Genomic DNA, 144,179 nt, shown 5'->3' on the forward strand with positions numbered 1-144,179 from the left:
CTCGCGAGAGACCAACTCATTTGGCAGAGAGTGTAGTCATTACCTAGAGCGGCGCACTGTCACGCGACCAGTGTTCTGCCCCTTCGAAGCTGCAACAGGAAATTGTTCCTACAAGGCGTGCAATAAGCCCTTGTGGCAGTGCTGTCTAACTGTGTGCAAAAGATTTCGGAAAACCTATTGTTACTGACGTCGGCAAGTACCTTCATGGAGCATGCTTGAAACACTAACAAATGTTCCCTCACTGAAAAGCAAAAGTAGGTAAAAAAAAAAGATAATTTTTTGTGTATGTGTGAGGGGAACGGGAGGGGGGAGGGGTCACGGTACGGGGGGGGGTCACGGTGAAGAGGCTAATGAAAACCGATTTTTGACTTCCTGGGGACCCATGAATTCAAAAGTGGTGGTGTACCACCTTGCACCAGGCGCTGCCGCTTGTGTCACCCCGAGCCGGAGCACAGCTGGTGGCTGTCATAGCCAAATGCTTTTGACGTCAAAGCAAAGGAACAGCATGTTATGAAATTGCGGCAGCTGGCGGAACGTCAGAGCCGAGGAGCAGCTAAAAAAAAGTTGGAGGGGATACTTAAGCTCCGCCTTGAGTGTATAACTCAATAGCGTAATTGGTTATCTCCAATATATGCAGAAACTCATTCCCTACTTTACCTTCATAGATTTCTTGGAGTGCTCATACCACTCCTTATTTATTTTATATTTATTTATAAATATAAAATAAATAAGGAGTGGTATGAGGACTGAGTATGGTATGGTATGAGTATGGTATGAGTATCTATTTATAAATACTGCGGTCTTGAACAACAAGACCATCGCAGGTGGTTACATAATTTGTGTAACACCAAAGGACAAAAAAGAAAAAAACAGGAGACAAGGCGTCACCAGCAGCGAAATTACTACATCACACTGTACTGTATCGTTTCACAACATCAGAATACATTCACTGCAGTCATAGAGCCAAGCATATAACAAGTTATAATAAAGTAAATCAGAACAATTTACTCAGCAACCGAACACTCAAAATTTCGTCACTTGTTGCAGCAGCGCCTCAAAATGGGACAAATTATTCTCTTCGACTATATGACCAGCAAGGTTGTTCCATTCGGTAATAGTTCCAGGAAAATAGGAATATTAGTAGCAGTTCGTTCTTGTGGATAAACGTTTTACGGAAAGAGAATGTCTCAGGCGCATTGCATAACCACTAGAGTAACTAACAATTTTCGAGATGTCAATGTTGTATTGCCCATGAATTAACTGGAAAAAGAATTTCAAACGACAAATACGGTTTCTATCAGTAACGGATGGTAAGCAACTCTTTTTACGAAGATTAGTAATAGAGGTGCGGCCATAGGAAATATAAATAAATCTTACTGCTTTCTTTTGAATCCTTGCACATCGCGGTTAAGCGATGCGCCGCTGCCCTGCGATGGCAGGTGCTCCCAGCTTCGGGCTGTGTGCGGCCCAAGTTGCTCTTCCCGAGCGACCATTCATTCATTTAACTGCCACCTGCCACGGTGGGCAGTCTGCTCACCATCCGGTGGCCAGGCTGTGATGACGCTTCACGGTCACGTGACCTATGTGGTTCACGTACCTCCTGGGTTGCTTCTTCTTTGAGGACCACCTGACAGAACTATGCCCGCGATGACAACGCGGACACCAGATCTTCCGGTTAGAGGAGCCTTTAACGCTACGACGTTAGAAATGAAATACCCGAGTCGCCATCAGCGGCAGAATTCGCAGGTCACCTGCAGTGCGTCAACACAGTTTGAAATTTTTTCCGATACCAGATTCTGGACTGCACCTACATTCATATCAATACGGAGATCACGGAGTCCTTTTTTACATAGTTCTCACGAGTTCGAATGGAGCCAGGAATTATTTTAAACCGCATTTTCTCACCAATAAACGCATATTTCGCTCCCAGACAAAAAATAACATACCTATTAGAACCCTATAATTGCTTTTTACTAAGAACCAAAATTGATTGGAGTTGCCGTCAGTGCCTCTCGTATATTAGAAGATATTCTTACAACCGTCCTTTGGTCACTCATCAGGTTCGACTCGGATGAAATCGTATAACAGCTGCTGCCAAAGGCTCGCTTGGGCGATATTACATTCCAATGACGTCGACGTGTTTCAGATTACTAGAAGCTTTTGTATGGCGGTAGCCTCCCCGCTTCTTCGAGAGTCGCTTTATTAATTCATTCCAGCATTCTTCAGTGCTTCATTCATTATGTCGCCAGTACACACTAACGCGCCGCGCATTCATCTACATCACATTTTGTATCTCATTTCATTGACCCGGTTCGTGTTTCGCGTATTGTAGAACTTGTCTGAGGCATATACTTATTCGAGCCGAACACGATAGAGAGTGGTTAGGCAACACCTAAAAGGTCATTTAAATAATGCGGTCCATGAGTCTCTAAAACTCAGCTAATGAGCTCTGCGCTTGCACGAGAGGACTTCAAAGTGACGTCAACCGCACTAAGGTCCCCTGAGCCAAATAGAGCGATGTCATTAAAACAGTCTGCCTTTTCTGACTTCTTTGAATGCACTGGGAAATTCACGAAAGCAAGGTGAACTACAGGTCTAAATCAAGTCTTGAGATATAAACAGGCAGGAAAACCACCCGTAGCGATTTCTGGGCTGGCAGTCCGGCAGGTGAGAAAGCCTGTTATTTCATAGAGTTCACTAAATTTATCAACACTGCTGTAAGCCAACTAAAACTATTACTAATCGCGTGTTAAGGCAACCAGTGAAGAAACTCGGTATTCCCTGCAGACTTCCATTTCTTTTAGACTAAGTGGGAGAGTCCGCATGTAAATTAGTTCTGAACTGGACAGGTAGATAAAACTTAATTGAAAATTAGGGCAAAGCAGACTTTCACGTGAAGGCAGCGAGAACTGGGCTTTCAAGTGTCGTGTGCGGCGCAGCGCACTTTTGCTGAGGTTGCCTTCTATTTCTATTTTGCCTACAGGAAAAAAAAAAGTAGTAGGCGTTTAGCGCAGTTAAACCGAGTAGACGTGGAAAGCAGGTGTTAATTCTTCAGTTGCAGGACACACTCAAGCTCCGCCTGAAAGTATGACACGATAGCTTTAGTGGGTTAATGCTCTTACGGCCTCGAAGAAGAAACCCCAGGTTCGTCTCGTGGCTTCCCCGGCTCCTCGCCACGACAATGTCGGCGACGTAGCGTCCACTTTCGCAGTTACCGGCGACTGGGCCGAAGCGGCTTCTAAAGTTGCATCAGGTGAAGAGGCAGGGAAGTCATCCACGTGAGATAACTCTGATAGCTCCCACTCGTCAGAGGCCCATTACGATGTGACGAGCCCGGAGACGTCCTTGCTCTTGTCTCAGCCAGCCAACGGCAGCCCAGCGTCATGAGAGCGGCTCGGAAACGGAGTCGTCCGAACCTCAGGGGGCTCCCCAGAAAGACCCCCACCTAGGCGACCCAGTCAGCCAGGTGCAGGGCCTGCTAAGAGCAGGGACAGTATTACCTAACGCCATCCCAGAGTCCCTTTCTTCTGCGCGCCCGAGCGCTCCAACGTCGCGCCACTCGGATCCCCGACGCTCCAGTGCACGTCCGTCTGAGAAAGGGCACGCGGCTGACGATTACGAGCGTCAGCACTCCTCGTCGGACAGCGGTGCTCCTTCGACACTCACCACGGTTCTAAATAAAAAACGCGACACAACTGCAGCGGAGTTGGTCTGGATGGACATCTCGGACTCCGACGCACAACAACCATGGCTCCGCCAAGGCGCTTCACCGGTCACTTCGGCCGTTCGAGTTCCTTCGCCACCGCCTCCACCGCGGTAGAAGCGACAGCGGTGTGCGTTCAGCTTGCTCCGGTTGCAGCCGCCTCTCGCCGGCGCCATCAGCAGCTCGGTGCTCCTACATCGACGGTGAAAGCGATAACGCCTATGATAACGCACCGATGCTGCGTGCTGGTGCAGAAACCACGGTGCCGATGTGCGCCGTCATCACATATCTACGCCACACGTGCTTCGTCTGAAGCTGCGTTGTTGGCAATAGAACGCTTAGGCGTAAGTGGTGTATACAGTGCGAGTTTGCTGTTGACTCGCGAATCACGTGCTCCGCGCGGACCGCCTCTTGCAGGGTCGTCGATGAAAACCGTCAATTCAGAAGACACAGCCACCCCTTTCAAGCATTCGCCGTGGGATGGATCTTTGATTCTGCACCCATGGCAGTTCCTTCGCGGAGTACAGCACCCCCGAATCAACTGTTGCTGCCGCTTGCGCCGCGTTTCCTGCCACGCTGATTACTTCTGTGAGTCATTCGGTACATCACATTTTTGGTTTGTTTTGGTTAGCCCGCGCGTTTGCGGTATTCTGTTCCGTACCACATGATGGCGGGAATTCATTTTATTACCTTTAACTGCAGAGACTTTCGGGATCCCGCCAAACAGCGGGGTCACCTCGCAAGCTCAGTTGGTGCGGATGTGCTTTTTTTACATGAGTGCAACTTTAGTACTCCCGCGGATGTTTTATCCTTTAGTAAGCGCTCTCAAGTTGACAATTTTTTCTCATTCACTTTCTCTCGCTGGTGTGGTGTCGGTGTCTGTTTTACGTCGAATGAGTGCAGAAAGAGCGCACACTGCACTTATGTCCTCAGTGGACGCAGCAATAATTACGGACATTTTGTTAGAAAATCGAACAATTCGATTCATTAATGTGTATGCGACTGCCAAGTGCAGTCAGATTAACAGTTTTTTTAAAGAAATCGGTGTCTATCTTGACCAAAATGTGCACTGTGTGCTCAGTGGCGACTTCAACTGTGTGGCGCAGGCCAGGGCGCGTCGACAAATCACGCCAGGTGTTTAGGTCGGGCTCTTCGTCGGGCACTTCAGACTCACGGATGCATGGGTCGCGTTGAACGATGAGGACTTCGTGGCTGCTTGGAAACAAGTCTCCTCCGCCAGCCGTCTCAATTGCGTCTGTCTGCCCCCCGCCCTGCTATCGCGTCTCGGTTCCTGCAGGATCCTCAACTTTCCACCAAACGCTGATCCTGGATGGTCGCTCAACCAGATTAGGCGGAGAATGGACCCCGCGCTTTTGCAAGGTGGAATTTTCGAATTGCTGTGTGCTATGTCTAGTTTTGTGACTAACGAATTCATCATTGTTTTGTTATTGATTATTGGCTTGCTGTATCAGCTCAGTTATGTGGGCTGCCGCTGCTTACGTGATCTGCATTATTTTATTTTTTCATCTCCCTTGTATGCCCTCCTGATGCAAAGGGTAATAGAATAAATAAATAAATAAATAAATAAATAAATAAATAAATAAATAAATAAATAAATAAATAAATAAATAAATAAATAAATAAATAAATAAATAAATAAATAAATGTTGCAATCAAAGGCACCTTTTCGTCCTAAACAGTGCCCAGAAATCAAGGTCAGCGCTAATTCTTTTATATACGTGCAGATCACGTAGTCTTAGGTCAGTTTCGCCTCACTTTTTGCATTAGATACCCGTTTAAGGTTATCTAATATGCCTTGAGCGAGTTCAAAATTTTCCAATTTATGCTAGCCTCTAACAACTTTTGCGTTCATGGTGTAACCTCTGTAGTCATTTCAGTGCAGTTCCGCATTCTCGCAAGTACCGCTCTTTAAAGCTGCTCACAGCGAATATTGCACCTTCCTCCCCAATGAAGTGGCTCAGTGACAGTCGTATTTTGCTACTGATCCGAAGATTACGGGAATAAATCCCGACCGCGGCTGCAGCGTTTCGATGGAGGTTAAAACTTCTGTGTACTGTTCGTTGTCGGCGAATGCTAAAAATGACTAGTTGGTCTAAGTTAATCCAGAGCGCTCCGCTGGCGTTTCTCACGAGCTATGTGTCACTTTATGACGTTAAACTCCACATATCACCTAAGAACACCACCTATTACGCCCTGCCGCCCCCTTGAATAGTTAAACTTCAGGTTGCGCCAACGCGGATGAAGCGACGACGAAATGCAATCTTCTGTAGATCAACTTCCCTTGCAATTTGGTCTCGTCCATCTTGTGTGAAAATACATCCAAGCACGATCGTACAAACTCTGTTCTTATTCTTCCAACCAACGCATTTAGCGTGACGCTGCCCATGCAGGAACAGCAACAATAAGTAGACGCAAATAATGTAGATGTAATAATGCAAGGTGAAACTTTTATGTACAGCTTTTTACATACAGGTATTTACAGCGACGATGATGAAAGTAACAACCTCCACAAATCTCTACAGCACAGAAAAATTGGCGCAAGGTCACATTATTCCATTTGCGGGGTTGTTTTAATGTAGGAAACAAAAATATAGAACCCTTAGAATTTCTTCTGTCCAATTTGAGCAGTAGTCTCCGTGATCAATATATCAGCCTGCAAATTCACACGGGAGAGCAGCAAGTGCAGGAAAGTAACTCGTAAAGTAGCTAGCCATTTTCAATTAAGCACGTCAAAGAGCACTGATTAGTTTCTTGACCATTTGAATAGCGATGCGTAAATACTGTGTACGTAGATTAACAAGCTTATTTATTCTGAGGTAATCAAATGCGCCTGGCTTCAAGTGCAAGACTTTATGCGATTATTTTCTGTTCGGAGTTGAAACTTACCAGGTCAGCTACCATTTCACTCTCGCTAAAAGTCCATCCATCCATCCACACACCCGTGCTATGATTCAAAGACTGATTCAATATTTCCTGATAAGATCACATGCACAGTCAGTTCTGTTCAACAAGAATCTCGAATTGTTACAGATGAGGTAATGCAACTAATCCTTTACTTTTCTGGGAAACTACCTATGAAACCTTTGTATACTGCTAATGAGGTAATCCTCAGTAAATCCACTGTGTGACATTTCTGTTCAGAAGCTAGCGCTGCTTGACCGAGAAACGTAAACATTTAGACGGCCAACGTCTATCCAGAGATCAAACGTTCGCTCAAAAGTGAAGACTCACCAGATATGCCGATGTTTTTTAGCACATCTGTTTCTAGAAAATGACTTACTTCGACAAATACAAAGCCAGTATCAACGCATCGGTTAACAATATGAAGCTTCACTGAAGTGCAAGTAAAAAGTCATTTACGCCTCTATACAACGAACTTAACTCTCACAAACAGCTTTGTGGAGCAGCTTTAGATTTTTTTTCGGGTACTATAAAAGGCTACAAATAAATCAGCACCAACATTAATGAGTGAAAACCTCTTCATGTGCAAGGGTACATCTATTCAGGGTCTCGTAATATGGCTTGCAACGGGGAAAAGATGAGCAGCACTCTTCGCCGCCTAATGTCCATAGGTTTCCAGCAGCCATTTGCTAACATTCAGTTCTTTCCTTAATAAGCAGAACGGCTTTCCTCTCTCTCAGCCTTGTCACAATAGTGCTACATCGGTCAGAGCCACTTTCTTTAACTTTTTTGACATGCAATATGGCCACTTTCATTTCTAGGACATGAATAGACGATATCACTACAGCCACAAAATGAAAAATCTTCGTGCGAAAAGTAGTTTCATCGTATCTTAACACTAGGAAGAATCGCACTGCCCAGTTTCCTTTCCAAGGTGTCCACTTTTCTCCAGCACTCATTATGACGTTTGTCAATATCAACAGTGAGATTGGTAGCGCGAATTAAAGGCACTGAATTATGTACATCATTGTTTATGCCAGGACAACCGTATAAATTATGTCTGCACATCGCAAATAGAACAAGTGTAAACACGGTGTTTGTAAAAACATGCAAACCCAGATGATGGTAGGGTGTCCGACGAACTAGTGAAAGCATTTGATTCTTAACCAATGTAGTTTCACGAGGCTGATCGCAAACATATCAGGATGAGCACCACAGCAGAGCTTTGGGTGAGGCAGGTGGGTAACGTCAGTGGTGGCGACCCGCTGGAGTCAGCAACTGTGAAAAAAAGGCAGAAAATTACAAATGTGACACCATGCGGTTTTTAGAAAACTTCTGTTTCAATGTAAGACTAACATGGGAACAATATAGATTAGAATAAAAAATTGCTTGTAAAAGTATGTGTGCCCAGCTTGTAGTAGACGGCAAGGCGAAAAGTTTTGGTGCCTCAAATTTACTGAATACATGGACGGTCATAAAACAAACTTATTTATGCATTACAGCGTTAGAAGCATCGTCATGAGACATCTTAAATGGGGCGGTTGAGGACCGCTGCGGCGGTCTGTAAGCAGTTATGCATTATTGTCCACATAGTGTTTCGTGGCTTACGTGCCAAAATTCCTTAAACAAAATGCTACCCCCCACCTCCGATCCACCCGCAAATTAAAGGACGGCGTCCAAACGTAGAGACGTCGTCATACATTACATGAAAATGCTAGATTGTTCCCCAGTACTTCAATTCTAATAAACTGTAAAGCGCTAGATAAACTAGGCTTAATGCACGTACGGCGATCCTGAGTAATTTCATTTTATATTTATTCATTTTCCATCTAACAATACATAAGGAAAGGCTGTAGAAAACACTGCCCGTGAGCAGCTTGAGTACTGTACAAACCTAATGTTCAGCAGGGAGGCAGTACTGAGGGTTACACAATTTGAAAACAAAGACAAATACACTAAAGAATATACAAAACTGCAATACATCCGCATAATGAAACTGAATCCGTGTTATTTCAATGTACGGTGTGAAGTTATTGCGCTAACAGGAAAACAAATCGAAATTATTGACGCCTCTTGTGTCTGCACATAAAGCGCCCATGAGTGTTGATATTCAGGGATATTCAGGATGACACTCTTAAGAGGGCATTAAATTGTATCCTTATGTTTTCTTCACGAAATGATTACAAATATTTCATTGTCTTGACTTCGAAGCCCCCAGAGTTATGAACTAGGAATAGGGGAGCATACTCTGCGACATGATAGAGCACTGTACCCTGGCACGGAACACAGAAGCGGCTAGGCAATTGCACCCCTGTCAGCGTGCAGTTCACTTGTTACGTTCTCAAACCCGCGCCAACCATTACAAGGAATTCGGGAGAGCACCACTCCGGTGCCGCTAAGCCTAGCGGGTTATCAGGTTCTGTTCTGTAGCCACAATGTCGTTCTCTTTCTTCCTTAGGTCGTGGATGATGTCAATGCGCTCTTTTTCAATTTTCAAAGCAATGCGCCACGTGGCGGTAGCCAAGGGAACTAGAAGCGCTTACCCCAAATTCCTGGCAATGCTAGTCCGAATATACACACACTGTTATCAAGACAATATAATACTGTATACGCCACACTTATGGCACCATCGTCATCTTAAATTGTCTCTGCCTTCTTTCCCCTCAGTCCAACTGCTGTTCCCAAGTTCACTGATTGCTTCTGTCCTGCCTAGCATTTTAAATGGCAGAGTGCATAAGAACGCAGTGGTACTTCTCCACACCTAACACCTTTCGCTCTCCTACGGTGTCGTGCCAATGACGCCATCAGCCCCTGGCCTGCACCCACCTGCCCCGTAGTGTCCCGGCACATGCAGCCCCGACGAGCGGTGGCTGCTTCCCAGCACGAATTCCTTCTCAGAGTACGAGTCGCCGCCTCCGCCGGCCGAAGAAGACAAGGGGGGACCCCTGCCGGAGCCCTGCAGCGTGGCCGTGCACTTGATGCGCATCTCGTCTTGCACGAAGTGGCCCGGTCGCACTGTGAACCGCAGGCCCAGAGAGGTCACCTGCAGACCGGACTCGAGCCGCTGTGTCGGGTAGTGCACCAGGTACCGGTTCGACACCTGCGCAGTACACATTGTTAGGGGCTATTCGTATTTGCGTTGTAGCTTCCTTTTTCTTTTGAAGTTAACGGAGACGCTTCCGTGTAGTGAAAAATTTCTCGCTTAGCTAGAGTATCGTTTAGCGAATTCCCTGGTACAATAATTTACTCTTATGTTCTTTTTGCTCGCCACGAAACAAACGTGGCCTAAATTAATACAGAGCCCGCCACTACGGCATCCCTCATAGCCATTTCTGTTGCTTCGGGACGTTAAACCGCACATGCCACATGCTTACTGTCTGTAAAGAATTATTTCGTTAGTTCTATTTACTTGCTAATCTACACAGCACTTTTGACTGCTAGGGTTTGGTTGAGCGGTACCAGACTTCTTTCGCGCCCGCTGAGAAATATATGGCATTTTGCTTTACTAGAATTTCGACAAATTCTGCGTTTTGGATCTGCTTCCTTACTTTTTCTTTAGTTTCGTTAGCACCCGCACAGCTACTAGCGTTATGCTCAAGATCACCGTAATAGCCCTATGCAGCAACCAAATCCCAACTGGAGTGAATTTCTAGTCTTGTAACAGTGTTACCGGCGAGTGGAAGTAATACGTGTCCGAATAATTGTCAAGTGTAACTCCCTCTTCCTCATTTACAACCATTATTTGGAACTCTTAATACACGATACACTGCCCATGAGCTGAACGTAAATCAGTTTTTTTTTTTCCCGCTGCAAACTGAAGATACCACGTTACTCGAAATGAACTCTGTCCAAGTGGGCCGGTAAGTGGCTTCGCTTGCGAGCGTTTGCAGCTGAGAGTTCTTTTCAGAGCACAAAAAAGCGACCCAGTAAAGGACAAGGAAGACAGGATAAGCCGCTTCTCCTCGTCCTTTACAGCGTCGTCTCTGTGTGCGCTAAAAATAACTCTGAGAGGGAACCAACTAGCCCCAGAGTGCATATTACTGGAATACCGTTTGTAGCCTCTAATGTGATGTAACCTCAGTACCCATATGCCACTGGAAACTTTGGTAGGGGGCTCTCATTGATGACAACCACAGCTCTTTGACTGTACCAGCCTTGAAACTTCCGACAGAATCCGTGTATTAAGACCTGCAGCTCTGGCTGGCCCAAAAAATTCAGGGGGGCACTTTGTTGACCTAAAGTTCGGTGAGGCGAAAGCCTTAAGCGCGGTGTTGCTGCTTGTGTCACTGATATGTTGTTGAGATGTTAAGCAGCGCCTCTAAGAGTGAAACGCGACAGCGTCTTGCAACGCTCCAGGGAGCCCATAGAACGCCATCGCCCGTTCGGCTCTACGCCCTGCTCGTCGGTAAATTGATTTCTGAGGAAAGGAAATGTATCTGTTTCGCATACCTCGGTGGACACCTGAACCTCGCCGTAACGGGAAGGGAGGAAGATGGGAGTGAATGAACACACCGTATTCACTTGACGCGCCTTTGTTCACTCCAAACCATCTAGCTGGCATGGGGGAGTGGTTAGCATGCTCGTCTCGCACTCCGGAGACCGGGGTTCGGTTCCCGAACTCGACCAATTTCCTACTCGGTTTTGTTTATTTATCTGGCCTGACAAGAAGGGTTAATTAGGCTAATTGCGTAATTAAGCAATTAACTAAACTCGTTCCCACTTACTTGGAGCATCACTATACGATCCCTTTAATTGGTTGCATGGTGACTAGCGAAAGTACAATTAGCCCCGTTTGAAATTTGCGCACTGTGAAGTCGCGACCGTTTCGACCAATTGAAAAACATGACATTTCTGTAGACAACACCTGCTTACAACGATGAGGCATTAAAGGCTTCCGCCTTAAAATTTGGTGGTTAGAATACTGTCGTTCCACCTGCAGCGTTCGCAATTCACCTCTGCTCAAAGCCGCAGCGGTGGCTCAGTGGTTATGGCGCTCGGCTGCTGACCCCAAAGACGCGGGTTCGATCTCGGCCACGGCGGTCAAATTTTGATGGAGGCGAAATTCCAGAGACCCATGTACTCTGCGATGTCAGTGCACGTCAAAGAACCGCAGATGATCGAAATTTTCGAACCTCTTTACTACGGCGTCCCTCATAGCCTGAGTCGGTTTGGGACGTTAAAGTCCAATAAAAATAAACATAAACATCACCGCTCCTCAAAAAACGAGAGTACTGGGGAAACCAAAGGTTGCTAAACATCGCCACAGTTTCCCCTTCCTTGTCCTCAACCCCGAGGATGCAGAAGTCGGCAGGGTTTTACAAACACATCACAGGAAAAACAAAGGGCATTGTTTGATCACTAAGTTCATCATTTAGTCCTCATTTTAGTTGATTGCTGACGGGCATCGATTGGTAAGCAGCGCACACGAGTGTTCACTTATTCTAATGAAGCCGTATCGGAGGCTCTTACGAACGGACTAACACCGAGACTTTCTAATGAACCTCTACCAATTCGGCTTTGATGTGCACGTGTATGCACTTAAAAACGAAGCCACTTGATGTTTAAATGGTGATGTCTTTATTATTGCAAGTCTTCCGTGTAGCCATTACATCTGAGGAGTTATGCGAAGTATGGCCCCGTAGCCAATCATTGCAGAATTTTGTGCTAGTACCGAATGGGAGATCCCAAATTAAGTGATACATTCATTCGCAAATAACTAATCTCCATTAAGAACATTGCTTTGATACCTAGCCGACTGGTAGTTAAATACGACCCAGATACTTTTTTAAAAACAAACAAAAAGAAAACTAGAGACACTCGCCTCTCTCTCGTTGAGTTGCCACTGCAGTTCAACGGGGCGTCCGTATCGCGAGTAGCTGCAGGTCACGTTGACCAAGTCGCCAACGTGGTAGCTCGCCTGGCCGCCGGTGATCGAGGGCTTGTCATCCTCCGACCCTGGGTAGGCAATGACAACAATGATAGAGAAACAGCTACGGCCGGACGTGGTAAGAATTCTTCCGCAGATTATAGTGCCAAACGTATAGACAGGACTGCTGCGACAAAGAACTCGCCCAAGTTGATTACTTCTCATTTGAAATACCGAACACAGCGGCCCGACCCTGTTCTTATTGATTAATTGGTGGCGTTTTCTATCAGCTCTTGTGCAGGAGGGCGGCTAGTCCTTTCTAGCTTCGGTGTTCGCAGCCATGTCATCGTTAATTGTTCTATGTTAATAGTTATCTGCATTTAAACGACGACACGCTCAGTCTATGCAGTCACGAAATTTATTCTCATTTGCTCTCTTTCTCTCGCGCACACACACACACGCTGCACATGTCTTTTAGCCCTTTCACTTTCGACTTTCAGATTGAACAAAGGTAACAAATTCAGTAGAAAATTTTTAAAATATTGAGGGCGGAAGGTATTTCAGTACCATTAAGCGTCGTCGTGTGGCGCCCGCTTACGAATCGTTACCGTCCATCGCCAGAAGAGTAAACGACCCGCGTGGCCATAACAAAACAACAAGCAGCTGTAAACCTCGAAGTAAACTGGGCAAATCAGTATAAACTGGGCAAACAAAACGGAGAGCGATAACACCACTTGAGTGCCGGAAGCAGGCGAAGCTAAGTGGCAACCAAGGTAAAAATCAACTCTTGTGCACGTCCACAAGAGCAGAGGACGCGTGCAGAGAAAGAGAAGCTGGGCGAGCACCGGATTGTCAACCACGCGAACCGCTAGCAAGGCAGGAATTAGTACTGATAATCACCGCTTGGTCATGGCCGATCCCCTTTGTGGGTACGCGCCACTATGCTCAATCGCAAAAACAACAATGAAGAAACGACACATTGAAGGAACGCGTTCGAACGAGCAGCCACCTAACTGAACTAAGTAAACGTGTATCTCCTATTTAGTTTGCAACGCACCCTGGCCAATCCCCACAGCGGGTATGTGCCATTCTAAGAGAGGAAAACACCGACTCCGTTCGCTCCTTGATCTCCTTTACAATAGCGCAATCAGCTGATCCCGGAACTTAGGGCCTCATTATGCTTCGCAGCGGGCAGGAAGTTCTTCGACCAGCTTTCTCGCCTCAGGCGAACTCCGCGCCCTCCGATAACGGCGTCCAAGCCCCATCGGCGGATTCTACCCCGTGCATTGATTGCTCAGGCCATATCAGCGCTCTCCCGCCGGCTAGAGGACCTCGTCTGCTCTTTCAATGCTACTGACCGCATTGCGCTGCAGACTTCATGTCTATTTCGGTGAGCCTTCCGGAATTTCCCGGTATTCCCTCTCACCCTGCGGCTTGGATCCAAGACGCAGAATTTGCTGCTCGCCGTTAAGCTTGGCCTCCCGACTTCACGTGGGGTTTTGCGGAAGAGCATCTCCAAACTGCCGCGCGAGCTTAAAACATTTGCGAGAGCCACCGCCACACCACCTGGTCGGCATGGAGCACAGTTCTCCTCGCCGCTTTCGCCATCTTGCCACTTCGTACGACGCTTGATTATTGAAGATGCGGTCGCTGCAGCAAGCTAGGGGTGACGACGTCACCACGCGCGTTTCTGACAAACTCTACCTCTTCCGAGTGTGCAACATTACGTGGCCCTCGCCTGCATCTAGGTCGGGGATGGCCTGCATGATTCCATCCATGCGGCTATAGTGGACAACCAAGACAACGACACTACTCAACGATCTACTTGGCCGCCGTATTGCCGCTTGGCCGCCGTATTGCAAGACACCGCCAGTCGACGCGGGGCGCGCTCTCTCCTCCGAGTCGTATGTCGAGAGTCAGCGTACCAACACGGGAAGGCGCGGCACTGCGTATGCGCATCGACTCACTGGGAGCACGGCCGGAGTACGGTGTGATGGTTCAACGTGGCGAACCGCACCACACTGACATTCATGACGACACTTTCGTTCACCGCCCCGCATTTTGAGCACTGGACACCAAAGTAAACCTTTCTCACATCAGGGAAGGTACGTGACCGTATTCGACGTTAAAGATGGAGAGAAGGGCCTCAAGGTGGCCAGTAGTATTGAATTCGACGTGAAGTGCTCGCAGAAAATCCGTAGCGATGTCGAAGAGCGGCCCACCCAGCGTTACTGGCTCTCACAGCTAAGCCAGGTGGGGCGTGAGTGCATCTGTTCACCCTAGCTTGCATCAACGTGTCGCTGACGCAACGCGCAAGCGATATCAGCCGATGAAGTGCTAGGATACAACTACCATCGCCCGTAAAACTATCTTTCTCTTGCGACTCCTGAGGCGGAGAAGTCACCCCGTGGTTACTCTTCCACTCACCGACGATCACAGGCAAGCACACGAAGATCCATACGATAGCTACGGAGGATGCGGGGCTTATTATGCACAGTAAACACACAGATACGCGCGAAACAAAGGATTCCTCCTAAATAACACAGCGTGTCATCTGCTTTTCGCAGCCGTGGTCAAATGCAATAGGGCACTCCATGCAAAACAAAGACGACAGAGAAGAAAAGACAAAGGATCAAAGAAGACGAAGGGGTAGATTAAAGGAAGTCGTTAGAAGGAACAGCCGCGTTTCCTCCTTGATCTTATATTAAGTGCTTTTTTCTTTCATATAATGCTTCGTGTAAGTCTCCGAGATGGGGCTGCATCCCTGTAAGCACGTACTTTCAGTATGGCGCGATATTTCAAACACACAATCTCCGCAGTAAATGCTCGGCATGGGCCTCGTGGGACGCGCCCTCGCCGCCGTACCTGTACGGCAGCCAACGTCCCTGTACCACAGCCACCGTCAGAGGTTAATTTGCTAAAACTCGGGTATTATTTCTTTCGAAGGTGGTCACTGCAAATTAGCTTAGAAACAGAACCATTTTTTTCTTTTAGCATCACCAGACAAAAAAAAAAAAAACAAGGGTTCAATCAGTGCGCTCCAATGCATTTTACAGCCCCTATCATCGTGGGACAGCGCGTCAAAATCGAGGAGTAGCAGACTGCCTCGCTCTAGAAACAAAATCGCCCACCTCTGGAAATTTTCTATCTACATGAATTAAAAGGCAAAAGAACTGGTATTGCGTGAGTTTACTGGGGCACCTGAGTGAAATCTCCAAAAATACTAATGATATTTTAGTACTAATACTGTAAGCCGGGGGAGGGGGGGGGGGGGGTGTTAATGTCTAAGACTCAAGCAATAGAGTAAAAAAAAACACAAAGGAGCAGATTTCATACCACACAGCTTACGTACCCAAAAATTCAGGACAAGCACATTCCAAAGCGAGAAGTTATTTATGAATACCTTTTTTTCTAATATCGCATGGTTACAGCACAACAATCAAAGTATTCGTATATCCCCCTTTGAATCGCTTGTAGCTCTTGCTATCTTTTAGTACAAACGCACCGTACTGGTTTGCTAAGGCAGCCTTTATACTCGGTGCAACCTCAAGACAAACTTTTAAAGCAAGATTTTTCAGCGCATTGGAAGTTTCGGCCATTCCTATCAATCTTGCGATATTCCACAGCTGCCTCACAATTAAAAGTGATGTCCAAGAAAGTTGCACTTCATTTCTACCTTCTTCACAAAATTTTCTATTATTGTTTTTGGGAGAAAATACTACTTAAAAACGTGAACTCTTGGTGTGTTAAGAGGGAGGGGGGGGGGGAGTTCTTCATGCAGATGATTAATAGGCGGCGATCTTTGTTTCTCTTGCAACTTACACGACTTGCCTTATCTTATGCAGAACTTACCGGCCACTCTTTGGCTGTGCGCGGATATTGCAATAATGCAGCCTACAGTAGTTGGCGCAGGAAGTATAAACTAATCCGAAGCTCGCCAGTACGGCTCACGTGCCTCATTTCCCAGAGAGTTGTCCTGCCGCGTGAAAATTCCCTCACCCTTATCTGTCTATATTAACGTCGAAGAATTCTTTGTCAGTTGCCCTTGAGGGCAAAGCGCTACAAGCTCCTTTTTGCTTGCAAACTCAAGCAAGCGCGTATTTTGGTATATTTCTAGTTTTCAGGTTTCACTTTCAGTCGACAGCCAGCGCAACATATTTTACTGATCTTTCAGTGGAGCGCCCCATTAACAGAATGCACTGCGACCCTTTACTCGAAAGCATTTATCTGCTATGTGCTTCCGAATGAACGGAATTAATTGCGTTGGTACGACAAGCAAGGCACGTTTTAAATGCGTCTCGTAGTACTATAGATTTCCCTTTAGGTCGACCGCTGCAATATTCGCGGATTCACACTCTTTACCGGTCGCGCTACATTGAGCAGCGGAGCCTTTATAAAATATGTATACCTGTACCATTTTCTTTGCCAAACTGGCAAAATTGAACACCACTCGTGATGGGTGGAAGGTACTGATTTTTATCAGCTGTAGGTACAGTCTTTGTCAAAAGTTTAGAGCCCAAGGGGTTTGCTTCTAAGCCTTGTAGTGGGACTCCTGAAGCATTCGTTGAAGTCCTGCCCATTGGAGAAGACAGGACCAGAAATGTTTTTACCTTCAGGAAATTTGGAGCGCTGGAGATGCATGACGAACCACACAGTGTGGCTCAGAAGCAAACCCCCTGGGCTCCAAACTTTTGACAAAGGCTGTACATTTGTAAAACAAAAAAGGTGGGCCCTCGCTCGCGTCCAAATCCACTATGTTCGCCTTCAAATACGTACGCGTGCTTTTCGCATCCTGCGCTGCCACTGTCTCCTCGCTGGACAGCGTGTATGCCTCGGACACGGTGGACGTGCACTTGAGCTTCATGATGCCGTAGGTGAAGTGGTGCGGCTCGGCCGTGAAGGTCATCCCCAGGGACGAGTGGTAGAGCTGGTCCTCGTCCCGGAGGATGGGGTTCATCCTTTCGTATCTGGGAGGGACCTGCGACAGAGGCGTCGAAATTGAAGCTTAGCACCGCACCAACAAAGATAAGAAAAAACCATTAACATGCCGAGAGAAGCCGCAAATAGATATTGAAATATGTGACTGCACACGATGTGTTCTGAGAGTTTACACTGGCTGAATGTGTGAAACTTGGAGAGGATATGTAGTCCTTATAGCGGTAACCCCATGTACTGACAGGACAACAGAGTGTGTAGTAAGGGGATATGGGAATGTACAGGCTGGAGGGGACAGTGGAAAGTCACGTCGGAAGGTTAGATTAATATATTTTTTCAGGATAGGCCATTCGTAGTTAGCGTAGCACAGGACTTAGAGGAGTTGATTCACAAGGATAACTCCTTTCTCTTCCTGTGGGCTTAGTGCTATGTGCTACGGTAATGATAATGTTGACTATCACTTCAGAGTCATGAAAATGTCTATCTCATGTCAGTGTATATGGGCTCTCTGAAGCAAAGATCAAAATACTCATTTAGTAAAACTATTTCGTTAGTTTAAATCGCCACTGGTCTTGATAGTGCGCGCACCTTTAAACGCCATTGAAAGCTTGCGGTTTTCCTCGAATTAAACCTATTAAACGGGATATCAGCCCTCGTGCGCGGCCTCGGCTGCCTCTTCGCTTCACGTGTATCAACATCCATGCTAAGTGACGTCACAGGCATCGCCCACCATTTTTGTGAACCTAAACTTGTGCTTGAATCTGAAATCTTTACCATGGTTGTCTTTGCTGGCCTTATAGCCGATGCCGGCTTAATAAAAGAGCATGAGGCTCCTGTTTGATAAGCGCTAGTCTTGAATCTCGTTACGATCGCTAACCAGCCTATTTTTCTAATAAACAAAGGCTCTCTTCCGGCTTTCTGCGAAGACGCTTCGAATAAGTGCATCCTTATTTGGTGACTAGAATTCTGCGTCGCCAGTTAAACGACTTTTTCCACCGTTCTTCAGGCTAACTTGATTCTTTTTATTATTATCATTATTGCGACACTATGCCTGCTGGCATAACCTATTCGAAGTATCGATGCCATTCTGCTAAAGCATTCCTACATGAATCTTCAGATGCCTGATTTGGATGCCGGAATTACTGGCGTAGTCACAGAAATATTTTCGGTTTGGTTTGGTTTGGTTTGGTTTATGGGGTTTAACGTCCCAAAGCGACTGAGGCTATGAGAGACGCCGTAGTGAAGGGCTCCGGAAATTTCGACCACCTGCGGTTGGTCGAAATCGCACAGTACACGGGCCTCTAGAATTTTTCCTAGAAAGAAATTCCAGCCGCCGCGGCCGGGATCGAACCCGCGTCATTCGGGTCAGCAGCCGAGCACTATAGCCAAGGAGCCACCGCGGCGGCTAGAAATGTTTTCTGTCTACCTTATATTTCGACGCACTATTTCAGAGTTCATCCTTTTTCCGTGCTGATACATTTGAAGCCATTTATTTCAGTACCCTGCAGCACTACGCACTCATTGTGATGTATTTTCTACCCAGAGTCCCTTTATATAGATGGTCCAGGTGCACTGACCTGCTCGCCATTGATGTACCACGCTAGCACAGCTGGTGGTTTGGATGCCCCTGCCTGGCAGGTCACGTTCACCACGTCCCCTACCCGGTAGTGCGGCTTCGTGCCGCGAATCTCCGGACCCTTTTTTGGCAACACTGAAAGGAAAGCCAGGAAGCGGAGAGAGATAGAGAAGAAGAACTGAAATACACACAGAAAGAAATTGGGTCTAAATTGGAGCACATTTTTGTGCCTGTAATGGGGGACTTTCTTTTGACGATGCTGCTTTCATTATTCTATCTCGCACTGCGACGTAGAAAGCACTGAAATCATCTACATTTGACTTCAAAAAAATATAAGCATTTTCAGCTCCAAATTTCTACGCCTTGAGGCAATAATTCCTTAATTTAAAAAAAAATCAAATAGTGGCTTAGAAAATAATGAGGTTCTTGGCCCTGCAACATTGTGAGTTCCTCACCGAAATAGATGGCCAGAATTAACGCCAGACAACTTCATGATGTTCTTCTTATTGTTTATTGTATTTAGGCATAAAGGCAGACTTAGCAAGAAGGCAGTCCGCCCGCCCGGCCATTTCAGGTATGCAATAAAATGCAATTATGTGACAGATTCTGAAAATTCACTAACCAAACTCTATAATTTGGACAACTGAACTGTGAAACATTATGTGAGCGAATATTTTCGAACTCTCTCCGTCTATTTTTATTTTGAGATACCACAGCGTGCGATTGTTTTAACTTAATAAATAGAGCACTCTCCGTGGTAACGCCGCATACGCATCCGAGTCTGTTATTTTTTCCGTAATACAGTAAATATTCGCTCTCAGAATTGTGACAGTTTGTTGCACCCGCCTTGATGCCTGATATAGGCGTCAAGATATTGTGGCAGACAGGCCAATGTGAAAAGGAAATAAAATTATGTCACCAAAATTATTTTTGTGACACCTTTAAGAAAACTGAAAGTGATCTAACGCGCAAAACCGGCCAGCAATTTTTTCAAAGCGGTAGCACTTAATATATGCAGTGCTGCAACATTACACTTATGTTACTGCCGTAATATTATCCATACGCACAGTTTGTACCTTCATGCAAAACTGATCACAAACGGGCTAGTACTCTAAGCCAAAATGAATCTTTTTTTCTATTGGCGTAATGAGCGAGCTGCCAAAAATGGGGAGAGAAAACTAGGACTAATACGAAGATACACGATAATGTAACGGGGGAAGTGGACATCAAAGTTACGCGTTACAGAATAAATGAGGTTCGGCGCAAGATTGTTTCCTTCATAAAGAAACTCTAAAAAATCATTTGTATAATACTGTTAAAGCTAATAACTAGTCGCATTGTTTGAATAGTAGTACATTATCTCCGTTCGGAGGTATCACTTTCCCAGACTTTTACTGGCAAGATATTTTTTTCTGCCGAGCGATACAATCTGTGTGAATTTTCTTTCTGCTTACTAGCCTCTGCGTCAATCAAAAAATTTAAGATTAAATTCAGTCGTGCGGATGGCTCCCAGGTAAAAAGCGTTATCTATAAGCATAGTCCTGGAGAAGCGCTGCCTAAGAAAGAAAAAGTGAGTAGTGGTACAGATACCGAAGCACGTGAGAAGCCCTGGTCGGTCATTTTCGGCATTATGTTGACCCACAACTCAATATAAGCTGTAACGCAGTAAAGTTCACAGAAGATTGGCCCCATTTTTGGCGGGTTCCCACACAGCGTTTTGATGGTTTCTGGGGGTTTAACGTCCCAAAGCGACTAAGACTATGAGAGACGCCGTAGTGGAGGGCTCCGGGCAATTTCGACCACCTGGGGTTCTTTAACGTACACTGACACCGCACAGTACGCGGGCCTCTATGATTTCTCCTCCACCGAAATTCGACTGCCGCGGAAAGGATCGAACCCGCGTCTTTCGGGTCAGTAGTCGAGCACCATAACCACTGAGCCACCGCGGCGGCACACACCGTATTGAACTTGCCATGATAGGAAGCGGTGCAAGTAAAAATGATTGTGTTGTCATAGTCACTGAGTTCCGTGACGTATTAGAGAGAAGTTTGTAAATTTCAAGTTTGTACTTATAATGTCACGGCTGCTTTTTTTTCCCCATTCTCTACATGTTCCGGCGTGTCCGTATTCTGCTTTCAACATCAGTGTCGTCCGCCTGCTCTTTCTCTTTTAACAGGGTTTCCTCAAGGTGACCCCCCCCCCCCCCCCCCCCCGAGCTTCTTGTTCACAGGTAGCACAGGCTATCATGGCTAGTATTCTTTTAGTTTTTTATTGTCTTATCTAACAAAGCCACGATGATTTTTCCACCAATTACACTGAACACATTAACGCGGAATTTGGCGGAAAATACGCTTACATGGACTGTATAGGAAAAAACATTTCACGATGCATTGGCAGTTAGGAAATGGCGTTGGCCGTGGCAGGCAAATAGGTCCTTTGCATTAGTGTCAGTAAGGATGATGACAGCACAGGTACCTCAACAAACCTGAGCATCGTGAGGGCGAGTTTCACGCGTATCCTTAAGCCACTTTAATTGAGACAGAACTATCCCGTCGGTCTTGCACTTTGCTGAGAGAGAGAGATAAAGAGGAAGAGGGAACGCAGGGAAATAGATTTATTGTCTCGTTTGTTGAGACAGTAAAGACTGTGTGGAACCCGACCTGACATTTGGGAAATTGCTGCCTCTGCCTCTAAAATCTCACCCTGTCAGGCGCAACGGGTCAGATCCACCCCTGCAGCTGCCTCCACTGCGGATCTTACACCTGACTTTGCTGCGTTCCTGCCGAAATCAGAACCCAATTAACTACTGACCTGTTTCCTTCCTAACGTATTTTTCCCCCGAGTGTTGTTCTCTATGACCTGGAATCTCGTAATATAGAACTATATCACTGGGAAACAATGTGAACGACGTAACACACGGAAGCCAGGCCCATCCTTATGGAAAAATTTCCAGCGCACACCGGACAGGGACGAAGAAGAGGACACCACAAGCGCTGACTCGCAACTAAGCGTTTATTCGCAAGCGCAGAAAATATATGCACAAAAGAAAAAAAACACAAAAACATCAAAACAGATGGGTCACTAACACATGTAGGCTGGTTTTTGTAGATATGATAGGCTTCTGATACCTCTCTTGTCAATTGATTAGGATGCCTAAACAAAACAGTTGTTTTATCTAGTAAAGGCTTACATGTGTTAGTGGCCCATCTGTTGTCCCGCATGAACGGGAATTTTCATATCTGGATGCGCCTGTGTGATTGCATAAGTTTTTATGTTTTCTTGTTTTTTCTTTTGTGCATATATTTTCTGCGTTTGCGAATAAACGCTTAGTTGCGAGTCAGCGCTTGTGGTGTCCTCTTCTTCGTCCCTGTCCGGTGTGCGCTGGAAATTTTTCAACGTGCTTTACCAACTCGCTCGAATGTCAGTCTTACCCCATCCTTATCCTTTTGCACCGTTGGGTGCCATTCCTTTTTTTTTTTTTTTCACGGTAACGTGACTCCTCAGCAAAACGATCAGCTACCTGCTTCTGAAGCCTGGGGCAAGGCTAGTATCGCAACAGCTTGGAAAGAGGTGACAATTTGCTTCTAGGTCTATGCGTACGGCTTTCAATCCGAAGAACGCATATTGAGCGCGAGTATTTTTTTCTACCTTCCTCGTGGAGTTCCGTGTACGATACTACAACGTCCTTTCTGTGCTCGCTTTGCCAGCGCTTAATTAGTACATAGCGCTAACGCAGTTTTGTGGGAATTTGCTAATATTCGCAGAGCGAGGTAGACTGTTCACCCCCCGAAAGAGCTACATCGAGTTAAATGAAAGCCTCTAATGATGTATAGACGTTGCTGCCAGTCTAAAAGAAAGACAGAATCGTTCCCCAAAATACGACAAGCTTTTCTTGTTTTTTTTTTTGGTACCGATATAATTTTCCGCGATATTGTAGTATTTTTTGTACCACTCTAGTATTCTTCTCTAGAGTTTTTTTTTTTTTTTTGCAGTTGTGTCGCTACCACGAGGAGCAGCAAAATATCGCAGGAAATTATTTTTTTACTATAAAAATATCTGTGTTAGGAATTCTCGGCACAATTCTCGGTACAAATTTTCTGGGCTGTTTTTTTTTTTCGAAATGCTTTGGCGAGCATAAAGCATGCATTTCCAATGCTCTCATTGCTTTCGTGCCCAACAAATGCGCTGCTTTTGCAGACGATCTTTGAGGACAAGGTGGAAAGCAGATTAGCACTTTTAGCAATAAACTGAAAGGTAGTTACATTTTACCGGCACACCAGGCCCTGAGCTAGCGATCGCACTAGATGGGTTGTTCGTGCCTGCAATTTTCTACCGGTTTTGTTATACCTGTAGTAAGCGCAGTGCGGATCGTAACGGCGCGTGAGCTGTAGGTTAAAATTCAGCGGTACTTGAAAGGAAGCGGCAGTGGTAATTCCGTTGCAGTACACGGTCAAAGCTCGTTCGGCAATCGTTTCGCGCCGACTGTGGGTCTCTCGATTCTTTCTCGGCAGACATCTCGCCGATCGCTCACTATGAGTAGGCCGATCTCACAGAGCGTTACTATCCAGAACAAATTCCTCTTCGTGCCCTCAACCCAAAGCATGCGCTCAATATCTTCCGAAATTTTGGGCAAATGCTTTTTTTTTCCACTTTGAGCGATCAAGTCACGCAGGAACTTTCAGCGTGCGGCTACGCTGCGCACGCTGCAGGCCGGCCTGCGATCTCGCGTGAAGATTCTGTGAAGGTATTGCCCGCAGTGAAAGTCTGCAGTTTTTGTCTTTTCTTAAAACACCCGAAGTTAGCATGGGTATTCTTCATCTCATGCAAAGGTTAGTGCACAGACAGATGGACAGTAAGATGAAGCCTCAAGAGGTAGGCCTCCATCCGCACCACTGCTGCATCGCAGGTTAGGTTTGTGCACAGATGCTAGTTTCAAATTGTCTTCTATTCGCCGAGCATAGAAATTTCTATCCCTTGAGAATCAGCATGCTCCTCCTGGAAGTTCTCACTGCACTGTGGTCATCGAAGGAGTATTCTTTTTCTCAGCTAGGCTAACAAGCTTCTCGCCGACTTTCGTGTGCAGCCAGAAACTCTAACTGGGTTCAGTGTCATATGTCAGCCACTGGTGCCTCGAGTCGTCCACAATCATGCTCTACTCCTATTTCATAGACAGGTTCTTACTGCAGTCTTTCCCTACTACCTTCTCAATTACTAGTCTTACTTCGACCGTACTGACAAGCCCATAGCGTTGCAGCGAGCACTTCGTGCATCATCCATTAAAATATTCACACACGTACAGAGGGCAAAACGCATGTCTAGAACACGTTCTGAGCCTGTTTCGGGCTGATCACGCGATCACTAGCAATAAGATTTGGTTAAAAATGGTCTGGATGTAAACATGTGCAGTTAAACTCGCAGAATTTAATCGTCAATTTTTGCCTTCTTCGTCCCAGTGGCTTTGGGAGCGGCGGAACACGCAGTTTGGTTGTTCTAGGCATGTGTTTTGCCTTCTGTACATTTATGCTGGGGATGATACTTTACAGTACGGCGCTCCTAATCGGAGTACCTAGAAAGATCAGGCTGTCGAGCTGTACAAGGTATTATCGGGATCAAATTATTGCGAGACGCGTGTTCTCGGAATGCTAGCTATGCCTCCCCATCCAGTGGCGTGGTATTCTTACCAGCGGATACAGCATACACATCCCATCTTACCTCGTCACATTTCAGGCAAGCGAATATCGTGACTACGCTGAAATAATTTTTTTTTCCGCACACTAGCGTCCTGCAGACTTTTTATCACGATAGTACGTAGTTCAGCACTCTGAGAAGAATAATGCGTTTTGCTGCCTAGAGAGAGGTAACTATGGGTGAAAAAAAAAAAAATTGTAACGGATATTCTAAGTTGGTTCTTCCCCCCTCCCAGGAAAAAAAAATAAGGGCTAGTTTAAATACGTTGAGGAGATATAAAAGGGTGCTATCTAATACAGTACCACTTTTGGCCCTCTTTAGAGGGGAGCGGGGCGTAAAGATGCCGGGCATGTGTTTAGCTGCCTCTATTTCCGTCGTGTTGTTACATTGCCTGAACTGCTTTATAAAAATGCTGGAAAATTTCAAGCAAATGGCTTCAATATTTTATCCATGCAGCAGTACATCCGCCTCAAAGCGTCTGCACTTGCAACGAATCGTTGTTAAAAACCTGAATTTGCAACGGAACGCCCCGTTACGATACCTCTCACATGGAAAACGCAGTAAGTCCAACTCTTTCGACAACCGCCGCCGCGGTGGCTCAGTGGTTATGGTGCTCGGCTGCTGACCCGAAAGACGCGGGTTCGATCCCGGCCGCGGTGGCTGGAATTTCTTTGGAGGAGAAATTCTAGAGGCCCGTGTACTGTGCGATGTCAGTGCACGTTAAAGAACCCCAGGTGGTCGAAATTTCCGGAGCCCTTCACTACGGCGTCTCTCATAGCCTGAGTTGCTTTGGGACGTTAAACCCCATAAACAACCCACCCACCTCTTTCGACAACCGCGTGAGCGATGGCAGATGCCGATGGGGAGTTACGACAGGTTCTACTTTGCATTTCAAAATTCTTGACGGAGATAACAATACTCATCAAAAAGCAACCGGGCAACTCTGAAAAGCAAGAAGAACGACAGAAAACAGGCGGCTATTTGAAATTCAGATTCACAGCAACTGAGAGGCGCCCGGGTCGCGATTCTGGGCGCTTTACGCTTTGTCTTTTATTCGAAGAATGGCGATATCGTTGAAACCGCTGGGCCGTTGCACAATAACCAGTCACTGATATATACACATTTCGTGCAAGTTATTGAAAAGCGCTGTTCCCTCGAAAAATATACGCAGATTGAACCAGGAGTACTTTTACGGTCAAAAACAAAACCGCTTTACTGATTGGACGCCTAATAACACTAAGAAATAGCACTCTCATACAATGTCATCTGATGACTTGCGAAACAAACTGCATGTCCGTCCATTACTCACAGTAGGCCTGTACTCACGTCTTAAAGGCAGCTGTTTGTTTCAGTTATGAAGGTGAGCCATTTGAACAGCCGAGCATCACTCAAACGGCAGCGGGCAGCTTCTATAATAATATTCATGTGCCATGAGAGATTATATGTATCCTGGACTTCTAACAAAGAGATTCGGAAGGACACTCCTTGAGAGTACCAAAAAGTAGCACAGACAAGGCTGGTCTTATTCGTTAATTAAAAAATACCGTATCTAAAAGACTAACAGTCTGGGCTTCGACAAATAAGCCATTTCTTGTCCACACCATTGCAATAAAAACTGCCTTTAATTTACAATTGACTTCCCAGAATCTAGGTCTCAAAGTTCATTTAGTTAGCCAAACCATAAAATAATCGCCTAGAAGTTCATCCAGTCATAAACTGAGCAAGTCGAAGTAAAATGGTGGCTGTGAACCTCAAAAGTGCGGCGCAAAAGACTCGCGAGGCTTCATGTACACGCGGGGACAAAAGTTAACGGACCACGCTATTCCCTTCTAACAGTTTTTACGTGATTCCTAATTAAAACTGGCATCTGCGGCATGTGCAGGCTGGTAATCGATGCATGTGCGCTTTCTCATGAACAAATAATGTTTCTTTATATCTTGTAGGAAAGGTGTAATGACCATCACAACAGAATGGCACGCTCTGTTTAATTATTTCCGCACCTGCACACGGAAGCGCTTTCCAAACAGCATCTTGCAGCATCTTGTAGTTCTCCGTTTTATCAATAACTCCTGTCGTACTGCGATACTACTCTCCCTTCCCGCAAAGCGCGAATTCTAATATGTACATCTACTACTACGCGACAGCAGGAACAGAGATGCTGGCGATGGAATATAAGCTATGTCACGGTCCAGTTACCAATAACAAGAACGGGTGGTTTTTCTTCGCCTCGGGACCTTGTTTTGGCTTTTTTTTTTACTTAAACGTACATAAATCAATATTTACCTGACAACCGAATAAAAAAAAAAGACTGCGGTAATTAAGCGCCCATTGCATGGTACAGCGAGCAAGTCGCTTAGCTGCGATGAAGACTTTAAGCGGCCTCGGCGCTGCCTAACCTCAGGGAGAACCTCTCCTTAGGGGCTCGTTAGTGCCTTTAGAAGCAAGCACGAACGAATGCAGCCTCACTGAAAGCCATACCAAAATATTTCTCCCCGGTGTCGTATTATGGTGTGTAGACGAAGATAAGGAGAGAATTAACGAAGCTTGCCTACTCTTAGCGTTCATCCGGGGGGGGGGGGGGGGGGGGGGGGGGGGGGGGGGACCTTCGTATGGACCTTCGACCATACTCTCACAAGTAATTAGCACCCTGGGGTCAGCTTGTCACAAGTGGTTTGCCTGCTCGGAAACGATACGATACGAGAAGTAGGAAGCGCAGATCGTAAACGGGTGTACACGAGGAGCCAGATATTCAGAGTAGTCCCGGGAGAGGCATTGGTGGCGTGTTCAGTGCGGGAAGTGCAGTCGTTTCCGTGCATAAAAATACGGACCCAATCTGGACCCACGCTGGCTCTCATGAACCTGCAGCTTCCCACTTCGTTGGTTCCGGCCTGTTTCCACCCGAAGCCACTGCGCATCCTGTAGGCGCGTGATGCGCTCGTTAGCCCGCCTTACCAAGGGCTTACCTATGCAGCCAACAGCCCAAAGTAAGTGGCCCTTATCTAAGCACGATTTTAGGGTCAACGTCCCATATGTTTGGAGTGCTAGCGGCTGAACTTCGCGGTATGATATAAATGGTCCACTTATGTTGAACGGATAATAAACCTTGCTTGAAGTTTGGCTGCTGGCTGCTCAACGGGCAATTCAGGTAATGCGCATATTACTCTGGTAACCAGCAATTATTGCTTGCACATTTTTAAAAGAGCTTGTGCAGAGTCGACACACCTGTATGATTCTGTATACTTGTCGTACTAAATATGCAGCAGTCGGAATCGGTCGGTCCCTTCTGTCTTGCCATTCAGGTAACTGCTGTCGAATGCCACACACATTACAGCAATGAAGCGCCTACACGTAACAAAAATTTTGCTTTTATCAAAAAGTCTGTACGAACTAAGGAAAGCCGTAAAAATCGCTAACACACGTTCATGAGCTGCATGCCACGTTGCGTTAATGATGAAGGCTTCGAAAAAGAAGCGTCTAGCGATTAGTCCATGCCCCTTAATGCTTTTGTGAAGCATCGTTCACAACCGTGAAGCACACGTGAACACTGCTGTTTTGGCAGTCAAACAAAATTTAGCATCGATGGCTATGCCAGCAGCTGAGCATGTGAGCGTATATTGTAGTTAGCATAACAATGACTTTCCTGGTGACATGAGCACTACTAATGTGTCTAGCTGTCCAACTGCAGATAGAGCTGAAAATAGCCGTACAGCAATACTATAGCATACCAAGTCATCAGTATCTCTTTCTTTGTTTAACTAGAATATATAAGGACAGGTTGCTGTTTGACAATGGCGCAGACTACATATTGTCCAAGAACAGTGCTGTGAGCAAACGTGCAGGAACATACTTATGATTAGAGCGTATCAGAAAACGCAACAAACAGCATCACTACTATCTGCTCCCACTTCCGCTGCAGGACGAAGGCCAGCCTATCCCAACGAATTTCAGCCTTGCCTTCCAGCTTAACTCTCTGCTGGCCCGGTGGCGTTCTCCTCCCTTTTGAATCCACTATGCTAGCCTAATAAGCCGACGCATATCAAACAATAGGGAACGTGCGCTGCCCAGGTGGCACTGCAGTTATTCCACTGTTCGACTAAAAACTGCTGCCGTCAGTCGCTTGGGCCGCTACAAACGCGAGGGCACATTCTGAACGATTAGAAGCCCGCGTTTGGTTGATAGCACTATCTGCCTCGCTTCTGTAGACATAACCCCGATAACTGACACGCACCACGTGTGGCTTCGACAGCGCGCAGAAGCTCACGCCAATAAGCTCAGGAAGGTGGCGTGGAATAGCACCAAGAGCGCCCCCAGAACTGCTTGCTCCTCTCGCTATGCTGTGTGTTAAGGCGCTGCAGTCGACACGGCAAACTTGAGCTGCGGTTCCCTATATGCATGGCACCAAACTCCGCACAGCACGTCATTAAAGGCGCGTGTTCAATGAGAAACTACCCTATCTGAAGCGTGAACCGTAGCGGAAATAAATGTTGAGAAGAGATAAAATGGCGAAGGTTTCGACGCACCGTACCACCTGCGATGGAAATAACTGTGATGCTCAGGAACCATAACGATGACGATAGTCATGACAACTCTGGAATCATGACAGCAAGTTCAAAGCATTAAAGTGACGTCCCTGCAAGCGCCCTTAAGATAAAGGGTCACTAGGCGTGAAAAATTACTTCGCGGCGACCTGGATAAACACGGCCTCAATATAGCGACGTTTTCAGCTCGAAATTCCAGTGGCGTCGTCGGTATCGTTTTGAATGGCCGGTTGCGCGAAGGCGCAGCGTCCTAGCGTCCCTTCCGAAATCTAATCACATTGGATGCCCTCACGGTTACTGCGCACACGCATGCATGAAGCGCAATGCCTCGCCTCTTGCTTCTTCTTCCTTCTTTGTGCGCTGGGACGAAAAGCATTCGTTTTTTTTTTTTTTTATTCCGACAGCGTTCGCCCCGTACCGAATACGCGCATCGAGGAGGGCGCTTTGTCAAATCTCGCTATTGGGGCAGAAGAGCCTCAGGGAGAGAGACAATGGCAGCCTAAAGAAATTTGACGGGAAATTGAGTTTAAGCTTTGGTGCTTCTGCGATGGCGCAAAATTGCGCCTCTGTGCCTCCTCAGTTCCTTTGTTTTCTCTGCAGGATGAACGATGAAGATGCCTGTGTTGCTTAGTCTAAATTGTAATAGAAATACGGGAAAGACAACAAAAACAAACTGCCAGTGACAAAACACGTTCTTCAAGAAAAAGAGATGTACAAGCAGACGCATCTGCGCTAGTAGGCACCTCAGCAAAGTTTGCATATAGCTGTACGTTCTTCGGAATATTGATGAAGTTAGCGAGAGAAACAAAACTTTCGAAATGAAAGATTTTCTTCTGGTAGAAGGTTGAAATTAGTGTTTACATAGTCACTGCGCTGAAGCTAATGCAAGGTACAGGACATTAAAAAATTTTGGTACTGAAAACTAAAAGCCTTGCCATGGTGAGGCAACTTGTGGAAATGCCTCCAAATAAAGCATTAGCTTTTAGTGCTCTCAGAGTGCGTCCTACAATTACTGCTCACGCCGTCAAGGAAATAAGCGCAATTCGCGCGTCACTGTGGTGGAATGTTTTTTATCGACCAATGTTCAGAGCAGTTCTTCGAGATTCAAAGCGCCGCTGGGCACGTTTAGAGTCTGTTTTTGTTTTCTTTTGATAGTGCGTTAGGCGTGGAATATAAAACGATATTTGTTTTAAAGGCCTAGAAATGTTTAAACTCTCGCAAAGAAATATGCCTTTTTTTCTTCTGTGGACTGAACTTCGGTGCTGCTAGAAGCCATGCGCACAGTTATATTGCAGAAGTCGAGAAGACAGTCGATATGTACGACTATGGCGAGGAATTTCAGCTGGCTTGCCAATATGTCCATGAAAGAATCTGTCTTTTTATTCACAAAATTCATACCATCCCAAGTTTGACCTTCTGCACTGTGAGCATAAGTGTGCGCGCAGCACAGTTACGTGCAGATTATAGTGCACACTATGCTGACAAAAACGTTGCCGTCTTCAGCAACCTCTTGGAAAAGTTGAAATTCAAAAGAGGTTTCACACTTACCGTAGACTTTGAGCTCCTTCTCCGAGCGGACCGTCTGGAAGGACGGCGCGTCGGCCGAAACCTCGCACGCGTACAGCCCCTCCGACTTGAGGTCCGTCTCCTTCAGGTACAGGCTTCCGACTGAGCTGCGACTGACCTGCGCATGCCCACAACCACGAAGTAAGTAAATGTGATCAACGTGCTTTGCACCTGGATTATAAAGTTCTAGAATTAGAACCAGGTGCTTTGCCAACTCCTTGCTTTGCGTCTGCAGACACAAGTACAGTTGGCGTATAAAAAATGTGAGCAACGAACTTCCAGGCTATTCAGCATTGTCTACTGAAGAAATCTATAACACACATACATCCACAGTGGTGCTTAAAATTTTCTTGCACACACTTGTGATAGTAATGGGAAGAGATCAATAATGCTTAACCATGTTCCTCTGCTTCTTGTAGTCAAGCATGACGCAGTCCCGATGTAATGCATGCTTCTTAGTGTCCCTTGATGTACTCTCTATCCCAACATGGTGTCTGTGTGGCTGTACTGTCCTGATGGAGAGAACGTGGTCGCCAGTTCACGCTCGCCAGCGGAAGCCTTATTTCGTTATGGGAAGTGGGCAACCAATTCGAATCTCGCGCAGTCAAAATTTACAGTCATTACGACGGGCTTCTAACTCTTCGGCTTCGGCAAGCAGAAATGAATGAATTATTGCTTGGTCTTCGAGTGATCAGCCGACCGGTTCACATAAGCGTAAATGTAGGTTTTCGACTCGAGTCCTTCCGTAAAAATAGTGCCTCTCCGACCGAGTAAGGTACCCGCCTTGATCATTACGCGAAGCTCTGTCACGAGAGTAGATCCTCACGCTATCAGTCTAGGCTGAGTTCCAGACCGCGTCTTCGAAGCTCAGGCGCGGAACGGTTACGCGATAAGTGCGCCATCATTAATCAGAGGTGTCTGGTCATCCGGCCGCTGGGTTGTCGTGGACGCAACCCTTAACGTACCGGCGGGACCACCGCCGGGCCGCCTCGGTAGCTGCCATGAAGGCTGCCCGCAGCCCGCTAAAAGCCCTGTGTCTTCGGCATTCTTTCTGTCTCATCTCGCGTGTGACGTTGAAGCTGAGAAGTATGGACAGGCCCGAGAACTCCCGTCAGAGAACTCAGTCTAAATTGCTGCCTTGACCGACAGCGGGACGACACCGGCCATGATGAGGACTTCCACAGTAGTCACCGAGGGCCAGGGTGGTCATTAATCCATCGGTGATCCTAGTCATGGTGTACGATCATAAGCGGCTCGTGAGGCGGTAAATTTGTCAGGAAATTGGCGCTGTCTTCACGCACTTGGTAGTGTACTCTTAGGTCAATGTCTTAAAGAGAATCCCCGAGGTGCGGATTTCAGTGAAGGGAGTAATTGCTCATTACTACCCGCCTCCGCGGCAGTTATATGGGTGCAAAATAAAGTTACACAACGTTCTCGGCACCTTAGCAGCTGAGAATATTGATGTGCCGGAGGTAAGAACGAGTTTTAATGAATAAGGGGCTCTTGTAATGAATCACCCAAATACTCTCTTGATTAAGTAAATTTTCCAGTTAGCCGGCTCCTTCTGCATAGCCTGTCACCTCCGTTTCCAGGTGGCTGCAGTAGTGTGTTAGTCAAAAGCACAACACAGCGACATCGTTGACGCTTGCGGCGAGCACATTTTGAATCGTTCGGGCGCAGAAAATTTTGTTGTACTGAGATTTTGGTACTTGTTAACGAACACCCAAATGGCCATGGTTAGGCCTAACCAGTCGACTTCGCTAAGACTAGCGATGTAGCATTAATACGGAAAACTTTTTTTCTTGCAGGTAGACATCTTACGCAAAAATAGTTAAGACATGGAGCTAGAATATGATAAAACGTTTTAGTTACTCAACTTTACCAGCATGCATGAAAGACAAGACGCGTGAGTGTGAGGTATCCTTCCTTCAACAGCTGTCGCAAACAAAACTGATTTTTCTGAATTTGTTAATGAAATTCCTAATGTGATTGGGTAGGCCCCAGACGAAAGGCAACATGTATTGTGGTGCGACGCCGATGCAGCCGTGGCGAGTTTGCCACGGATGTCTGAAGTCCGAGCGGACTGGATCACTTCCTGAACCGGCCAATTCGGCTCACCCTCTAATAGCTCAAAATGATTACGTTAAGGTAAATGTTAAAGAGACAGTAGCAGCATGACGTGAATGCAAGCGAACTTAAGTGGTAATGATGGCAAGGCTTCTCGCCATGTTACAAAAATGGCGTCATTACCAGCTCGTCTTGATCACCGTTGTACATTTCGGGGCGATTGGTATTCGAGCCAAGCGGGCGTCTCCTTCCAAAAATAATCCAGAGAAACGGTTCGCCCACGACAACAAAATCCTCGTTGAACCAGCTTTACGATATTGCAGGCTCAGACGCTTGCTTTACTTTGTCACGTACTTCATCCCATCCCTCTTCTTGCCGTGGCCCTGTGCTGCGTGGCGTTAGCCAGGCTCCGACGCGGGGTTTCTAGGGAAGTATCGGTCAACTTGAAGCCCTAAAGATGTCACCACCTTGTCTTCGTGGCACGCCACAAACCGATGTGATCGGTGTTATTGTACCTCTGAATGGCTCCGTCAACTGCCGCGATAATCATATACGATGTCTTGAAGCACTGCGTCATCATTACTATTTTCCAGCTGCTCTCAGAGCACACATGCGCATTCTGTGATCCACACATGACCGGTTTCTTTTGATCTACGCTTTGAGAACCTCACCGAAGTAATTATTTAGAATCCCCAAAACCGGTGATAAAGAACATTACAATGAGTGCCCACAGCACAACAAGTGTGACCATCATTTAAGTGAGATTTAGTCGCCTAATATGTGCACGCGCGTATCCGAAGCAGACATTTACTGGGCTGTTATGCTGGACAAACGGCACAGCTCTTTTAAGGCGAAAGCCTTTATTGGCTCATTCTCCCGTCCGTACGTCCGGCGTTACATCCAGCGCCTGGGGCGACTCATCGACGAGCACAGCTGCCAAAAGGTGACGTCATCTTCGTCGACAGGTGGAGCTGTCGGCGCGGCGGTGTCGAGCGCTGCTCCGTCGTCAGTTGGTATGCGGCAGCTAGTGTAGGAGGATGGCTCCCAAGTGCTGCAGCCGTAACAAACAAACTTGTAAACATAAATACCCCCGAAAGCAGAAGATTTGACAGCCGTCGCCGTAGCTCAGAGGTAGAGCACCCGACGCGTAATTCGGAGGTCGTGGGTTCGGATCCCATCGGCGGCATGTGGTTGTTTTTTCTTCTGCTTTTCTAATCAATTAGCTTTAAGCGATAACATAATCAGTAATATTCTAAATTGATCAACACCACAAAATAAAATAAAGAAATTAAAAACCCCTGTGCCCCTTGGTTTCTGTGGCTGTTGGCTTCTGTCATATTTATAACGAGCCCCTCATTCCCCTTCCCTTCTTTGCTTAATTGCTTAGCGAGGGCCTCGGTTCTGGCAGCCTTGACGCCATAGGAAGCATAAGAGGGTTCTCACGCAGCTTCCACCCTCTCCGTTCGATGACGTTCTACGTCACACCTGCGGTAACTCAGGACGTTCTACATCCGCCGCTTATGAACGTGGGTGGCGCTGATGAACACTGTCAAGGTGAGGTTACTTGTAAACATAAATACCCCCGAAAGCAGAAGATTTGACAGCCGTCGCCGTAGCTCAGAGGTAGAGCACCGGACGCGTAATTCGGAGGTCGTGGATTCGGATCCCACCGACGGCATGCGGTTGTTTTTTCTTCTGCTTTTGTAATCAATTAACTTTAAGCGATAACATAATCAGTAATATTCTAAATTGATCAACACCACGAAATAAAATAAAGAAATTAAAAACCCCTGTGCCCCTTGGTTTCTGTGGCTTTTGGCTTCTGTCATAGGTAGTCACTGGCAGTCGAAGTAGCGCTACAGAGACTTTCGCCTAGCGCACTTTAGATTGCCAAAGTGCCCCCATAGTTTGTTAATGCGGTAGGCACAATGCGTTGCTCAGCGGCTGTTTTAATGCGATAATGTTAAAAGCCTCATCGGGAAAAAAAATATGTCGCCTGGCATAATATTCGCCCTCTGACTAGAGGGAAGCGACGTCATCAGTGGGGGTAAATCGCATTCGATGGAAGTTTACCTCACTTCCGGTAAACGCATCCACAGCTTCTAGAGCCGTCGCGTTACCAACACACAAGGTGTCCCTGTGAATTCATTGTGACTCTTCAGCAGCAATGTAACCCTGCCTGAGAGATATTTCTTTTGACTTATACATCTCAGCCTTACGCGCTACGGGGTGCAGACACGTAATTCTTCCCTCCGTTATGGGCGTCAAGCTATCATATCATGCCGTTCAGTGAGCTAAGCGTCATGGTAGGAAATTTCGAATTCAAACGTATTGTTCAGCGCTGCGGGACTGCGCTTCTTTCACACTAAATACACTATTAGAAGGGGTTATTCATGACATATAACGAGTGTACACGTACATAGCGAGAAAAGTTCAGCAAAAGCTAGTCAAGAATACCTAGCGCGCAGAGTGATCACATTTTCGGTGAGTTTCACCACGCGCTTAATAAAATATGCCACATCTGTACTAAGAGAACAAGCATTAAAAGCGGGCATAACTCGGCTGGCGGCAACACTCTGGACAAAAAAACAGTGAAAAGCAGCAGAGCTCTCGCAGTTTTCACGCCGAGTGGAAGAAGAAAATGGAAAGCGAGGCGATATGTATTCCACAGGGCAGGGTAAGAGATTGCCATCTTCGCAGGACGTCGTCCCCCGCCTCCGAACTTGCACTTTTTCGTATTCACCGCGGCCAGCCCATGGGCACGCGTGTACGTGAAGGAACGTGACGGTGATTGTCCTGCGTTCTCTTTTGTCCAAATTTGCTTACATTTCTCTCTAACGTCCGCACGCCTGGATGGTCGAGAAACATGCAGACAAACAATGCCCTCGTGATTTATGACGAGCAAGGGTCCCCGCGTTTCTCGTACGCAGAGTGCCTCGCTCCCCACTATTCATCGTCCTTCTCTCTGTCTTTTTTGTTGTTGTTGTTATTGTTTTGTCCTTAAAATATAGCAGGCATTTCCTTGCTTTCTGTGAATGGCTTCGGCTCTTCCCTAGGCTACGTGCTTGGCTCACAGCGGGACCTACTTCGCTGCTTCCTCGTCGCGGCAATGTTTACGCTCACCCTCCATCCCTGGGTACCGCGCTGGCCTCCAACGCCGCATGCCTTTCAAGGGAACAGTTCGAGAAAAGAAGAAATAAACTCAAAAATAAAAAAAATAACCTGAATGGTGAGATTTTCGAAGTGAAAACTTCAGACAACAAAGCGCACGCGCTTGGGCTTGCTGGCTGCGAAAAGTTACTCCAGAAAACACGGTCGGTGCATCGGCGCCTTTCATTCGGGTCGCACCTTGAAACAATGGGTGTGGGCGTTGGAAGCACGGCGCGGCGGCAGCGGTGAACGAGGGGGCAGGGGTAGCGACGTGGCGTTGCGAGCATGAACGTACGGAGAAGGAAGGATAAAGCGAACGTGGAAAGAAAGATCGCAAAGGCAGGAACACTCAGAACCGTGGATGGCAGAACCGAAAACACACTAAAAAAAACTGCGGAAAGTGCTAGAACCGGAAGTTATAGACTTGAAGAGGCGGATATTTGGTTTTATTCTTACCGCTTCAAAAGTCAGGTCGATGAGATTGCGTTCGCGCCCGTGGGCGATGTGTTTCGTTTTGAGTCATAAACTTGGAGGACCTCGTGGTGCATAGAGGTGCTCGAGGCTTTTATTTGTCTTTTTTTTTTCCTCATTCCTTTCTTTCCCACGAGGGAGAGGTTTTTTGAACCTTCTGTCGTGGTTTTAGCGCTACCGCCGTATAATCAACTAGCACAAAATGCCAGCACATTCTGAAGCAAGCATCAATCGTTCTTCTTCTTCAAAGTTCTTGAAGTTTTGCATTTTATCCTTTTAAAGTGTATCTTTATGCTTGCAGTGTTCAATAAGATTCTCCTAGTGGGCTCTACCTTATTGACTTGAAAGTGATGGCATGAAAAACGAGTAAATTGAAACATGCTTCATTGCCGTCGATGTCTCCAATGGGCTATTTCGTAGTGTTCCTGCGAGCGGCGATGGATCTCTCCAACCCTGTTGCATAGTCTGCGCGCGCTATCGTAAAGCTTTTCATGACTACTCATGAGCTCACGACCAGTAGCAGATATCCACATCGCTTTAATTTTGTTCGTTATAAAGAAAAGGTGATTTTAAAACACATTTATTCGTGTAATACCCTTAAAGAGGCCTTCACGGTATCGAGCCATAAAGAAGACGAATGTCTTTCGATGACAGCAGTAACATTCACGCAACAGAACCGTATCACCTGAACTTTAAACTTGAATGGCTTCTAAACCAACCTTTAACGGCAGGTTGTTTAGGTTAACCTGGTGGAATACTTAAGCATAAATGCAGCTTGCGTGCGCTAGGCAATTACACTTAGTTAGTGGGGCTGTATTGTAGAATGAGCGGCAGTTTTTTTGGCCGTCGCTCGAAGTGCGTTATCTTTGCCATTCGAAAAAAAAAACGCATCCACTATGTTGTGATGATCCTGCGTTATAGTCGCTAGCCATTCCCCGTAAGTAGACTTACCATGGCGCCAGAAATCCCTATTACATAGCCATATTACACGTACTATGCTGAAACAATCGCTTCCAGGCTATACGGGCCACGAGAAAGCATTCGTGAAATGCTATTCATGCTAAGAATGCAATGGACAAGCGTGCCGGGTTAGCATTCGAGTTAATGTTTATCACAGGCTTAGGCACTCCCTACGAGGCCCCTGTCGCGCCAACGAGCATTTATTCGTAGGTCTCGGTAACTTATTGGGAGCAGCCAATTACGTCGTTTGGATTCCTCCATTTGCTTCCAAGGTCGGAGGCGATATGAGTTCATCGATCTTTTTCGCAGTGGAGGTTGTGTCTAGGGAGCGCCATTTGCACCGGGTGACGGCAATGACGTTTGATGCTCGCCCCACTTAGGATCCTCGTCGCTTAGGGTGATGACAAAAGCGCCATTTTGTTTCAAATACTCGCTTTCGCGGTTCCGGAGTATTATTCCCAAAGGAAGCCTTTCCGGTTGTCTGTGCGAGGTGGTCGTTCAATACAACTATCAGGCATAGAACTTACTTGCCTCCCTTAATTACTAACCCTGAATTACTTTCCTCTGAAGTAATTCAGAAGGAAATTTAGAAGCATTAAGTCCATGCCAGAGACCTAAGCAGTCCACGGGAAACAAAATGGCGCCTAAAAACGAAACAGTGGTTGTCGTCGCCATTCTAAACGGAGACGTTTGCATGGAGGCACCTTCCTCCGACCGAAACTACCTACCAAGTTCTTCATATCTGGGGGACACCGCTTGCTTTTGGTGGTAGGGCATAAATGGCTTGTGAGATCGGTGAACCTTACTTTTCAAGGCCGTTCCTCCTGTGATCGGTGTCAATATATTTATTGGTATCGAACAAAGTGTAGATATATGCCTCTTTGCCTCAGTGTCAGAGAAAGTACTGATAACAATAAAAAACTGGAGGGGACACTTAATCTTCACCTTAAGGGTATGACGCGATAGCATTAACGGGTTACTGCCCATATATGCGGAATCAGTAATTCTCGACTTTACAGTCATAGATCGCTGCGAGTCCTCATTCCTCTCCTGGCGCAGTGGTGCAGCAGTTAAGCGATGCTCCACTGCCCTGTGATGGCAGGTGAACTGCCACCTACCACGGTGGTAGGTTGGCTCAGAATCCGGTGGGAAGGTCGTGATGAAGCCCCAAGGTCACGTGATCGCGGCACCTCACCTAGGTTGCTGGAGCAGCCGTTTGCTTCGGCCGCTCCCCGGCTGCGTGGCTCCAAACGGTTGACGCCGCGGACGCCAGACATTTTTTTTTTCCTTACATGGTGGTACTAACACCCTCGCGTTAAAATAATTCCGACTGCTAGATCCTGCAAATGGTGTAGCCGCTCAATCATAGTCCCATCGACGAAATACCTTCATTTTATGACGTGTTAATACTGTGTCCTAACTCGCATGTCATATCTAGCGCTGTGAAACCTGGAAAATATTTGACAAGTCACCTTTACATAAGGCGCGTGTTTCCACACCAAGGCTCCGGGACGCCTAAAGTGAGGTTCTTTTATACTGACTCTGTGCATAAGTGACCGGACCAGAGCATCGCATTTCTTCAAAACTTTCCAGCGTACATTTTTCGGAGAAAAAAGTAATGCGACGATTTAAAAGTCTTGAACCATTTTGCGGGCACTTTCAATATAAAAATGCATTGCGGTGGTTTAACGGCAGATTTTCATCAATTTTTCATCTGGCCATATCATCTATTACGTTCCTCCATGCCAGTAGTCTGTATGGTAACACCGAAAAATACCTATGTCTATGTATATTACAAGATAGTTTCCACCATATCCCACAATTTTTTATAAATGTGTACGGAACAGTTATTCTTATCGTCCAGACGGACTTAAAAGAACAAGATGAGTAAGAGGAATAAGATGGTTTCGATATCCAATGTGGGCTTCGAATGGAACTCCAGTAAAAGGAAGAGCACAGGAACAGCTTCATGCCTCTTGCACAACGCTCTCCATTTACGCTTGCTCAATGTACCAACACAGCACGGAGAGGCAAGCACGAGTTCCTGCTGTAGTTTAGTCCGACATCGGCATAGACGTTACTGCGCTAAAACACTGGGCCACCTAAGGCGAAAGCGTTCGGAGCTGTTGATGCCTTTGCCGGCAGTTACTGGCGGGGCTTGTGATCCCCAGTTTTCTCTTCGCGAGTTCTTCCCGTACGCCACCTGCCACCCACCGTGATTGGTAGAGGGAAGCTTCACGCAGAGAAACCTGGCCTGGTGACGTCACTTCCCTCTAGATGATGGGCAATCTCTGATTGGTGATGTCACTGCGGATCGGTCGACGTCGCTGTCGGTCTGGTGACATCACGTCCCGCCAGATATGGGATTTGTCCGTTCTGTTGACGTCACTGATGACGCCACTGCCCACCAGCCAATCAGGATTTTTCTGGGTGGCGCCGGACGGCGCCGGATTTTTGCTCCTGTGAGGCTTGTATGCTACCGCAAAATACACTCCGTCGTAAATCTAGCGTCAACTTCGAGGAAAGGTTGCTAGTCAAGCCACGTCTGGCCCACAGAACTCAGCACTCCGCAAGTGGGAATTGTCATCATACAAGTAGTTCTTACCCTTATGATATTCCGCTATCATAATCCCTCTTCCTTTTTAACCCGTGCCCGAAAATTCTGTACAAAACCATTTTTTTTTTAGCGGGAAACCATTTATAAACGCAATTTTTTTTTCGAATAATGTAAGATTTCACTAAAACAATAAATTTATCCGCAGACCACCCGACGGCAGTCTTGTAATATTTTTTTTCTGTTAACGTTTTTGCTATCGTCAAAAGTGTTCTTCATTGTTTTTTTTATGGCAGTCTTAACGGTTGGATGCGATTGATGGGTACACTCTAAAAGAAAGATTTTGATAAATATCAGAAGAATCGACAATTACCTTCAGTGTTTTCATAACAGCACCGTACAATTTCCCAATTTTCTAAATTTTTGTCCGAGATTCCTGGACACGCGTTTGGCAATGCCAACCAATTTGATAAAATGTGCTGTGAGAAATGTAGCACACGGCTCGAACTTGGAATGGAATTTTGCCGCCTGAAACCCTGTATCGGCGTTGTGCAGAAAGTCACCTCATGGAACTCGCAATCCGCCAGTGCTGTCGTCAATTTTTCCTACGAAAGCGCATTCGCTGGCTCACAGCGTTCGCAATTTTCGAAAGGACTCCTTGCTCCGCACCGTGAATTTTAGCAGCCTCGTTACGGCATATATGCGACGGCTGTGTCCAAAGCGAACACCCTTGCTTCAGCATGCAGCAAGGAAAATATGCGCCTCCTTAGCGAAATAAAAGCATAGTTCGAGGGGGGAAAAAAGCAAATGCCTTCAGGGATTGAAAAATATCTTACGTCCGTAAGGAGAAATTAAGGCGTTGAGGGAATGTGAAGATGCGAGTAAAATGGCTCTATTGATTGATGACTCCACTCCGGATGGAGGTGATAGGAAAACAAGGCGCTCAGTTTTAGCATAAGTAGACAACCAAGCTGTAAAACACGTCTGTATGCATGACAGCGAGAAGAAAAAGGCATTATCGGTTTTCTTTTTAGCATTTTCTCTCGAATTTAGTCTGTGTCGATCTTCCTTCACATTTATCTTTTCACGCTACTTTACTTGTCATTTTAAACCGCTATCTGCTCGCCTCGACTGACGGCGAGAAGAAATTTTCATAATAAACTTTTCTTATGCCTCAAGCGTTCGTTTTCACCCTCTCCCGCGTATTCTCAAAAGTGACGACGTGCCGGTGACGATCAGCATGCTGCCAGCGTCATTTGCGTACCATCCTTCATCTTTTTGCGCTAGTCGAGGAGTACCGGCTGCAAGATAGATCGTCGACCCTAAGCCTGCGTCGGGGGTGGTTATATATAACGCCTCAAATGAAAGCGCCCACGCGCAAATGGTCACCTCCACATCTTTGGATGGCACGTATATCTCTGCAGCGAACATTAAAGCGTGAGCACAAGTAGAAAATATAGCACTAAATGTCGCCTTTTGCTGCCTTCGGCTATATATCTTCGTAACCACTGACGCTATTACATTGAACCATTTTTCTTTCTTTCTTTCCTGCTCTCTTTCTTTCTGAGATCAAGTCCCAAGTGTGCAAGTAACACATCGCTAACGTGAAGGTAATTTATTGCACGATGAATTCTTTCACTACGGGCCTACTACATTTTTTATAAAATGAGCGCAAGCAAGGTGGGCTTACTAACACGTTTGTGGCTCCATGTCGAGAGATGCCCTTGCAGTATGTCTTTTCAGTCTCAAAAACGAGTTATGCCCCTTTAATAAGTAAGCATTACACTTGGACCTCCTGATGGCCTGTGCTTTCTGAGACCAATAAACTTAGCCCAGCGCATACGAGTTATCGCAGCAATAAAAAACAACCTAAAAATCCGGCGCCCCAAACGCACCTTGTTCGAGGCTGCTTTGATCCATCAGAAAAACTTTATCGATGTCAAGGTTTCACAGGGAGTCTTCCTATAGCAAGGCCATCGGATCACACGACCTTATGACGATAAAACGGAGCAAGACGGGATGCCACGCGCTCTCACATATCAGCTAAAAGAAGACGGTCAAGTGAAGAGGCGCTTCTGTTTCAAGACTTGCGCTTGAACGAGACCTCTCTTTGGTGCTTGTTCTATCGGCAAAAATGTACTAGCCCAAACGTTGCGCCACAGAAGAAATAAGAGGACGTCGCCATGAACTTTAGCGACAACGACGAACTACGCCAACAAAGACAAGACCCAGGAATGTTGGAGCGTGAAACCCTGGCCAATCATCAGCGCCCACAAGATGCGGGCATGCGTTCTTGCAAATTTGTGGAATCCTGGCACAGGCGGCAAGTGAAATGACACAGTTCCACCCAGTCCCTTGCGGAGCAATTCAACGGCAGCCGTTTTGAGTTCGCCTCCTCATAAATTCCCTGGAGCTCTTCCTCGGTTACCGCTACCTTCTCCCAGGCGATTGCTGGTCGGTTCTGGTCATGAACTTTTCCACATCCGATCTATCTTAATCTTCTGCTGAACGTATGTACAAGTGCTCCATTAACAACGGCAATATACCGTGCTTCTCAACATTGAACAGTTACGTATACCAGCCTGTGTCGGACGTTCATACAAATCCGCCGCTTTGTGCACGGAACAGGCCAATAGGTTTGTGAATGAGAAATTACATTAATTATGAAGAAGTTTTGTCCAGCTCAACTTGTCGCTGAAATGTAAATCTTTGGTGGCCGTCTAGATTTTGTTTTTGTTTTCTTTAGGGGGCACATTAAAAAGGCTTCACTTCAGTTCAAACTAGTCACTGTATTTCAACGTCTAGCTTCTCGTTGCATGCGATACACATTTAAAGTTGCGCCTTAATAAGTATTTTAGGTGTTTTAATATTTCTTATCAAGTCTTAATTAGTTCTTTTCTACCATATCTGAAAATTGAAAAAAAAAATAGCACCAATGGAATACTACAACTTATAAAAACCTGCAATAAACGTTTTCTTAACGAACATGTTATCTCATCAAGGTTTGTTATGAGTATATAAAAAAGGACGTAGTTCTGGACGCCGTTTCGTTTCTATCGCGCCGACGCGCTACCAAAATAAATAGTCCCTCGTTAAGAGCCCCAACTAAAGAGACTCAATTAAAAGCGCCCCTCTCCGGCTGCCAACGAATAGCTTGCTTCGGTGCGCTTTTGTAAGCCGTTTAAAACAAGCCAGTCTGGCGTAGTTTGTTTAATTTGCGCGTTGCTGCGAAGAATACGACCTTCGCGTCTGAATGCCGAGGCTTCAAAGAGCATTAACGGGCGCTCCATAATGAGGAACCCAAAATGAGCGCTAATGAGAGATAAAAAAATAAAGGAACGTAGACACTGCGAGATGAAAGGCAGGCGGTCAGCTCACAGCTCGCGCAGAATCCCCGGAGGGGAGTTAAAAGCTGTCCATGAAATGCCTTGCCACTCCTATAGGGTTTCCTACAGCCCCTGCTCAAAAGCGCGCTATATTTTCGAACTTTTCCGGTTTCTGTTCATTCGGCATGCATAGTTGAACAGCGAGCGCATGTACAAAGTTGGGTATTTATTGAACTGCTCAGACTCGTTCCTTCAGCTCTATCTTCGGGTGGGCGGCAGTAAACGGCGGCGAATGATTCGGAAAAAGACCGCTCGCGAGTTCTGGTGCGGTGGCGCGGCGGACGGGAAGTGTGGCCAAAGAGGTAGTGCCGCCGGTCAATTAATTATTGAAAGCACAACTTCCCGTTCCGAGTAGTTTTGCGCCTGTCATCGACGCTGCCTGCACTTCGCACATTATTAATCCAGTCGTTCTGTGCTTCTCGCTTTCCCGCTGGCGCCATTTATTTTATACTTCTGTGTAGTTCAAATCCACGAGCGAAGCTGTCATCGCCCAATGCCTACTTTCACGTTAAGTGAAATAAATATTCAGAAAAGCACGTCTCTTAATATCGGAATAAAAGTAGAACTACTAAACGCATAAGCCACTTCAGTTGCCCGGTTTTTTAAAAAAAGAAGGTAGGTTAAGTTTGCTAACCACTGTTAACGAATTCCGCTATGCTGCCCCTGTTCTCTTGTTGCACTTTGCATTCGCGTGGAAATTCTGAGAGTTTTATAAAGGTAAAATTGATTTAAATTAATTTTTTTGGCTAAATCTCTAGCCCTCCCTTCGCTGGTTTTATTTCTTCGAAGCACGTCGGTGGCGTCGTGGCTATGGCGTTCTGTGCCTTACCACGTGTTTCTCATTTGCGACGTCTGTATTTCTATGAGAGCCAGATTCAGAACGCATGTGTAGTATTAAACCAAGATTGATGAAATAATACTAAAGTCCTCTGCTATGGCACATCTGATAGCCCGTGTGTAGGTTTCGAGGTAATAAAAAACACTTATTTTGTATTTGTTCCTTCACTCAGGCCGCGCACTTCTCTTACCCTGTGGTTCTTTCGAGTCTGCGCTGAAGGAGTCGGTGCGTCAGCGTATAATGTAAAACCAAATGAAACATTATGAACACAACTACATGCTCTAGCTAGCTCAGCGACGCTGTTCTGTGGACAGTCTCATTCGATCTTCGTTCTTCGAAACGCTTGCGTTGCCCCCTAGCAACAGCAGAGGCGGGAGTTCGTGGTAGGGTCCTAGATGGGGAATGCGAGCGATTCAGTGCCCGGCGGCACCTGCCCGGATCCTTCGCGCGGAATACCACGTTGTTCACACCGCGTATAATAGTACCGGCGGGGAAAGCAGCAAACCAAGCACGCGGCGGCGTGATAAATGGGAGCTGAAAGCGATTTCATAAATCCTCCACATACGAAAGGGATGACAGGTTAAGGCCTTCGGCAGTGGCGCTGGAGTCCCCAGTGCTCGTAGGGTTTCCTTTGTTAGTCGGATTAGACGAGCCACCAACCTTTCCGCCGCTATTTCGACGGAATGGAGATGCATGGGGGAGCTCCTAAATCGTACATTAAGACGATGGCGACCAGCGGTCAGGCGATTATCACGGCGACGATTGTGCACCGGAGCTTAAACAAAGCTTAAAAATAAAGCTGGATGTCAGGGCTCGCAGTCTGTCGTACTAAGCTGCACGTCTCACACGTCGTAATTTTTCGAGACTTTCATAACACCCCTGTCGAACTGGAAGCCTTCATGACTCAGGCAAAGAAGCGCACCAGCGTGTAATTGTCATTTCGAAGTGCAAGAAGGCAATGTTTTATGTAATTAATGTTCAAATCAAGAAGGCAATGTTTAAAGTCATTATGTCCAAATCAAGAAGGCAATGTTTTATGTCATTAAGTTCAAATCAGGAAGGCAATGTTTTATGCTATTATGTTCGAATCAAGAAGGCAAAGTTTTGAGTCATTATGTTCAAATCAAGAAGGCAAGGTTTTATGTTTTTATGTTCAAATGGCATCCGCAGCTCGTGGGCAAAATGCAAATTGAAAACCGAGCTACGGTCGAAGTGAGATGGCGGGTTGAGCCCTGACTTGCGCTCTTGTATTTTCTTGGTTCGCGAACTTGTAATTACCTGAAGTATGAAACAACAAGTTCAGCAACAAACATTATGCAGCTTAGTGAGTTCTAGGGGAGGTATTCGCATCCCATTTAGAACCGAATGCTTTCTCTCCACTCAAGATAACCAGCCGAAACAAACAACGGATACCAATATTACGTACTCCAAGGTTTCACGGAATTCCGTCTCGTAAGGTAATATCACAACAGAATCAGTCTTCAACGTCAAATAACGTTTTAGAGCGCTAGCACTTATCAGCACTTTTATCTGTATCATGCCGTCGTCAGCATCCGCAGCGCCAGCTGCCATCTGCCTCGGTTGGCAGGTGTCAAAGTGAATACGGTTGTTCTCAGCAGTCCACATTTATCACGCTCTACGATTACTTTATTCATAATCTTATCAACTATTGCATCTCTGCTGGGGGATATCCGTATCATTCTCACCTATCGCACTTCCCACACCTAGAAAAACAAGCTATGCCCCACCCCCTCCCCACCATTATCCGCCCCTAAACGATAGGCCAATAAATTAGCTCATAATATATAGCATAGGCATAACAACATATCGTCTCATAAACATACCTTGTCTTCATTATATGATTTCAAAACATCATCTGAGACACCAGAAGCACATCCGTTTATTAATTAAAATAACTTTTTACTCCCGAAGACTAGTTCTACTAGGACGCCGATATTCTGTACAGAGGCGAAGAACGATTTTATTACCTGACATAGTCTGTGTCGTACATCTTTATTTATTTATTTATTTCTGATACCCTCATGGCCCACAGGGCATTATTGAGGGGAGTGGTACATAGATATAAAATGAAACTGTTACAAAAAGGGGGGTAACGCATATATAGACATGCCTACAAAAATGATACGCATGATGGCAAAAAGAAAACTAGCTGCAAGAAAATACAGGATTCAAAAAGCGAAACAATACAATAATTAAGAATACCAACACCGAAACAAATAAATTCACAAAAACAATCGAAAAACGTTGCAAGTAAACACAAATATATGAACTAGAACATCACCATTCGTAGAAACATTGAACGGGTACGATGGCAGAAGGCTATTAATAAAACAAAGTGCATACGAAAAAAAAGGAACAGAGCTAAATACACAATATTCACCTGTGTTCACCCTGTGTTCACCTGTGTTCAATATTCACCCTCGTCCTGTGTTTGCGCTCTGCAATATTTTAGTAACGCTAGATCAACATGCCCGCAGTAGCACCCTCACTGCCATTCCTTACATACAATTTTATTCCTCCCAAACACTCTCTATATTGCAGGTTGTCTAAGAGGTCTAAAATTCTCGATGACACAGACACAAAAGCACTGCCATCCTAATTTGCCATCCGGATCGCCAATTATAGGCCAACAACGTGTTTACAAACAGGTGGCGATCATGGATGCCGCAAGCTACAGTCACTACAGAACATCGAAGGCGGCAGTGAGTATCGGTGGCGCCGTCCTCTGCTGCGGCTCGTGGTTCGCTCCTCAGCCTGTTTGAGAACTGTCTTCTATATGAAAAGCTGTATAGTTGGAACGGTGGTATTAGATACCAAATGTAGAGATGCTGTGGCATGTCAGACTTTTGTTGTGGGATTCGGAGAAACACCCAGCTTATTAAGCGCCTAGGTGCTATATGCCGTACGTCCTGCATCACGACACACACTGATAGCGATGTTGTAAAAACATAACAACTTATAAATGACGTTTCATACGTTTTCTTGCTCTTCTTCAAGGTACTCGTCAACTTTTAACCAACGGCGGTCGTAGTAGTCTTCTGAGAAGTACTTGCGGTAGTCTCATCTTGGATTCGCGTGCATACAATTGCCGACTTACATGGCCAGAGCCTTTAAATATGTTAAGCAAAACGGGGTGCGAAATTGATGTTAAAACGTGCTATGCAGACTGCCACTAGTGCGTACATTCACAGGAAGGACGTGGAGTCCTAATATTTTATGTCTAGCCTTTGGTCGACAACCATAAAGTCTAACGAAAATAAAATAAAGGTGCAGAAAGTGTCTGATGTGCTAACCCCCGATGCTCAATCCCGTTCTAATTATCGCTTACAAGGTAAGACGTGCGAGCTAGTTGATGAACCATGATTCCTTAAAACAGCGCAAAAGACAGGGACACAAATAGATGAGCCACACATAGCGCTGTGTGCGTCTCTTCTGTCTCTGTCTCTTCTGCCTGTGTCCCTGTCTTTTGCGCTATTTTAAGGAATAATTATCGCTATTGCAAGAAGCCTTTTACTTGCCCAATAGCATCTCAATAGAGTAGCCCAATTGACCGCTTTCTTAATACTCACTGTAGCTCACAAATTCTGAACGAGTGGAAGGAAAGGACTGGTGGCGAAACAGAAATTTCTCTTCATTATTTTACTTTCTTTTTTGCTGTATATAGAATCACTGGAGCGGCGGACTGGTCTAGAAAACAATGTTAGTGAAATGGGATGGGAAACGAGAGTCGTTCTTGATGCAAGGAGCTCGTTCAATGTGAGGCTTTGCCGCTTACGCAGCTTCAATTCGCATGCACAATTTTCGCACTATGCGCCTAGCATCCGAAGTGCGATTTGGTAGGTTCGTGGGCTGGGCATGCTGTAGCTTCCCCTTTCTTCAATTGAGGACCGAGAGACTGTGATTGTATACGTTGCGAATGTATGATGAGAAACACAGCGAGATAATGCTCTCTGAAACCGGAACAAAAAAAAAGCAAATTAAAGCTGAAGAAAGCAGTCATACCTATTTCTTTTACAAAAAAGAACAAAGTACAGAATTAAAACCATAACCAGATCAATTTATAACTTTTGACGGTCATTAGGATAGGTTTGGTTTGGTTTAGGGGGTTTCACGTCCAAAAGCGACTCAGGCTATGAGGAACGCGGTAGTGAAAAGCTCCGGAAATTTCGACCACCTGGGGTTCTTTGACGTGCACTGACATCGTACAGTACACGGGCATCTAGAATTTTACCTCCATCGAAATTCGACCGCAGCGGCCGGGATCGAACATGCTTCTTTCGGGTCAGCAGCCGAGTGCCATAACCCTGAGCCACCGCGGCGGCTGGTGATTAGGATTACTTTGCGTTTCTTGTGCAATGTTGTAGTGTCAATGAAGCAACCTGCTGTCAGAATGAGACCTTCCGCCAGGACGGTGCGAGATACAAAATACGAATAAATGAATAAGCAGTTACTGACCGTAGTCGAAATAAGAAAAGACTTTTTAATTCCCATGCAGGTTTTTTCTTCACCTTTGTACGCTTATCTCTTGCTCACTATGAACAAGAAATGGGTAGCGTCTTTTCTTTTTCCGATTGTGATCAGTGACTCCTTCATTTCATCAGACCACCATGCCTGCCAGACGGATTTTCCTTCAGCTCTCCGCTATAAGATATAAAGTAAATGATACCGTATCAAGTTAGTAGTGGTTTCAAAAGAAAAACATTAACCAAATGTAGAATAATAATTTTCAGGCGTTTGCGCTTTCATAGAATTCAAAACATTTTACGCCTGCAAGTCTCTACACATGATATTGCCGCATTTTGTTCTAAACGCATATATCTGACTTTTGTCTGTGCCTAGTTTCCTCATCGGTGCTTTTAGGCTACTCCCATTCTTTACAGCATTCTCGATTATATCCATATTAAGGTTACTTATGTCGAATATCTTCAGCTTATTGATTAGCTTTGATAGCTGTGAGACTTCTGTTCTGTGTGTGGGGTTTGGGCTTTCATGCTTTGGCTACAGAGTTAAAAGTTGTGACCTGTAATAACATGTTGCACTTGCTTGCTATACCGCATCTTCTTTTTTAAAAGGTCCAAAATTTTATAAACAGGGTATGTGAGACAAACAGCAGCTTTTTCCGGCGTAGTAATACTAGTGTTGTTGGACGTCAAAAAAACAGGAGAATCATGTTAACTAGCAAAAGGGTTAACTGAATTCTAATAGTTAACTTTTTAGCTACTACCGAGAGACCCCTGATTTAAATTAGAGATTAGTAGCCGGCCGTTATTAAAAAGCCACATCAGTTTTTAGAATTTTGAAAAAGGAAGGACGGGCAGGGCTGAGATTGTCGCGTGGTACGTGCGTCTCGGAGATTCGAGATTCGATTGACGTCGTTTCGCGCTCTACCGCAAGCGCGCAGTTTTCGAATGGCGCGATAAATGGCCCAAATTATTTGAGCCACAACAGCGAGGGTAATCGCGTTTTCAGAGTTCTAAAAATTGATAATTCTGTTACCATTGCCGGCTACAAATCTACAATTGCATTCAGATGCCTGCCGGTTATAGTTAAAAAGTTAACTATTAGAATTTAGTTAATCACTTTAGTATTTAGCGTGATTCGCCTGTTTTTTTGACGTCTGGCAAACACTGGCATTAATATGACGCAAAATGCTCTTCTTTTGCCGAAAAACCCATTTTATTTTTCATTCTGCACCTTCTCAGAAGAAAAACTCCTGGTATAATGATTACTTTGTGTCATGTGACAAGCACACACGCTCACGTGTATAGCGCAGTTGTCAAGAGTGCCCTCTGTAGCAAACAGCTGTTTAGCCTAAATATACTGCTTAATGCAAACTTATTTACTTTGATGATCGTAACGAGACTACAGTGGGGCACTGCATAGGCCCAGGAAGAAGCAAGTTATAGAGAGTCCTTGTGATCTGATCCATGAAGTCCAGGTCGCGCAGCACAGTGTTTAAGACACTTGCCCGTTAGAATCTCATTGCAGGCTACCCCCGGTACATGCCAGGGTCTCATTCATTGATTTTTCATTTCCAGACACGCCCATGTATGATTTGTTTTAGCTGATTGTATCAAATAGCTGTACCAGCGAATGATGCCGACTTTTTATGAGACAGACAAATGATCTGCTGAAATTTTTCAAATTTTAGATTTGGTGGTTTTCTACACTGGTTGAAAAAGGATGCAAGCTGATGAGAAAATAAAGCAAACATAGGAAAATAAAAGTTTGAAAACAATGACTTAAAATGCCCCTGTGTCGTGCTGGAAGATCAGAGTTCAATGCTTTGCCTGTTAATAAAAGCGTTATTGCATTCGATGCTTGCTTTTTTTTCAGTAATCCTCAGAATGGCCTTCGGTACATTTCTACGAAACTTATAGCTCAAGGAGAGTTAGAAAATGAACACTGTTTTAACAGGTTTTGAAGATAAGCTTTTCAAACATTCCCGAGTGAGTAAACAATCAGGACGTGGCACTCGATGGGAATCGATGGGCCATCCTTTTCTTTTTTTTTTTCTGAGTCGTGCAGTAGTGATTCGTCCGGAGCAGCTATAAAGCTAGGAAAGCTCTTTCCGCACAAGGAGATAAAGGATAAAAGAGCGTAAGCATTCTTTAGACCAAGATTTTAGATTATGGCCTAGTAAGTGGCAGAAACTCAGAAACAGCCGCACACATGCTAGCGCGGTAGATAGATCAGCTGGTGTAAGGTGTATTGCTTAACTGCAACCAATGCAAAAACCCGTGCAGCCGCGATAAAATATTCACATCTAAAGGAACGCGTATGCATAAATTTTAAATAAGGGCACTGTACACTCTAGGGTTCAGTAGCCGATGAGGAGCTTGTGGACCTGTGCTCTAAGCAAAGAGCTTTCCGTCCTCTGGAGCTCTCCTTTTCAGGGTCATCATGTAAGCCCTACTTTAGTAGCATGCCGCCGAAGAGGCCTCTGAAATCCATAATGCACAACGATCCATGTGATTTGAAGACTACTAACCCAATAGGAGGGAGTAGTGGAGGGATGTATAGCTTGGAGTTTTCCATCACCTCAAGTGTTTTCTTCATGTTTTCTTGATTGTGCAACGTCCGTTCAATCCGCTAGATCAAAAAGAATCGTATATTTCTTTAAGTGTACAGCAGTTACCCCAGTGAAGTCTACGAACGGAATCTTTCATAGATTTTAACCGTATAGCGTTAAGGGTATCGTTCTGCAGAAATTCCGCCGTCGTCGGCGGTGTCGTCGTCATGAGCGTTGGAGGCGGTGGCTGCGTTGTGGGTGAAAAAGCAAGTGGCACACCTGCCCCCTAGACCACATGACCTTGGGACGTCATTCACTACTTGACCACTGGATTTCGGGCAGACTGCTCACCGTGGTCGATGGCAAAAAAAGATAATGATCAATCGCGAGAGGTTGTTCGGGAAGAGTAACCTGGGTCTCGCAGGCCTCACTGGTGGCTTTGTTTGAAACAACCACCTGCCGGAGTAGTGGATCGTCTCTTAACCACCGCACCACTGCGCCAGGAGTTGTATGAGGACTTCTCGCGATCCGTGCATTTTAAGTAGAGAATGGCCTATTCGGCATCTATAGGCATGAACCCACTAAAGTTATCGCGTCCTACTCTTAAGGCGGAGCTTAAATGTCCCCTGCAGTTTTTTTATGTTCCTGCCACTTCGTTCGCCCGACCATTTCGCACCTTCAGGCAAGGCTCTTTAGTACCCCATAAGGGAACAAATAAATCAAATATCCCTTACAAGTCGCCACGGTGGCTCATCGGTTATGGCACTTAGCTGCTGGCCCGAGAGACGCGGGTTCTATCCCGGCCGCGGCGGTCTAATTTCGATGGAGGCGAAATTCTAGAGGTCCGTGCCCTGTGCGATGTCAGTGCACGCTAAAGAACCCCAGGTGGCTGAAATTTCCGGAGCCCTTCACTACGACGCCCCTCAAAGTATGAGTAGCCATGGTACGTTAAACCCCATAAACTAACTAACATAACGTCACTTACGTTTCAATGCCCTATATAAGCATACAGGTCATCTATGGTCGTCAGCAGGTTACTTGCGTTCATTAAGAAAAATTCATTTTGTTGGAAATCGAATTCATTGCACTCGAATGGAAAGTTGCGTGCACTGAGGAGAACCTGCAACCAGCAACGTATACACCTTCAATAGCAGACCGATAAGCCCAAGAAGCTTATCAAGTATTCCTTTTAATAATGACAGCCTTAAGCTTGAGGGGGGGTTTTTTGCCAACAACTGGTGCAGTGCCGTATGGTATGGCATGACATGACATGACATGGTATGGTATGGTGTGGTATGGTATGGTATGGTATAGTATAGTATAGTATAGTATAGTATAGTATAGTATAGTATAGTATAGTATAGTATAGTATAGTATAGTATAGTATAGTATAGTATAGTATAGTATAGTATAGTATAGTATAGTATAGTATAGTATAGTATAGTATAGTATAGTATAGTATAGTATAGTATAGTATAGTACATGGGATAGCACACGAGCGTTTGGACGTTTAGCATTCATCGAAATAAGGCCACCGTCGCTGGGATCCCATCCCGCGTCCTCCTACCCATCTGTAGAACGGCCTTGCCACTGCGCCACTCCGACGACGCCTTCCCTAAAACTTACCATCCTAGCGACTTCAATTCGAAACCTACCGTTCTCTGGTAAAGAATACATTCATTCCACCTAGCCTCTGATCTGAAATGAGAATCAATTTTTCTTTTGCGCCGTTCTTCTTGCAGAAATAGTCAAGTCAAATAGTTTAGCTGTGCAATCTGGATAAAGGCCCACCCACCCGAGTAAAAGCTCGGATCGTTTGTTATACACAATGGCCCTAGATAAAGGGCAGTTTCCGACCCGGCCCCAAGGGCATGCGCAATTTTGACGATTCACATACTTATACATACCTGTAACTTTGGCGCCGCTTGATAACCAAGAATGCGCGTGGCGAGCGGGCAGCAACTCCGCCAGTGACAGAACCCCTTCTTCCTCACGAATGAAGCACTATCGACTCACGCGTTTTTCCAAGATTCACGTCTACAATAAAGAACCGACCAGCGCTGGTAACCATTTTCAGGCCTGGGGCTAAATTACAGCAATTGCTGTTTCCAACATCAGTTTGTGTCTGTATTCCAACGTTGCCGAGAGGGCTTCTGGTTGCGACTGTATGGATAGGGACAAGCAGAGAGCACGACTATGTGTGCAGGGTGGACTGCTATCAGACTGAAAGGCAAGGCGGCCTACTCACGTCTACGTAGACGCCGGAGAGCTTGTAGGCCTGTCCCGGTGGGCTCTCGTTGGGAAGATAGCGGAAGAACTCGCGGTGGTTCTTGTACCACTTGACCGAGTACAGGTCGTCCGACTCGAGGTCGAAGGAACAATTGAGCCAGACAGGGTCGCCCCTGATCACCACGCCGGGCATGTCGAGCCGGACCAGCCGCAGGCCCTCGCTCAACCCTGCAGACAGAGAGGGAGCACGTCGCTCGTTTTCTTTTTGTTCTTTATTTGTAGCGAGATTTTCTCTTTGCACGAAAGAAGTGTATAGCGATTCAATAATAGCGACCTTTGGCGAAGCTGATGTTGGTGGCTTTAAGAAAGTCACTCTCTTTAGAATTGTATTGCGGGAAGCAAGAATTTAGCGTATTTTTTAACAAATCGTAAGCATATCATTATAGCGCATGATGCAGCACAGTCTGTGTTACCTTGATGTCCTGTGACGTTTGAAGTTTTGTTTAGAGCAGCGGCGCCGCAGGCATGAAGGCACTTGACACGAGCGCCGTGAACGGTTGAAAGAACACCGACCCAAAGAAAGACGTTCCATCAAGGAGCCAAAAACAATCGACTTTAATAAAGCTGCGAATGCTTACTGGTGAGGAAGAAGGCTTTAGTTTGAAATTGGATTCAAGGAAGCAAGAATAGCGGATGTGTGATATGCAAGGGTGAATTACTTGATGAGTTCGGAAGCGTTCGAAAAAAAGGTGGCAAAGTGTTTGTGATGCTATGCTACAGAAGCTTCCTTTCATAGTCCCAGTCCAGAGAATATTAAATTTTGTTCAGAAATGAGTCGGCCGGCTGCAATTTTAAGTCGCAATTTAAGCAATACTTTGCAACTTCGCTGCGTAAAATTATAAACCCATATTAGCGCCTGCTAGGACACACATTGGGTCTCATAGAGTTAGTCTTAAATATTACAGAGAAAAGTGAGCTAGAAAGCAGAACCGGTGAAAGGTATGGCCAAACTAAGCCAAATACAAGAGCAACAAGAGGACGTGACACTGAGAGATAAACAGATAATATACACTCAGCAGTGCGTGCGTACGCGTCCTGTCTGTCTGTATGTCTGTCTGTCTGTGCGTAAGTGCGTGCTTTTGTGTACAAGTGTGTGTGTGTGTGTGCGTGCGTGCGTGCGCGTGTGCGTGTGCGTGCGTGCGTGTGCGTGTGTGTGTGTGTGTGTGTGTGTGTGTGTGTGTGTGTGTGTGTGTGTGTGTGTGTGTGTGTGTGTGTGTGTGTGTGTGTGTGTGTGTGTGTGTGTGTGTGTGTGTGTGTGTGTGTGTGTGTGTGTGTGTGTGTGTGTGTGTGTGTGTGTGTGTGTGTGTGAGCGCACATGTACGCGTGCGTCGTGCGTGCACGTGCGCGCGAGAGAGAGAGAACAAAAACAGCAGCATATCAAAGTTCTCGCAATGAGCACCAAATTGTTTGTCCCTTGAGAGCGAACTGCTAACAAAGGAGGGTTACCAGTCGTAAAGCAATTAGGGATAATGAGATTTTGCTTTCGCACTTCTGCTGCCAGAAATTTGTTTTTTACCTTTTACCTGTCGTAACCAGACCCTGAGACTTCCTTGTAATGACCTTTACCGCTGGTGTTGCCTTTGTATCGCTGCCAAACACTTCTGCACACAAATGAAAGCACATTTCTTTGCCGCCGCAATGAAACCTTCTTCATTGCTCCATACGCTGCACTTTCACTCCCACCTTCCTCCCTTCCCTTACGGCGCCTGAACGTGATCGTAAACACCCATTCGCTCTGAATAAATGGCCCATGGTATTGTTTTGGGCGATTTGAAATGCTGCATGTAAATCACAACAGCCAGCGTGCCCGCGGTCACATGCGTTGCATTTTCGCCTCATGAGTAAGAGAAATTTCCGCCAAGTGATTAGCGCTTGGGCAGTATTCAACAACGTTGCGAGCTATGGAAATGAAAATGGTACGGGTGACATTAAAAGACATTAAGAGAGCAAAGTGGTTCGGGAAACTGTCGCGCGTCAATGATAGTCTAGCTCAAATGAAGCGGAAGTAGGCATGGGCAGGGTGTGCAGTGACGAGAGAGGCTAACCAGGTAATTGAGTGGATTGCAAGACAAGGCAAGAGTAGCAAGCGGCGGCAAAGAATCATGTGGGCGAATGAGGTTAGGAAGTGTGAGGAAATGAGATCGCCGCAGTTGGCACAGGGCAGTGGGAATTGGAGAGGTATGACAGAAGCCGTGTACTGTGCGTTGTCAGTGCACGTTAAAGAACCCCAGGTGGTCGAAATTTCCGCAGCCCTCCACTACGGCGTCTCTCATAGCCTTAGTCGCTTTGGGACGTTAAACCCCAGAAACCAAACCAAACCAAACCAAACCTTTTTGCTGCTGTGGACGTGGTTAGGCTGATGACGATGATGACTATACTGACAAGAGTTGAGTTTTCTGTAACGATGATGACGGCAAATGATTGCTGAGAAAGACTCCAATGGAACCGTAGTATTAAACTGTCAATCATAACAAAAATTGCGATTTCATCTGACCCATCCTGTGACGTTGTGCAGCATTTGAGTCTTCTTCATCCTCTTCCTCTTCTTACTATTTCTTATCATCATCATCATCTTCCAACAGAGCCGGGGTCATTGCATCAGCAACCGTTGCATGCACAGATACCACGGTGGGAACGAAAGCCAGCGCGCCCCATTCACATATGCAACAGCTGAGCTGTCCCGAGCACAGTTTCGCTCGCAGTTGCTCTGTTCAGCTTTAGCCTCACAGAACACCTATAACAGGGATCTTGCGGCGCCCTTTGACCGTTCGATTGCGACTCCGGCCCCACAAGAGGCGGCGATAGCACTCTGCCTTCGGGCCAGGGGTACAACACACAACAACGCGGAAGAGCCCCCTCACGCGAGCATCGGCATATCGGTTCTACTTCCACCCATTGTGTCTTGGCCAGCGACTTTTGCATTCGTCAATATTACATGGCATTCCCATTCTAGAACACCGTTCCCCCTCCTCTTCCTTGAGCCAATGCCGCCTCCTTCTAGGAGCGGAATCGTTCGGTCAGCGGCTCGCCGGCGCCTCCCTCCGGAGCACGTTCCCGTACTGAAGCAGGCCCGCGGAGCCAAGCGTGTGGCGTTCGGCTGGTCTCCGCGGTTCAGCGATTATTCATCCCTGCATGATGTATTCAGTGCACGCGCGTACGTCGGCTGGCCGGCAGGAAATCCATCTCTCTCCCGGCGGCGTGCACAGAAACGCATCGAGATTCGGCATCCACTCGCGTGGCCGGGAAAAATGTATGGTGCCGACGAGAAGGGGTTGTGAAAAGCAAAGGGGAAATCAAACAGGGAAGAATAGGGAGACGTATGGCAGGGGTGCGGAACACAGCGGAGATGAGCGGGTGCTCCAGAAAGGCAGTGCACCATGAGGAAAGGCCGAGACTTGTTCCAGCACTGCTTTGGTTGAGAGACCTTTGTGGACAGGCATGTTTTGGTTTTGCTTTGTTTCTGCTACACCTGGCAAGCAGGAGTGGGGTTGGAAAGGAGGTGGGTGGGTAGTGGTGCTAACGCAAACCGGGACAACGACCGAGAGTTTTGACAGGCCGCTGCTAACCCTTGCTAAGGCACAAGTTCTATACAAAAATGATAAGGCGACGTACGTACGTGGGACAGTAGGGCTCTTGCAGGGCAAAGTACGCGGAACTCTGACGCTTAAAGCATCCGTTAGGTGACACGGAGCACGTTTTGAATAATGTGACACCGCTTAGTTGCTCGTGAAAGTTCCTGGGAGGTTATGGTGGGGTGCGCAATATACTAAACCACCGAGCACTCGTTACCACTAATAGTAATTCAATCGGCCCGTTCTTACACCTCGTGTCTAGCGCTCCAAGCTCTGCCAGAGTGAACAGTATATCCGATGTTTACACGCAATTCTTTGCGCTTGCTTTTCATTTTAATGTGTGGAACGCATTTAATGCACCAATTTTCGCTAACCGGTGTTCGCCTTCCCTACACCACACGCTTACGTCCGTCATAATAGTAACCCAGTGCCACGCTCACGTGAGCGACAACAAAGAGGGATAGATGTCCATGTATAGCGTACACTGCATGTGAGTTCGTGCCGGTAGGCAGCTGCGTTATCCATGCTGTCTATGTAAGCTTATCTAGATGGCCATTCAGTAAAGAGATAATGATGGTGGAGTATAATAAACTAATGCCTCGAGGCACACATGGGCTTCGCCACAGAAAAGCGAAAAAAGTACCCTACTGCAAATATATATATATATATATATATATATATATATATATATATATATATATATATATATATATATATATATATATATATATATATATATATATATATATATCGTACGGCATTGCAAGCGTAGCACCGATCACTAAGCAAGTTTTGCTTTAATTTCGCACTAGTTTAAATTTTGGATTTCTTTCCCTTGCCAAGCCTGGGTAAAACTGTAGCAGTCTGTAAAAGTGTAACAGTGATGGTTGTGCCTATTTTTATGCTTTGTTATTATAGTTATGGTTTTATGGTTGTTTTTTTATGCTATGTTTTTGTGGTTGTCTAAAACGTTTTTCAAGTCACGCGAGCTTCTCTACTGAGCTGTAACAGGGCTCAAAATCTTGAGCTCTTTCCAGTTCCTCGGTTTCATCTGCAGTAAGGAGAAATAGGAAATTCACACTGCAAGTGAACACTAAAAGAAAGAAAGTTACCGGAATCACGTTTGTTAAAAATATACAACGCTTTAAGGCTAAGTTATTGCGAAATTCGCGAAACTTTGTGAGGCCTAGCGCAAATGATTGTTTAATTTTTAATACTCTGCCCTTTCCCTTCTTTCTTAATCCCATTCTTCGCGCTGCAGTCCGCGTGGCCACCCTCTGGAAGCTTGCTACAGCGCCTTCCTTTATCACTACTTATAACGTTAACGCACACGCCCACACACTGCGGCTTCGGCAGAGCAAGGATCGGCGGTCGTGCCTTGATCTGCGCAGTATGACTCATACGTTGTGCACATCCGTCTATGTACCTTGGGGGGGGGGGGGGGGGGGGGGGGGGGCACAGACGCGCATTTCGGGCAACGCGGGAGCGGGAGGCTCCCCTATCGCTTGCTGCCTGTGTGCAAACTGCGCTGCATTTTCGGGCTCCCACCTCCCGCCTATGTGCTGAGTCCGAAGGGCAGCGTTTGGCAGCATCTTTTACGACCCCGAGTACCACTAGATGGAGCAATGCTTGCACGAAGCTTGAGGCTCCGGGCGCGTGCTGCATCACGGTCATGTGATCACGGGTACACGGGCACCTCACCCTCCCCCCCCCGCCCCCTCCCTCCTACAAAATATTTTGCAATTTTGTCGTAACGACAGATTTTTTCTGCACTTTTATGCAGTGCTGTAGTTTCTTTCTCGAGTACTTTTTGTAGTCTCTAGTTGTGCAGTACTTTCGCGCAGTAGCTACACAAAATTCTCTTTTTACAGTAAAAATGCCTGTCGTTACACTTCGAGTTTTCTGCCAAAAACAGCACATGAAATCTGTTGTGGCGACAGAAACGTTTCTGCTGTTTTTTTCCTGCAGGGATGTTCACGTGATCAGTGTGAGGGAGGTATGCGTCTTCATTGAGGAGCATTACTGATATAGCTCTCGCTGTAAAGAACAAAACAAGCGATCAGCTGCAAAGTATGGCCGCACTGGGGAGAAAGGTTCCATTTGATCCAACGATTTATGGAAGCAGTGAGTTTTCCCACTACACTGCTGCTTCATTTGTGCTCGCACGTGTGGTGGAGCTTTGCTCCGTTATGTGAAAATCGCAGCAGGTCACCATGACGTTCAATTTTTATAAAGAATAAAAGCAGCGAAAAAATTCCTACTGGCACCTTTTAATTTGGCTGCTGTCACCTTTAATGTGCCAATATACTTAACCAGCTCGTAAGGGAATGCATCGCTATGCAAGTTTGTGCAGGAATACACAGCCTGTTTTAGATTCGTTAAGAATTTTATTACCTCCTGATGTGATAAAAACTTACCACACTCAATACAGATGCTGACATCCAGAAGCCTAAGTCCAAACTTACAAATAAACATGTGACCGCCGGTATAGCGCAAGTTAATCACTGCATGAAATAACAGGTGGGTCGCATTTGTACGCGTAAGAGGCCGAAAAAATACAGAGAACTTAAAAAGCGCGCGCGCATAGGAAGATTGAAGGTTTTTCGTCAGCGCCTGCTGGTCCTCGACTGGGTAGAACTTGCACCTCTCAGGGCCAAGACTACCGCAGGTATACATAACATGCACGGTCGCATTCTACACAGTGCGTAAAAAACCACCAAGCTAATGGTTAGTTGGGCAATGTCAACAAGAAGAAGGAAAGAAACGAAGCACTACGCAATCTCTTGCGACACCGCCCTGCTTACTCTCCAATTTGCGGTGCCTTTCAAGGCTCCTAAGTGTCATCGGCAGGTGGCAAAGCGTGCCTCCATCTGTCCCGTTGACTCCGCCACACCCGCCGTGTCCCCGAGTGATCGATTGCCAGCGTACGCGTCGCAAGCATTCCGGCGTGGCAACGCGACAGGGTGTCGACATGAAAGGAGGAGATCGAGTGGGGAAGACTGGAGTTGGGAAGACCGGTGTTTACACGGGTCGAGGGGGAGACGTCCCTTTCTGCGAACAGATCTATCAAGATGTATTTTATGTATTTGTTTAGAAATTAGGAAAGCTCATTTAGTCAGTCACTTCAAGGTTTTTTTTGCGTCATTATTTCTGCAGATTTTCGACGTAGCTACGCTGTATTATGGTACCCTATGTAACAACTTACTGTGGAAGAGTGATGGGCAACGTTGTTTGTTGCAGATTACGCTGTCTAGCGACAACTCCGTTCCTCTTATTTTTTTCCTCCGGGCCTTCGTTTAGAGCACTCGCTTTCTTCTGTCCTATACAGAAGAAAACGGAGAGTAACGTAGTTACAAGTGGCCAAACTATTGAGCGAGTGTCGAAGGAAAGCTGTGTGGGGCACAGAAATGTTCCATTTAATGCGATTGACCGAGTGTGTGAGAGCGAGTGACTTTGTGCCATTGCGTGAGTGAGTGAGTGAGTGAGTGAGTGAGTGAGTGAGTGAGTGAGTGAGTGAGTGAGTGAGTGAGTGAGTGAGTGAGTGAGTGAGTGAGTGAGTGAGTGAGTGAGTGAGTGAGTGAGTGAGTGAGTGAGTGAGTGAGTGAGTGAGTGAGTGTGAGTGAGTGTGAGTGAGTGAGTGAGTGAGTGAGTGAGTGAGTGAGTGAGTGAGTGAGTGAGTGAGTGAGTGAGTGAGTGAGTGAGTGAGTGAGTGAGTGAGTGAGTGAGTGAGTGAGTGAGTGAGTGAGTGAGTGAGTGAGTGAGTGAGTGAGTGAGTGAGTGAGTGAGTGAGTGAGTGAGTGAGTGAGTGAGTGAGTGAGTGGAGTCAACTGCCTGAGCGAATGAGTTGAGTGAGTGACAATTAGGGGTATTTTGGGGTAACACGCAAGGGAAATGGAAAACTGCATTCAGTAAGAGCTTGCGATAAAACGGTCGATGAGTGATTGCAACAATTCACCTGAGGTCTTTTGATCTAGAGGAAGCAGTCGTTTATAATAGATCTCATAACAGCAAGCTCCGGGCTGATTTCGACGTCTCGCTATTGCCGAACACACGCGAGCGTTTTCATGAATGAGTTTTAGACTATCAGCACAGTTACATACGCTGTTACCTAGAGGCAGTGCTTCGTCTTTTTGTCACTAGCAGACCGCCAACGTTTCCGAAATGCAGCTGTTGAATCATCATTAACACATTCAAAGCTTTACGGAATGTATGCACGTCATCTTAAAATACACCCTTAGACAGGTAGCTAAGGAGTTCCAGCCTAAAAATGAAAAATGCGCTGTTTATATGAACGACGTCGCTGAATTGGACTAGTATTACTGATAATTTGTCAACCTCTCAGAGACTTTTAGCGCGTTTCGGGATTAACAGCGCATGAGGAACTTTCCAAAGAAAATGCCACAAATCAGAACTCCGGCAATTCATTGGTGGTAGCCTGCATATCGCCATCGAGCTGTGAATATAGCGCGTTGACGAAGTCGAAAAACCTGCAAGCTTGAAAATAAACGTTTACCTTGGCTGCACTGCGAGGCCACAAATTCTCTCCTGTCTCCTACTGAGCTTCCAACGTCTCTTAAATATTTCCCAATGATTAAGAGTGTCGTAGGCACGATAAAGAAGAAGATCAGAAATATTGCGATATTGCTTCGCCGAAATGGTTATAGCCAGCGAGGTGGCATAGAGTCGTGAAGTCACTGTGAAGAGCGCGGCAATATAGCTAGCTGTAAAATCTCTTGCTCGGTCCGCAGTCGGCTGCGTCGGGAGGCTGTAAATCTCCACACTTACGACGCTGAACATTTCGCGAAGTCGTTAGCAAAATCCCACAGCAGAAACAGCTACACTCCAGGGACTGCCCCTACTCCAACTGGTCAACAGTTCGTGGACCTCCGTCATGTGAAGAAATCTCACTGCCCGGTTCTTTTTGGTGGAAAGCTGCAGAAGCCGTAGTAATCTGCTTGACCAGCATCTCATTCTTTGTTTTCGTACGTCTCCGTTTGCTATTATTTCCAAGCTCTTATTTAAATTAATTATTTGGATAACGAATAATCGGCACTGGACAGCATACAAGTGGTTAGTCGTTTGAAAAGAGGAGGAAGCTTGGGAGCAACCTAGGGACTTCAAAGGTGGAAATAACTTAAACAAGGCATACTTGTTAAAATGATGTACTGCTGCGAAATCGCAGTGGCTTACGTCAAGTGCTTGTAAAATACGTTACAGAAAGTAGTATATTAAGGCTGATAGAAGGTTTCGTTTGTTTTATGGGGGTTTAACGTCCCAAAGCGACTCAGGCTATGAGAAACGCCGTAGTAAAGGGCTCCAAAAATTTTGCGCTTCTGAGACTGTTTAACGTGCACTGACGTCGCACAGTGCACGGGTCTCTAGAGTTTTGCTTCCATCGAAATTCAACCGCCGCGGCCGGGATGGAACTCGTCTCTTTCGGGTCAGCAGCCGAGCGCCATAACCACTGAGCCACCGCGGCGGCTCAGCTGATCGAAGGGAGCCTCATAAGTACTACTGGTGCTTTATGGGTAAAAGAAAAAATATAGCCGTATATGCCACATAAATGCCCGTATATGCACCGAGCATTTAGAACGACATAGGGACAAAAAGGATAGCTGGTATGGTTTTTTTTTTTATTTTCGTTAGAAGCTTATACTTTACTGCGCGTCGATTACTACAGCTCCAAACTTGCTCCGAAACAGGCGCCATACTCTGGCAGAAGGCAGGCATTTAAAGACAGATGCGCGCAGAAAGTTAGGGCCCGAAGTGTCGCGTTTCTTAAAACGCACTTCTCTAAAGCGACTCGGCGCCGCAAATTTGCCTTGGGTCGCAGCGCTCCGCTCAAGAAGACCTAATTAAAGGACGATCCACTTACGCATGCCAGCTTGGCGCCCGGAGTCACTCGACGTAAAACCGCGTCAAAGCCAACGGAACGGCTGCTAGCTCCCCTGGGGAAAGCGCCGACAGCTCGGATGAGGAGCGCGTGGCGTTTTTCTGACAGCGTCGACAGCGAGCCGACTTTCTCGCTCGCTCAGCGCATTCTTAGCGACGATATGCGGAAAGAGCTGGCATCGAAATTGCGCGCGCTAGAACTTGGCCAGGATCATATCGGAAAGAAAAAAAATTACATGCGCATCTTATTGCCGCTTCAATTCTCTCGCTCTTTCTCTTCGTTTCTCTCTTTCTTTTTTTCTTTCTTACTCTCTCTCATCATCGCCATTTCGTTTCCTCCAAAACTCTTTTTTTTTCCCTATTCGTCTTCCTAGTCAGATCACGGTCCTTCTCTGTCAAAACTCGTCATGAGCTTTCGACTGTGTGTTTGTAATTTTTATAATGTTTCTACCCTTTTCGTCGTTGCAAGCCTGCTTCTCGCTTCTCAGAAATATTGTTTTTTTTATTTTCTCACGCCGACAGGAAGCTAGCTCGGCTTAGATCACATCTCGTGCTTGTGTTTATACAAGCACATGCAGCATGGGCACTGGCGCCTCTGGTTTTGTTTACTCGAGAATTTGCATTGCGCATATCTCGTGAAATTGGATTCTGTGGCTTTAAAAATAAAACAAATATGAGTGCTTGCAATGAATTCAGCTAAAGGGAGCGCGAGGCGAATGGACTGCTCCTCCTGCTGTTCACTCCCCTGATGATATGAGCAGCTACATTTTCCTTCAGGCAAGGCTTGGGAGATGGCAACGAAGATTTTGTATACCCTGAAAGATGCAGACTGACATGAATTTTCTCACTATGCACTGCCAGTACTACGAACAAATAAAATTCAGGAAGAGTATTCTGGAATCTACTTTTGTTGTTGTTTTTGTAGTTGTTCTTGTTGTTATATTTGGCTGGTGGCGTTTGTCGTAGTATACCGGTTGTATTTTGGGGTCGAAGAATGTGATATGCTGTTCCTGACAAACATTTCACCCTGACACCTACCCTCGATGAAGAGATAGAGCATTATTTTATATATATTGCCACGCGCCTAACGCGCCGCGCCTACCTTCACGGCTCCTCTTGTCGTGACAATATTTATCTATTGACCCGGGAATGATGTGACGCTTTCAAAACACCGCAAAATTTTCGCAACAAATAAAAATTTGAATAAAATAGGCAACATTCGTTTACACGTTTTGGCGGGCTAGTTGGTTAAGCATCTTGAATAAACGGCGCGAACGAAGACGAGCACAAAAGACAAGAAGCGGACAAAGAACAAAAGAACAAAGACAGAAAACGGACGACACAGCGCTGTGTCGTCCGTTTTCTTGTCTTTTGTGCTCGTCTTCGTTCGCGCTGTTTATTCAAGAAACATTCGTTTGTTTTGTTTAGTGCCAAAGCCCTGTACCAGACGTACCAACCAAGAATCTTGTCTTGTTTTCGGCTAAGTCTTGTTTCGGGTTGTCCTGTCGGGTTGTCAGGTTGTTTTGGGCTGTTTCGGGTTGTCTTGTTTCGGGAAACTCGGGTAAGCTTGGGTTAGTTCGGAGCAGCGTCGCGCAAGCTGCAGCCAATGGAAGGAGGGCCATCTAGGTCACGTACCCTTGTGGCATGATCACAACCTGCCCACCGGATTGTGAGCAAACTCATCACCGTGGCAGCTGGCAGTTCAGTTAATGATTGGTCACGAGTGGTTGCTAGGGAACAGCAACAAGGTGCGCACAATCCCCACAGATGGCAGCACCTCACCTCCCAACGCAGGGCGGTGGCTCGTCGCTTAACTGCTGCACCACTGCGCCAGGAGTGGCATGAGGACTCTCAGCGATCTATGAATGTTAATGTAAGGGATCGGTAGTGTATACGCGGGGTCATCGGAACGCGGCCGGGGGCGCTCAAAGCGAAGCGTCTCCTTTCTTAGAACGCGGCCGCTCGCGAACGCGCCGGGAACTACGGGTGTCCCCTCGCCCCGCGGTACCGATTCGCGCACGTGCTGGCACGAATGTGTATTTGTGTTTGTTTTTATTTTTATTTTGTGGTGGAGAGAATGTTCTACTCCGCACGTGCTGGCCCGACCGTGCGTTTGTTTTTGTGGAAAGGGCGTTTTGCACTACGGAAGCTGGAGAGCTGGCCAGTCTCTCGATAAAACAATCATGTGAACATTGTAACATGATTGGAAGCCACCAAATATGGGCCGGGACTTTAGGGCTTTAAAACCGGGTGTCGAAGCCGGAATAAGGGTTCTGGGCTAAAGTGAAATGCTATGCATCTTCGGCTATGCCGAGTAGGGGCCTCCCCTAGTTTTAGCCAGATCCACCTTTTTGTTGTTTTGTATCTTTTTGCCGTTTAATTTGTCTCTAGTGCCTTAACTTTTATATGCTGTAAATATCTGTATATAAATCATTAAGTTTCCCTTTATCCCTGCGTGTCAACTCATCGCGAGAGCGTCTCTGACGGGGCACCCCTGGGCTCTAGTAAAGCGGGCGCGAGACGGGGCCTCGTCGTGCGGTGTCCCGGACTAAGGATACCGACCATGTAGCAGGGTTTTTTGACCGTCAAACTCTCTTTGCATATTAAAGTTTTTCACCACCACCACCTGGTGCTAAGGAACGCTTCAGTCTTCAAGTTAAACCAACCGTCTCTGGCGGGGCACCTCTGGTGCAAGGAAGGAAGAGAACCTGTGAAATTTACTGTTAAGTAAAAATTGAGCAATTCTTCTTACATGGGCATTGGCCCACTAAAGCTATTGCACCGTGCCCTTAAGGCGGAGCTTAAGTCTCCACTTAAATAATGAACACCGGCTTTCGCACGTCTACTCTGTTTAACTACGTTAAACCACTACAACAATCTTGTCGCGGAAGACGAGTACGAAGTAACTTATGCAGTTATGTAATTCATGCCGAAGGTAGTATAGCGGTGACCTCACACCTGTTAGACCTTCTGGATAGTTTATGAACCTGCATATTCAACCTGTGCTAGAGCTCAGCCTAACAGGCACCCATACAAAGCGAGAAACTTCGCACACCTAGGCGTGCTTAACTTCCCACCGTAGCGCCTCCAAAACCTTTAAATATTTCGCGCACGCAGTACCATGTATCCATGCTTCACGGAAAGCCTCAGAGAAAACGCGAGAGTAGTTTCATGTCAAAAAAAAAATTAAACAAGATTAAAGCTTCAGACGTCGGCGCCGAATAAAAACCGATCAGCTACTCATGTACTTTAGATGTTTTTGCCGGTCAGCGACGGGACTTTAGAGCCCACTGAGATTATGTTTGATGCATGCGCGTCTGTAAGCAGCATTTCTCCGAGAGCATTCACCCATTCACAAAGATTTACCCAGAGCAATAACAACGATCAGAGCGGCGGCTGGTTAAAATTCACTTTTCTCTCACTCTGCTGCGCTGTCTCGTCAAGTTTTCGCTTGTTCATTGGTAGCTTGCCTGTTCCGGGGCTCCTGGAGCGTTCTGTTTGTATGCGCATTTCCTGCCCGTCGCATGTAAAGTCTGGCGGTTCGAGCAATCGAAACGGCGTCGCGCCGCATCTGTCACGTTCTGCTGGCTCTCTGCCCACTTGCAGGCTCTCGAAGCCACGCATTCGCATACGCTGCCAAACCAGATACCCACCGCAGTGGCTGGGTGGTTATGGCGCTCGTTTAAAAAAAAAGCGTCCAAGTGCAGTGCGACGCCTGCGCACGTTGAAGATCTCTAGGTGAGCGAAATGATTCCGGAACCCTTCACTACGGCTTCTACTTCTTTCTTCTTTCACTCCCAACTTCCTCCCTTTCCTCGCGGTGCGGTCGAGGTTTCCACCGAGCAGTCAGACGGTTACGGCGCCATTTCCTGCCCTCTAAAGCAATTTTCAAACCGGACCACTGTCTTTGGGCCGGCTGTTAGCGTCATGGTGAGCGGCATGGCTTGTTCAGATCCGCTGAGCCTACACTGAGCGCTCGAACAGATATAGAAACTTTTTTATTGAAGAGGGGCACAAATGTATGCCGCCATGCTGCTCCCAGTGGGATAGGGATTTTTTGGGAAAGGAAGTCCCCAGAAAGAGGTACAGAGAAAAAAAATGAAACTGTGGCCCCATATGAAATAGTGATAATGACTTTTTAGCACCACACACTCTCGTATGTTGTTGTAGTCTGATTTTTTTCTTTTTTTTTTCTTTTGAAGCCATATCAACGCCCTGAAAATGCGAAGAATTTTCGAGCTTGGATCCGCTGGATAAAGCAGTACAAAGGATTCAGCATCCTTGCAAGTGGTAGTAGCCTTTCACAAAACTGTTTAACCTCGTGGTAGCTAAATTCCTAATAATGAACAACCCAGATGCGCGTCCCTAGAACTCATGGCGTATCTGAAAGAACTGATAGTTTAGGCAACTGTGGAATTGTAGGTGTCCACGAATGGTATTCCTGTAAAACATGTGTGCCGATATCAATCAAAATGAAGGAAAACTCCTCTACACACACTGTAGCAATTCTCACTTCTTAATGGGACTCATCTCACATATTATTCGCGAATGCTGTAGAGGAAGCGAAATTTTAGGGATTGCGCCTATAGACGCTTCATGCAAACGTGCGGAGCATGCGCACAACTACATAGAAAGCAAGCAGGTACCGCTGTTAAATTTTACTGCCGTTAAAAATTCAGAGGCATCATACGATAGGACGCGGCAAATGTACGTTACCTCGGCCATTCCTATAATAATGGCCGAGTATTCCTATACAACGCCATTTCTATAAGAATATCAAACGTGCTTCAAACAAATAGCCGTCCGCTCTGTGACCAAGCGGAGCGGCAGGACAGGCTGCAAACGGCAAGCGCCATGTGCGTATGCGCGTATTCGCGCCGGTTTCACCCCGCTCGCTTCGTCATACGTCGCTGTCCAGCCGTTTGTCAAATGTTTGCGTGATGCTGTTAAAGGGATACTGAACCAAATTTTTGGAGCTGCTCTTTTACACGTAAACAAGAGCTTGACTGCTAAAATTGATGAATGCGACGCGCATTTTAGCGAAAAAAGGCGGATAGCACGTTTTTTTTCGCGATTTATTGCCGTATCGTTGCACCTGGCGTCCGCCTGTGGAAGCTGCGACTAGACATCACAACACCCGCGCGCCCACTGTTCCCGCAGGACTAGATTTCGAGGTAATCACATTCCTAGAATCTATTTCCAGCGTTTTTCTTCAAGATTTTGCTTCAGTATTCCGTTCTGCTGAGTTAGCTCCCGGTGGGTGCCGATTTCTGGAGGGTTGATGTTGATGGAGGCTGGAAGTCATCTGGAGGGATGAGGGTAGAGCTTCTGGAAGGGTGCAGGCGGGTGAGTGGTGGCCTGCTGGAGGGAAGTGTCGAGTGGAGGCTCTGGAGCGGGTGAGTGGGTGGTAAGTGATGCGTGGAGGCTCGTTGGTGGAGCGGGGTGCAGGTTTCGCACGCACACATGCATATACGTACAGACCGCGGCTTTTTGCCGATAGTGGACTGTACTGCAAACGCCGTGTACGGACACCCGCAACGCCTGCCCGATAAGGAGTTGGCAGCGAGAGAGCAGCTTTATCTCAATTTCCGACTGGGAGGCAGGGACACAGATGCAGAGCCCCCGCCCAGGCGTGTTCATCCATCACTCACTTGTACAAGTGCAGTCCTCAGAAGGCGCTAAGAGAAACAAAGAATAAGTAGACAGCCTCAAACAGAAACAGCAGGGCCACGAATCTCAACACATACAACCCTCATACTGCAGATAAATAAAATAGTAAAGAATAACGTGCGATAGAAAATATGCGGAACTCAACCATAAGACCACGGTGTAAGATATACGTATAGGTGAGGACACTGCGCGGGCGGCGCACTGGCCGCGAGCGGCCAGATAAAGTACCAGCCGCGTCATTCGAAACCGGGCCGCTGATCGCAGCGCCAGTGTCGATGAAGCGGGCAAACTTAGCCCGAAGAAAGAAAACATACACGAAACATCTCGCTGCGATAGCAACCATGCAGATATCGCACGGCTCGTTTACGTCACAAAAGCCGTTCGCATGGCATGTACTGTTCCTTGCGCTGCCATCAGCAGCATCGTCGTGGCACTTTAAGCAACCTGAGCGCGGTTCATGGCGGTGCGGTTTTACGCCAGTGCTTCCCCAGCGGCACGGTGGTGGTCGGTAAACTGCAGCAATGGGCCGCAAGTGCTTTGTTGAAAACCGCAAAGTGGCTTTCAGTGCAATCACGGGGTTTTATTTTCATTGTTTTGCTTAAACTCACTGAAACCGTTACCTACCGAGCGACAATGAGCAAACGCTTTGGTAAACTGTACAATGTAACTGTTCTGATCGCATATATTGTTAGCAATAGCTCCTGATTACGAAAAAAAGTATTTCGGGGTTGTCGTTCCCAAGCATCGGCCAGTTAAGCTGTGAGCGATAATATTGCATTTGTAAGTATAAGAAAAAATTCTTACATGCAGTGCGACGAGTTAGTGGCATGGGTCGGAAAGGCAAGACCAGCAAAATTCAGTAACGAAACATTGGCGCGCAATAAAATGTGGTACGAATGGAATGTGTAGCAAAAAGTAATGAAATTCATTACAGTCATCTTGCTACTGCAAACTGTAGTGCAGTAAAAGTTTTAGAGCACCCTTGCATCAGTGGCAGAAGCGAAGACCAGTTATAAATGTTATTGGCGTGTTAATACTGCTAAGGTTAAACATTCCTTATTCCTTACAGAGCAAGGAGTAGAAGTTTAATGGTGCGCTTGATGTTGCAATGTGGTGGAGTGGGCAGCATATCACCCGACAAGTGAGTCATAGTTATTTTACAGCAGGCGCTCTGGAAACATAGTTGTTGCACTTTTAGTTAGCGCAAATTAAAGCAAGGGGACTGCTAAAAACATAGCTTAAAACATGTGCGTGCTTGAATGCGCTATAGGGAGAAAGTCGAAAAAAACACATCCAGACGAGCGGAAAAATCAAGAGCAAGCAAACGACTAAGTAAACGAATGGTATAATAAGCAAGTGCATGGAAGTACGAACGAGCGGCGCGCACGAAAGCAAATGCTACAATTATTTAAAGAACGAACTAACGAGCTAACTAGCGAAACAACGAGCAGGGCGCGCAGCAGGCGAACGAATGAATGGGCCAACCAACGCACAAACCAAAGAGCCAAATTCAAGAGAACAAAAAAAGACGAGCGATGGTTGCGTGCTCGGTTATCAGGGCGCCGGCAATTCTTGTAGTAGGTTCAAAAAACCTGCTAGAACTCATCGCCTTCTTGGCCTTCAAACTAGACCAGCGCGAAGCCACTGCTTCATAAAAATGCAGTTAGCAACGAAGTGGTACAGAAACAAAGCGGCAAAAGTGTTTTCTTCTTTTTTTGGACAACAGGTTTGTGGAAAATGACATTCACAGAACGCGCATTCCCCATAGAAAAGCATTGCCTCCCACAACGGCCCGGGCCGCTGAGCGAACAGCCATCTCTTGGCACTTCTGGAAACTAGGGGACTTTATCTGAGAGCGGCGCGGGCCGCTGCGTTCTTACCTATATATCTTCCACCGTGCATAAGACAGATTATGTCGTGTGCAGGTCGATTTTTGTTGTTGTTTTGGTTGTTACATGCCCGTGGTATGCAACCTTCATTTACTCTCGACAGTTGAAGTCCAAGAATGCAAGATTTATTAGATTTAAAAGTTAACTAGAGAGTTAAAGATGGTGTGTAGGGCACCGTCGTTATTTTCGCGGTTCTAATGCCCGTGAACTCATGTTAATTCGACCTCGATTAATTAGAACTTCCAGTTTATTGGAACTGGCGCATTGGTCCCGTCAATCAAACGTGTGAAAAACAGTCACTCATTAGTTAGAAACCAATGTAATTCGAATACATTTCTGTGCCTTGCAAACTCGAATACCGATTGTCAGCGGCATTCGTATTCGTGTTGCACGCTGTTAGCCTGCACAAAAAATGTGCGCACATTTGAATTCCCCTACCACCTCTTCTGAGACGCGATACAAGAATGAAAGAATAAACAAAGAAGATCATTGTTTCTATGCCCTTATTTGCTTGCGTGATTTCGCATCTCCAATTAAACGAAGGCGCGGCGACTGTGAAGACTGTGAAAATTTTGCAACGCCAGAGTGTTCGCACGTTGAGTTCAAGAAATGCGGTAATTAGTCACATGGGCCGCAGATACAAGAACGTGCACACGGTAGAAGCCGTGTGCGCTTTTCAGAAGCCCTTCCAACGCCTGGAAGAAAGCCTGCTGTATCAGCACCCTAACCTCACCAACCGATATTGCGTCTTCATGATGTCTTCGAGTTATGGTGGCATGATGATGACCAAGACTTTTTCTATAGGGCACAAAGAACTGATATCAACAGCACAAACTTTGTGGGGGGGGGGGACAGAGTTAAACACAGGGACATCCAAATACGCAAACAGCAAAGTTCTTTAGGGTGTAAAAAGGAAACACGAAGTGCGCCGCATAAGTTATGCATATGTATTCGGCATGATGTCGAAAGCACGGCACTCAAGACACACTGCGCCGAGATATCGCACTACACGGCACGCCGACATGAGCTGTCACTTGGGGCGAATTTTTCTCTGCTTAGATGCGAGTATTTCTTTCAGTGGTGCTCTGGTGTGCACGGTCAATGTGAGGCGTTAAGCGGAGGCAGGAGAGAGTGTGTGTTGGGGCGAAAAGATCTCTCGTACGAGCGAGCCTAGTCGCCATGAATTATTGAGCAGCGGTTGAAAGCGCCTTTCTTGTGTATTCAAGAAGAACAGCGCGAAAAGACAAGGACCACAGGAAGATAAACAAAGACAAGCGCTGACTTTCAACTAAAGATTTATTGCTCGGAACGTGGAAATAAATACATCAGGCTCTAAGCAACAAAAAGAGCACATAGGGTTGATACACACTTGTCCACGCACACAAAAAATACCAAACAGATACAGCAGCATTACTTCCTTGCAGATAGAAATTCTAATTCTTTCTTTGACAACGATAAGGAGGGACTACTGATACATGCGTCATTTAGCCGGGCGATTTCAGCAGCTTCAATGATTTCTCGAGTCAGCGTATTGGGGTGTCTACTTAACACTTTTGTTTGTTGGAAGAATGGTTGGCACGTTTTGCTTTCGCAATCTCGGCAGTGGATGCCGAGGTGCCCTTTAACAGTATTATAAACAGTGATATTATGTTCTCTCAGGCGCTCGTTCAGGCATCTGCCCGTCTGGCCAACATACTGTTTCCCGCACGAAAGTGGAATAGAGTAAATGGCACCTTCTTGGCATGCAACAAACTGATTTTCATGCTTTACGGAACACTTTTTTGGCGTGAATTCATCATTCACTTGTTTACACAGTTTCCCAAGCTTTTCGGGAGCCGAAAAAACAACTCTTACTTGAGCTCGGTTGCCTATCTTTTTTAGCTTATGGGAAAATTTATGAATGTAAGGAACAACTGTTGTCTTTTCTTTTACCTTGGCAGACTCTGTCAGATCATTCTTGTTGTTTTTGCTTAAACTTGCGAGCATCGATTCAGAAACGGACACGAGCAGTTGCTTGGGATATCCTGCCTTTACAAGGCGATCAGTTTGCTGGTTGAAACTGTCTTGTTGAGCGTGAATGCAAGATTTATTTAGAGCGTTGTAAATGCATGACTTAGCCACGGCGCGTTTAACTAACTTGGAATGCGACGATGCGAATGGAAGTAGAGGCTTGTTGCTTCGCGGTTCAAACGACCAGCAGGTATGATTCGGCGTAAAGCTGAGTCTAAGATCAAGAAATCTAATCGTATTATTTTCAGGAACTTCGGAAGTCAACGTGAGTGGATGAAGGCACTGGACAAAAATATCTTCAATCTCTTGCTTGACTGGTTCAAAATTATGGACATCGGTGTCTAACAGAACAAAGAAATCGTCAACAAACCGAAAACAGCGCAAAGCTTTTGACCCTTCTAATTGTCGTTGGAGCCTTCTGTCCTTTTGTGCGAGCAACAGATCACTAAGCACGGGCGCTATGCATGAGCCGATGCAGACTCCTTTCTTCTGCAGGTAAATAACACCATCCCAGATAGCAAATGTTGAATTTAAATACACTTCAAGCAGTTCTAGGAACCCTGAGACTGAGATGCCTGCCTCATTTTGGAAGGCAACAACGTCGTGTTTATCGATGCATTCTTCGATACATAAAAACAGCTCATCATGCGGCAGTGAATAATAAAGGTCTTTTACATCAAACGAGCAAGCCATGAGGCCTTTGTTCTTATGGGTTTCTAAAACCTGAATTACGTCCTGTGATTTTTTCACCAGAAAGGGATCGTCTAAGGTCAATGAATTTAAAATCTTCTTAAGAAACACTGCTACCGATTTTTGCCACGCGCCGTTCTCAGAGACGATTACACGGAAAGGACATTCCGGTTTGTGCGTCTTGGCATTAAAGAAAAGCTGCAAACTGAGTCCTTTACATTTGTCAATTGAATTTGCCAAGACATCAAGGTTATGTTTCTTACATGTTTTTTTGGCTTTTGCCTTGACCTTAGCCAGGGAAACCTTCTTTGCTGCATTGAAGGACGAAAGAATGGCTTCTCGACCCTTAGTTACATATAGATGCGACGGTAGCACAAGGAAGCCTCCTTCCTTATCCGCGGGAAGTAAACGCAGCGAATGTTCCTTCAAATAAGACACAGTTCTCTTAACTGGACCGGAATTCCCTGGTCCCTTACAACGTAGCAACGCATCGACTCCTTCGGACACACACCTGTCTGATTCGGCGACGGGTGCTAGCCTGGATACTTGTCTCACCATGCCCAGAAGTTCTGGTCGTGACCTCTTGGGTTCTGTGGCATACTTCGGTCCTTGGGAAAGAACGCGACGCACTTCAGTGGGCAGTGAAACGTTCCCTGCTGTATGGATGACGTTCTCCGGCATGCGTTTCTTCTCAGGCTGTGAGGCACGGAGCTGAAGAAGTGTCTGTTGCCAGAGGAAATCAACAGTGGAGTTTGCCAGATCAGAGAATTCTTTCCATTTCGTCCTTGATTGATGTGGGGCCCAGGCGTTGTGAAGTTGGAGGTAAAGGCAGTGCCGGTAGAACCGAGCTTGTCTGTTCCATTCGGCTTTCAGGATCTGGCAGATTCTCGAGCAGTGACCTTGCGATGGCTGGAAACCACCAAACAGCTGCAGAACATGTCTCGGAATGCGTTTTTCTCTAACTAGAAAAGCCAGGGTTCGAGATTGGCAGATTGCGAAGGCGACGTAGGTGACAAGAACACAAGGGTGGATTGACAAACAGTTAATAGGGCTCGATGTACTAGAAATGAAGCTCGTTAGGACTGATGCTTGGGCGAGTTGGTATGCCATGTTCAAGAAGAACAGCGCGAAAAGACAAGGACCACAGGAAGATACACAAAGACAAGCGCTGACTTTCAACTAAAGATTTATTGCTCGGAACGTGGAAATAAATACAACAGGCTCTAAGCAACAAAAAGAGCACATAGGGTTGATACACACTTGTCCACGCACACATAAAATACCAAACAGATACAGCAGCATTACTTCCTTGCAGATAGAAATTCGAATTCTTTCTTTGACAACGATAAGGAGGGACTACTGATACATGCGTCATTTAGCCGGGCGATTTCAGCAGCTTCAATGATTTCTCGAGTCAGCGTATTGGGGTGTCTACTTAACACTTTTGTTTGTTGGAAGAATGGTTGGCACGTTTTGCTTTCGCAATCTCAGCAGTGGATGCCGAGGTGCCCTTTAACAGTATTATAAACAGTGATATTATGTTCTCTCAGGCGCTCGGTCAGGCATCTGCCCACGCGTGCCTTCATCCACTCACGTTTTGTCCAGTGCCTTCATCCACTCACGTTGACTTCCGAAGTTCCTGAAAATAATACGATTAGATTTCTTGATCTTAGACTCAGCTTTACGCCGAATCATACCTGCTGGTCGTTTGAACCGCGAAGCAACAAGCCTCTACTTCCATTCGCATCGTCGCATTCCAAGTTAGTTAAACGCGCCGTGGCTAAGTCATGCTATTACAACGCTCTAAATAAATCTTGCATTCACGCTCAACAAGACAGTTTCAACCAGCAAACTGATCGCCTTGTAAAGGCAGGATATCCCAAGCAACTGCTCGTGTCCGTTTCTGAATCGATGCTCGCAAGTTTAAGCAAAAACAACAAGAATGATCTGACAGAGTCTGCCAAGGTAAAAGAAAAGACAACAGTTGTTCCTTACATTCATAAATTTTCCCATAAGCTAAAAAAGATAGGCAACCGAGCTCAAGTAAGAGTTGTTTTTTCGGCTCCCGAAAAGCTTGGGAAACTGTGTAAACAAGTGAATGATGAATTCACGCCAAAAAAGTGTTCCATAAAGCATGAAAATCAGTTTGTTGCATGCCAAGAAGGTGTCATTTACTCTATTCCACTTTCGTGCGGGAAACAGTATGTTGGCCAGACGGGCAGATGCCTGAACGAGCGCCTGAGAGAACATAATATCACTGTTTATAATACTGTTAAAGGGCACCTCGGCATCCACTGCCGAGATTGCGAAAGCAAAACGTGCCAACCATTCTTCCAACAAACAAAAGTGTTAAGTAGGCACCCCAATACGCTGACTCGAGAAATCATTGAAGCCGCTGAAATCGCCCGGCTAAATGACGCATGTATCAGTAGTCCCTCCTTATCGTTGTCAAAGAAAGAATTAGAATTTCTATCTGCAAGGAAGTAATGCTGCTGTATCTGTTTGGTATTTTTTGTGTGCGTGGACAAGTGTGTATCAACCCTATGTGCTCTTTTTGTTGCTTAGAGCCTGATGTATTTATTTCCACGTTCCGAGCAATAAATCTTTAGTTGAAAGTCAGCGCTTGTCTTTGTGTATCTTCCTGTGGTCCTTGTCTTTTCGCGCTGTTCTTCTTGAACATGGCATACCAACTCGCCCAAGCATCAGTCCTAACGAGCTTCATTTCTAGTACATCGGGCCCTATTAACTGTTTGTCAATCCACCCTTGTGTTCTTGTCACCTACGTCGCCTTCGCAATCTGCCAATCTCGAACCCTGGCTTTTCTAGTTAGAGAAAAACGCATTCCGAGACATGTTCTGCAGCTGTTTGGTGGTTTCCAGCCATCGCAAGGTCACTGCTCGAGAATCTGCCAGATCCTGAAAGCCGAATGGAACAGACAAGCTCGGTTCTACCGGCACTGCCTTTACCTCCAACTTCACAACGCCTGGGCCCCACATCAATCAAGGAAGAAATGGAAAGAATTCTCTGATCTGGCAAACTCCACTGTTGATTTCCTCTGGCAACAGACACTTCTTCAGCTCCGTGCCTCACAGCCTGAGAAGAAACGCATGCCGGAGAACGTCATCCATACAGCAGGGAACGTTTCACTGCCCACTGAAGTGCGTCGCGTTCTTTCCCAAGGACCGAAGTATGCCACAGAACCCAAGAGGTCACGACCAGAACTTCTGGGCATGGTGAGACAAGTATCCAGGCTAGCACCCGTCGCCGAATCAGACGGGTGTGTGTCCGAAGGAGTCGATGCGTTGCTAGGTTGTAAGGGACCAGGGAATTCCGGTCCAGTTAAGAGAACTGTGTCTTATTTGAAGGAACATTCGCTGCGTTTACTTCCCGCGGATAACGAAGGAGGCTTCCTTGCGCTACCGTCGCATCTATATGTAACTAAGAGTCGAGAAGCCATTCTTTCGTCCTTCAATGCAGCAAAGAAAGTTTCCCTGGCTAAGGTCAAGGCAAAAGCCAAAAAAACATGTAAAAAACATAACCTTGATGTCTTGGCAAATTCAATTGACAAATGTAAAGGACTCAGTTTGCAGCTTTTCTTTAATGCCAAGACGCACAAACCGGAATGTCCTTTCCGTGTAATCGTCTCTGAGAACGGCGCGTGGCAAAAATCGGTAGCAGTGTTTCTTAAGAAGATTTTAAATTCATTGACCTTAGACGATCCCTTTCTGGTGAAAAAATCACAGGACGTAATTCAGGTTTTAGAAACCCATAAGAACAAAGGCCTCATGGCTTGCTCGTTTGATGTAAAAGACCTTTATTATTCACTGCCGCATGATGAGCTGTTTTTATGTATCGAAGAATGCATCGATAAACACGACGTTGTTGCCTTCCAAAATGAGGCAGGCATCTCAGTCTCAGGGTTCCTAGAACTGCTTGAAGTGTATTTAAATTCAACATTTGCTATCTGGGATGGTGTTATTTACCTGCAGAAGAAAGGAGTCTGCATCGGCTCATGCATAGCGCCCGTGCTTAGTGATCTGTTGCTCGCACAAAAGGACAGAAGGCTCCAACGACAATTAGAAGGGTCAAAAGCTTTGCGCTGTTTTCGGTTTGTTGACGATTTCTTTGTTCTGTTAGACACCGATGTCCATAATTTTGAACCAGTCAAGCAAGAGATTGAAGATATTTTTGTCCAGTGCCTTCATCCACTCACGTTGACTTCCGAAGTTCCTGAAAATAATACGATTAGATTTCTTGATCTTAGACTCAGGTTTACGTCGAATCATACCTGCTGGTCGTTTGAACCGCGAAGCAACAAGCCTCTACTTCCATTCGCATCGTCGCATTCCAAGTTAGTTAAACGCGCCGTGGCTAAGTCATGCATTTACAACGCTCTAAATAAATCTTGCATTCACGCTCAACAAGACAGTTTCAACCAGCAAACTGATCGCCTTGTAAAGGCAGGATATCCCAAGCAACTGCTCGTGTCCGTTTCTGAATCGATGCTCGCAAGTTTAAGCAAAAAAAACAAGAATGATCTGACAGAGTCTGCCAAGGTAAAAGAAAAGACAACAGTTGTTCCTTACATTCATAAATTTTCCCATAAGCTAAAAAAGATAGGCAACCGAGCTCAAGTAAGAGTTGTTTTTTCGGCTCCCGAAAAGCTTGGGAAACTGTGTAAACAAGTGAATGATGAATTCACGCCAAAAAAGTGTTCCGTAAAGCATGAAAATCAGTTTGTTGCATGCCAAGAAGGTGCCATTTACTCTATTCCACTTTCGTGCGGGAAACAATATGTTGGCCAGACGGGCAGATGCCTGAACGAGCGCCTGAGAGAACATAATATCACTGTTTATAATACTGTTAAAGGGCACCTCGGCATCCACTGCCGAGATTGCGAAAGCAAAACGTGCCAACCATTCTTCCAACAAACAAAAGTGTTAAGTAGGCACCCCAATACGCTGACTCGAGAAATCATTGAAGCTGCTGAAATCGCCCGGCTAAATGACGCATGTATCAGTAGTCCCTCCTTATCGTTGTCAAAGAAAGAATTAGAATTTCTATCTGCAAGGAAGTAATGCTGCTGTATCTGTTTGGTATTTTTTGTGTGCGTGTACAAGTGTGTATCAACCCTATGTGCTCTTTTTGTTGCTTAGAGCCTGATGTATTTATTTCCACGTTCCGAGCAATAAATCTTTAGTTGAAAGTCAGCGCTTGTCTTTGTGTATCTTCCTGTGGTCCTTGTCTTTTCGCGCTGTTCTTCTTGAACATGGCATACCAACTCGCCCAAGCATCAGTCCTAACGAGCTTCATTTCTAGTACATCGGGCCCTATTAACTGTTTGTCAATCCACCCTTGTGTTCTTGTCACCTACGTCGCCTTCGCAATCTGCCAATCTCGAACCCTGGCTTTTCTAGTTAGAGAAAAACGCATTCCGAGACATGTTCTGCAGCTGTTTGGTGGTTTCCAGCCATCGCAAGGTCACTGCTCGAGAATCTGCCAGATCCTGAAAGCCGAATGGAACAGACAAGCTCGGTTCTACCGGCACTGCCTTTACCTCCAACTTCACAACGCCTGGGCCCCACATCAATCAAGGAAGAAATGGAAAGAATTCTCTGATCTGGCAAACTCCACTGTTGATTTCCTCTGGCAACAGACACTTCTTCAGCTCCGTGCCTCACAGCCTGAGAAGAAACGCATGCCGGAGAACGTCATCCATACAGCAGGGAACGTTTCACTGCCCACTGAAGTGCGTCGCGTTCTTTCCCAAGGACCGAAGTATGCCACAGAACCCAAGAGGTCACGACCAGAACTTCTGGGCATGGTGAGACAAGTATCCAGGCTAGCACCCGTCGCCGAATCAGACGGGTGTGTGTCCGAAGGAGTCGATGCGTTGCTACGTTGTAAGGGACCAGGGAATTCCGGTCCAGTTAAGAGAACTGTGTCTTATTTGAAGGAACATTCGCTGCGTTTACTTCCCGCGGATAACGAAGGAGGCTTCCTTGCGCTACCGTCGCATCTATATGTAACTAAGAGTCGAGAAGCCATTCTTTCGTCCTTCAATGCAGCAAAGAAGGTTTCCCTGGCTAAGGTCAAGGCAAAAGCCAAAAAAACATGTAAAAAACATAACCTTGATGTCTTGGCAAATTCAATTGACAAATGTAAAGGACTCAGTTTGCAGCTTTTCTTTAATGCCAAGACGCACAAACCGGAATGTCCTTTCCGTGTAATCGTCTCTGAGAACGGCGCGTGGCAAAAATCGGTAGCAGTGTTTCTTAAGAAGATTTTAAATTCATTGACCTTAGACGATCCCTTTCTGGTGAAAAAATCACAGGACGTAATTCAGGTTTTAGAAACCCATAAGAACAAAGGCCTCATGGCTTGCTCGTTTGATGTAAAAGACCTTTATTATTCACTGCCGCATGATGAGCTGTTTTTTTGTATCGAAGAATGCATCGATAAACACGACGTTGTTGCCTTCCAAAATGAGGCAGGCATCTCAGTCTCAGGGTTCCTAGAACTGCTTGAAGTGTATTTAAATTCAACATTTGCTATCTGGGATGGTGTTATTTACCTGCAGAAGAAAGGAGTCTGCATCGGCTCATGCATAGCGCCCGTGCTTAGTGATCTGTTGCTCGCACAAAAGGACAGAAGGCTCCAACGACAATTAGAAGGGTCAAAAGCTTTGCGCTGTTTTCGGTTTGTTGACGATTTCTTTGTTCTGTTAGACACCGATGTCCATAATTTTGAACCAGTCAAGCAAGAGATTGAAGATATTTTTGTCCAGTGCCTTCATCCACTCACGTTGACTTCCCAAGTTCCTGAAAATAATACGATTAGATTTCTTGATCTTAGACTAAGCTTTACGCCGAATCATACCTGCTGGTCGTTTGAACCGCGAAGCAACAAGCCTCTACTTCCATTCGCATCGTCGCATTCCAAGTTAGTTAAACGCGCCGTGGCTAAGTCATGCATTTACAACGCTCTAAATAAATCTTGCATTCACGCTCAACAAGACAGTTTCAACCAGCAAACTGATCGCCTTGTAAAGGCAGGATATCCCAAGCAACTGCTCGTGTCCGTTTCTGAATCGATGCTCGCAAGTTTAAGCAAAAACAACAAGAATGATCTGACAGAGTCTGCCAAGGTAAAAGAAAAGACAACAGTTGTTCCTTACATTCATAAATTTTCCCATAAGCTAAAAAAGATAGGCAACCGAGCTCAAGTAAGAGTTGTTTTTTCGGCTCCCGAAAAGCTTGGGAAACTGTGTAAACAAGTGAATGATGAATTCACGCCAAAAAAGTGTTCCGTAAAGCATGAAAATCAGTTTGTTGCATGCCAAGAAGGTGCCATTTACTCTATTCCACTTTCGTGCGGGAAACAATATGTTGGCCAGACGGGCAGATGCCTGAACGAGCGCCTGAGAGAACATAATATCACTGTTTATAATACTGTTAAAGGGCACCTCGGCATCCACTGCCGAGATTGCGAAAGCAAAACGTGCCAACCATTCTTCCAACAAACAAAAGTGTTAAGTAGACACCCCAATACGCTGACTCGAGAAATCATTGAAGCTGCTGAAATCGCCCGGCTAAATGACGCATGTATCAGTAGTCCCTCCTTATCGTTGTCAAAGAAAGAATTAGAATTTCTATCTGCAAGGAAGTAATGCTGCTGTATCTGTTTGGTATTTTTTGTGTGCGTGGACAAGTGTGTATCAACCCTATGTGCTCTTTTTGTTGCTTAGAGCCTGATGTATTTATTTCCACGTTCCGAGCAATAAATCTTTAGTTGAAAGTCAGCGCTTGTCTTTGTGTATCTTCCTGTGGTCCTTGTCTTTTCGCGCTCTTCTTCTTGAACATGGCATACCAACTCTCCCAAGCATCAGTCCTAACGAGCTTCTTGTGTATGTTTGCGGAGTAGGCTGGGCTGTAGGATTGTCTTCTTGTGAACGCAAAAAAAAAATGAACAGAGGTCCTGTTTCTTTTTGTTGCGGCTTTTGGAAGGTCTGTTGCCTTACTTGCGCTAGACATTCGATTAAAAGTGGCCATTTTGTCAGCACTGTACTTTTTTGTTATTTGGCGGTTCTTTTTATTGCCATTATTTTTTCCGTCTTCATCTGAATCGAAACGGACTATTTTCTAGAATGCCGCTCTATACCAGCTCCTATCCGTACGACGTTATGTGAACTATTGCGAGCAATATAATGGCAAGAAATTTTCTTATTATAGCGAGAAGCTTCGTCTTACATTTGGTGGAAGAAACTATGAGACACGCTACGAGGAAAAGGAGCCAAATATGCGGCATCAAACGAATGAAAGGCGCTGAAACTTCACAAATTCTTTCGGTAGCTAACAAATATTGGCGTTTCCCCACGAAATCTGATCCAAAGAGTTAAAAAGTAAAAATGAGGGCTGCCACTGAATTAACAACTCAAGAGCACCTGAAGCATTTTCAATAACGATGTGGTGTGAATTCTCTGAGAAGGGGTACTTCTTCATGAACCTCATGCAACAAGTTTTCTTTTTGAATGAATGTTGTAGAAGCGGAGTTGTCGGAATCAGGAATTCACGCTTTACACTCCTGGCCCCTTTTTTTCTTCGATTTCGTTTGGTTTCGTTTCTGGGGTCTTACGTCTGGAGAGAGAGAGATAAGGAGAGGGGGAAAGGCAGGGATGTTAACCAGAAAGGTTTCCGGTTGGCTACCCTGCACTGGGGAAGGGAATGAGGGGATAAAAAGGGAAGAGAGAAGGAACGAGAGACAAAGTCACAATCTAGCAAGCAAGGCAGTCTCTCGGAAAGACAAAACAGTGCCTTGAGAGCCTTGGAAGGTAGTTTGGCTGTTGTGGCCACGGCCGAGGTTGAGCCACGAGCCCTCTGTGAAAGGGCGGGGATAATCTCTAAATGTTGCGCAGATTCGGTTCACAGATCACTAGAATGGAAAGCGGTTGTGTCTGAAATCCGGGACTGAAGCCCACGGGTATCCCACTGAAAAATAAAAGCTTGCTTGACTTTCTTCTGAAAAGATAGTTCTGGGGGAGCCATGGTGTCTTCTATTGTAGAGTTGCAAGAACTGGCTGTAGCGCGTCCAGTACTTGCAAAGCGTTGTGTGCTACTGGTGTGCGTAAGCTGGACAGCAGATCACGCATGACATTCATCAGTGACGTGAGGATTGGAATCACTTGCATAACTTGGCCATGGTCGGAATCACATTGGCTATAAAAGCCACCGTAGTGAGAAGCTTTGCATTACTGAGTAACAAAGACGTTTGGGCCGGTTAACATTCTGTAAGAAAGACGGAAAATGTAGCGCAACAGAGAAAGGATAACGGACGCAGGCAAGCCCGTCTCTCCACCCCTCGCCTGTCGTCCTTTCCACGCTAAGCTATAATTTGTCTTCATTCGTGCTTAATTTGGGCTGCCAAGGGTCTTTTATCGTGCACAGAAATCTTGCAGCAGATGGATATTTCAAGTATGATACGCTTTCAACTCTTCTTCTCGGTAAACTAAGGTAAGCATTATCTGGAACAGCAATGAATGTGAGGACCAACATGCAGCAAGATTTATACAAAACAATCATAATTTTTGTTAGTCCCAGTGGTACCCAGAAGAATAAAACTACCGTACCATAGCCCAAAGCAGGACTGCAACCAGCGACGAGACAGTAGCAACTCCTTTTCACGACGCCTTTGGCCACGCGACCAGTTCAGGAGCCTCTCACGCTACGTATTCTAATAGTCGCCTTCGTCATCTTCCGTCCATTATTTTGCACTTAAAATGCCAGCTCACACCCGCAATACCAGCTTTGGCTGATAACCGGTCAAAAGCGGCAGAAGCCAGTGAGCTCCTGGAGTGAGGGCCCATGCAACTAGCCTCGATTTATTCTGTGCGTTAAATGATTTTCTCATTCACTCAAAATGCTGGACGCCAGCGTGACCGTGCAATGGAATGCACGGTCACGCTTTTCGATGCAATCGAAAAATGCTTCGAAAAATAACTTTAAAAAAAACGTAAATCGTTAATGGTAGCTTTATGTAACAGCACACAAAGGTTAAAAGGGGACTAAGGTGGTCAAGCCTATCGCTGAGTTTGAAGAACGAGTGAGAGATATGGCCCGTAAAGCAGCGAAAGCAGCGAAAGACGCTGAGCGCACTGCCCCGCAGGAAAAAGAGAAAAGGCTTAACAGTGAGTGCATTACGTGAGCACAAAAAGATGCGAAGGAAGCCCAACCCGCTGTACATTTAAAGGGATCTTGAAGACAAATCGAAGTTGGCTTGTATCGACAAGGTACCGTGCACGATGGTACCGTGGGCTAATCACAAAAAGGTCGCTTTCATTGAAAACGGAGGTTTTGTAAGCTATAAAAGACCAGAAAGGAAAATGCAAGTCTCGCTACAGCCAGCACATTTCGCAAGTAAAATGCGTGCGTCGACACCACTTCTTTTGTGACGGATCCCTGAGGCTACGTTACACGGCCATTCACTTCGAAACGGTGGAAACCCGTCCTTTTCGGTTAGGATCATGGTAGACAGTTGGGCTAGTTGGTGTGTATTCGTTAGTGACTGCGACATTGCAACTTCGACATTGCATTTTCGGTTAGGAGGTCACAAGTTTCAATCGACTGGCGGAAAGATATGTAAATCACATTTTCTGGTTCATATTTTGCTGGCCGACAAACGTCAAGCTAGCCAGAAAGAGCCAATAAATCAATCTTTACTGAGAACAGTGCTTGGATGCAGGTCTTCTCAGTGTCCCTTTGGTTTGCAACCGACTATGGCTCCCCTGATTCAGGAAAGACATAACAATAATGTCATTCTTTCACTCCCCTCGAGCCCTAGATGTCTTAGCGCAAGGTACCGATTATGCAAGCTTGCAGATAAGACACCGCACCAACATCTTCTCCAGTGAGCTACTTTTGTTCTCTTGCTCATTAGTGCCATAGTGCTATGAACAGTTCGACGCGCACCAATCATCTCTGTTTCTTGTTTAGGTAACCGTTGCAATTCTAGCAGTCGCCCACATCGGTGCGCATCGGCAAGCTTCGCAAAACCGCTAAGGTGTACCATGAATCCCGCTGCAGGCGTAATAATTATTTCGCAAATATTTTAACAACCGGCCTCAAAACGGCGTTATAAAGTTCAAGCTAATTGACTTTTCTTCACTCTTTGTTCAGATTAGTGGGGCCGCATTTTGTTGCACGGAGATAAGAAAACTTGGCACTTTTCTAGGCTAACCAAAAATTGGGTGATACTTAACAGGGTACCTCGCAACGAAATGGGACGACAAAGAGATGAACAGGCAGCTGGACATCGCTATCGTTGCTTCCCGTTGCGTTATGAAAGACACCTCAAAGAATATCAAGAAACAAGCCCAGCTTAAAAATTTTTTTGAACGATACCTTAGAAGACCGGTTCTTTTCCGGTTTTTTACACCACAGCTGTCAGTAAATTGCAACTAATTTTTTCTTGGGGAAGATTCAGGAGACACAAATTGATCCATCTCAAGCCTAGTGCACCAAACATATTCATTTATGTGGAACTTTCAGGGTCTTAAGACAGAGACATTATAGGTTTTTAAACAGGCACCTACTTAGCACATGACCGAATGAAAAGTTGATTCTGTCTAAGTCGTTCCTTGAACCCACTGATTCATTCTAGCTCCTCGATCCTGATATCTTTGCCCCTAGAAAACATAAATTCCTAAGGGGCTTTCTCCATTCGCTGGTGTTGAGTCACGCATTCCTCAACGCTTCCAGCCGTCATACAAACAGAAACCGACATAACGTCTGTGGGAAATCTCAGAGGTAAGTGGCTCTCGCATGCAACGATAGGTGCAAAACAGCGGGTGGATAGAGAAGCTTTGGCTCATGTTTTGCTCTTCTTTTCATGCTACCTGTCCCCATGGCTATATTGCTGGGAATATGGAATCCAAGGCACACGCACAAAATTTTCATAGGGGCGGGGAAGCCTTCTGAAACTTTCACAGGTAAAGACTATTGAGATAAGGAAGATTTTATGACTCGTCCTTCGAATAGTGGTCGAAAGGCAGGACTAGCCTCAACACTAATCATGCTGATGTTTAAATAAGCAATAAAGCAATCAACTCGACTTAAAAGATATAGATCCATTTTATGTTCTCTCCTATCGTTAAGGTGTTTTTTTTTTATGAGAAGGAGGCCTATGACTAATAATTGCATACATACAAAGATTATATTTCTTTCTAGCGTAAATCTTTACTTTGAGCTCATCCATAAAAAAAATAAAAGCTAGACTCCATGGAAAAATTTTTCCTAGTCACTTGGCCGTAACACTTGAAGGTGACGTCCAAAAAACAGTTTGCCGTGAAGTCGCCAGTTTTGATACTCCACTGCTTCTGTTGTTTTTGTTTTTTTAATCTCCCTGCTTCCCCTGGAGCAGATACGCGCCTTTCCGTCGCGCTAGTTCCATCTCTAAGATCTTTTCCCGCCCATTTCTTGCGTCTCAATATGCTGATAAATTGCTTAAATTTACAAGCCTTCTTTTTTTCAAGCCTAGCTTGCCATCTTTGCCGCTATGTCCTCACACGCTGGATAATGCAGCGTCCCTTGCGACTGTCGCGCCAGGCTACAACGCTGTTAAACCAGAAACAATTACATCAACTGAAATATGCAGGTGCGAAAAAAGCCAGTACGTGAATGCCTCTAAGTAAGCGCCTGTTTCAGGATTTTTTGTGCATTAATATTGTATTTTATCGCCGGCTCTAAACGCAGCATAAAGCGAGAAACGAGGTGTCGCAATATCCCCCCCCCCCCCCCCCTCCCCAGGGCAGATCGGGAAAAAAGCAGTCGCTGTTGCTTCGGGCGTGGTCCTCTAGAGGGTCGATGATTCATGACAGCCGCTCGAGGGCATGAACCCCGTCGCCCCGCTCAGCTCGGCCAATTGTCTAAGCAGTATTACTTTGGGGATATCGTCCCCTCCCCAGAGCTCTTTTTGCCCTCCACATTTCTGACTGTTTCACTTCCTCCCTCGATCTTTCCACCATCTTGCGCTTCGCTGGAGACCCAACTTCCTGCTGCTGGCGAGGACGGTTCACAGATATGAGAAGACCGTCTACAACGAGTTTCTACCGGGCCAATAGAGCCGAATTTTCCCTCTTTTTGCTCATAAATTTTTCAGACGTTTTGGTTGTGGAACTCTGGCTATATGCAACGTTTTGATGATGACAATGATGATGTCCTCAGGCTTAATGGCACATGCAGCTTTTTGTCTTAAAATGACTATGGTCTTCGTTTGTCATAGCCACACCCAGTCACGCATGCAGACATGAAATATTCATAACTGTGTTTCAAGCGAGGGCGCTAAACAATACTTTTTTAGAGTATGTACTGAATTCATAACTTGAGATATAGTTCCGATGTGTGTTCGACCCCACATAAGACTGTAAGCATCATCACACATCGACAGGACGTGCTGCCATTCACAGACAACTGTGGCGCTCGTAACCATAAACATAGAACCCGTTCATTTTCTCTTTAGGAACAACACCAGGGGTTCCTTGTGTGCTATCATACCGCGAGTTGTTATTAGTTTGTCAAATTAATCGCTGAAAATTTTTCGATAGTGATGCTGACAGAAGAGCTGAAAGAGAATGCACCCATCAGGCAGTGACTCCATATACATCAGCGTTCGATATACGTCTCTGTGTATCACACATGCGACCCCATCGTTGCGTCTTAGTTAAAACAGTGCGGTTTACGTTTTTAACGATAATATGGCCAGAGAGCTCGTGTTTAGTATGTAGAAACGGTTGCAGCAATAAAGAGGTTGCAACTATCACGCTCTTTATGGCGCATTCCTACGCGCCTGTTTTATATGGCATTTCCTTTCGGCTCATTCCCCCATGCAGGTACTACAAACAAAGTTTACTGCTGCCTTACAAACGGATATATACCCAGCAGGAGGATTTTTGTTCCACGCAACAAGACTATTTTATGACTTTTATGACTATTAAACATGAGGTTCCAACGCAAACAAATGCTCTGATCGGCACTAGTACACAGACCACGTGCATTTTTCAGGATGAAATCATCCCAGCTTGCTGGAGCCATGAACGCTAATACAGGTCACTGCGTCTGGCGTTAAGACAATGACTTTAGCAACAAAATAAAGATTGTAATAACACTTCCTTGAAGTGTACTGAGTTCTGGTGGTAGGTATGCCAGCGCTAATTTTTTCCTTTTTATTATGAAACAATAGATGATGAATTGAATATGACAGAATTGCTACGTTCGGGTAGCTTTATTTCTAGAAAAATTGCCGCCCCTATTTCCCTATAGCTAGGAGCTAAGGCAAGTTAGATAGCATTAGCAAATGCACAGTATAATGTTCTTTCACTGCTGCGCTTTTGACACCACTTAAACGAACGAGAAGAACAACACATAACACGGATGAGCATTGATAACACGGATGTGCTGTTCTTATCGTGTGTTTAAGTAGTGTGAAAAGCGCAACATGGGAAGAACATGATCATAACCAACTAGTCCAATTTGAAACACTCTTATGCTCAGTATGTCCCAATATCAAGTGCACCTCCTTCGTGGAGTATGCACGGAGTATGAGCCCAAGTGCGGAAGTTACCAGGCGTTTGATGCGGTGGCATACCGACTTCGCTAATGCAGCATAGCTACTCATTTCTATAAAAATTTGAACATCGGACAAGGCTCGCGACTGACAGGAGCAAAAATATACACGCAACACAAATTTGCTATGAACACGAAGGTGTAAAAACAAAAACACAAGGTTCGAGAAAGGGCAGATATGAGGTCACGAGTCAGTGGAATAACGAATAAGGAAGCTGTCAACTCAGCGGTTTGGAAATGCTAGGTTTACATTTCTAGCACGTCGTTATACCACACCCGCCCTGCACCCGGCATAGGGGGGGGGGGGGGGGGGGGGGGGGGGGAATGGTGGCTCTGTGTGTTCAACTCGGGTGACTCGCCGAGAAAGAGGCTCCTGTTAAAAGCGCTTCCTAGTTGGTTCGTTCGCGATAAAAGGGTAACTCCATATCGCCCGATCCATTTCGTAATGTCTGCGTTCCATCTTCACAAATTGCGATGCGCGACACGAAGCCCCGCCGACGCTGCCGCCTCCGTCGCTGAAGGGGAGCGTGACGTGTTTGAAAAGAGATAAACTGACGGAGTCCGCGCCATTCCGGAACTGAGCGACGATGGGCAGAATTTGCCTCGAGCTGTCGTCGCGAAAGCCTGCCATGTTTAATAAGCAGGTATAAAACGCATCGATAAAACCCTTATAAAAGTGGTCTATAGACTAGACAGTCTATAGATTTCTTATGAACTCTATTGCCTTCCTATAGATACATCCTTTAGACTGTTCACAGTCTGTAGATTTAGACAAAAAGTATAGTAAAAGAGTATGATCAAAGATCTATAGATTGCCGGTAGACTGTCTACATATTTTGTATTGTCTATAGACTGCTATCTAGGATTTTTCTATAGCCAGTCTATAGCCCTTACAGACAAAAGCCTATGGATGGTTTATAGACTGCCTAAGAAACTTTTGTTAAGAGAAGGATCACAACAAGGTAGACTGACGAATAAGAAAACATGTCTGTGGTATGCTAAAAGTATTCGCTATATTCCACAGAGGTGTGAATTTCAGTCGTTTTATTCACACTCAGACCAAGCCCTTCGTGGCATTTAAAACGTTTTATTTTTTGTTTCTTTTCTGCATTTCAAACTCACAGGTGGGAATTATTCTACTACAGGTGAGATATATTCTTACACGTCGGTCGGCTGCGAAGATTGAGGCCTTCAGCAAAAGGATAAATAACGCTTACGAGTGATAAAGTTAACATTCATACCGCATAAACACCAAAAAATGCTCGACTTAGAGATTAAACGGGCACTGGACTGTTAAAGCGTGAGCTTGCTAGAATACTGATAAGTGTAAAGGCTGGACTGCCGCCATGCACAGCTTTCTCGCTTCTGCGAACGTATGTGGATAATATTGAGGCAAGCAGCTGCAGTAGCATATAAGAATTGATGTCTGTATCGTTTTCCGTGTATACAGGCTGCATTTTCTCGTTTCCATCTGAAAGGCGGTACTCGTCTGTTTCAAAGGAGGCCTAGCCAAAATACAAAAGTTGCTTCGACAATAACTAGCCCTTTTTACCCCATTCAATAACTACTGATTATTTTCTTCGATTGTGCGGGACATTTCCTTCCTTTCTGTGAGCCTAAAAAATTGCTAACAGTGGTGACCGCGAACCTGTACTCCTGTTACAATTTCTTGCAATTCTCGTCGTGGGCTCCTGAAGTGGGCTGCACTGCGTACAGAGGTATTAGGCGAGAAAAACACCCTACAGAGCAAGTAGGAAAAGAGCACGCTTAATACCATCGAAGCGAAGCGTATCGAAGTAAAGGAAAAAATGTGACTAGTTGATAACGTGGAACGTTGACGTTAGTAAGACCTATGTCCATAACTGCAGAAATATAGCACAACAATTAAGAGATGGATTAAGGTTGATCAGTTGGTCTCATTAGTATAATCAAGACCATGATGCAGAGTACAGTTGGCTTCAGCCACATATCCTCCCAACATTCATATATGCTACTGTGACCATTTGGGTTTGTTCAGAGGCAGTGGTACTAATGCGTGCAATCGTGACTGGTGCTGTACTAGAGCTGATCATTAGTCGTTTTCTGAGGGTAAGCGGCTGTGAACTTTATTTATTTACACAAACATGTCAGTAAGGTTTGCCGCCATAGTGTGGTGCCAGCGGTTGTTGTCCTCAGAAGGGAAAAAAACGTATTACTATCAGCATAGTATAAAACGGAATATGGGTAACGTATGCGGTGCACGCCACAATCCACAACACGTCCGTAATATCAGTTGTTGGTAGAACAGTAACATCAAACCGCAAAGTGAACACGTTGAGACTATGCAAAATGAACATAGAGACACGTTAGTAACTAACAGTTCCCTTCACATCTGAGCAGTAACCACATTAATCTAAAAGTGAGCTCCGAGAAGAGCAAGCCTTTTGATTCCGGCGGACGGTGCAACCACCTTGAACTCGAATTTTCATGCGTGTTAAAAATACAGACAGACACAGACAGACAGTCGAAATCATACAGAGCTTTGCACTGCAGCCTGCCTCACAGCTCGCAGCTTTGGTTTTGCGCGTTAAGGGTCAATCAGTCTAGTACACGAGGCTGACCTCTCTCAATTGTGACTCTAAAATAATCGTGACTCGCGTCTCTCCAATAAATGCGTGGTGGATATGCCACTCATGTCCGTTCTCTAACTCATTTATCACGCCGCGAGCAAAGGCTGGTCACTGCCCGAAAATTCGACACGTGCCTATCTTTTTCTCCATAAACTGTGCGTCGTTGTTCAAGACACGGTTGGCATCCGAAACTTTGCGGGTGATTTGCGAGCTCTTGAATTACGACAATACAGCCCGTGGTACAGACACCCGCATTTACCAACGATACGATGACCATGTTGCCCGATTACCTCAGGTCCAAGCAATTTTTACTTTCTTAGAACTTCTTCGATTCAGCCCCTAATCACACCGCCAATTGTAGCTCCCACAGCACTGCCCAGTATTAGTAGACAAGAGAGCAGAAACCGTTCCTTGTAAAAACGAAACGGCCGTTTCAATGCAGAGCAATAATTGCTTTCCAATTTCAGAGATATCGTAGCCAACTTTTATCTTGTGGCTTCCCGAAGTAAGGCTTTAGCCAGTAACAACACGCAGAACCTATCTACGAAATTGTACTGTGCGTAAGAGCATCTCTATGAGCCCTACGTTTTGGAAGGCGGTCGATAATGCCTTGCTGAAGCAAAAGCAATGATTGCTGTGCACGTGTCCAACTACAATAAGGTGGGCGGTTCTTTTCTTTGTTTTTATGTCTCTATTCTACTAACAAGGTCGCCTCAACCTCAACGTGTTTTATGTCTTCATTGGTCGCTTCGTATTCAAGCAGCAGTCAATTTGAACCATAATCTAAATTGCCCCTTTTTTTGTACAAGAAAGTCTTTGTAGAATAAAAACAGTATGAACTGTTTTTGCTCTGAAACAGTTCTTACGGCTATAAGTGAGCCCATCGATTCGCGCAGTCCAGTTTTTTTCGTGATCCCTCATTTTGTGATATGAGCGGAGATAATACGCTGACGGTGTCTTGTGAGTAGGTAAAGAGGAAACCTACACACAAAAATAATTTTCACTATTGATACCTAACCCTAAACTAGGCCTTAACTAAGGCTGGCTGGTGCGCATCTGTAAGTTCATTTTCTGTTTTAGAACGCAGTTTTCAGGCGTCCGTTCGTGAATTCCTCGTCGTATTCGTCGGCGGCGACGGTGGCGTCGGCGTTGTCGGCGTAGTGGACGCAGTCAGCGTAACATGTCACCTGACAATCGTGGCAGGTAGTTCATTCCGGTTGTTCTTGGGACACAGCTTTCTTGTTTCTTTTCTTTTAGAGCGCAGCTCTTAGGCGCCCGTTTCTGCGTTTCGCGGCATGCCGTCGCCGTCGTCGTTGTCCGTTGTAACCAAGGGAGGGTAAACGCGCAACCTCCTCCCCTCCTTAGCAAGAAACAAAAAAAAAACAGCGCCATGTGGACGGCTCTCGCCGGCACGCGTCGTGAATCGGAGGAGAAGGAACCCTGGAGAGCGACTAGACTTGTGCGTGTGGCTGCCCCCTCTCCCATCACTCGCCGACGCGGAGCGAGGGGGATTGCCGTCGATTGTTCTAGACTGTACGAGTCGTTTCTACGCGATGTGGACGGAGAGGGCGAAGCCTTTCGTGCGCTAAAAGATGACCTCCACTTCTTCACTCGCCATACGGTCGCTGCGCCACGACAGAAAGTTCCAGATGCTCCTCGAAGCCACTCCTGGCCTTTGACCAATGAGGACGCACGCCCAGCGCGAGAAGGAGAAGGGGACTGCACAGCCTACACTGTGTGTATGTGCACACCTGCCTTGACGCGAAGAACAGACAGACGTGGAGCGAGCCTATATAATAAGGACGTTGACCGCCCGAGCCGCCGTTTGAGCTTCAGTGAGCAAATTGTGTTTTGCTTGTTTGCCTCTCTCTTGTGGTAGTGCATTTTAAGTGCATACCGCTACACTCGAACACATATTATGGAGAGGCTCCAGTCCCCCAGGATATGGCAGAATTAATAATGCAGAGGAATGGGAGACCATACTCAGAAGTGCTGACCTTAGCAGACAACGATACGCTACCCGCCTGGCAGCAGAAGCTGCGCGACCATATCGTTGCTAGTCTTCCAGCTGCGACGCTGCCCCTCCCCGGACGCCTGTGTGCGGTCCCGGAGGGGCACGGGTCTTCTGGCGGAAATAAAGTTTCTTCACCTCATCTCACTTTAAGTGCAATAATTCTTTTGTATTGTAATCTCTGTCAGGTGTAACTTCACTGTTAGTGGAGTGTTTCTTGAAGAAGGAATATGTCTGAAAAATAAAAAGCTGTCTGTAATTGTACATACATATCTTGCTCGCATTGTTTCCCGCAATCTATTGAAAAGTTGAAACAGGTGATGAGCTGCGCTCAAATTTCGCATTAGGAAATAACGTAATCGTAGGCAATTTTTTTTCAAGTCCTTCACGTCTCTTTTCTTATGAATTAAGATTATGTTAGCGTTCTTCCAAGCTTCTCTTACGCTCGAGGTCATAATGGACTGACTTACGATTTCAATGCAGGTGAAATGTCCTCAGATGGTCTAAAGTATTCCCTAGAGAGAGAGAAAAATTTGCCGATGATTACGTTACTTCCTAATGCGAAATTTCAGCGCAGTTCATCAGCTGTTTCAGCTTTTCGATAGATTGAGGCAAAGAATTCGAGAAAGACATGTATATACAATTACAGACAACTAGTTATTTTTCACACACATTTTTTCTTCAAGAAACACTCGAGTAAAAGTTCTTGACTGTCATGAAGGAAGCTTTGTGGACAGAGATATAGATGGATATATGCTCAACTTGCTGCACCAATGTCTGGTTCTCAAAGACAAGGTGTGCGCAAGCATTTCGCGAGGTTGTCACATCTGTGGGAGCCATTACGAGCGAGAGGAACGCGATGTTCTCCCGCATAAGTGGCAAGAAATTCCTGCTTGTCTTTATATCTACATTAAAGTCCCCACCCACCCTGGTGGTGGTGGTGAAAACATTTATTTAATCATAGAGAGAGGTGTTGGAGGTCGTGACCTGAAGCGTCACGCCCTTACAACCACTAGGTGGGATGCCTAGTCAGGCACACCATTGGCGTTTGCCGCAGCCCGGGCGCGCTGCGTTAAGGCCCTTTGGGCCTCGAGGGTGCAGCAACCGGACAGGGTCGCCTCCCACTCCTCTCGGGCGGGGTTCGGGATAGGGGGTAGGGATGGGTTCTGCTGGCAGGCCCACTCCATGTGGTAGGTGTCAGACACCTCCCCACAGTGTGAGCACCGCCCGTCGAATTTAGGATCGAAATGCTGTAGAATTGCCGGGCACAACATCGTGTTGGTGAGCAGGCGCAGGAGTACCCGCCCGTTTACCTTCCCCAACCCTTTGCATGGGGTGGGGAGAGTTTGGTGCGTGGATTTGTAATAATCGCATATTTCCTTAAAAGTGTAAATCGGATTGAAATGGAAGTCCTGGTCGGCGTTGGGTCCCGTGGGAAATGCCCGGAGAGAGAGCGCGCGGGCGGCGGAGTCGGCTGCCTCATTTCCGTGGACGCCTTGGTGACCTGGAGCCCAAACGATAGATCGGTGCGCGGGATCCGAGTCTCGGCTACAATTTTGGTAAATGCGATAAGCTAGAGGAGTAACCCACCCTTGCGTGACGTTTCGGCAAGCCCCTCGTGAGTCGGTGATTATGTATTTGGAGGAGGTGTCAGAGGCTGCCAAAGCGATGGCAACCTCTTCTGCGTGAATTGCTGACCGGGCCTTGAAAGTAAGGGCGTATACTGTTTTACCCTCGTGGACGACCGCGGCCGTGTACCATCCCCTGGAGTCCGGGCCGGACGCGTCCACTTAGAAGACTCCTGGTTTGCTCCGAAAATGGCGGTCCAAGGCTTCCGCCCGCGCCAGGCGCCTGCCATTATATATGATCCTCTTTGGACATATTGGTGGGGAGAGGCCGCACGAGGGGCCTGTCGGAACGTCGAACAAGGCTGCACTCCCTTCCTAGCCTATCGAATATATCAAAATTGCATACGGGATACGGACCCCGCACACCGTTACCTCATATGGGCCCCTGCTCATCAGGGGTTGGCAGGAAACGAGGCAGCAGACGCAGCCGCCCGCGCGCTCTCTCACCGGGATGTTTTCTCCTCCCCATCCGATCAGGAACCCGATTTTAATCCGGTCTATACATTCAAAGATATTACAACATATTATCAAAATTGTCATCGCCTTTACCCTAGCCCATGTAAAGGCCTGAAGAAGGCGGATGAGCGGCTCCTTCTCCGCCTTCTCACCAATACTTTGCTGTGCCCGGCAGCGCTAAAACATTTTGACCCCTCCTTTAGCGGCAGCTGCCCACACTGTAGTGCAGTGTCTTCTGACACTTATCACATGGTGTGGGCCTGCCCCTCCAACCCCGCTATTCCCCCCATCCCCAACCCAACCCGGGAGGACTGGGAGGCGACCCTGCTCGGCTGCCACGACTTACAGGCCCAACAAGCCTTAGTCGGGCGCGCCCGGGCGGCGGCAACCGCCACTGGGGTCCCATACTAGGGACCTCCACCTAGTGTTTGTAAGGATCGGTCCCTTACGGGCTGATCCAAACATACCTCCAGTTCATTCGAAATAAATGTTTTCACCACCACCACCACGTGGAGGGCGCGTCTCCAGTGTACGGGAAGGCGGCATCTCTCCTCTGTGAACTGAGTGTGCTGGATGTGAAGTCGGGCTAAGAGGCGGCGACCCGACCCTGTCTTTGTGAGACGAGTGTATTGGTTGTTGAGGTGGGCCTCCCGAAGCTCCCTAAAAGTGTTCACCATCCCCAGTGCCATAAGGCGGCTGGTAGAGGTAGAAACTGGGAGGTCCAGCGCTCGTTTCATGATTTTGCGGAGGATGACCTCGAGGGAATTCTCCTCCTGTTTCCGCGGGTGGAGGTAGGGAGTCGAATGCAAGATTCGACTGGTCACGAATGCGTTCGCCAGCCGCAAGGCGTCTTTGTATCGTAACCCACCGCGCTTGTTGGAAACCCGGCGGACCATGCGGACCACCTGGTCCCCCACCTGCCGGAGCTTGGCGAGTGTTGTGTCGCAGCGTCGCTGGTTGTGTATGAAGAGTCCAAGGACTCTGATTTCCTTGGATTCGCGAATGGGACCGCTTTGCAACGAGAGATTGATTTGGGTCGAGCATGTGCGCGAGGGACGTAAATGCACGAATTCCGATTTGTGCATTTAGCCTTGCGGCTGGCGAACGCATTCGTGACCAGTCGAATCTTGCATTCGACTCCCTACCTACACCTGCGGAAACAGGAGGAGGATTCCCTTGAGGTCATCCGCCGCAAAATCATGAAACGAGCACTGGACCCTGGCTGGTGGCACCGTTTCTGGCACAACGTTGTTCAATGCTAAAGCATGCAGCGCACATCTGTCACTACCGCCACGTAGCTTAAAGTACGATTGAGGTGTCCACTGTTCCAAGGAGGCAGTTATGCGCCTTCCCTCTGATTCAGGTGTCCATCGAAATGTGTGAGACAGATACTGCGCATTTCCTTTCCACAAAATTTGTTCACTGAAGCTTAAACGGCTGCTCGGGTTGTTGTTGTTGTTGTGACTGAGAGAAGGATGAAGAGGAAATTGCCGGGCCTGCTACTGGCTCGAGCCAAGCCACCACCGCTGCCACGTGCAGATAGAGGAGAGTTAAAAGATCAGAGGAAAGAGAAAAAGAAAAGAAAAGACGCGCGTCGCAGCAACAACTGCGTCCGCCGGAGCGGACGCTGCTCAAAAAGAAGCGGCCGAAGCCGCGCTCGCCGAAGCGAGAACAGATACTCCTTTCATCTCCTTCCGTGGTCAACACTCTTCTTATATAGGCTTGCTTCACGTCTGTCTGTCACGCATCGTTAAACGGGGGAGAAGGAACCTTTGGAGAGCGACTACACTTGTGTGTGTGGCTGCCCCCTCTCCCTCCGCTCGCCAACGCGGCGCGCGGGGGGGGGGGGGGGGGGGGGGGGGTTGCCATCGATTCTTCTAGACTATCCGAGTCGTTTCTACGCGTTGTTGACGGAAAGGGCGTAGCCTTGCGTGCGCTAAGAGATGCCCTCCTACTCATCACTCGCGCGACGGCGGCTGCGCCACGACAGAAAGTTCCAGATGCTCCTTGAAGCCACTCCCGGCCTTTGACCAATGAGGACGCGAGCCCAGCGCGAGAAGGAGGAGACTGCACACCCGACACTGTGTATATGTGCACGTCTGCCTTGGTGCGAAGAACAGACAGACTTGGAGCGAGCCTACACAAGAAGGGCGTTGTCCGCCCGAGCCGCCGTTTAAGCTTCAGTGAACAAATTGTGTTTTGTTTGTTTGCCTCTCTCTCTTGTGCAATTTAAGTGCAATAAATCTTTTTTATTGTAATCTCTGTCAAGTGTAACTTTACTGATGTGGAGTGTTTCTTAAAGAAGGAATATGTCTGAAAAATAAAAAGCTGTCTGTAATTGTACATACATGCCTTGCTCGCATTCTTTGCCTCAATCTATCCGTAAAGCTCACACAGCTGATGAGCTGCGCTCAAATTTCGCATTAGGAAATAATGTAATCGCCGGCAATTTTTTAGTCCCACCATAATCTATGTTCATTCGGACAACCGGAAGGCGGCTGCAACTGGAAGATCCCGGAGCTGCCAGCGGTGGCAGCTGGCGTGTGAAGAGCTGCGCTCAAATTTCGCATTACCGACTGTCATAATTGCGTGTCCATTTTTAGAGCACAGCTCTTAAGCGCCCGTTCGCGGGTTGAGCCGCGTCGCCGTCGCCAGTGTAACTGAGTGAACAAGAGTACCGTCGGTCGCTTATAGATGGCGCCAGAGTGGTGCGCGCCGTCGTCCATCATGAATGCATGAGCGGAGGTAAGTTGGTTAGGGGAGGAGAGGTGTACTGCGGCGGCACGCGCCTATGCGCACCGACGTGCTGCCTCCTCGCAGTCGCGGCACACTCGGCTTCGTTGGCGGATGGCGCTGTGTAATGTGCTGTACGAGATTGATTGTACGCGTCGGCCACGCTACTCACAGCATTGTCTTGCTAGTATAAATTACCTGCTTACATAATGCAATACAAAATAGTCTCAGCCAGTTCTTTCTGCGCAATGAGTGACACAACCAGTAGAAATGCTTCGTCTGCCGCTGCAACTAAACGAGCTGCCCGAGCAGAGACTCAGCGTCACCAACGCCAGGATCCATAGGTGCGCGCCGCCGCCGAGAGGTCCCTGCCGTTCGCGCCGGTGAAGCTGGACAAGCTGGCGTCAAATTTCGCGTTAGGAAGTGTCCTGATCATTCTTGGAATTTTTTTTTGTCAAACCTTTTGTGGACCAAGTAATGTCAGCATACTTGTAGACTCGTTGGGAACTACTACGCTGCGTATGCTGTGACTAAGTGACTGCTTGTAATAGAATAGTTTACCGCCTTTCACCAGTAACAAAGAACGAGCTGAAGTTCGTCAATAAACTACCACAACAGGACAGAGGGATACTGACCAATAGCAACACTAAGCCACTGATGCTAATCTAAGATATTGCGCCACCGTACTTATTTTTGTTAACCTCCTATTGTACATCTACTCTGCTATGTTACGGGACTGGGCACACATTGGCCGCATCCTGCCTATCAAGTAACTAACGGCAACCACTGCAGGTAGTTTGATTTATGCAAAATAATAGTCAATTTCAAATGCTGATATCAGTGACACGTATTGTTTTAAAGAAGGCTTTGCACATTGTTTTTGTAAATCGCGTTCTGCAATGTGAAATCCGTGAAATATGAGTTCCGTCCCCAGACTTGCTGGTATACAGGCTTTAATTCTTCCAGCACTTCTGCAAAAGAGAAACGGTCCCTCGCTGATTTCAAGCCATTGTCGACTGTTGCTTATTCTGGTACTGTTTTCTTGTGGCTGCATGGGAACGACTTCGTTTTCTCATGGGCCATTTATTGAGCACTTTAATTCCGTGCAGCCTATTCAGAACACGCTCACGGGGCTCCTGTGGGTGTACTCCTCCAGCCTGCCTACAGTTGAGTGGGCAAGGCAGCACCCGTGGGATGCAGTCGCAGCTAAACCCGTTCGTCTTTTTTATGCAGGTCCTTGCTTCGTGCATCGACCCTTTCTCTGTTCAGCTCGGCGGCGGCGAATGTGCTGCTTCTTGGAATAAACGATACGAGCATGTGCCAGTGACAGTGCTTATCCCCGCCAACACCGGAATTTTCAACGACACCGACGGCCGCTGTTCTGAACTTTTTCGACGTCCGCAGTGGCTATCCCAAGGAACATCGGCATCATAGAATCTTTCGGGAACCGCCCCTTAGGTTTTCTTCACCAGTGAGCAAGGCAGCACCCGTGGGATGCAGTTGCAGCTAAACCCGTTCGTCTTTTTTATGCAGGTTCGTAGATATCGCTACTCCTGTGAATTTAAAAGCGATTCTCTTTGTTTGGTCGTGCTGCCTTGCCCAGGCGTCTTGCTTGAAACATTTGCAGAGTGTTTTGATTCATTTTGTTTACTTGCACTTTTGCTTAGCGGTGACGTTGAACTTAATCCAGGCCCAGAGGTAGCAAATAAACTCGATGAAATTATCGAGAATCAAAAGGTCTCTTCATGCCAACTACAGTCTCTAGGGGCAAAACTTGACTTGCATATATCAGAAACAAATCAGAGACTTGCTTCAATTGAAAGTAAACTGGAAGTACTATCGCAAACAGCCCAAAGGGTGGAAGCATGCGAGCACTCGTTGGCAGGATTGAACAGAGAAATAGTTTCGCTAAGAACAAAGGCGGACTATCTTGAAAACTACTCTCGTCGAAACAACCTGCTCATTTATGGCATTGAAGAGTCGGAAACTGAAACAGTAGATGACTTTAAGAAGCATGTTCTGATGGAAATATTTGAAAGCAAACTTGAAGCCAAAGTAGGGAGTTTGGAGAGGGTGCACCGCTTGGGGAAAAAAAGCTGAAGATAAAAAGCGTCCCGTGATTATGAGGTTTTTTGATTTCGCTGAAAAGGAAGAGGTTCTCCGGAATGCTTCAAAATTGAGGGGTTCCCAAACGTCCATCTAAGAGGACTTTTCACCTAGGCTACGGAAAACTAGAAAGCTACTCTGGGCTACTGTTAAGGATGTTAAGAAGCCCGAGGATAAAGTGTACCTGAAATATGACAAATTAGTTGTCAATAAAGAGGTGTACGCGTGGGACGAAAAGAAGAACCAAAGGTATAATGTAAGTGGTGCAGTTTCAGGTGATATTGGTCAAAACGCTCCGAGTAATGACGCAAGTTCCTCTGAATCAGTGAAAAATGCCGGGCGTCCGCGAAGGAAATGTGCTCCCGTTTCTCCTACTTGACAGGCCACAAGTTCAATTCGGTCTTCCGTCAACGCCCTTATTACTGATCATCAAATTAAACAGATACTGTCATCTGCAGAGAATATTGTTGGCAATTCTTTTGGCAGTCGGACGAAACCACCACCTGAGATTCGCCAACTACGTGTGATATCTTTGAATGCCAGAAGCATTGTTAATAAAACAGACAGCTTTGAGGTAGTGCTCTTCTCTTATGATCCCCATGTACTGGTGATAAGCGAGACATGGTTACACAGTGGTATTTTTGATGAAGAAATTGTGCCACCGGGCTACGTGATTTACAGACGTGATCGCGGTTCACGTGGTGGAGGGGTTGCTGTGATTGCTAGGCGTGAAGTGAACGTAACGCTCCTTGACCAAATTGATCAGCATGAAAGCTTGCTTTTGCGCCTAGTAACGCATGGCTTCCCCTTTTACCTTTGCGCTGTGTATCGTCCACCTGATGCAACGGATTCTTTTATGTCTAGTCTTTTCGATCATTTAATACATTACCAGAATCGAAATCTTATCCTTACCGGTGACTTCAATCTTCCTGCCATCGACTGGGACAAACCGTCGTATGGCCTATGTGCCTCGTGTGATATTTTTTTAGATCTGATGTTTTCTTTAAACCTTAAGCAAGCTGTTCGTGAATACACCAGAAAGTCATCTGTGCTAGACCTATTCTTTCTTAGCCAAACCTTTTTTGATGGAGTGCTTGACGTTGAACCAGGAATATCAGATCATTGTCTTTTATACTTTTGTTGTGCTTCGCCTGGTGCTTCGGGGGTGCGTCCAGCTAAAATGATAAAGGACTTCGTTCGTGCTGATGATAATGCAGTCATCGACGCCTTACAGTCACTGTTAAGCAGGTCTTCCGGGAATGACGTTCATAGTTTGTGGCATCACTTAAAAAATGCAGTGCAGTACTGTACCGAACATTTTATTCCACTTAGAAAAGTTCATATCAACCGTCGCAATCCTTGGATAAGTCGAGAAATTCTTCAACTGAAACGCAAAGTGAAGCGATTTAGGAAGAAAAAGATATCTTCATTACAACAGTTCCAACTACTCAAACAGAAACTTGCCTTAAAGTTAAAATCTGCAAAGTTTCATTATTTTAACATGCCGCTCCCCGAATTCATCAGAAGCAATCCCCAAAAGTTCTGGAATTTTTTAGGTCGAAAGAATGAGCAGTTGAGTAAGGTTCGAATTAATGACGACATTGTGACCGACTGCACAGTGATTGCAGAAGGTTTTAACTCTTACTTTCAAAGCGTATTTCTGACGGAGAGGGCAACCACAGCTAGAATTCGAGGTGAAGATCTTGGTAACGTACCGGCTATTTCTGTGAATGGTGTTCTCTCGATGCTGCGTAAACTTGACGATAAGAAATGTTCTGGTCCTGATGGGCTTGCAAATGCTTTCCTGAAACGTTTTGCAACACAATTATCCGAGTTTTTAAGACAGATATTTCAAGTCTCTTTAAATTCTGGTGATGTGCCGGAGGACTGGAAAATGGCCCGCGTTGTACCAATCCATAAAAAAGGAGATAAGCTAAGTATTTCTAACTACAGACCAATTTCAATTACTTCTTCTTGTTGTAAGTTAATAGAACACATAGTCTCTGGGTACCTTAATTCGTTTCTAGCTGAAAATAACATTTTATCCCCTTCGCAACACGGCTTCAGAAAGGGTATGTCCACCGTGACGCAGTTGGTTTCTACGGTTAATAAATTCCAAGTTGTTCTTGATAAATCCGGGCAGGTTGATGTTCTTTTTTTAGACTTCCGCAAAGCTTTTGACACTGTTTCTCATGGCCAACTCATTTCTAGATTAGATAGTATTGGCGTCCCTACTTATCTTGTCAACTGGATTCATGCTTATCTAAACATAGGAAACAATACGTAGACGTTAATGGCTGCAGATCCAACGATCTTCCAATTACTTCAGGTGTACCTCAAGGCAGCGTCTTAGGGCCACTGGTTTTCCTAATCTATATAAATGATCTGTCTGCTTCCATCCCCGGAAATGTCTCTTTAAAGCTTTTTGCAGATGATTGCATACTTTTTAAGACCATAAATAACCAGAACGATCACTACATCTTGCAAAATGCGCTTCTAGCTGTTCATCAGTGGTGTGTAAAAAGGGATATGCAGCTAAACCTTGATAAAACTGTTCTCTTACGCATTTCGCGCAAAAAGCATTTTAGTTCTTTCTCTTACACCCTGCAAAATCATGTAATCCACGAGGTTACACAATATAAATATTTAGGGGTGACGTTAACTCATGACTTAACATGGACTTCACACATTGCAGACATTTGCTCCTCGTCCTTTTCTAAGCTTTGCTACTTAAGGCGGAAGCTTAAAGATGCCCCAAGTAAAGTTAAACTCCTTGCATACTCAACATCCATTAGGTCCAAATTAGAGTACGCTTCGGTATTATGGGATCCATTCATAAAGAAAGACATATACAAGATAGAGATGGTGCAAAGGAAAGCGCTTAGGTTTATTTATAACAAATACAGGAGGTTAGACTCACCTACAACACTAATGAAAACCAACCATATTCCATTACTTGAAGTACGCAGAAAAATTTCCCGTCTGTTGTTTATGCATAACCTCTTAACACATAAACTAAACATACCCCGCCCTGTAATTCTCAAACAATTGTCGCGCCGATCACACCATTCACGAATTCATTTGCTGGAACCCATTTCTGCAAAGACTGACTCATTCAAGCACAGCTTTTTTCCACGGACTGTTTCCGACTGGAACTCTCTTCCCGAGGCCATTTTCCAGTCCTCAAATTTTAGTAAAGCTCTTGAGAAGCATTTTCTCGAGTGAATGAGCGTTGTATTTCGTTATTCTGCTCATTGTTTGTAACCCCATGTATTTTCTTAGTATTTGCCATTTTCAATGCCTTGTGTAGCCCCTCCTGCATGGGTCAATCTATTGGCCTGCAGTATTATGAAATAAATAAATAAATAAATAAATAAATAAATAAATAAATAAATAAATAAATAAATAAATAAAAACCTTACTGCTTCCGAAAGCCATTTCCCCTCTCTGCTGCTTTTTATTATGTGTTTTGCCCGTTCTCCTACACGTTTCGTCGGGTTACGCAGCTCTGGCAAAAGCGAATGTTGATTGCCGAGGGCGAACTTTGCAGCAACGGCAAAGCGTCTATTTTTAAGTTGTGCGAAGCCCGGCCGCACTACCACGACGCCGCATGGGTCTTTCATGCCGTGATGAGCGCATTTCTGAGTAGAGGTGAATTGTCATATAAGCATCAGCACTGACGTTTTAATGGGGCTAACGCATCGAAGTACCAGGCATTCAGAGCAGTGTACATGTGCAGCGTTTTAATGGAATATGTAAATGCTCTCGTCTCGAAAACAGCTCCGCTCCACAGTCAGCGCCGTGCATTACAGGTAACGTTCAGTATAGGCAAGCAGTTTTATGTTCCAGGCAAAGATAACACTAACCAAGTTTCCAGATAACACAGCGCGTGCATTTGGCACCTCATGTTAGGTTTAGTAAAATGTTTTGATACCAACACAGAGGTTTTGGTCGGCCAAGTGTTTATTGGGTTCACACGTGTAACAAAATCTATCTCCCTATATTCTTGTTTTTTTTTCTGAAAAGCTTAGTATATGCTACTATAGTAAACATGAGTGGAGTTCTCTTTTGCTAGCGTTAGAAACAAGGCTAAGAAGAAGACAGAGCAGTGTCCGTGTTGAACAGCCTAAGAACGATCGCAGCACGCAACTGTAAGCTATTTGTCTGTGTAATTTCTTTCTGGGGCAGGCGTTCACTCTATGGTAATTTAAGACACAAAAAGAACCGATAACGTTTTAACGTAGTGAAGACGAGCAGACGTGAGAAAGCAAGCTGTGAAAGCAAGGAAACTTGAGGGTGCAAGGTCAACCTCTAGGTCACCCTCCCATTGGATACAGCTGGCTCGACGCTGCTTCGAACTTACCCGAGCGTCCTCCGATTGGCTGCAGCTTGCACGACTGTCCTCGAACTAATCCGAGCTTATCCGAGTTACTCCGCGGCTTGTTTGGAACCATGTTAAGTAGTGCTCTCGCACTAAAGTGCAGAAGAAGGAAGGAGGCGAGACGAGATATTAATAATGCGATAGTGTTAGAAGAGCGATGAAGCCAAAATGTGCAGTCGGTCATAAAATTCCCCCTTTCGCTGGAGGCAAGTGACATCAGCTGACGGGAACATTCTCATTGGCTTGGAGGTAAGTTACGTTCCAGACCGGAAGTGACGTAACTTTCGTTAAAGGCATCAGCAGCTTGTAACGCTATCGCATTGCCAACACATAATGAAATTGAGTGTCCCTGTGTATTTTGTGAGCCTACCATAGGTAAAAGGTGACCACAGTCAGTCAGAGTTTCCATCATATACGGTACAGGCATACGTTTTCTTCTTCGATTTTTGATATTAATGTGACGGGCACGTTTGTTATGAACCGTTTGCCGATGTACTGCGGAAGATACTTAATGTATGTGGTGCATGTTTAAAAGGACGACATTAAAAGCTAGAAGTAAAGTTTTCAAAAAATTACATCTACAGTCAGAGATTATAAGCATTGTCTAAGCAACAACTGTGTATATTTTTTCTACAATGGCAAACTTATTACCTAGGACTTAAAGCGGAGAGACTTAAAGAGGGACTTAGAGCGGAAACAAAGGACGAAAAAAGACAGAATAGGACCAGACATAACAAGCGCTAAATGTCTCTGAAAAGCGCAATGCGAGCAGGCCTAAAGCTATATTTTGGTAATTTTGTTGTCACTTGCTGTTTTATTTCATTAGCTTACCCAGTGAAATAAGCTGCTCAAATAACGTGGCCGCGACGAAGGCAAAACAGATATAATCAGGAGTCATGAAGATTCCTGTGTCCTGCATAGAACCCGCCTCATGATGGCGATGATAATGATGATAATTGTGTTCGTGGTGGCCGTTGTGTTGACGAAGGTGCCCGCAGTAATGACAATGACCCCTACTACAATAGATAATCATAGACAATCAATGGGATAGATGCGGCAGAGTATGCGTTATATTTAGTGTCCCCACCAGAGGGAGCGGCCGCTGCCGCTGAGGAGTTCATACCGTGCGAGCGGGGGGCGTGATTCAGTGCGCCAATCACCGTGTGACACTCTGTACCCTGCTGCACTCTCCCCCGATCACTATCCGTCGGCAACCACCCTCACATAGGAAAGTGGACAGGCGGATTTCCCTCTCTCCACATGGCAGCCTGCTATCCGAGGCTTCAGACAGGAGGACGGAATGACGGATGGATTTTTCCGACAAGGGAGTCTGAAAGACCAAGCTTTCTGCAGGACAATCGTTATCAGCCTAAATTAACACGCCCACTGGAGGGCAAAGGCCTCTCTCCCATATTTCTCCTATTAACCCTGTCCTGTGCCAGTTGCGGCCACACTATTTCCGTATACACATTTGTCTCATCCGCCCACCTAACTTTCTGCCGCCCCCTGCTACGCTTGCCTTCTCTTGGAATCCGCTCCGTTACCCTTAAGGACCAGCGGTTACATTGCCTTCGCATTACATGTCATGCCTAATCCAATTTCTTTCTCTTGATTTCGACTAGGTTGTCATTAACTCGCTTTCGTTTTTTCACCCACTCTGCCTTCTTCCTGTCTCTTAAAGTTAAACCTATCATTTTTGTTTCCATCGCTCGCTGCGTTGCCCTTAACTTAATCTGAACACATTTCGTTAGCCTCCGCGTTTTTTGCCGAATAGGTGAGTACCGGTAAGACACAGCTGTTGTATACTTTTCTTTTGAGGGATATTGGTGAACTGCCATTCATGATCTGAGAGAACCTGCCGAATGGGCTCCAGCCCATTCTTATTTTTCTAGTTGTAGAGCAGGGCTATAGTAACCGCGTAATAAAGTTTAATCGAATGCCGATTATAATTATTGGGGCCTCTGCGCCGCAAATAATGTGTATTTATGCTACGGAGAGTGTTAAGAAGCGACCAATAACGCTGCCGACATTAATGGTTTCAGATCATAATGAGACGTGTGTAATCAATAAAAAACAGCAATCATTTTATTTTATCGTGCTCAACGGCACAAATGACGATTCTGACTCTTTCGGTCATTTTAAACACGATCGAGTCACTTAAAACAGCGTTTCCCTAGAATTCAGCGTAGTCCACTTTCCAAACGCTGCTCCCAAGTGTCTGCATAAAACACGCTTCTTCGCTCACCACCTCTGAAGCGGAGATCTCGAGCACTGCAGCGCTTTACTTGGCGCCGCGAGAGAGGCACTCCTGTGTCGCCTCTCGCTCCCATCGGTTCATTGCAAACGCAAGTCGCTGTTCGCCAACCGGCTTCTTCCACGCAGGTCATTATCACCGCTCCAAGCCGTGCGTAATAAAGGTTTTATTTTTATGACCGGAAGCCGCATCCGCGGGCCCTTACTAGCTGGCGGAGGACATAACCGGCTACAGAGACACGCACTCCCCTCCCCCCCCCTCCCCCCCCCCCCCTCCGCCATCTTTGTTTCCACTGAGTCGCTGCTCACCGCTGGCGACTTTACCTTCTCTATAACGGACTTTATGGCGCGGGCTGTTGCTCTCCCGGTAGGGCTGTAGACACATATAGCTACACGAGGACAGGGAGGCTGCGCCATAAAATGTAGCCCTGACAAGGGAAGGTAGGCTTTTTTTGGGACTTGGGCCAAGCGGGAAATGGCACAGTGAAAGTGGAATCACGTGGTGAACCAAGCACGAGGTACGTGTTTGCAAGATTAGAGCCGATTGCGCTAAAATAGATATTGTAGAAGCATTCTTTAAGAGTGCAGCGCACAGAAGTAGGAGCTCATAGATACAGCAGAGCTGACTTTTTTTTTTTGTATTGAGTGTATGCCAAGTAATTTCTAAGAGCTTACGAAAAATTTAAGTCTGCTTAGGAGCGGAAATGAGAAAGCCCTTCCCTGTCCTCTTTTTTCTCCCTTCATTTCTTTGGTCATTCTTTTTTGTTATTTGCTAATTATTTTATGTTAGCTTTCTTTTAAATTTTCTTATTTTTTGTTAATGTATGGCTATTTCGTTTTATTGATTTTATGTTTGGTTTTAGTTTGGCTTGTTTTTGTTTGTTTTGTTGTTGTTTTTTCAGATCACTGCGGCGACCCGCGTTGCGCAATGCGAAAGCAAAACTTCCACATCGACGTCCATGTCTGTTCTGACGTCCGTGTATATCGACGTCCACGACTATTTTGACGTCCAAACGTATTTTTTCGCGTTTTTTCGCGTTTAATTAATGAACTAATTTCACCTCACCAACCAAATTTTTCCCACGGCAACATTTTATCACCCATTATCTGTCACAATCACACTTTCACACATTTATCTTCAGAGAAGGACGTAATCGTGCGGACAAAATTGCGGACACTTTTTGCTGACGTAACAGAGCCGTATAATGCTCTCGCATTGGTAACTGAGTCATTCATGTCAAGTGTAGCGGTGAGTATAGCGTATTAACTTCAGACATTCGACTGTTTTCGAGCTGAAGGCAGGTAAAGAGGCAATCAGGGCTCTCTGGATAACCGTGCTTAGTCACCGGAATGGTGGAATTTCTGGTACGTATCATTTCTTTTTTAATTTTCGACAGCAGTCCCCGCGTTGGCCAGCTAGAAAGAGACGCGCTTTTGTGACGGAACTAGGCCGACACCTGCTTCATCTAGGCCTAGCTTGTAAGACGAAAGTATGCATAACTGATCTCCTGCTGAGTAATGTATCCGCATAAAATTGTGGGCAGTTCTTTAATCCTAAAAATAACCTTCACGAAGCACTGCAAAAGAATTGAGCCAGGCCTATTCCAAAGGAAAGGAAGGCTTCCAACCACCTGCAAACCACCAGAAGATAAAATGTGGGCTGTGTAGAATCCCGCACGTGCCTACTTCAAGTTTTGTGCAAATGCGCTGGTGGCAGATACGGGCATCCTCCTCACCGGAGTAAATGCTCCGCTTTGATATGACGCGACTTTGATTTCCACGTGAAACATTGGAAGGATTAGTATACGACGAGCAGATTACTGCACGGAGTACCTCTCAGAAGTTTTGGCGAACTCCGGGTTATGGCGCTTTTTACCACATTTTCTCGTCGCACAGAATTTTCTTTAACTGCACAGGACATCCCGCATAACGCGAGGCGGCGGTTCTAAAAGCGGTCGAAAATGTCGTGGAATTGCAATTACAGCCAAACCAAAGTCGCCTGAACAAAATAAGCCTATTCCTAGATTTTGTTAATCTAATAATTTATCCGACATTACAAAATTTTTGAATCACGATAAGAAAATTTTGCTGAGAGCGAATTGAGGCGCTTTGCCATGGATTAGGTCGTATGCACTAATCCATGCGAAGTGTCAGTATAAGCTCGTTTAACTCGAGGCCTCTATCAAGGGCGTACTAGGTGGGAAAGCGGCCGCGTAGTCCAGTAAATGGCTCACACGTTCACCACCCGCAAAATAGTGCGCTGATGGACAGAGGTGCTTCTCGACGGCTTTTTCTCCTCAAATTGCTGCCGCAGTATATGTCTGTACTTTTGCGTTTTTCTTCAGTATATCGCTCCGGAAAGCTGCCAGGCAAAAACGGAAAAGTACTTTTCTTATGACAAATGTGATTTCATTTTCTTTCTTTTCTTTTTTTTTGCTTCTTGCCTCCTCCCTCACGCTTTCCTTCTGTCCTTTGTTCTTTTTCCTCTTGCTCGGAGTGCAGTGGGAAAAATGCACCCGTATTTAAATAGGGCGCCTTATCTAGAAACGCAAATTGTCAGTTCAAAGGTACACACTGCTTGAGAAAAGCCATTCTAAGCGTGCATCAGAGCTTCTAGATTTATAAATTTGCTTCTCAACAAAACGTCGTGAAGCTTGCTCGCAGAGAATGACCCTCCCGGATGCACGCACAAAACTGCATGCACTGCAGCGACAAACACAGCAACGTCTCAAAGTAAGAATCGCCTGGCATTGTTCCTGGCATATTAAACCCCTCCTTCCACGTTAGTTACATCACGAGGAGGCACATTCTTTCTGTTCCGTTCAAATAAGCTTTCTTGCTCAGCTAAGCGCGAAAAAGACACCTTTCAAGCACTAGCACGGCGCTTCGTCGAAACCTAGAAAAGCCGCCGTTCCGTTTCTACCACCTATTTCTTTGTTCGCGTAGCTCCTAATGGATAGCCACTCCAGGTCGGCGAATGGCAGCCCTTCTTGTATTTTTTTTTTGTTGTTGTTGAATGTCACGCCTCAGGGACATCCCCCTGGCCTGCAGGGGAACCTTGTTATCTTTTTCAGGCAGTACGCCTTCGCATGCGCCAAGGCATTGTCTCACCAGTGCGCTGTGCATGCTTGTTACGCTTCTTTTTTTTTTTTTGCTTAGTCGAATTAACATTAGCAAACCAGAAAACTGCGTGTCGGCGCTTTATTCCCTAGGGGCTGCTTTATTACCACCGGCGTTGCATAATACGCGAAGTTATGGCCTGTTTCGCCAGGCTAAGCTTCCGCAAAAGGCACCTCGCTTTAATCTTGTCACCTCTCAAGCGTCGGCGTTTAGTAGCGGTGCATTAATCTGGCTCTTTGTCTTTTTCCCTTAGCTCGATAGCTGCATGAAAGGAGTGTAGCGCACGCAACACAAGCCTGAATGTTTTTTGCCTCGTAATTTTAGATTCTGGCCAGAACACTTTTTGGTTGCGGTATACTTGAAAGGCGCTTTTGGTAATGGTAATTCTTTCGCGTCTTTTTAATCGCTCCGTGTTTTCTTTTTTGCGTCTCTTTATGCAGCCTGCGCGGCTGTGGAGCACAGCAAGGAATTGACCAGAATTTTTTAGGAGACGGTTTCTAAAAGACTCAATGGCAGTCCCTCTGTGTTTGCGATCGAAACGTACTATACAACATTAAAACGACTGAGGACGAAACCAATGTTCTTTGCGCTTCTTTCATTCTGTTTACGGGGCGATGGAAATCGATGAAAGAAAACTGACACGTGGCAAATCAAGTTCTCATTTTGACACCAGCTAGATTTATTTTACAAAAACAGGATGTGCTGTACTTTTCCTTCAATACAAATTTTTCTTTTGTGTCGTTCCTGCACTGCAGTTAATCTGGTGGCTTGTTTTTCTTTTCCCTCATTTCCTTCAGCGCATACGAGAACGGGCACAAGTAACAAAAATGTGTTGTACAGAGCTAATTACTAGTCACACTCACACCGCAGTTCAGAGAGTGTAGTGCTAATTATTTGATGCATAGTTCCGCGGCGACACCTCCATTCCCCGTGATTTTCCAGGATGCAGCAAAATTCAGAACTTCTCTATACTGTGCATCCAGTACAGAAGCGCGCAGTGTAATTAGTAACTCTATGCTAAGGCACTTCTAACAACTAGGTGACGCTCCTGCGATTATTTTTTTAGAAAAGCAAAGTCGTCATGGCAACGACCGCAGCAGCGGTGTGCGTTGCGCGAGAAGCAGTAAGGTAGAGACCGCTGTCTAACTCTGTACATGGCTTTCATTTCCTTCTAACAGGTGCTGTGCATAACCCTTTTTTTTTCTTCACGCAGAGTCGCATTACGCGTGTGGTACTCTAATGCTGGCGGTGCCCATGCCAGTGCTAAGAAATCCTTTTAATTTGTAAAGCATTTAAAGTCACAAATTGTTTGTTAAAAACAAAAGCAACGAAAGAGAAACTCGCGTATTGACATCACCTCTAAGCAAAATGCTATAAACAATGTTTGTGAGCACGCCTCGAAGTCAAAAAAAGAAATTGATAATCACAAATATTCAGTTTTTTTATTTTGTTTCTTACAGTGTGTGATAAAGAAACAAATGGATGTATTTTGTTTCAGTGTGATTGTGCTTTTCCTTTTAATAAACTGCGTTTATTATTACTAAGTGCGCCTGAAGATACGAGGGTGTACCCAAAAGAAACCGGACTAATTTTTTTAATCGGCACAGCTTCTGTGGTACCGCGTTTTGCCGCTAGGAGTGCATAGAACGAACATTTCAGAGTCAGTAAGCCGAGTGCCGTCGCTGACGGAGGTCAGACTAGTTTAGGCAGAGTTTTAGAGTGACGACTGTTTTGTGTGAGTGTCGTTTTTGCAGTGGCTGATTTTCGTGAACAGCGCACTCCGGTGAAATTCTGATTTTTCTCGGAAAAAGTGGAACGGAAACTCTTGAAATATTCAGAAAGACGTTCAAGGACGATGCTATGGGGACAACTCAAGTGTTCCTGAATTAAATCCTGAATCAAAGCAACAGTCATGCCAATGGAAAACTTCAAATTCACCTCGCCTCAAGAAAGCTCGTCAGGTGAAACCAAACCACAAAACAATGCTGATTTGTTTTTTCGACGTGAGAGGAGTCGTCCATTCAGAATTTGCTCCGCAGGGTCAGACCGTTAACCAGGCTTTCTGCTTGGATGTTATGAAAAGATTGGGCAACAGTGTTCGGTGAAAGCGGCCTGATTTGTGGCAGACGGGTGACTGGTTTTTCCACAATGGCAATGCCCCTGCTCACACAGCCCTGTCTCTACGGCAAATTCGGACCAAAAATGGCATGACCTCTGTTCCTCAACCCTCATACTCACCCGACCTTGCCACGTGCTACTTTCTTTGTTTCGTAGAATGAAAAGACAAGGGAATGGAAAGCGTTTCTCTGATGTTGCTGAGGTGAAGAAAAAAACGACGGTGGGACTGTCAAGCATCACAAAAGATGAATTTAAACAATGTTTTGAAAAATGGAATGAAAGATTCAACACGCGTATCTTTGCAAGTGGGGAATACTTTGAAGGATATTGAAGGTCTGTGCTGAAAATGTGAACAAATAAGTTCAAACAAAAATAAGTCCGTTTTCTTTTGGGTACCCCCTCGTATAAACCGAAAGATCAAATGAATAATCCTCAACGCTTTATGCAACGTGTTTGCGATAAGAAACCGGGCAACGTTGGTTTGTTTCTGAGCCACGTACTGAAGCACTTGCGGCAGACCTTAACCTCCGTTTTTGTGTAAAGTAAGGAGAACGCTTGTTCTCGCGTTTTTACAGCTTTCATTCCTCAAAGGTGCCGTAAAGCCTCCTTTATGCTGTTGAGAAGCAAAAACCTGTTGCTCAGTTACATCTGGCAAAGAGGGCACGTTAGCCCGTAAAATTTGGTACTTACGGAGAAACTGTCATTCGTTTTGGGCTACCTTGAAGTTGAGAAATCGTCATTCGATTGGACCATCTTGCACTGCTGCCATGGCCCACGTGCCGTTGAAGCTGAAGTTACATTCATTAACTATATCGCAGTTTTGATGAAGTTCGTGAAGGGAAAGAGAAAAAAAGTACGCAAGATTTGTGGCCCTGTCGAAAAACCAAAAAAAAAAAAGAAAGAGCAATGATTTGCTGAAATTGCAATAGTCAGGAATAGTACGTAAGGGAATGAACTCATATTCTGGAGTGATAACCTCACTGAAGTCTTTCCTTATGATCAATTTATTCATCGTGTTTTTCATAGTTTTTCTTTCTTGATGTTCTACATAAGCTTTCGCGATGTGCGCAAGGAAAAATTGCAATTAAAGTGACAAGCAGAGTCCTCATATATGATCTGCTGCAGATGTTGTGAGTTTAGCATACGGCTATTTTTATGCGCTGTCCTTCTTTGACAAAGCAGACTAACTACCGCATGTTCTGGTATGCAGTCCGTGGAATACACATGTTTAAAAGTTGGAATTTCTACGTTTTGTGGACTATTTATAGTGGTGGACTGTTTGGCATTTTTTTTTTAATATCGCCGAATATGGCATTAAATTCCCAAAGCTTATTCTGTTGCGAAGTTTTGTGATACTTGCACTTATGTGCTTGAAGCACACCTTGTTCGTCCGGTATATAAACAATCTTGTAAAAAAAAATACCATTTTCAGCAAAAATTGAGACCTGCGGAGCGCGAACTAAGCGCGAACTATATGCCGGAAATTCTGGCATACCGGTCCTAATGGTATCTACGCGCGCCGTCGTTGTAGCCGTCCGCCAGTGTCGGAGGTAAACCTCACGGAATAAATAGCATGACAATGCATGATGCATGCAAGAGCATACTAGAGCTTTCCAGCCTCGGTGGTTCCAAAGCCGCGGAAACAATAACGAAATTCTTAACTTTCTTTTTGTCTTGCTGTGAACAATAATGGTGGTGTGCACAAAGAGGAAGAAATAACACAAAATGCATGCATGATAATCAAGCGGAAACCGATAAGTATCACGGTCGTAAAACCGCCCTACGCCACGCACCGGAAATAATCAATTTTCAGCTCAGGCTATGAACAGCCTTACTAAACATTTAGGTAAGTGCACTTTCTTAAGGAGCTCCATTCAGTATATGTAGAGAGGTTAGCATTCAGAAGCTTGTGTGCATTTCTGACCACCTGAAAAATGAAGCAGTTTGTGTGAAGGGCCGTTCTGATATGTTTCATTATTCAAAAGCATTGCACCTGCCAATGAAACAAAATCACGACTTTTTCAGCCTGGAAAATATTCCCAGTCCTTGATTTTCGTCTTTGGTTGAGTTTCGTTACCTCTAGACAGTACGGAGATTACTTCACAAAACTGAGTCATTTGAAATTCTTAGTATAGCAAAAATAACTCTATAACCGCCCATTTTAGTTTAAGCGCCTTCGTACACTTGATTCAGAACTTACTTCATTAGCAAAGATGTTATATAGAATTTGTGCGGCTCCAAAGATCGTTCTCTCTCTCTCTCTCTCTCTCTCTCTCCCACACACGAACACGCATTCCACTCCTAATATTTCCGCAAAACCTCTCCTTATCATGCATTCTAAAATTGGTCCTTATTCCTGTCTCCAAGCATCAATCATTAGCAATACGCGAAGCAATTAACATGCCATATCTCCGAGAACAGTACTCTTGCAGGTATGTCTATATATTAATCAAGCATTTGAGTAAACTGACCTATTGTCGCGACCACCTCGAAGACATGACCATCTTTCATTGGGGACTGAAGTCTGTTCGGGACATCAAGTTAGGCAGTCTTCTCAAAGGTGACAACAATGCGTATAATTTCAAGCAGCTACCCCGAAGAATTGAAACTGGACCATGCTGACGGTACTTACTCATGTCGTTCTTCTTCCATATGACTTCAGATGTAAGAAAGCTGCCAGCAACTCAAGCACGGCTGGCTGGCAGCTAATGAACATCTTTACTGACAGTTCATCATTTATCTACACACATTAGAAGCGTTCTTGCGCGAAAGCCTTCAGATGCTAACGAATCACATTAAATCATTTTCGCGCACTTTCAGGACACAACGATTGTACAGAAACAGGAGACGCACTGGACATTCCCTTATGCCCTGTCCTATTTGTCCACGTTCGCCCTGCATTAAGAGCGCTAAAAAAAAACGTCTATTCAGATGTCCTTGATCAACTAAGCCAAACGCATGCTCTATCTAGCTGTGTTGTCTCACGCACGGTCAGTACGGCTCGAAACAAAACAAAAGAATACAAAAATGGCGAAACAACGCGGCGAGGAGCACCCAGCCTCGTGCACTTTTTCGGCGCATCGGTGCAGGAAGCGGCGTCGTTCACTCACCGGCGAGGCCGATGACATGGCAGAGCGCCAGCACCGTCCAGCGGGGGCAGCGCACAGCGGAGGCGAAGAAGGTCCGGAGGCCCATGGCACGATGCGAGCGGAGCGACGCGCACGCCCGCGACCGGCCTCCGAATATCCGCGAGGACAGTAGTCCGACGACGAGTGCGCCGCGCCACTGGGTCGAACCGCGGGCGCGCACCCTATGGCCGAGTGTGGTGCGAGCTGCGAAGGCGCCGACCGCGTGCGCGAAAAACTCCGGGTCAGGCTCGGGCCGCCCGGTGCGCCGCCGCCGAGCCCCATGCGGCGGGCACGGGAACTGAGCTCCCAGCTCGGACCGGCGCTGGCCGAGATAGAAAAAACCTGAACTCGCGAGCTTTTCACCGCATCGAGGGCATGTTATATGCAGCAATGAGGTTAGCTGGACCAAATGGTATTGACTGATTTTCCAAAGCGCTAATAACACGATGGGTCAGCACGAGGATCGGGGAGGTTTCTTTCTTTCTTTCACTTTCTTTCCTCCTTTCTTTCCTTCTCTCTTTCTTTCTTTCTCCCTTTCTTCCTTTCCTTCTTTCTTTCTTTCTCTCTTTCTTCCTTTCTTTCTTGCTTGCTTGCTTGCTTGCTTTCTTGCTTGCTTGCTTGCCTGCTTGCTTGCTTGCTTTGTTCCTTAATTGCATTTTTAAAAGAAATCGGATGTGCTCCGTACATGCAGCAAACTATGCGCGAAATGGGTGTCGCTGGTAAGAACAATCTCCAGCTGTCATGATAGCCTCTGGATCTTCCATAGCATTTGCATCACTGCCATCTCAAGCGCAGGGCAAAAGCAGTGCTTAGAAAGCGAGGAAGTGCAAAGTACTAAGACTAGAGCCCAGTTTTAGTTCTGTGACGGGGTCGAGTACTTCCCTTGCCCCTTCCCTTGACGTGAGCGCATGGAGCAAGAACTCCTACAAAAACATGCTGCAACATAACAATATATGGTTCGTGTAGAAGTCACAAACACTTATATGCGCGATAAGCCTCGCATTTTTTGCGCGCCGGTGCCCGTCGATCGCTATTCATCAGTGCCCACTAAGCGGGACAGACCAGAACTGCACTATAAGGCAAGTACCAAAGCGCGAAAATTTCGTTAAGAAAGCAGTACTAAACACATTCCGCACCCACCTTGTCATAAAGTTAACTTTTAATGCGTGGAAATTTGGGACCCAAAATAATAAATACCATCTATTTTCTAGCTTTAAAAGAGGGAGAAGGTTATTGCTAGAAGCGTTGTTAATTAACATGATAAACGCTTCACTACAACACACCATGAATCGTGTTTCATCAGAGCAGCAGTTCTGCATACTTTCTTTTCCTGCGTGCTGGGTCTCATTACGCCTATTCTGTTATTGTGACAACAGGTGACCCCTGGAGTCGGCACACAAATTCAAATTGCATACAAAAAAAAAAATCCCAACAGCCCTTGGTGCCTCGGGACCCCACGAACTCATGCATGTGAAAACGAAAGTGATCGAAAACAAACGAAGAACAAATAAAATTTCTTTGGCGCATAGGAGGTCAGCTGGTGAATTCCTTTTTATGAGTTCCAAAATAAAAGTTCTACAACTGGTATAACCGTCTAATGTTCCTCGCTTCTGCCTCATACAAGCACTGTAAATCGGGAAAAATGCGTCTAGTTCGCACTTCTAGTTCGCAACGTGACGTTGAACACTCATAATCACGACGGGAATTTCGAATGTTCTGTACATCCCATTGTTTTTCAATGGCCGTCGGAAATAGTCCGTGGGAGCACCAGGAGCACTTTAAAGGTCAGATTTCGCAGCGAGGAGGAAGAATAGGTCATGATAACTGTAATGTTAGCACAGTCTCTGGGTACTCTCTACCTTCCTGAAAATTGCGCGGTTAAAATATCCCCGTTGAGTTACGTAGTGTTCGCTACTGACGCCTCACAGATGGCGCCAGCTGTTAAATGTCAACGAAAGCTGGGCATGAGATTGCACCGAACAGCATTGCGCAGTTGTGACTTATTTTCCCCTCATCTTAGCCGCAAGATACTGAAAAGAGCACGGCCTTTTTCTAACCAGTCCAAAAGGAATAGTTCTTGCGGGCCTTTGGTTCCACGTACCGTCATCCGACTTTCGCCAAACTTACCCTTATAAAAATGGTCTAGAGACTGTCTATAGGCTTCTTATGGACTCTATTGTCTTCCTATAAATATTCCCTTTCGTATATTCGTAGTCTGTGGACCGTCTATAGAAAAATCTACTAGAAGTGTATGGCCATAAATCTCTACATTGTCCATAGACTGTCTATAGGATTTTTGTTGCTTATAGACTACCCTATAGGATTTGTCTACAGAAAGTGTATAGACGTTACAGACAAAAATATATGGACAGTCTAGAGACTGTAAAGAAATTTTTGTAGGGGTACCATAGGGCTTCTATTTGTTACAACATGAGGCACACTCCAGGCTGCATTTTTGCTGCACACTGCGGGGTTTGTCTCGCGCCGCCAAAAGCAGAAAGGTAATACTGGCTCTCCAACGAATTTTTTTTTTCATCTATTCCACTAAGTGAATTATGTTTGCACGCGACCCTGGCAGTTTAATTGTCGCTTAGCGTTCTCGTCCCGTCTGGTTAAGAGTGTGGCTCAGCAGTTGTGCAAAAGCACGCTCCCATCGTGACAGGCAGAAAAGAAAAAACGTACGAAGAAGATACTCTGCGTGGGTGAAAACGCAGGGTAAGTTATTAGCCCGTAATAACGGGGCATCACTCTCTGGCCCTGAGCGATCTGTTCACTCCTTCGAGGGACGTGCCCCGAATAATGCCACCTCGACACCGAAACTGCCTACCTATCGCGGAGCGATTCGGGGGCGTCGCTTCGTTTGAATTCATTATTGTCAAAAGCGCCGGCTCACATGTGCACTGCGCCCCATCGCTTGCTCAACGACGCGTTTCCAAAGCGCTTCGCAGCGGAGTCGGTTTCGCGGGCGACCCATCGGGAAATGAGAGCGTTGCGCACCGCCCACCAGTTTTGGAGCGTCGCTTTCACTCGCTGCGTAGGTCGGCGTTTGATGAGTAGATTGTTAGCCCTACCTACGCAGCCCTTGCCACAATATACCCTGCGCAATGGGGTTTCAGCCGGTTAAGCACATTGCAATGTGAAGGAAGGAAGGATAAAGGCAAAATAGTGCATCGACACAGGCATGGTGCTGCCTATGTGCTCTGCCTTTTTTTGCGCTGCTATGAATCTTGAGCGGCATGAGCCAACAGCTCACACGCATACTTTACTCGTTTAACAGCTTTTAATGTACATTTCTGTATAAACACACCCGACATGCTAGCACGGTGATTATGTAACAGCGTACAGAATAAATTTAGGGCCGATCAATTTGATTGATGCGGAGGAAATGCGACAAGCGCTACTAAATTTGTTAGGAAGGGCATGGATAATACACGCTGCCAATCTACAGCGAGGAGCGCTTGAGCTTTCCATCCACTCCACCTACCTCCAACTCCGCCCGATCCAAATGATCTGGGTCCCTGCGTATTCATCCCATCCAGGAAACGAGGCGGCCCACAATTATGCCCGAGGATTCGTCGCCTGGGATGTGGTGTCGCCCGTTCTGCAGACGGCGAGAGATCGTATGGTTACATTCCATGACATAGCCATGCACTACCGCTTAGGTCGGCTTCTATATCCCCCCGCACATAGTTCTCTCACCAAACCACAAGAGGTTGTGTGGAGGCAACTCCAAACGAACACCTTCCACAACCCCGCGATATATGCCCGCATATACCCTGGGGTCTACTCCTCTTTCTGTCAACTATGTGGCCAACTTGCCACTCTATCCCACATACTCTGGGCTTGCCCTCGGAACTCTCCTCCTCGAGGCTTGCAGCTCTCGAATCCCGACTAGTGGGAGGCCGCATTGCTCAGTTCCGACTCGGACACACAGACAAGAGCCCTAGAAGCCGCCGAACGCCACGGGCCCATGGCCACTTGAGGGGCTATAACCCCACACCATCTGCTACTTTTGTCGGCGGAAATAAAGTTTATCCTCCTCCTCCTCCTTGAGCTTTCCCAAAAAAAAAGGTGCAGTATACGTTACTGATAGAAATTTAGATACATAATTTCAAAGTCATAGATAAGGACATAAGCAATGTTCATGCACGTGTCGCAGTTCTTATGAATACAATACGCTTCACATATTTATCTCTTCAAATGATCTTTATGCCTATTCAGAGCATTAGTTCTATTAAAAGAGGAGTGTATGAGACATACCGTATTCACAAGAACTGCGACACGTGCGTGACCACTCCTTCTGTTCTTGTCTATGACTGTAACATTATATATCTGGATTCATATCAGTAGCGCATTCTGTATCTTTTGGGGGAAGCACAAGCACTCCTGGTTGTAGATTGGGAGTGTATCTTACTTAAAAGGGCATTCAAATATAGTAAAATGAGGCATAGCTCTGTCGTATTTCGGTTCAGCAGTATTTAAGTCATATGTGCATGCTCATTGCAGATGCGTGCCGACCATTTCAGTTCTAATTCTATGCCACTCTTGCTTCCAATCCAATTCTGATTCTATTCCATTTATGGTTCTTTTCTTATTCTTATTACTTCCTTTATTATTTTTTGCGGCATCAGAAGCCACTTTTATATGAGCTTGGTCACTCTTAGTGCGCCGTTTCCCTCATCTGCCCTACAAGTAGAGAAGTAAAGGGTGGAAGGGGAGGAGCAAGGGGGATAGACGGGGGCGGAAAAGACAGGCACCGGGTCGAAGAGGAGTATGATTGGTAGGTGGCACGTGTGACAGGTGCGACAGCGGCAGGAGTGGACTCCTGTAAGGTGTGACGATGGCGGTCACTGGGTTTTCGCCCCTGCGAGGCTTCTATGTTATTGCACAAAAATAGAAAATATCAATACTCCTGCACGACGCAGTACGTGGGATAACCAGAGAACCTCCAGATAGAGCCTTCATAGTCGAAAAAAAAAACATCCAACGCATTTGTATAACCCAAGAACAGACTGCATGGTTTTGTTGACGAGTGCGGCCACCCGAAGTGAAGCTAAAAATTTCAGGCCTTTTTACTTGGGCACATCTGTTTTTGTGCGCTGGATTTAAAATATTTATAATAGTGACATATCTAAATAACGTGATAGCATTTAAGTTGTAGCCTTACAGACAACACTTTTTTTTTGTAACAAAATTATCTGGTTTGTCGAGAGAACCCCAACTTCATCAGCACCACAAATTTGAAAATCTGAGGACTATGCTGTTCAAGTACTGTCCATAGATTATCATACAGGATAATACTAAGCCGACTCACTGATCTCCATTTACCCACATTAATCTGCCCACTATTTCCAACAATTCACTTTATTCTATTTTCTGGGGTGAACCTAATTCCAATTTTTTTTTTAATTTTCGGTTGATGGGCCAACTTTCACAGACTACCGCTTTTTTTTTCCCTGAGAATTTGGTTAAGAAGACCCATAAGTGGCGCATCGCTTAACCGCTACGCCACTGCGCTGGTAATGGTATATGAGGACTCGCCGGCATCAATGAATCTTAACTACGAATTGCCAATTCAGCATTCATTGGCATTAACCCACTAAAGATATCATGCCACACCCCTGAGGCAGAGTTTAAGTGCCTCCTCCAATTGAAGAATGAACACCTGCTCTCTCAGGTCTACTCGGTTGAACTACGTTAAGCCTCTATGAGTTTTTTTTTTTTTTTTACAGAGCCTAAGAGTTCAGAGAAAAGCTACTTTTAGCAGCTAATGCTGATAAACGAGCGTGATGCCCCCCCACCCCGCATATACAAAACGAACAGAAATAAACTGCAAGCACAGCCGAGCAGCAGCACTGGAAATATGTCTTATGCCTTCATGTTTCGTAGTGCAAGTGAACTTGCGTGGTGTCATCCGTTACTTATTTGCATAATTTTTTAGTGCATAATATTTCACTTTCTTACTCTACTGGACTCCAATGCTTCCGCCAAAGATGCCAGCGTTCAAGCCTCTATCACTCCTTGCCTCCAATTCAAATATTATCACGCACATTGTTAAGAAAGGTAGTCATCCCACAAATTAAAATTTCCTGAAACTTTCTCATCTCTTACTCAGTGACCCCACTAAATTGTTCCTCCCCTGTCTATGCGCGTAACATGAATTGTGGCCACCGTGCCAAACAGCCTGGATCGTAATTTGACATTCACCTCCGCGCTAAGTGCAAGGCTTAAAAAGGCTCCGGCACTTTCTCCAACTGCGCTTAGGAAGAGGCCGTCAGTAGGCGGTCTTTTCAAACTGTAGGTGATCTGCCGCGTAACTATTGCAATGTCTTTGAAAAACCTACCTATGCTTCACCTCCAGCTTCCTTTGGCCTGCCTTTAAGAAACCACCTCCGTGATGTCTTTGATGAATCGGGGTATCGTCTCAATACCTCCGACAGCCTTCCCCTCCTTAAGTTCGGCCTTTGACTTAACTTTCATTCAATTCATTCAAACTTCTATGTGTATATTTCCATTCCTGGCATTTAAGTGACGACGAGGGCGTCTCCATTTCCTTTCAATCAACTGCTGGTTCAAGACCCCCCTCGAATGATCCAGGCGCAAGCTTTCGATTCTCTTATCGGAGATCCCATCTCTCCTCCAGTCTCAGTCGGCTGTTAAGATTCGCTTCGGGAGACGAAATTTGGAGGTCATGGGTTTGGATGCTACCGGCGGCATGTCGTTGTTTTTTTTTCGGCTTTCGAACCAATTATCCTTAAAAATAATTACCCAATTATTATTAAATTGAAGAAGACCACAAAATATTTTTTTTTTAAATAAACATCTCTTAGGCTCCTTGGATTCGTAGCGCTTGGATTCGCAGCACCGGACTTTCGCTGCCGGCTTTTTGCTCCGCTTAGGCTTCTATACTATTCCGTAATAAGTTCACCAACACTAACGTCATTCCCAAGCGAGCTTTTTGGTGGACGAAGAGGCGCAATGCGACTAAGAACATATGTTTGAGCGCAAATATACAGAAACATCTGGCTTTATTATGCAGTTACGCAACCCTATGTGCCCATTACTGTACCTTACTCACTGAGTCCTTTAGAGACGCATACGGGTACACGCTGTGTACTTGCTTCAATTCATTGCGGCTACTGAAGACCGACAAATCGTACTACTAAGGTGTGCTTCAACTGCTCGAAAAATGAACACACCTAGGGGCCTGCCCTCCCGTTTTATTTTTTTTTTAGTTCAACAATACATCATGCTTCAAATCAACCTGACAACTGAGCGCTGGTTCGTGAGAGAGCCGCAGTATTTGATTGCATGAGCACAGCGGTTCGGACCTTATCAGGAACGGCGTCTTCAAGCGACCAAGGTTATTGCGCCAGCGAGAAAACAAAAGTTCTGCGCGATGGAACAATGACATTTGGGACTCGGAGCGTTTTCAGATACGCGCTGCGTATGATCGATTTTTTTATCCGTCTTCCTCACCCCGGTTTCCTACGAGACTCCGGCCAGACGGTCATCGAGGGAGAGACCACCCGGCCATATCGACTAAAAGAGAAAAAGCCGTCTCGTGAAGCGAGAAAAACACGAAAGCAGTGATTGAAGAGGGAACTGCTGGGCAAACGGCGAGTGAGATGGTCGTAGAAGGCCAGGTTTTCCGAGAATCATCGGCGGCAAGTTTTTACGACGAGCTACTACGTTCACGGTGGTTTTCTCTTCAGAAAAGTTTGCCGTCTGTCACTTCGCCCGTAAAGTTATACGAAATTGGGATTTTTTTTTTTTTTTTGACCAGGGAATGTTCGGTATGTTTCATTGTCCTAAGGTAATCGCGTCCGGGGCTGAGCCATTTCTCACGATGAACACGAAATAAGTGTACAAGGCATACATGTTTGAGTTGAAAAAAAAAACTAATCGAAGAATGGCTCGCGATTTAATCGTATTCAGGCGAAAATCCGACGCTTTCACGTCATGCCAGTCAGTCCGCAAGCGAGTTTCCATTCTTCCTTTCGCGCAACCTCTCCGCCTAACGTAGCTTTATTTTGTAATCGTTGGTCTTCCTATGAATATACGTTTTCCCAGGCTTAGTGCTCGGCTTCTCTAAAACACAAAGCTTATAAGAATGCAGATCTTGACTATACCTCATTCAGACCAATCATAGGTCAGCATTGACGCGGTGTGATCGAACTACCCTTGCGCCTTGAAATCATCTTTATGAAATTTTGTACCTGCTCCTCACATAACGAGCTGAACTGTCAACATCTCCCTAGCTCGTTTTGAAATTCATTCCTTGTGTATAGCTTTGAAACTCATCCTAACAGTGATAGCGTCTGGTTCAGTGCCGCCCGAATCTAGCCGGAGCCGAAAAATTTCCCATTCAGTGATGCTTAGGTTCATTGAAAGAGTGCTAAAGCTTACGTGCCTACTTCATGAGATAGCAACAAGGGCTCCGACAGTGGGGGAAAATGTTGAAAGATACGCTAACGCTTCATGTATCAGCTCGTTGTTTCGATAAGTAGAGACATGTTTGTCAAAAGTAACGGTGTTATCACTTCTGAAGACTGAGAGGGACGGAAATACTTTTGAGAAGTAATAGGGGCGTTGATTATATCAATTAAAACTGACTGCTTTTGAAATAAATGTTGCAAATTTGTAATAAATCATTTTGTATTGAGTCAGCTTTGGATTGATCTTAAGGAAAATACAAGAGGGAAAATAACTAAGATTATAAACTCTTGGCGTCTGAAAAGTACACACTTTCTCAACCATAGTATTTTCACCATTTACAAAGTGAAACCTATCGACACTAAGTACTCAGTGCCTTGCTAGTGCGCGAGCTCTTACTGTATACGATATAGAATAAACCTGAACGTGCACTTCGGGACCACTGAAGGTAAAACCGATACTTACATGCACACTGTATAACCACTCTATAGAGTAGATGAAAGTCGATTTACAAATGTTTGTTGCCTGAAGGCGAATATTTTAACAGCACAGAAAGTTTTCAACTCTGTGTGTACGACGTCGCGCGGTCCGAGAACGTCTGTAGCGATAATTGCAAACCTGATATCCGATCAAGACGCGCTTTGGCAAGAATACCGATTTGTTCATATCAAGCGGGCATTGAAGCAAACTACGGTTGACATGTTCCGTCCGATATACGCCTGCGTAACTTGGATCTCTCCGCAAAAGGTGGTGCACGCTGAAACTCCACCATGCATGCTACATCAAGAGGGATATGGTACAGGTGTGCACCAAGAAAGATGTCCAAGGTGAGACTTTGACGTCAGCTGCAGACTCAGATTCTAGATGACTGAAAACGGCGACTACAGCTGGCATTGAAGTGCGAACTACTGATATCTGCGCAGTGTAAACATTGTAATGCGCTTGGTTTTGCCGAACTAAACTGGGTGAGTCCGAAGATCATTTTACAGTTTTCATGGACGCTGCTCGGACACTTCTTGTGCTGTAGGGCAAGCGACTACAAAAGCTTTCCGGTTTAGCAAGTAAGTGTCGTGTCAGTTTTGGTGAAATTAATATTTATATGCCCATGGCAAGCCAACAAAACAAGGTAGTATTGTCTAGCTGTTTTCTTTTCGAATAAAGACGAACTTAAAAGGAAAAAAAAAGTGGGGACACTTGAGCTCCGCCATCAGGATATGACGCTATAGCGTAATGGGTTAATTCCCATATATGCAGAACCAGTCACTCTTCTTTCATAGGCTTCTGGGAGTCCTCGTACCACTCCTGGCACAGTGGTTCAGCGTTTAAATGATGAGCCACTGCCATGGGATGGTAAGTGCTGTCACTGGTGGGCCTTGTGCCACCCAGGTTGCTCTCCCCGAGTGACCAGTCATTAATTTAACTGCCACCTGCCACGGCAGGCGGTTTGCTCACTATCCGGTGGACAGCTCTCCCGAAGGTCATGTTGCACACACAGCGATACCCGGCTTTACCTGAAGCTATCGCTTCAAAACTACCAAACTCAACTGATAAAGTCAAAGAATCGAAATTCCTCCCCCGTGGAGCTACTCGGAAGGTCGCTGGAAGTCGATCGCATTTGCCAAGCCATATAGTGCACCCTATTGTCATTGCCATGCAATCGTTAAAAGTGTAGGCCATTCGTTGCAGCTAAAGGAGTACTCCAGAGAGAACTCCTATACTGTGCGATGTCAGTGCACATTAAAGAACCCCAGGTGGTCTAAAATAATCCGGTGCCCTTCACTGCGGCGCCCCTCGTAGGCTCCATACCTCTTCGGGACGACAAACGCCACATACCGCACGCCGCTTGTTTCTCAATGCCACTCAGTGCAGCTTGAAGCCGAGAATACAATATATATCAAGACTTATATAGTACTACTCAGCATTGAGTAATAAATACTGCGATAAAAATTTCACAAATTCGATACCGGTCAAATATTGCGTCTATATATAAACGATGTGCAGAACAACAGACTTGACGTGTCCTGGTTGTTCTCACAAACGCTTGCAACTCCGTGGCCTACAAAACTATACAGAATCAGCTAAACTTTGGAGGCAGGTAGTTTTAAACGCGATAAGGCTAAGAAAACTCTAACAAATATGATAGCCAAAGAGGAGTGAGGCAGCCTGTAAATTTCAAAAAGAACGTGTGCCCTGAGTGACTGAAAAGTTCGCAAAATCATTTCTTTTAAACACAAATTTTACGATGACCACTATACTCCCTTCCTTTGTGCTCGCCTGGTCGCACATAACATACGTGCCAGCTAAGATTTCATAATATATTTCCGCTTTTCTTCTACTTGAGAAACCTTATTTTTCGACACTTCTTTACAAAGAACCTAAACATGGGCAGATAACTTTCGGACGTCTAGAAGTTTTTCAGCACTCACAAAATTTTTTGCGCACATAACGGGAGCGATTTTTGAAGTTTAAGAAGGACTAATTCAACAAACTGAAAGCAATAAATTTCGGTACTTATCAATATCATAACATTCCCTAGGACACGTACTTACCTTATGTATTGGCAATGCGATAGCATTAGAAGCTGTTGATGTCTTTGCCGGAAGTGACGTCACTTTCGTTCCTATGAAGTCACTATCCTCCAGCCACCGATATCTATCCGCTCTGGTGACTTCACCTGCCTCCAGCAATTGGGTGATTTTTGTGACCAATGACCCATTTTTTTTTTTTCCGACGAGGCTTTTATAGGTCGGAAATAGTCCAGAAATGCATTTTTTTTAAAGCGATGTTTTTTGTCTCAGGGCATAAAAAGGAAGTATAAATGATGGCATAAAAGAGGTATGTATAAAGGAAAGGATGGCTAAATGGATCCAAAAAGGTTGGCCGATCTAATGAAGTCGGAGGAGTGATCGACGATTCGGTGCGTGGGTCAAAGCGAAATATGACGAAGGTATTGCTGAACTATAAGTGTGCTGCTTTCTTCCTACATTTCCACATTTGGCATAGGGGGCTTCTTTTGGGTAAAGAGTAGGGGCGTGCGAATATCAAATTTTTCGAATACGAATCGAATACGAATACTTGATTCCGAATATCGAATCGAATATCGAATAATCAAGGACAGACGCATTTAACCACTACAAAACATTTATTTGAGCACCCAAGAACGTCACAGTTCAACTATCAATGATTAAATGAACACAAAAGGTGTGTTTGGCTGCACAAAAAGTATCAAAGTCTAGAACATTATTCTTAGAAGAGTGGAAATATCAGAGAGGAAGGCTAGTACAGAGCACTGATTAAAGCTACCTTGCCATCAGCAGAAAAGCGCTTTGCTGGGATGAACATAAAAAGTTGTCGTGAAGGAAAACCAGCTGCTCCACATGGTCAGGCAGAAGTAGTTCCCATCTAACTGAAACGACTTCTCCAGCCACAGAAAATGCCCTCTGACTTGGCACTGACCTGTCATATGTATTGCGAGGTATTTCGTGCACAGCTCTGACTATAGCAGCTTCGCAGGTATAGCCACAAAAAAACTCATCAGCGCAGGGCTACGGCATGGCCCTTGGAGGAAGGAAAAATTCCAAGAAAAAATTTTCCTTCATCCATGCGCATTGCTCTGGGCGCCGCCATGTTGTTAAGTCTCTGTCGATAATGCTTGCGGACCGAAATGAACGCCGGTGCTCAAAATGAATATTCGGCTAGATACGAATATTCGCGTCGGGTCGAATATTCGAAAGAACACGAATACTTGGATTTCGAATTGAATACGAATACTGAAAATATAGCATTCGAAATATATTCGAAAATTTCGAATATTCGCACACCCCAAGTAAAGAGGAAAGCTCCCTAACCGCATCATTTTAATATCCGCAAACTGCTCAGCACAACAGGAGACGGGACAAGGTCGCTTGCAATGCGAAAGAGAGCAATCCGTCTCTTTCACTTTTTCACATCGTTGAAGCCTTCGTTCCTTCTTTCCTTTCCTCGCGTTCTTGATTGAATCGACGCTGCGCCAACGCACGCAAAACGGGAGCGCCAGTCAGGAAAGCGAGCGGCGCGCTCCTCTGCATCCAAGTGTTCCGGGTTTCGAGTGTTTTCCAAACACGGGCTCTGCTCTGGAGTCGCGTGCGTGCGAGAACAAACAGGCGCGAAAATTCTGTCTGGCTTTAGCGTTCGCCGTTCCCGGGAGCTGGATCCTCTAGCACCGGTTATTAGTGGCACGTCGGGTTGATTTCAGTTTTCAGTTTAAAGGAAAGGGAGCTTTAAACTCAAAAGCGAAACGGAACGGAAACTGGCCGGCGAACATAACATGGGGAATAAAGTAAGAACGCCACGGGCTGAGACGGCTCTTCAAGCCCTCTTGGAACTGTATCCGCACGTGCGCTTAGTTCGAACGCGGAGCCTCTGGGACAGCGCTCGTGAAAGCGCCGATGGTGGGATGAATCACTGAGCGTTCGCATTTCGACACTCAACACACGGTCCCGTATTGCCTCTGAGCATTAAGGCAGCTTTCGTTCGTTTCATACCGTAAAAGTACAGGCGCGAGGAATTCGAAGCTATGGTGATGGCACTCGCTGCCTCGTCTCTAATGCGCATCAACGTGTTCTCAACGCCGGCGCTTATCTTTGCTGCAGTTGTAGTTGTTGGCAGTTTCTCAGGCTTATGACATCAGAGAGAAGATTAAAAAAGCTGAAAAGATTTGTCCAGCCATTATGGCACTTGCGACAACAGCTCGTCTTTCAGCACAAAGAAATATCTGATCGAGTTGTTTATAGATTGGTTGGTAGTATCTTATTTTTTTCATGGTCTTGCTCAGCCTGTAAAATGTTCGTTAGGTAGAACGCCTCTTCTTTCAGCATTGCGAGATCCATCGGTATTACCAATAATCTAAGGAACCTATCGCCTCCACAACTGAAAAAACAGCTATATTGTCGCGTAGCGAGCTTCGCAGGTTTCGCGCGCCAGTTTCTCTGACAGGCTGAATGTGTTCTCTTCACGGTGCGACTGTTGCTGTCCGTGTGCTCCCTGCTGTGCGAGGAGCCATTAGAGGCTCCGACACTCCGACATTTGGCAGAGCCGTTTTCTCTGGGGCTCTTTGTAAGCAGGCATTGTGCGTCTCCTCCCCGGCCTTGTGTGAATGTTTAGTTAGAGTAAAACGCAGTAAACTGCGAGGGGGCGAGGTCGCCCAAGGCCGCGTCCGGGCCACCAGAGCGGGCGCGCGGACCCCCTGTGGTTTGCAGGAGAGTCGCGCGAAGTGATTGCCTCGGGCGGCACACTGCCCGGCGGACCAGATATGCCGGAGACGAGCCGCGAGGGCTGAAGGCGCGGACGGCGGGTCGCGTGGTGCACCGACTGCGAGGTTTGCGTTCCCTGTGTTTCGGGTGTCGTTTTGTGTGTTTGTATCTGTGTGCCGAGTGGAAATGCGCTCGTTTTCGTGGAATTTACGCGGTGCTCTCGAGTAAACAGCCTCGTGGGCACCGGCTTGCTATTGGCTGCTGCTGTTTTAAATAAATCCTTGTCATTGGCTCCGACAACAGCAATTCCGATTGGCCACTAAAAGTGTCCCCAGAATCCTGGGCAAACGTATATAAGAGCGGGTTTTTGGCGCGAAGGGGGGACTCGAGAGAGGAACGGCTGCCTCCCGGCTGCGGCTCGGGACCTCCGCTCCAAAGATGCTGCACGCCCCGGGGTATGACTGATTGTTTTACTATGTGACCTCTTATATTTCTGTCTCAGTTTCCAAGTTTAACCAGTGATTCGCATCTATCTTCAATAAATTAAGTTGACCAATGCATCTAATCGACGCCTGCTGGTCCCCTTCTTCGATGCGGCGGAGCCACCGTTCCGTCCCGACTTACGCTTCGCTACAATATTATAGTCAAGTGCGTTCACGCCCTCAATACTGTTTATCCGTTTGGGGAACGACGACGAGAATCAATATAGATAAGTTACGTATTCTGCAGAAACGCATATTACGCATTATTTAGAACGCACCCTACACGAGTCATTCCCCTCCAACAAAACAGCAGCAGCAATTACCGTCTCCCACGCAATCAAGCGTAATGAAAGAGATTTTTTTTAAATACCTCCCGAAAGAACACGAATACAACACAAGGTACACAACTTACAACAAGGGTAAAATACGAAGAAATTATGCAACAACAATAATTTCTTATATCAGATTTCTTAAATCGCCACCCTGCCATCCTGACCTTAGTAAATGAATCATCTTCGTTAGCAGTCTTCAAAAACAAAAAAAAAGTTGAATGCGTGCGTGTCACTTTAGTAGGAACTTGACTTCTTAAATCATGTCTGGTTTTTTTGAATGCCTGCATTATATTTGCTAGTATAACCCTCCAATCTCGCTCTTTGTCAATGCCTATATTATGTTTACCGTTTTTATTCGCTCTTCAATGCATGTAACCAATTCATTTTTTTCCCTCACCGCATGTTGAGGTGTTGTGTGTATGAGACTGACACTCGTCAGGCATCTGCTCCTTTTTGTCAGCCTCTTAGACAGACTTGTACTTTTGTGCCTTGTCTGCCTGAAATAAACATTCAATTCATTCAGTTCAATTCATGGCGGTGATGAGTACAAAATAAAGCGCGCAAAGAAGCCATTATGCGACCAAGTATATGTTTAGATATCTACCCGTTATTCTCCGTGCATCTTTCTTGGTTTTGTGTCAATATCTGATATTATAAAGTATGTGTTCGAGCTAGTTGGTTGTTTAACACTGAGGTGCGCCTAACCATATGGTACGCCTTCTCTGGCTTCTCTTATTTTTTTTATGAAACTATTAAGCGCCTGTAATTTATCCAGTCTTATATTACACCTCGCCTAATCAATATTTTTGCGTCTAAAAGATACGACAAATAAGTAACTTCATGAAGCAAAAATTTTGAATTCACGCGGCTTGTCTGCCACGTTCGTGGTTTTTTCGTGCTATCCTTGGGAGCCGCTGGATTATCGAGAATTGTTTGTTCTTTACAGCTGTTAAATTATATAAATTATAAAGAGCATGCCAAGATTACCGCGAACTTCTCAAATGCATCTCACACACGATGGGGGCTTCTTGCGACACAGACATAGACAAAGGATTTTCGCAGAAAGAAGACTATGTGCTAACGAAGGAAAAGAAAAGATCGGATGTAGCATGCAGCTCAATTGTGTGCAAATAATCACACAAACTGCGCAAGTCGACGTAGTTCATGATCCACAGGGGGCCGCTACACAGCGCCTAGGTTTTATTTATGTACAGCGGCGCCCTCTATATGAGCTGTTCCGTCACTGTCTGCTCCGGCGCTCATTTCCTTGCACCCGCCTCCTCCATTGACTCCTTTTGAGTCGCGCGGGCGCACTGCCCGTCTCAGGGACGCCTGTGCTCGCCGACTATTTGACGGCGGCCTCGCCCAACGCGTAAGGGGGGAACTGCGAAAAAAAAAAAGTCCGGCACCAACTGATCCGTCTGTGTTTCCAAATACTCCAATTATATCTACTAGCGTGCATTGTTGCACAGATGGCGTTTGCTAGTGGAAATTGCACTAAAAATTTTTTCTCATACTGAGCACCAGAGCACAAGTGGTAAGCTTTCGTCCCCACACTCTAAATTCGAACGTCGACAGAATGAGGCAGTCAGTCATATCAGCGGCAGAAGAAATGGGTTTAGGAATAAAGTCTCCCCGTAAGATACGTCCTCGGAAATAACGTCCCCGGAAAAAAGTCCCCTGAAGAAGCGCCCACTACCAAAAATAGACGTCCCAGGTGAAAAATTACCCAAGAAATGAATTCTTCAGGAACCCACTCGACAAAAAATTCCCCCTTTATTAGACTCTTCCTTGACATTGAGAATAGATGCAACCACGAAATATTTTGCAGTTCTAGATCACACTATGGTCATGTGGCGCACGTCATGCCAAGGAAAACCACACCGCAAAGCCCTTACGCCGGTGACTTGGCTGACGCGCCGAACGGACAGAGACGTACTCGCCCTCGGCCACTCCCTTTCTCACCACCACCATTTTTTTCATAATGAAGGTTCAACAGCGCAAACACACAGAGACCAAGAAGGAGACAAGACACACACACGCTGTGTGTGTGTGTCTTGTCTCCTTCTTGGTCTGTGTGTGTTTGCGCTGTTGAGCCTTCATTATGAATCTACACCAACTAACCCAATCTGCAGTTCTTCTGCATTTTTTTTTTTATGGAAGCCCCGTTTTGGGTGGACGGTGGTTGTGGTTTGGATGTGCAGGCTGGATTAGACTTACAGTGGCCAATCGGCAATTCCTCTGCCTTATTAACTGATTTAAATTATTGTGGCTGTAGCATTGTTCTAAAAGTCCAGTGTTCTCTAAGAGCTTCAAGGCTGATTGTGAATCTGATCGCCGCTCAGTTCGGGAGCCCTCAGGTTACCCGGTGACATCCATTACGTTCGGCACTGCACCAGCGGAGGAATGAACGCCCGGGATTTGTTGGTTTGTTTAGTCACTTTCATGCCAATAGGTGGAAACGCTGTCAATTACAATGTTGCATGAATGTTGGCCCTTTGTCTTCCATCAATAGCGGCCGAATGGACGCACCACATCGCAGGGGGATAAGTGGAAGGCGTTCGCCGGAAATTTACCACGTTTTAGCTCTTTTAATTCGCTTGCAGGTGCATGAGACACATATCATTTATCAATGCAGTCTAGTATTTCTCTGGCAGCTTCTGGCATTAGTCTCCTGGGGAACGGTGCGCAATTAAACCACGTCTGCAGCCATTACGTTTAGCACAGCACCGGGGAGACAAATATCCCGTTTAGAGCGCACTGCGTACCGGTACTGCATGTAACTTAAGATAGCTCGAAACCAGGCCAGGGGAAAGCTTGTACACATTAGAAGACCGGTGGGTACCCGGCGGTGCTGGGGATTGAATGTCCCCCGTTTCCCGCAAACAGGGCGATACTCAAATCACAGGGGGTTTCAGGACGTTCGTTAGCACACGTCCGGCGACATTTTTTCTTACTTCGAAAATGGGGACATTTTTTCCGGGGGGTGATTTTTCCAGAGGCATCTTTTCCGGGGACATTTTATACAGTGAGGTTTCTCCCGGGGACGTCTTTCCGGGGATGTTTTTCCGGAACCCAGAGGAAATATATAAGAGGTGAATAGGCTCGGAAGGTTCGCGACTTTTTGGGTGCATACGGGAAACCGGCCACACTAAGGCAGCGTTACCGGTCCTAATTTCGTTGTCAGTAAGTCCGTCTCAGGGACGTGAGGCTGTAGAACGGTCGGTATCAAGCCTTCGAAAACCCTCGACAGCTTTCAGGAACAGAGATACCGACTGTGCTTCCATCAATACTTGAATCACGTGCGCTAAGATTCTAACTAGAGTTAAGTTTAACGCCACTTGTCTAATTTCTTGCAACGAATATTATGCTGAAGAAAATAAAACTTATGTTTTTGACTCCGCTTAAGAAAAACACTTATACTAGAAATTCTTCATAGAATACCCGCCTCTTTATGCGGTGTTTCCTACCAAAGTTACCGAACATTTACAAGTTTACTGACCATTTACAAGCATACACACAGGCCTGACAGATATACCTCATATCCCACAAATTCCAGACAAAGCGGAAGAACACACCCTTCGGCAGCTACAAACCAAACACTCTCGTAACACCAATTAAAATACGCCAATTATACCCCTCCCTCTACGGACCAGAGTGCCCACATAGTGGAGAAATAGCCATGGTTTTTCACATGGCGTGTCCATGCCAATTCAATCCCTCTGTGGAGAGACTTTCTAATCCGACTTTTGAGCAGTGAGAGACCATTCTGCCCAGCTAGGACCCCGACCAACAGCGAGGGCCAGTTCGCAGAGCCCGCGCTGTGGCGCAGACGAATGGACTGCTGAAATAGGCGGACCACCAAAGAATCTGAGAATTGCCATGATTCAATCAATCAATCAATCAATCAATCAATCAATCAATCATATCTTTCACTTTCTTCTTCAGCTCTAGAGCATAAACGTCTGCATGCAAGCTTCGGATTTCGTTATTCACGCCGTCATTAAATTCTTGACGAGGAAGAGCGGCAGGCGTAAAACAGACTGGAAACGCTGTGGCCATCATCAGCGGTAAGAAAAATTCAGCCGCATGCGAAGTTGCGCCGTTTCCTTACCATTTCGCGGCACGAAGTACACTTGCCCATCGATAATCACGAGAAAGGTTTCACTTCTTTTCCACTAAGCAAGCTGTTTCAGCATGCGCGAGGGAGGAAAATCCGTACAGCGTGGTACTAGATCTGCTCCTGACAATTTACATCGCAGAGTCGTGACGCTGTACATCGGCATATCTTCTGTTCCGTTCTCTCTGCGTACCTCCATTATGCCGCACGGATCACAACCAGTGCTTCGCCGACTATTGAGCTGTTGGAAGCGCGCGAATCATGCGTTCGACGTGCACGGCTTTTGCATCGTTCAATTTCCCGGGCAAAGCAAAGCGCCCGAAAGGACGCGTGATCGCATCTCACGGCACGTCCACCGTATCGGCAATAACGTCATCAATATAAACCAAGCGACTTGTCGTGCGCGAGGTCCATCGTTAAGAATGGGAGCAGAGCTGCGCGGCGGCGGCCGCCTATGTAATTACAGCCGACATGCGCACGCCACGGGAGCCGACTGGCGCGATACGGGCCCCCAGCTCCCGAAGTGCGTCGGCGAATCGATGGCTCGACTAGCCGTTCTGATGGCCGTTTGATCGCCGGAGCATTTTTGCGCGCGCAAGAAAGTTTCCTTCCGGTAGCGCGTGGTGCGCGCGTGACCTAGCGTCGTTCAGGAAACCCGAGCAGGAGCTGCAGTTCGCCGTTACGCCCCTACGTTTTGTGTAATTATCCCGCATGCACTGCACCCTCGGCGCGCCCGTGAAGCAGACACCCGATCCCCATCGCCATCGTGGATACAGTGTTTCTGAAGAGCGTACCATTCTTCAAGGTGGATCAATTTATATGGTTCCCACTTAGCAGCGCATGTGTATTCACCTATAGTTGGTATTCGTGCACAGCTATACATCCCAGTGGCGAGCTATATGCATCCTGGTCTACTGTATGAATTGGTCCGATGAATAATACTACAGCGGCATGTTACATAACTCCTGCGAAGCAATAGCCAACCTTCGTCGCCACTATGCACATGTTTCTTGACCACTTTGTTTTGGTTTGATTTGATTTGGTTTGCTTTGGTTTATGAGGTTTTACGCCCCAAAGCGACTCAGGCTATAAGGGGCGCCGTAGTGAAGGGTTCCGGATAATTTCGACCGTCTGGGGTTTTTTAACGTGCACTGACATCGCACAGTACACAGGAGGCATAACATTTCGCCTCCATCGAAATTCGACCGGCGCGGCTGGGATCCAACCCGCGTCTTTCGGGTCAGCAGCCGAGCACCATAACCACTGAGCCAACGCGGCGGCGGTTTGATCACTTTCTCGAGCAACTTGGTGGCTCACTCTGTGTTGTCCCCACTCGCCTGTCCACGTTTTCACCTGATGTACGCATATGCAAGACCTCTACTAGTTATACTGTACTGATCTCGTTGTACTACTACACTCAGTGCTCTGTCTACTAGCCTAGCTCGGTGGCTCTTTCCTATATGTCAGGTGTCCCGGCTAAGGGTAACCAAGCTTTTTTCGAGAAAAAGAAGAAAAACGAATGCTCCAGCCGAGTGAAACCAGCTGAGGCCGGCCGAGAGTCGCGTGGCTTAGTCTGCTGTATTTTCTCTCTTAATCGATTAATAAAGACTAATTAAGAAATCCGGTGGTCGTTAAGGCTAACGGACTCGATGCGAAGACTAGGTAAGCGTAGCAGGAGGCGGCAGAAAGTTAGGTGGGTGGATGAGATTAAGTTTTCGAGGATTAGGTGGCCGCAGCCAGCACAGGAAAGGATTAATTGGAGAGATATGGGAAAGGCCTTTGTCGTGCAGTGGGCGTTCTTAGGCTGACGATAATTCTCACGATGAATTACCTACTTTTCAATTATTGGCTCCATAAATAAAACGTTATTTCAGAAGTTGTAGGTTGTCTAGAAAAACAACGTGCTGAATAGTTTGCACCACTGTAATATTGACGCAAAAAAAGTTTTAAGTCCTTAAATGGTAACTCGCAAAATACGAACGCTTCCAAAAGAGACAGTCCCGAGTCGCGGCTCAGAGAACGAAATCCGATTTTCTCTGGATTGCTATCCCAGACGTAGATTGGGGTGTGGACTGATCGACAGATTTTCACCAGCGCTTTTCTTCTAAAGGCTCTAAATGAAGCTACGTAAATGATGCCTTGTTGCGAAAATTCAGCCAGCTGTGTTCACGATGACCTACCACTTCTGAATTGACCTTTTATTCCTGAATTCAATCATTCAAAAATTGTCTAATTAGTCTTCGTTAATTAATCAACTTTGGCACGCGGCTCTCAATAGGCCTCAGTTGGCTTCATTGACCTAGTACACCTGGTGTTTTTGCATAAATTTTGGCTGTCTGGGAACATGGGGCACCTGGTATAGTCCAGAAATGTTCTCGTACACGTTTACCTCTTTCTTTAAACGCGTTGTTGCTTATCTCCAACGGCCCACTACCTTATCATTTTCTTTCCGCGAACTCGCTAAAGTTTGTTTTTTTTATTCATATTTGCTAGACGCGGCAAGCTCTATGGGAGAGGATCGCCATCACGCACGAGTGACTGTGCGAGGTTTAGCGTTCACAAGGGTGGAAACTTGGGCGAGTCGGGACAGCCGGCCTTTGTCCCCTTAGGTTTCCTTCAGTCGGAAGTAAGCACCTGTGCTGTGTTTCTCTTTGTCATTTTTCTGGTTCGCGCTACATATCATGGATGGGTTTAGCATTATTCTCGATGATATACCTATGTCATCTAGAAAGAATGGAGTAAAGTTTAATATTCCGGGATATGCGAAGAACACATGCGGCTACCTCTAACAACAAAGTTCCTTTCTTTATATAGAACAAAGTTGGGCCAGAAATTGCACTGTAAACCAGACCCGGGTAAGGTGAGACTACCTGCAGCATTTAGTTCTCCCAACTACCCGCCGCGGTGGCTTGGTGGTTCTGGCCCTCGGCTGCTAGCCCGAAAAACGCGGGCGCGATCCCGGCCGCGGCGGCTGCATTTCGATGGAGGACAAAGTCTAGAGGCCCCTGTACTGTGCGTTGTTATTGCACGTTAAAGAACCCCAGGCGGTCGAAATTTCCGGAGCCCTTCACTACAGCGTCCATCAGAGCCTGAGTCGCTTTGGCGTTAAACCCTAATAAACCAACAATCCTTCCAACTACCATTTAGTTCATGCAGAAACTTGGTCACTTTGCAGCTAGTGTCAAATGGAGAAATGGCTGGTCTTTTATGCGACTAATGGTTGTGGTAAAGTATTAATTCCTCAAGAACTTACCCCTGCATCACGTTAGTTGTTTTTGCTCAGGGTGTACATTAAAATGAAGTTATTCGATCATTCAACGGCTAGTCTTCAGTTACCTGCACGGGCGTTTGGAGAGAAAGGTAGCAGTATGGCTGCCCGTTAAATGCATTCAGTCGCAGCACGCAAATATTACATGCCACGAAAAGGTTAGAAAACGGCTGGCTGATTCTATTAAATTGCCAAGCTGCAGGTTCCAGCCCATACAGAAGTGCACATAATTTTTCAGACCAAGACAAGATATTTCTGCAAGAGCAACTTCCTTCTGGCCAAAATTCACACGTGTTTCCAAAGGCGTACGACAGGCGATTACAAAAAATAGGAGCAGGAGCGGCATACCGCCGGTAGACAAAGATATAACGAGTAAAATCGTACGCAGTGGCTAGTGCTCGGCTGCTGACCCGAAAGAGGCGGGTTCGATCCCGGCCTCGGCGGTAGCATTTCGATACATGGACGAAATTCTAGAGGCCCGTGTACTGTGCGATGTCAGTGCACGTTAAAAAACCCCAGGTGGACGAAATTTTCCACAGCCCTCTACTACGGTATCCCTCATAGCCTGAGTCGCTTTGGGACGTTAAACACTATAAATCAAACCAGTAAAATCATATGCGTAATTTCGGTACAATATTGAACATATATATATATATATATATATATATATATATATATATATATATATATATATATATATATATATATATATATATATATATATATATATATATATATATATATATATATATATATATATATATATATATATGCGAAATTGAGAAACGCTTCATTTAAGTAAACATTTATTTGAAGTCGACGTTTCGGACAGAGCCTGTCCTTTTTCAAGACTGAAGTTACATGGTTCTTGCTTCTCTTCTTAAAAGGTCTTCATCTGTACAGGTGTTCGACACATGAGCCAAAACAAGCAGACGATGCAGGAGGAAGAATGGCTCAAGGGACAGAAAAAAAAGAGCTAAGGTCATGTCGATCCTATACGTGGACGGCTGCGGAGGTGGAAACATCGCTACCCCGTCGAAAAACAGAAAAGTTTTCATCGTCACCACAATTTTTTTTGTATTAATTTTGGCCAGAAACTTCTAATTTGTAGTAACAGCAGAAATTCCTGTATTACTGTGCTGCCCCTGGTAGTAGGGACAGGACTACAGAAAAGTGCAATCCTACAGGAAAGTCTGTCGTTACGACGAAACGAGAAAACATTCTGTCGTAGTCTGGGCAAGAACCTGTCTTTGTTTTTTTTTTTTTTTTGGCTGGGCAATGACAAGAAAACGGGCGGCTCCGAATGAAAAGTGTAACCTTAGCGCCTGGAAAGCGGCGCAGTCGCTTAAATCCTCGCCGGCTGCGAATTCCCCGCGGCCGTCGCTTCCCTGCCTAGTCATTCTGCTGCTGTAAATGGCTGCGCCCGCTATACGAACGCTTCGGCGAACACGTCCAGACTGTATAGCCTACGGAGGGAACGGAGGAAGTGGGGCGGCATTATCATTTACGTGAAAAACGACTTTTCCGTGCTATCTGTGTGTGCGCATCGCCGTTCTCGCGGCATCGCCGACCGAGCTCGTATGCTGCTCATTAGTTCGACTGCTCCGTAGCGATTGCTTCCACCTTCCAAGCAATGTAGGCTGCGCCGTCAGATTTCCCAGTCTTCCGCTCTCTTTTATTTTTTTAGCTGTTTCTACGCGCGTTTATGTACGTTTATTTTGAGTCGGCGGTCGTGTAATAGTTTTCTAGTGTCAGCGGTATTAGTTGGCCGATTTTATGAAGTTTAACATCTCAAAGCTGCTAAGGTTGTGAGTGGAGGGCTCAGGATAATTTCGACTTCCTGGAGCTTTTTTTTAACGTGCACTGACATCGCACAGTACACGGGCCTCTAGCATTTCGCCTCCATCGAAATGCGACAGCCGCGGTCAGGATCGAACCCGTGTCTCTCGGGTTCCACCATAACCCCTGAGCCATAACCCATAACCCCTGAGCACCATAACCCCTGAGCACCATAATCCCTGAGCCACCACAGTGGCTGCCAGCGGTATTTGTATTGGAATTATATGAATGATGGACGCGTACTGCAGGAGCTGCGAGCACCAAACTCAATGGCGCTGCAGTGATGCGTGATTCTTGCTGCTAGCAAGCCAACTGCTTTCCTCGAAGAAGCTGTGGATACCTTTTTGAAAAAGTGCAAACAATTATGGTAAAAGAAGGAAGGAAGAAAAAATAGGAGTTTATGCAGGTTTTTGTGAATCGCACAAGACAGCGACAATCATGCCGGTGTATATCTGTGAGATGAAATTACAGTGTTAAATTGCCGTGCCAGTCACTAGCTCATCGGGAGCAATATTTATACGACAAGAGTCGATATACGGAGCCCGTTGGTATTAGTTCACAAAACTGGCTGCTTATAGCTGATGACTGGTGTAGAAGTACAGCTCTACCCACTACTCTGAAGTCTCATTTTTGTGCTAGTAGTTAAGGTTAGCTGACCGAGGTGCAGCGTTAAGTGAAACGCAACGTGGTCAGGTGTGTCTGTATATTAAGTTTTCTCTTGATTTATTTTTATGAAGAAGAACAACTGGTGTTCCGTAGTAGTTGGAAAATTATTTGCCTGAAATTACTAGAATATTTTACCGAAATTTTTTGCCACCTGAGGTAGCAACGGGGACCAGGCTTCCGAAATTGGTGTGCGCTACCCATGCCCAGTAAAAAGTGCCCAGTTTTTCGAGAAGTGCCCAGTATACAATGTGGACTAGGGGATTTCCTTCTGCGTTAACTTTACGCCATTAATATTCGTTACCTGAATAAAACTGCGTTAAATAAATAAAAACAGAAAACTTAAGGCCGGAGGTAGAACATGCCGCCAGGCACTGCAGCCCATTGACGGATGCCGGAAAAAAAGTAGCCCTAATACCGCAGTTCTATCCTTGAACACTTCATGCACTAATTGGTTTGGTTTGGTTAACGGGGTTTGACGTCTGAAAGCGACTAAGGCTATGAGAGACGCCGTAGTGGAGGGCTCTGGAAATTTCGACCACCTAGGGTTCTTTAACGTGCACTGAAATCGCACTAATTAAGTGCAAAAGAATTGCTTTCCAAGCTTAAATGTTCCCTGCGGCAAAAATAAATTGCCTTCGAATACATTCTTTCACAGCGAAATAGACAGGACGTAGAAAAGACACACACAAGACAAACGCCATCAAAATTTCACCAGCGCTGCGACTAGGAACAATAACAGAGAAGGAAAGACAAGGACAAGCGCTACTAACAACTGAAAGTTTATTTGAAAAAACACAGATTATATGCACACAACTGACAACCCAAAGCGCCTGCGCTTCCCGCAAAAAGCACGCAAAAGAAAGCTAAGAATCTAGATACAAAATTTCACACTCATGTAAGTTTACAGATGGTGTGCTAACGCACGTGTCGCTGTTCTTGTGAATGTGATAGGCTTCACACAACTCCCTAGTCAGCTGATCTGGATGTCTGAATTTAATCTTAGCCCTGTTAAGCAGTGGAAAGCATGTTTTTTTATTAGACACACCGGGTTTGTTCAGATGACAACCTCTGTAATGGACTGACTTGATGAAGGAGCACCATTCAAAGAGGTTTTATGCTGACGTAAGCGTGTATTTATGCATTTCCCGGTTTGCTCTATGTAATTCTTGCCGCATTTAAAAGGTATGTCATATACCACTCCCTCTGCACATGGCACAAAGGGTGATTCATGATCCACCTGGCATGCATTTTTTCTTTTGCCTGGACAGGACAGGACAAACGCTGAACTTCAACTGATAGTTCAATAACATGACCACAGATGTATACGCGCTAACAAAAAGCCTGAAACTGCCAGACCGCTAGCGGTTGCCCCACACTTCGATTTGAAGAAACATTAACATAAAAACTTTAACTCTAGGAATTTGCTGTAGTATAATCAAAAGTTAACCTAGTTGGGTGACGTTCATTCCGAAGGAACCCATGCCATGCGGTTCTTTAGGAAACGCAACTCCTTGAATGACAAAGATACAGACGCAGTGCTACGCCCTGTCGATTTCGTGCAGAAAAAAATTCGTTCCAATTACCAAGACCAACTAGCCCGTCTTTCTAGTCTAATAAATTGCCTCCTATTTGAATTCACCTGAAAAAAATGCGTTATCTCGCTTCCCAAGTAAGCTTCTCGATAGCATGAGTTACCAACAACGGTGTGCCTCGACGTTGAAAAACGTGTTCCACGGGGTACCACACCGAGTTGAAAGCGCCACCTCCCTTGTCAGCATTGAAGAAAAGAGAAGGGAAGAGCCCCGTTGAACACTGAACAACCTGCTCAACGTTTCGGCAACGCTATACGCTGCGAATGTGACCTCTCTGGCTCCTATCTCCAACACTGAGGCTGGAGAGCACCGCATTCTCCGCGTGGCGGGCCCTCTAACGGCAACTATCTATTGCAATTTACAAATGACATCTGCTGCGCTCGCAGGGAACCAAATACATCTTGGCATTTTCATGTTCGAGAGGTCGTAATGGAGCGCTCCCATCGATTCCCGAAAAAAGTAGTTCCTTCGAAGCTCCTCGGGAAGTTCTGTCCGTTTTGCTTTACTTGGGAACTTTCCGCCGTAAGAAGAATAAATGCTCCCCTTTGAGCTGCCTTCGCACGCCTGCCTTTAAACGGTGCCAGCTGGTGAAGACGCTGCAGCGCACTTTTTAGAAAGAAAAGAAAGAAGAAGAAAAAAGGAGTTGGAACTGTTGCGAGGAGGTTACATAAAGGCCTCGTCCCATATTCTTTTTATCCTTTTTCATACTTTTTCCTCCGTCTTTCGAGGTTACCTCATTCTTCAATGCTGCTTTCACCGTCGTGTGCCTCCTGCACCTGTTGTCTGAAATATTAGCTCTTGTGTGGTGCCGTGGTGATTGCACAACTTCGAAATAAGTCGTGTGAGACTCGCTTCTTTCGGTTCTGCGCGCCCGACGTCGGCACGTTTATGCAGACCCGACGACGGGGCTGCATCGGCGCAGTTTTTCTTACACGTTACCGAACGCCTCCACAAGTAAAAATAGCAAACAGCGCTAGTATTAAGAGGACTGCTCGCCAGCAGTCCTCGTTCTTGGTGTTTGTTTTATGTTTTGTTTTATTTTTACTTTGACTTGAGCTACGCAACGCATTGATTCTGGCTGGATTGCCACACCTCGGTTCGATTGTTGCCGGGATGAAACCAACCACCCCCGATCGCTCTCGCTTTGCACGCATTTCCGGAACCTGACGCTAATGGCGCCTAGATGCACGAAAAGGGATGCACATGACAACGAATAAGATTGGTTCTGCTTTCCACTCGAGTGGTTGCTACCTCTTTGGGCAACTATTACGCAAAGCTGAACCGGGCGCCCCATATATCGATCTGGCGGTATGTGGTGCTGTTAGTGCATGGGATTTCGTTTCATCGTTTATAGAATTTAACGTTCCAAAGGGACTCCAGCTATGAGGGCCGCTGTAGTGAAGGGCTCCGGATAATTTCGACCACCTGGGGTTCTTTGACGTGCACTGACATAGCACAGCACACGGGCCTCTAGAATTTCGCCTCCATCAAAATGCAACTGCCGTGGCCGGGATCAAACCCGTGTCTTTCGGGTCAGCAGCCGAGCACCATAACCACTCAGCCACCTCGTCGGCTGCTCTACGTGGGGTTTAACGTCCCGAAGAAACTCATGCACTATAATGACGCCGTAGTCAATAGTTGCGGATTAATTCCGGCAGCCTTGGGTTACTAATGTACTCTCAAATGTCGCAGAACACCAGCGTTTTTGCACTCGGCCTCCATCAACAGTCTAACGCCAAAGGCACTGAGCCACCTCGGCGGACGCATCGATCTGTGTCTATAAATGCTATGCACCTGCCACGGTCTGTCGCGTCGCATGTATTTCGCTCAGCACGGATTGCGGATGAGTCCTGCAGCATAAAGGTGTTATTTTTCTCTTTTTTTCTTTTATAGCAATTGCAGTAAAAAAAATAGAGGCCCTCTCTTACGTCCGAATTCTTATTGAACGTTCAGCTCATAGAGACGGAGATGATTTCGCAACGCAAGGCTGTGGACTCGGTAAGCCAGTGTCCACAGGCCGCAATCGATCGCAGAGAATTCTATTAAACAAAAAAGTGCGCAAGCTCTGGACGCTTACTCTCGTCGAATGTCTATCTATGTATACAAAAATAAAAAAGCAAAACCGGCCACTGTGCGTGAGTTTTCTCTTAGTATGGCGCAATAAAATCCCGTATGCGCTCTAAACTTTTTCATGTCTCTTTTTCCTTGTTTTATATACAATAGGAAAAAGATGAAAACAAAGGTGCCAGAAGACCAGTTCCTTTTTAAGGGGCGTGGTAGTTCTTTGCGTGACACGCTTCATGTTCGCCGTTGTCTTCTTTTACATCAAGAAATGCGAGTTAGAGGACAAGCCCTAGGGCGTGGATTATATTTAGTTCGGCACATGTTGCAGCTGCCATGTGTTATTTGTACACCGTATCCTGAACAGAAACAAGCGCGACATATCGATTCTCTCTTTTTGTGTAAGAAAGGCAAGGGGGAGGAGGGAATTACGATGACTGAAACGCGCACTAACTTCCACCCTTTTAGTCTTGCCTGCAGAGGGCTGCGTTGTATAAATGGGGACTTTAGCTAACTTCCGGTTGATTTTCACAAGTCGACTGTGCTCCATTTTTTTTACGCTAAAAAGTGCTCCCTTGCAAAGAGCGAATGGATTCTCTGCAAACAGAATGCCGAGCGTCTTCTCTATCCTCACGTCATTTAAACAGGCTGCAACGTGGTCTCGCTTACGTGTACAAGCCGCATGTTTTTTTTTCTCTACATGCTCGACATGCTAAATGCATGTGCATGTACATGCTACATGCTCTACATGCTACATGCTCCAGCTTATTTTCGATCTTAGAAGATTGTTTATGGCATTTATATAAATGGGCGCTTTGCTCCAACTCCAATTTCTGTTGTTGGGGCTACAGATGCGGTACCAAGGCGCTGGCCTTGTCATAGCGGTCGACATTAAAGGGATACTGAGCGGTTTTCGAACCGGCCAACCTTCTAGGGTTTTGAAGTAGTGTCATTGCTGATAAAGTCTGTGAAGTTACTTTTTCGATTTTGGCTAAAAGAGTGATGCAATCACCAATTGAAAGCGCGATGTTTAAATATCCCGCGTCCCGCGCGAGCGCAAGAGGGGAGAACAGCGGAGAGGGAAACGGTGACCATGTTGGCCAACGTGACGTCACGTTGAGGAGCCGAGGATGCTTCGACGCACCCGAGCGAGCTTTCAGCCAGCGTTGTTTCTCGTGCTGCGTGCGTTGTTCCTCGTATTGCGTGCGTTGTGATGTACAAAGCGTGTCAGCCGACCTTGACCGTCAGGTTCAACACGAGGTACTGCTCTGCGTTCGTGTCCACGAACAACTACGGCCGCGACTGTGTCGTCTTCCTCTGTTTTCCACAAGATCATAAGCTCGCAGCGCTGGCGCTCGCTGCTGTGACGAGGAAGAATTCAAGCGGACTCTGCTCGAAGCACTTTCGTCAGAGCTTGTCCTTAGTGTTATCTCTAGTGATTTCTGTCAAAGAGGCACGGCTTAACCCTCACACAGTTCCTTTGATTTTCTTGTGCATGAGATGCGTGTCACCATTGCCAAGAAGCGCCTCTTCTAAAAGTAGAAACATGCTCAATTAGCCACTGCAGAATCCTCATAGAGGCTCAAGCATGTGTCGCTCTCCTCAGCTTAGGCGCGGCCGGACCACCTGAGGCGTGCTCAGCAAGGCTCGATTAGTGATTTTATACTCGGTTCGATGTTTCCAAGCAAGCAAGCAAGCAAGCAAGCAAAGCAAAGCAAAGCAAAGCAAA

At 46.0% G+C, this 144,179-nt stretch overlaps 1 protein-coding gene across 1 annotated transcript; it reads right to left on the minus strand.

Annotated features, from left to right (window-relative positions):
• Positions 1–7,214: 7,214 nt before the first annotated feature.
• On the minus strand, positions 7,215–114,553 carry LOC149340659 (uncharacterized). The gene is made up of 8 exons (XM_089551323.1): positions 114,406–114,553; positions 53,502–53,710; positions 30,777–30,912; positions 19,004–19,137; positions 17,268–17,469; positions 12,447–12,580; positions 9,452–9,725; positions 7,215–7,903 (listed from the first exon to the last, which is right to left on the minus strand). The coding sequence occupies exons 1-8, from the start codon at positions 114,488–114,490 to the stop codon at positions 7,803–7,805; spliced, it is 1,275 nt and encodes a 424-aa protein (XP_089407449.1). The 5' UTR covers positions 114,491–114,553; the 3' UTR covers positions 7,215–7,802.
• Between the last annotated feature and the right edge of the window lie 29,626 nt (positions 114,554–144,179).

The sequence above is a fragment of the Amblyomma mixtum genome, chromosome 6, assembly GCF_055824585.1.
Source record: "Amblyomma mixtum isolate Tamu chromosome 6, ASM5582458v1, whole genome shotgun sequence".
In the NCBI taxonomy this organism is placed as follows: Eukaryota; Metazoa; Arthropoda; class Arachnida; order Ixodida; family Ixodidae; genus Amblyomma; species Amblyomma mixtum.

Coding starts and splice junctions, on each gene's coding strand:
- LOC149340659 (XM_089551323.1), bottom strand. CDS start 114,490: ATGGGCCTCCGGACCTTCTTCGCCTCCGCTGTGCGCTGCCCCCGCTGG. Junction 30,913..53,501: donor TCTCCGGCGTCTACGTAGAC/GTGAGTAGGCCG, acceptor GGGCATGCGCAG/GTCAGTCGCAGCTCAGTCGG. Junction 7,904..9,451: donor GCCGGGACACTACGGGGCAG/GTGGGTGCAGGC, acceptor TTTTTTTCACAG/TTGCTGACTCCAGCGGGTCG.